This window comes from Carex rostrata, chromosome 4 (assembly GCF_964058835.1).
Source record: "Carex rostrata chromosome 4, lpCarRost1.2, whole genome shotgun sequence".
NCBI classification, from domain to species: domain Eukaryota; kingdom Viridiplantae; phylum Streptophyta; class Magnoliopsida; order Poales; family Cyperaceae; genus Carex; species Carex rostrata.
The window spans coordinates 11,400,599-11,544,777 of record NC_135921.1 but is presented as its reverse complement, the minus strand read 5'-3'; the positions used below and the strand labels follow the sequence as shown (position 1 = coordinate 11,544,777).

The following is a 144,179-nucleotide window of genomic DNA, read 5'->3' as shown; positions in this document are numbered from 1 at the left end:
ATAGCATTCCAGTAGTTTTTCATTTCATTGTCTGTTCACCTTGGCAATCTCCCTGTGATAAGAGACCACCTAAAACAAGGTGCATGTAACCATTAAAATCTGAATATGTCTACATTTTGAACAAAAAATGTTATAATTCTAAAGTTGTAAAAAAATATGAGAAAATGAATATTACTTGTTGCCCAAGAGGTTGTGCAGCCTGATGATGAGATCTTCTTCCTAGAGTGTAATATCGCCACGTTTTATGCCCGGTCTGAGATAGTTCAACCACCTCAGCCGACAGCTTTTACCACATCGCTTAAGTCCTAAATTAAATTGACATAAATTCATAAAATTAGGTCTTCAAATTCAAGAACAAATGAAGCTCATCCTTGTGCAATTGTAAAGAAATGGGTTCCAACATGTAGCCGCCTCCCTTATGAGATAATATAAAGGACAATAGCTTATAAAAATTACTTTCTTATGGAAATACTAGTTCAATGCATAATATTAGTAGGGGCATAGTCAGAAATTGGTCCAGGGGTAGGCAAAAGTTTATTGTAGGCAAAAATTGAAGACCAAACTGTGCAAAGTTGAATTTTGAATATGCAAAAACAATATATATATATGAGTTTAGACTTAATTTTCAATATCAGAGTTTGTCAGGTCACCAGAGGGAATTTTGGAGGATGTGATTATCCAAGTTGGTAAATTTTATGTTCCTGTGATTATCAAAATCGAATGGTAGGCGTGCATAATGTGGTTCCACCCCCTGAATATTAGTACATGTTTTCTTAGATACGGTGCTCTATTTTCGCTTGTCATGCGCTCTTATGTAGTATATAAGGATATTATCATCTTCTTGTTTCCAAGCTCCTCTGTTTAGGCCTTCTTTAGATAACCTAGGTTTCTTTGCCCATATTTTGGAACTATATATGATCAAGCAACCCCTGTTTCAATCTTTAACCTTGGTTTCTTTTAAATTCATTTGGAAATCATGCAATATGTGCCTACATATACTAATACTTAAGCTCACATTTCTTAAGGGCATGTTCAGTTGCCAGGCGGGAATGGGAATGAATTTGGATTCGGATTCAATTTGAATGGCTGAAACACTGTGTGCGTGGGAAAAAAAAAATTCACTCCGAGTGATTTTTTTTTTTCCCACAAAAACAGTAACGTGCCGAATAGGCCCTAAAAAAATAAAATCTACATAGTAGATCACTTTTATAACCTATATAACTATAACATTATGAGGGCCATGGCATAGCTAAATTAGGTTTATGGGATAGATTAATTGTCTTGTAATCGTCAAATGATACAGACCAGAAGACCACATGCAAGGAATCTGCTCTCTTATGTACCTAAGCAGCATCTAAATTTGTAATAGATTTAATATTAAAATCTTTCTCATCTACTATTAATAGTTTATTACTGAAAAGGATCAGAACGTCAGAATCAGAACCGGAATTTGTAACTGGTTTGTGGAACTGGTATTGAAATCGAAATCGTAAATTGTTCATAGAATCATAATCGGATAAATCGGTTTATTACTCGGAATATATTAAAGTCTGGCTATAAAATTTACCTTGAATTGGTCTGAATTATTTTACTTCATGAACTAATTAATACCACTAAAAAGAAGCTAGCACTTAGGATTAATATATACTGTTTTATTATCTTAGGCAAATATAGGTCAGCTTTTTTTACATCAAAAGTCACTTTATAAACTTAATCTTATATTTACTGCACATTTGCTGGAAGAACTTTATCAATAATTAAAAATTTGCTGCATCAGTTTTCATCTTCCTCTTTTGATTGCCTCTTGTTGGTTTTTTTTAATTATATGGGTGAAGATTCGTAAATAAGTCCAACATCTATATATATATGGTTCAAATTTGTTGCCTGATTCAAAAATGGTGCCGAATCTTATTTCATTTGTACCTGTGAAAAGTTAATTCATAAGCTACTCAAAATTATCCTAGTACACTGCATTACTCTTAATTTTTTTTTTCTATATTTTCTTTGAAAGACAGCGATGCACATAAAATGGGAAAACCATCTGAGATTTGAAATCGTGTGGTATTAGGGGTGTAAACGGATCAGATATTATCCAATTTCACCCGGATTCGAATCCAAAAAATCATCTAAATTATCTGATCCGTATCCGAAAAATCATAATGGATAAGGATACGGTAAGACTTTTAACTATCAATATGACAGTATCCGACTGTTTACACTTTTAAACCACAACAAATGTGTTATATGCTCTTAAATTGATTTATTAAATTGCATATTGTACCAATAATTTATTAAATTGCATATAGATATATATTTTGATGAACAATATAACACTATGACATAATTAATGACTAATATTTTAATAATATAATAAATATTTTGTAACTAACAAGTTAATTATGAAAAATATCCGTATCCGTACTGAAAAATTATAATTGATACGGATACGGTAAGACCACTATCCGATCCGTATCCGACCGTTTACACCCCTATGTGGTATAGACTACCCAACGAACCAGATTTGGTCGGATGGGCATCGGACAGCCCCCCCCACCCATTAGAGCATTATCCTAGAATAAAAAAATTCCCAATGCTCTCGTTTGTCATCATCCCAGGACGAGAACTTTTGCTTTTGCCCTTTTCGTTTTAAACAAGTACTTCTGATCTGTATGTGCAATATGTGCATGTTGTATGATATTTTTTGCAGATTTGATGGTTCCATTTCCATCATGTCTGACTGACAGATACTTTACTGTTAAGTGTGATCGGAATTCAGATCAAGCCCTTCAATCCAAAATGGGTTTTAGAATTCTGAAATGAATTGGCCGATTAAAAAAAGCTGACAGACTCCCTTTTCTCTTCTATTTTTAATTTTATGTTAATTCATTAAGAAAAGCGCTTTAGATAGACCAGGCGCAGGCAGCAACTTGTAAATAATTTTTTTTAATCTCTTCAATTAACCATGTGCTAGCACACAGTATGAGCCTATGAGGCCTCTGATTTGCAAGCTTGTGCTTTTGATAAACCACACGGTAGTTTTGTGTGATTAGAAACAAATAAACAAGAATTTAATCTATTTGTTTGATTTGTCTAGGTAATTAATTATTATGATAAAATAAATTGATTACCAACTAGTTTTCCTATTTGTTCAAGTCATCACATAGATTCAATTTTTATAATAGATTTAATTGATATAATAGAAAATATATTAAAAAAAAAAATTAAAATTGCAGGTGTGCTTTTCATTATTTAAATATTCGTATATCAAAATTTGATACTTATTAGATAGCTTAATTTTAACAGCTTTTTGATGAATTTTGCTCCCATTCATAATTTAAAGATATTGCAGATGTTCATAAATCCATTCTTTCGTTAATTTTATATGGAATACATTGAGGACGAAGAAAATAGAGAAACAAATTATTTGCAAGAACATCAATCCAATCTAACGCAATATTGTGTTCAGCATGATAAATGTAAAACTGATGGTTCATAATTTGTTACGACGCATTAATCTGATGGTTCATGGCCTCAAGCTCTGCACAAGTTTTTACTGTAATACCACTTGAATGAAACTGAAAACGTGAGCAGTCCGATTGCAGGTAGCTCGATCTGCTGCAAAACATTCAAGTCATGCCAGTACAAAAATAGCAAGAACTGCCACCAGCTCTCTGTTTGCGTATCAGTACAAGTGTTTTGATTACTGGATTTTAGCTCTGGAGTAGATGTTACTCTGTTTCATGTGTTTTCGGCACACAGTGTATTAATCATCTTAGTGAAGCGAATCGGTATTGTTCGGATTAACTCTAGTACCTCTGTACTGATACTCAGAACAGCGTTCCAATAGTTTTTCATTTCATTGTCTGTTCACCTCGACAATCTCCTTGCAATAAGAGACCATGTAAAACAAGGTGCATGTGATGTGACCATTAAATTCTGAATTTGTCTACATTTTGAACAAAAAATGTTATAATTCTGAAGTTGTAAAAATATGAGAAAATGAATATTGCTTGTTGCCCAAGAGGTTGTGCAGCCTGATGATGAGATCTTCTTCCTAGAGTGTAATATTGCAGCGCTTTATTCCCGGTCTGAGATAGTTCAACCACCTCAGCCGACAGCTTTTACCACATCGCTTAAGTCTAAATTAAATTGACATAAATTCAGAAAATTAGGTCTTCAAATTCAGGTACAAATGGAGCTCATCCTTGTGCAATTGTAAAGAAATGGGTTCCTCCATTTAGCCGCCTCCTTTTTGATTTCATATAAAGGACAATAGCTTATAAAAAATTACTTTTTTTTATGGAAATACTAGTTTAATGCATAATATTAGCGGGGCGTAGTCAGAAATTGGTTGAGGAGTAGGCAAAAGTTGAAGACTGGACTGTGCAAATTAAGTTGAATTCTGAATAGGCAAGATTCAAGAACCAACATATATATGAGTTTAAACTTAATTTTCAATATCAGAGTCTGTCAGGTTACTAGATAGAATTTTGGAGGATGTGATTATCCTAAATTTTATGTTCCTATGATTATCAAAATCGAAGGGTAGGCGTGCATAATGTGGTTCCGCCCCTGAATATTAGTACATGTTTTCTTAGATACGGTGCTCTATTTTCGCTTGCCATGCGCTTTTATGCATGTAGTCTTTAAGGATATTATCCTCTTCTTGTTTCCAAGTTCCTCTGTTTAGGCCTTCTTCAGATAACCTAGGTTTCTTGCCCATATTTTGGAACTATATATGATCAAGCAACTCCTGTTTCAATCTTTAACCTTGGTTTCTTTTAAATTCATTTGGAAATCATGCAATATGTGCCTACATATATATACTAATACTTAAGCTCATATTTCTTAAAAGAATAACATCTACATAGGATACTATCACTTTTAGAACCTATATAACTATGACATTATGAGGGCCATGGCATAGCTAAATTAGGGTTATGGGTAGATTATGTCTTGTAATCGTTAAATGATACTGATCACGTGCAAGGAATCTGCTCTCTTACGTACCTAAGCAGTATCTAAATTTGTAGTAGACTTAATATTAAAATCTTTCTCATCTACTATTAATAGTTTATTACTAAAAAGGAGACGCTTTCTGGGCGGACTCATGATTTTTGTCAGCGGGGCAAAAAAATATCGAATCAGGTTTAAACTCATTAACTAATTAGATATTCGATAAAAAACAACGCTTTAACTTATACTTTTCAATAATCTGACTTGTAATTTCTGACATATAATTCTAATTGCCAATCATAATTCAAAAAAAATATTTTAATTTAATTCTAAATTTAACCCAAATTAAAAATTAAACATTCAAAGGGGATAAAAAAAAGTTTCAGAGGAGAAGGCAAAGTCGATCGGAACGTACCGATATCCACTAACTATATGGTTCCAAGGGGAGAGAGGGAGGGAGAGGGGGCAGCTGCCCCACCTGAGACTACATGAGTCTGCCCCTAGTTATATGCTTAGATTGTGGTTCCGAACGTCAGAATCAGAACCGGAATTTGTAACTGGTCTGTGGAATTGGTATTGAATTCGAAATCGTAAGTTGTTCATAGAATCATAATCGGATAACTCGGTTTATTACTTGGAATATATTAAAGTCTGGCTATAAAATTTACCTTGAATTGGTCTGAATTATTTTACTTCATGAACTAATTAATACCACTAAAAAGAAGCTAGCTCTTAGGATTAAATACTGTTTTATTATCTTATACAAATATAGGTCAGCTTTTTTTACATCAAAAGTCACTTTATAAACTTAATCTTACATTTACTGCACATTTGCTGGAAGAACTTTATCAATAATTAAAAATTTGCTGGCCTAGTTTTCAGTTTTCACCTTCTTTTGATTGCCTCTCGTTGGTTTTTGAATTAAATGGGCGAAGATTCGTAAATAAGTCCAACATCTATATATATGATTCAAATTTGTTGTCTAATTCAAAAATGGTGCCGATAATTTAGGGCTGCAAACGAATCAAACCGAATTGAACTTAATCTAGTTTGAGTTTGAGTTCGAACTAATTTTAAATCGAACTGGTTCGCAATTGAAGTACGGTTTCGAACTGAAAAGATGAGTTCGATCGAGTTTGATTTGGTGCGATTCGAACCAGGAACCGAACTGGGTCAAAATTGAAACATGATTTAAAACTAAAAAGAATAGTTTCAAACTGAATCAGACTCAGTTCGAGTTCGATTCAAATCAATTTTGAACCAAACTAGATTTGTTTTGTTTCAAAACCGAACTAGTTTGATTTGTTTCGAACCGAATTTTTTTCCGAATCAAACTCAATCAAATCAAGAGTTACAAGCTTTTTGTGCACCCTTATGCCGAAACTTATTTGTACATGTGAATGGTAATCCTACTACACTGCATTACTCTTAATTTTTTTTTTTCTATATTATCTTTGAAAGACAGCAGCGGCGGATTTACATACAGGTCAGGGGTGCTAAGCTATCCGATCATTTTAAAAAAATTAATTATGTATATTAAATGTTAATTAAATTTTTGAGTTTTTTGAACTTTTATATAGTCTAGCACCCCTTATAAACTAACAAATATTTATTTGTAATTTAGTGGTTTGAGTTTTAGTTGTTATGTGTGAGGTCATATTTCCACTAGTTACATTTTTTTTTTGTCTTTTTCACATATTATATTTTATAAATTAGCCTCCCTATTTAAATTTTCTAATTCTGCCCTTGAAAGACAGCGATGCACATAAAATGGGAAACAGTAGTGGTTGCGTATCTAAATAAACGATCATTCTTGAATTTCTTGAATTTAGATTTCCATTTTTTCTTTAAGATATATAGAGAAAGTTATGGGGCCACTTTAATGACATAGTTATCTGGATATGGTTTGTACACTTTTAGTGCCACAGTTATATGGATCTAGTTTAAGTACAAATTAATGTTAACTAGGCTCTTTTTTGAACTTTCTCGGAAGATATATCTATTGAATAATTATTTCAGTATTCGCGATACAGTACACGCACTTTAAAGAATAATCTATTATAGTCTCCACTAATTATATGGTCTCCACTAATTATTATTCTAAAAATATATTATATGGTCCCCACAAATTATTATTCTAAAATCCTAGCAGAACTCTTTCTTTATGGTCCCTTCTAATTATATGGTTCTCTTTTTATAGTCCTCGCACTCGTCTCCGCGTCAATATTTCTCTAACAAAAATAATTTACCTCATAAGAATAAATACTTCAGTGCATAGATACAAATACTTTCAATTCTTAGATATTAATACTTTTAGTGTCATATGTAAAAAATATTTATATATTTATATATTTATAAATTCGTAGATATAAATACTTAGAAAATAAGATATTAACACTTAAAAAATAAGTTATTAATACTTTGATGCGTAACTTGTTATGATAATCCTTTTTTGAGTTTCTCAATTATCTTTGTGTCAACCTTCTTCTAACAAAAATGTTGACCTCATAGGTATAAATATTGCAGTGCATAAGTGTAAATACTTTCGATACTTAGATATTGATACTTTCAGTGTTATACGTAAAAAATACTTGTAAGTATAGATAAAAATACTTGTACGCCGAGGTATAAATACGTGTGTGATGACCAATATCATTTGAAAGAGAAATTTGCGTAGGTATTAATGTTTTAGAAAAAAAAAATTAAATTGTGGAGTTTTTGCGGTCCCTACAGGAAGTTATATTTTGGTATTTAATTTTCGGTGGTTCCCCCACGGGTACAATACGGGTACTGTTATCTTCGCGCTACAGTATTCGTCGCAATAAATAATTGTTCACCTCATAGCTATAAATACTTCCGTACATAGGTATAAATACTTTCGTACATAAGTATTAATACTTATGGATTTTTTGCGATTCTCACAGAAAGTTATCTTTCCACATTTAATTTTTAGTAGTTCCCCTGCAGGTACAATACGAGTACTGTAGCGCGGGTAATGTTATTATATTCCTTATTTATTGAAGAAAACTTATTTTTAAAATAAAATAATTTTTGTGGAAAATTGTTCTTTGTTGTTATATTTAATTTTCATATGTTTTTCTAATTGGTTATTATTTATTCAAATTGGAGATCTAAGCGGTGCTTGCATTATCATTTTTTTTTGCAATAAAGGTATGTGCCAAGCTTAAATAATTGCAATTTTATTGCAAGGTAATTTCTGAACAGTATCAATAGATATTATTTTTAGTTTGGATATCGTCATGTTACATTTGATTAAATTGTGTTAGCACATTATGTTATGCATGCATAGTGTCACAATTAAGGGCAAAGAAATGGGAGATTAAGTTTGGATTCAATCTTATTTGAGGCTTAATTTATTTTACAATTTGGGTTAATTTATGCAACATTTTGAATATTTATGGGATGATTGCATATATGGATGTAATAATTGCATCCAGTGATGTAAATAACGGTATGCGGTCGTCAGACATACATGGTACCGCCAAGCGATTAATTGAGAATAATCGAGAATAATCAGTTATAATCGGAAATTATCGGCTGATTAGTCGGAAAAATTCATAACAGTTTAGTCACTGCTAACGACTAATTGACCGATTAATCGGCCTAAACGGACGTTTTTACAACCCTGCTTGCATCTCACTCGTGTGCTGCATGAAGTAAAAACTGATCTGTTAATATCTTTTCCCTTGAAAAGTAATTTGTTAGTGGGATTAATTATTGCTAGAGAGGCGTAGAAAATGAGATAATCTATTAGTGGCATTTTGAATTTTAGCATCTCTTTTCTGTTTCTGTTTACTTAACTTGAACTAATCATTTTTATCTACCCTTCTTGATCGATCCTTGCCATCATTCCAAATTTAACGAACGAGATTGCAAAAAGCCAAATTCCACGCAAATCACAAAAAAATGATAGTGATTGATTGAGAAAGTCAAATTCATAACTAATCGCTTTTGTCCAATACAATATTGAAGGGTAATGATAGTGGTCCTATTCTTTAAAGGTGAGGTTTAAATTTGTTTATACAACTTTACAAAGTTTTATTCAAATTCGGATTTAAACTTGTTTAATTTGTATTAAAATTTGCGCCAACAATTTATATTCATGGGATCGTTTAAATTTATTAAGTCTTGAATTTGTTAGCACAAATCTTAACAGATATCAAACAGTACATAATTGACTTAAGTTGGACAAAATTTATTTTTCTAGTTAAACATTAATTCATTTTTGTAGGAAACTTATAGAATTTGTAAGAGGTCAGTTAGTCATGTATAATGCAAAATAATATATACCTATTTTTTTTTTTTAGTAAAAAATGGAGATAAATTTATCCAACTATTTAATACCCAAAAAAGAAAACGAGAATTCATCACAGAATTATAATTTGTCTCGTCTCAAGATCCTCAACTATGATGATACTAACCTAGGTCACACTATATATCTGTAATAAGTTCAAAATATGAACAAAATCTACATTGATAGTTAACTTGTTATGTGTATAAAATGCAATGAAATGTTTGAATTACTGAGTTAATTACATGTTAAGTGCCTATTTAATCTCATAATTTTTTTTACCAAAAATTGCGTTGTTCACGGACTTCAAATATAAATATTTGTTGAAAACATAGTTGAGTTATTCTTTCTTGCTCTAAATCTTTTTTGAAACAATATATTCTTAATCTCACAATTAATTGTTTCTAAGTGTTTATGTAAACTTAAATGATTCAAGATCAAACCTTGGAGAATTATTAATTAGATTAGTGCATGAAGTTGATGAAATATAAGAAATGATTCAAGAATAATTTTTCATACTTTGTGGGTTTCGAATTCATGATATTCTACATAGAAGTCATGTATCTTTGCCACTAGACTGAAGGTTGATTCTCACATCCTTTTATAAGTTAATAATGAGATTTTTTTAAAGATCGATTACAACCTTGTTGCTATTTATAAGATAATCGTTTTGAAATAGTAAACTCATAAAGACGAGACCAACATTTTGAAAATAATTTTAGATGAATTAAAATTTGAAGGTAAAGCATATATTTATTTAAAAATTTACAAGCATGTAATATTAATTGAGATTTTTAGTGTTTATTAAATTTTACAGTTTTTAGACTATAAACGTGTGCAGAACAAATTATACACGTCATGTCTTATCCTTCCTAGTTAGCACAATACAATAATTTACAACTATTTGATTAAAAATTAATGATCTTAATTGCTAAAAATATATATAAAAAAAACTTAAAAGAATTGAAGAGAAAAGTAATCCTTTATGATGAGTACCCCTGAAAATTATAAATCTTAAATTTTTTTGTTTAATTGAGTAAAAGTTTCTAATTGATTTATGCTTAAAATAATCTTACTGTCAATAATTTAAGAAAATTTATGGCGTCTGAATTTAATTGTGTGGCAAATGATCAATTCTTGATTTATGCGTATTTAATTTTGAATTTAGCCAAAGGAAGTAACCTAGTACAAGGAATTAACTATTTATGGCGAGGCATATAAAGTTTATTTTCTTTGAAATATGACACCTATATATATATATATATATAGTAGCCATTGTGAGATATGATGAAATTAAATTGGATTGAATGATGGTTTGAAAGATAGCCTTCATAACATTACAGAGTAGTGCCCCCCACCTTCCTTCCTTTGGGGCCAAGAGGTGGGTACTGTACTACTGTTTAGTTAGAAAAAGAACCCTTTTATGATGCTTATAAAGAGAGAGTGTCGAGGCAAATGGTCCAGCAGGATTTATAAAGGTTCATCACTCATAAGTTCATCTGTTCATGCACGTAAATTTGCTACGCTTGGAAAAGATACATAGTAGCTTAGTCTAGATATATAAATATATATTTATAGGTCCGGGCAATCTGGTTAGGCATAGGGGTGACAATGGAATTTTTTTTATAAATCATAAATAATTAAATTAATTTTACGGAACCAACATGATTGTTTTTTTTAAAAAAAAAATCATAAGGACCGAATGGCTCATTCGGTCTCCACAATTGCTTTTTCTCCAGACTGAATGGGCCATTCGGTCTCACCATTTTTTTTATGTTTTTTTCACAACTTTACAACTGCGGCCACAGAAGATCCATTTTGATCCAATTTTATCCCAGACTGAACGGTGAATTCGGTCTCCATAATTTTTTTCTCTAGACTGAATGCACCATTCGGTCTCCATTGCAAATTGGAATGAAATTAACAGTGCATCTTGTGAGTACCGAATGCACCATTCAGTCTCCATTACGACACGTATCTTAATCTGTAAATGAAGTTACTATTTAAATTTTGAAATTGGAATGAAATTAACAGTGCATCTTGTGAGTTATAAACTTATAATATTGACCCGCACATAATAAACTTCAAGAAAATAAAATAATATCCATTAATTTTACGATAAGTTGAACTTGAATAACAATAATTTTGATTAAAATATTACAGTCAATAAATTTTATGATAAGTTGAACTTGAATAACAATAATTTGGATAAAAAAAAATCACAGTCAAATAAATTTTTAACATAAATAATATTTTCTTAAAACTCAAATAAATCTACACAATAAAGAAAATAGGATCACAAATAAATTGTTGTTATTATTATTATTATTATTATTATTATTATCATGTAAATTATTCAGTATTACTTCAAAAAATTGATGGAATCACGAATAAATTTAAAAGAAAAATCACTTGTTACAGAATTACTCTTTTCAAAAGTACAAATTAAATACATATATTTTCATATTAATAAAAATATACGGCCATCATTTTTTAACATGCCGGAGTCTTATTAGTACTTATTTTCCGAAAATTTTACCCATAACATAAAAAAAAGTCGAAAAATCCAAACATAACATAATATTTTTAAAATCTCTGGGGGCATTCCGCACTTCATCTGAATTTTTATTTATTTATTTATTTTTCTCTTTCCTCTCACTCAGGCGAAGAGGAGAAAACCATAGCAGAAAAAACTGCCAGAAGCCCAGAATCACGAATAAAAATAAAAAATATATATCCAGGTCAGGTCCTCTACCGAACCGGTTGAGGTGAATTCGCATCGTCTGAGATATCTCAAACTTTGCGTGACTGTCTGAAATCTCTCAACTGTTTAAATAGTTCTGCACGAATCTCAAAGCAAAAATAATACTGGCCCCTGCGCTATCCCCGAATCGGCACCGGATACATCGGTCATGCAAAAATTGAGATATCTCAGAGGATACGCACTCGGTTGAGGTTCGGGTTCATAATTACCGGCTAGATTGAGGTGCCGGTACATGGTTCATACATACCATACCTACGGTACGTCGGTATGGTATGTATTGTGATATATAAATATAAATAATCGAATAGATGGTTTATTGTGAACCAAGGGGCAACCATAATTTCTCAATTATCCCTCGCTATTTTGATTTCGATTTTTTTTTGGTTTTAATCTTATCAAGCAAATTGTCAAAATCCCAATTGAAGAATTTTATAATTATTGTGTTCGAAATATGATTTTTATGTATGATTAACTTGTAAATGTACTTAAGGTTAGTAATACTTTATTGTTATTTACATTTTTGCAACAATATCTTTATTATTTTTTACACTTTAGTATCTTGAGGAGATTTTTTTTAAGAATTTAATGAATTTGGATGTTTCAGAAAAAAAAAATCTATTATAGACTTTTTGGATGATCCAAATCATTCTATTTTTACCAGAACTGTCGGTTTCGATCATAAGAAAAAAAAAATGTTGATTTTGATTATGATTATGATTTTAATTTTTATTATGATTCCTGAGTTACAAAATTATCGTAAAAAAAAAGTATGTTTATAAAATGTACTGTAAATCTTTTTACAAAAATAATGCGTATAAGGTTTTATTTTTTATTTAGTTTACTAGAAGATGGAAAATCAGGAGCAATTTAATTAGAGTTGTCCATTATACATCAAAATTCATGCTGACAACTTTAAAATTTATGTAAATTAATATTTTCGAGTGTTTTCTCCCGTTTTTATTTAGACATTTGTTTTGATGTAATCTCTCAGTGTCTTATTCTCCATTGCACTCCACGGTCTCTTATGGAGGCTATCATTTGTCATTGCAACCCAGATAAATATAGAATTCTCTAAATTCAGTAGTCTTTTGATTTATATTTTTTTTTTTCTGACAAAGGTATATTGAAAAAAAATTCGAGCATAAAACAAAAGAAAAAGAGAGAAAGAGGTACATTGATGACATTTTCTAAATATTTCCTTGATTTGTTGTTTATGTGTTTTATTTTAGCTTTCAAACACTGATGTATATACACTGATAGCCACTATCAAGTTTTCAGGCTATCAAGTTTTCAAAAAAAGAAAAAGAGAAAGGGTACATAAATAGAAAGAGAGAGAAATTAAATGGAGATGAAAAGGTGTTTACACATGATTAAATTGCATCACTTGATCGAGGCATTCACGTGCCAGATGCATCCAAATAATTGGGAATTATATATAAATATAACGTATTAATTAAGCGTGCCGTTTGAAGGGACCACTGAACAGTGCTTTCGTCTCTGAGTGACTTGCTTATCAATTGTTAAATAGACGGGTCCGGATCCCCTACAGTAACTCAATTTTTGAGTTGACACGTGTCGGTGTCTATTCGGGAATAGACAGGGACCAGTATTATTTGAAGGTTGCGGATTCTTTAACATTAGTGTTAGAACATCTCCAACGGTCTGGATCAAAACTCAAAATTTGAGTTACTTCGTGGGATCCGAATTCGAAATAGACGGGGATTTAATTGGCACTGCCGTAGTGCTTGACACTATTAATCAATGATGTTCCTTACCACTTACATGTGTTCATCCCCTGTCTCCATTTTGTACGGTAACAAAGAGAGACGCAGCCTTCCTATTTTTCCTTTTCCTTTTTATATTTTTCAAGAGTGTGATAGGTTATCATGTTTTGTAAATTAAAGTTGGTGTTTTAATTTGTGTTCATATCTCTAGTTTTAAAGTTCAAATAGTTAATATGAACTTTTCAACATGTTCTTTATATTAAAATGTGCTTGGATACCAAATTTTACATTTTTTTGAAATTTTTTTACTATTTTAAATTTTTTTTCAAAATCAGTGTTTTTCATTAAATAAAAATAATAAAAAATTCAGAAAAGTTGGACTAAACTTGCGATCATTAAACTGATTAAATAATTTTTGGACACGCTAAGGTTAAAATTATCTAAAGAGATATCGCCAATAAATGAAGCTTAAACAATGATTAAATTGTTATATATCATTGGATAGTTTTAAAAATTCTGTCAAAATTGAATTAAAATTAGCTCCCATAAAGAGTATCAGAAAACATCATCTAAAAATATTATTTGAAAAGAACCAACTTTTGGTCTAGTGGCAAAATCAATGATTTCTGTGTGGGAGGTTGCAGGTTCAAAATTCAGAAAAGACAATCTTTTGTGAATATTAAATATTTAGATGGCATGACCTCCAATTTTTACTAAAAAATAATATTATTTGGACTCTATTTGAACTATGAAAAAAATTATGTATGTAATTTCATGCCTACTTTTTTTTTTTTTGCTGATTTAAAAAACTACTATAAAGTACTTATAGTTAAAATATTATCAGGTTCTTTTTAGTTTAGAAAATTTTAAAAATATTATCGAAGTCCCCCAGAGAATACAATCATTAGTACTTAATTATGTTTGTCTTCCATTGATAAATTAAAAGCAAATAATTAAATACACTAGTTAGGGAGGTATGTACCAATTACAATGACACGCATTGTACTGAAATATAGTATGTAGGCAATGGATGTGTCCTGTAATGAAAATAATGGAGAGGTGGGAAACCACAGTCACAAGTCAATACCAAGTCACTGCCAGGTGAATAGCTTGGCAGCATGCCATTTGTTGGATGTTAAATCTGGCCCAAAGCTAAAAATTAGCTATCTTTTAGAAATATTTTATTATGGAGTAAAACTAGGATCTTTTTTAAGTTTACCAAGAGAATCAATTCAATTTTAAAATTTATTAGATTAATTTTAAATGATTAATTCGAACTGTTAAAATATGTTTACTTTATGAGTGATACGTCTACGTGTAAACAATTTAAATTTTCTAATTAATTTTGTATAGAGTCAAGTGATAATTTTTTTTTAAAAAAAAATGTATTAAAATTAATTTATAAACCTTCTAATTTTTTTTTAATTCTTGGCAGTGACTACAAAGTTATATTAATAGAGATGTGATTAATACAATAATTTTCTAAAAATAACTCTTCACAGGTTACATCAACTCATTGTCCCCTACAACACTTAAAACACCACTGCCCCTTCATCCCCTACAACACTTCAACCATAAATCAGTGTCCTCCCCCATAATCAAAGCCAATCTTCGCAGCGGCAATCTTTTACCTCTGAAAATGAACTCGTTTCGCTGTTTTCAGATACCCAGAGCACCCCATAAGGTCCGATGGTCATGGGACCCAAAGTGGTTCCAATGGGTTCGCTCACCATTGGATCTGCTTTAGGATTCGCGCTCACACTTTTGCATATGTTTTAAAATTCGTGCGCACGAATTCTAAAACAGATACGATAATGATCGAACCCATTGAAACCACTTTGAATCCAATGGCTATCGGACCCAAGCTGAAGTCTAAAGCATGACGCTCAAGTCCTCTTGTCTCCTTGCATGGTTGACTTGTAACGCCTCCAAGATGCATCCCAGATGTTGAGAATAGAGTCAGACATCTGAATCAAATTAAGGTTAAGCTGAAATTCTGCCATATCACCATGTATCGCCATTTCAGCTTGCCCCCTTTTTCAAATCAATTTGAGTAAATCTTATAGAAAAAAAAAATTATAATATGCTATTGATTGTAAAAATGACATAACAATTAAATTTCATAAAAATTTGGTATCATTAGATAATGTATGATTTTTTTAAAAATCTCTGAAACACTTAAAGAAATCATAATTATTAATTTAATAATAATACTATTCCTTTATAAATATATGGGTCGTAGTGGAGATTTTTAATACGAAATATGGGGGTCAAATTATGTGTATATAACAAAATTTTGTAGAAATTTATAAAAAAAATCAATTGAAATTTATTAAATTTTGAAACAAACAGGGGATGGATTTAAAATATGAACTTCATTTTTATATATATAAAAAAAGATGTAACTTCATTTTTGTAAAAAAATATGTAACTTTATTTTTATAAAAAAGATATGCAACTTTATTTTTATAAAAAATATCAAATGTATTTTTTAAATAATTTGAGTAAGTAGGCATACTAATAATCGATGTTTTATTTTTTGGCATACACGAAAATTTTTTCTTCACAAAATTATTTAAATCAAAATACTAGTATATGTATATGTATATGTATATGTGTATATGTGTATATGTGTGTATGTGTATATGTGTATATTATACATATATTATAAAAACCATAATAAAGGCTAAGTCCTTATTAGTGTTATATTTAGACTTGTGATATCCAACTGACAAATAAAATCAAAATTCACCAAAAAAAGAAAAAAAAATCAAAGTTATAAAAATTTACGACATCACTTCGTAAATATATCAAATATTTTATTTTTTGGCATACACTCTAAATAAGAAAACTTTTTTTTCACAAAATTATTCAAATCAAAATACTAAAATCTCTCTAAAAAAAAAAAGCCATGGGGCGCCCCAGCCACGGGCGCTCCGCTTGTGTTTTGGGCCGCCCGTGGGCCTGGCGGTTGGGACATTTTTAATAAAAAATTAAATGTAGGGTTATTTTCAAAATTAATTTTTTTTTTTTAAGGATATTAATAAAAATGGCCGCTTTTTGTAGGACTATCCACTCATAGCTCAGGAATTAAAATATTCCCTTCTGTACTATCCAGGTACTGTGCTACATGGGTGGCTGTGGCTCCCTCACTAAGAAACAAACAATAAAGAAAAAGAAAAATGACGAGTAATAAGTACTAACTATTAGGACCTTAACACAGAGGATAATCTCATGCTTTTAGCATAGCGACCCAGATTCCTTTTTTATGTTTCATTATTTTTTTTTGTTGGGACCATAATTCAATCAAGTAGAAACTGTTGTTGCACCTAACTTTTTTTATGAATAAAATGAAAGTCTAATTTACTAACTTTATTTAATGTTCATAAAATATTTTTTCACCTAAGTTTCAAACTAATAACATTTCACATAGAAGATATATTGTCTTTTGATGCTAGAGCAAAAATTAATTTTTATTACAACTTTTTTTTTTATGAAGCATCTCTGTGGTACCACAGATATAATAGTCCCAACCGAGTTACAATCATTCAGAGTCTATCTCTCATCCTTATTAAGGAGCTTAATGTCTAGATCCTGCAAGGATTCTGATTTACTGATTTGTTTTTTGGAGGATGCTCAGCCGTTGAATTTCCAGATCGCACATAGACGAATTTTCCAAATTATGCGTTTCAACACTTAAGCATGCACTGGTCGCGCCGCATATGATCCCAGCGCCCGTAGACCGCGCGTCTGAACAACGCACGGCGCCTGAGGACCGAGCCTGTGCACCGCGCACCCTTTTTTCTGCTGAAGGCGGGATTCGAACCCAATTAGGTCCTGTTGATGTCAAAATTCTTACCACTACACTAGAGTTCATATGTGTTATATTGTAGATAAATATAGTATTTAACTATTTTTCTCTACAAATTTGATTTAAATTATAATTATATAAATATCATATATAAAATAATAAAAAATATATATATTAATAGCCGTATCGTATCCTTCATTTTTGAAAATTGCCATATCGCCGTATCCGTATCGTATCGTATCAGTATTATTATTGCTTTGAGATTTGTGTAGCACGTATTTGAACGGTTGATTTTCAAAAAGGTCACGCAAATAATGAAATAATGAAACGCTTGATCTTCTTCATTTTATAATGAAATAATTTGTTTCCGTTGCAACGCACGGGTACGATGCTAGTTTAGAATATATGGAATTCACTTTGATATTCGTGCTAGATTAAATCTGACGACCCAGATTTCATTCTACCGGTCATGTATTGCACCGTAGTGACAAATGAATTATTTCGGGTTCGGTTCTGCGAGCTCAAAAATTCGTGATTCGGGAATAATTTGGGTATAATTTGATAATGATTCACAATTATTCGGACCAGAGATCTCAGTCCTGCAAGAGAGCCAAAAAAATATTTTGGAAAAAATCGTGTATAATTTGTAAAATTCTCATATTATTCGGATTTAATTCGGTCAACCGAATAATTCGATGTTCGGTTTGACATCATCAAAAATACAAATTATTCACGAATAATTCGCAAATCTTGTGACTATGTATTGCACTGAATCTGAATTCATCTTTGCGAGGATCTCCAAACGTACATCAGAATGCAGTACTGCAATAACTCAAATTATTGTAGGTTTAATTAGGTTAAATAAAGAAAAAGAAAAAACTTGATTTTAAAATACATTCATTATTGGAATGGATTTGGAGATAAACAAGCTACTCGAACAGCAGAGAGCAATAACTCAAGAGTTTTTTTTTTATATAATTATTTGAATATTTATTTGTAGTTTCGGCGACCGATATTGACATATTTTGTCAAAAAAAATTATTTATGATGCAGTCTATGTTATTTTTATGTACCAATTTTATTTACAAAATAAAAAAATGTATTTGAATTTTTGAAGAAAAAATTCAGATTGTTATTTATAAAATATAATGGACCCAAAGAGTACCTCAAAGTTATTAAATCATTCTTCTCTATTTGGACGCATTCCGTCCTGAAAAAAACTTCATCTACTTATTTTACTGAAAGAGAGAAGTAAAATAAAACGCCTACGGTCTCCATCATCACGTTTGAGGAAAACCATTGATGATCAGCATTTACACTTCCACCTAACGATGTTGTCACTTTAGAATTGTAAAATTTAAATTTGTTTGCTATTTTATTTTGAATCTACAGATTCTGAATTGTTTGTGTTCTAATTGCAAAACACATTATGATTTTATAAAATCTATTAATGTTAACTTTTCTCGGAAGTAATTTCAATTTGCATTGCATGAAGCATTTTTTTTTTTATGAGAAATATAAATGATCTCCTGTTTTATCTTATAAATAGAAAAACACAATCTAGAAACAGTAACAACCAGGAACAGAGAATATTTAATTGGCAGGTGTATTGGTCCCGCTTATTGATGGCAAGTGTACTCTAAAATTAATTTTCTCGGTCCCCAATTAGTCGACTAAATATATGCTTTCAGTTAGTTACATCCATTTACCTTACATTAAATGAAAACGAAGATAATTAAGCTCATCTTGTTCTCAAGTTAATTGTTTTGTATTGCGGGTTGCACAAAAATAAAAGTTGAGTTAAAACTGAAAAACAAGTATTTTAATTTTAAGGGGGAATTTCATCTGTACCCTTCAAAAACTTGGAAATTACGTATTCCCCCCTTAAAATTCACAATATCATATTTATCCTTCTAAACTTCAAAAACTCACAAATTTTCACAAATTTGCCCACTTTATTGTCTTTTCTATTAAAATTCATTTAAAATTTATGAAGTACCCATTTTACCCTTTGTTAAAGAAAATAAAAAGTGCGTAGCATGTTTTACAAAAATATCAGTCTTCTAATTGGTCGATTTTCGATTGCAAATTTGTCATTTCTCTACTTCCGATGCTTAAATAAGTATATACCTAAATGTGATTGTTATGATCCATTTGCTCTCAAAAACCAACCAATCAAAAGATTGACACTTTTCTAAAACATGTTGCATATTTTCTATTTTTGTAATGAAGGGTAAAATGGGTACTTCATAAAATTAAAATGGGTTTTTAATAAAGATGACATTAAAATGGGTAAATTTTTAAATTTTGTATGTTTAGAAGGGTAAATATGATATTATGAATTTTAGAGGGAGAAATACGTAATTTTCAAGTATTTTAGGGCTATACATGAAATTTCCCCTAATTTTAAATAGAATAATTATTTCAATCCCCACACTCCAGTACTTGTACCTCCATCTCTTAAACAGATTTTAACTTCCCATAAACTAACTTGACTAACTAGTTTAATTAAATTTATTCACAACACTGTGATCTTCCAAGTTTAATTAAATTCATGGGTATAAATACTTGGAAGATAATAAATTAATACTTGCAAATTAAGATATTAATACTTGCATGTCTAACTTGATAGAACTATATAGAGGGACCACTCAAACTACATGGGAGAAGAATCATACACGTTTTTAGAGGTGAGTTTTTTTTTCAATATCTTCCACATTTGTCACGTTCTATGAGGAATTTTGCGAATCTAAAACCATGAACATATTCTACGCAATTTTATCTTTCAAATGAGATCCATAATGACGTACTTTCGGATTCATCGTCACACAGGTATTTATACCTCATTGTGCAGGTATTTATACCTCATCGTGCAAGTATTTATACCTATACTTGTAAGTATTTTATCTCTGATCGTGGACCCCGCATCACATTTCTCTAATCGTCCCTGCGTCAACCTTTCTCTAACAAAAATAGTTGACCACATAAGTATAAATACTTCTGTGCATAGGTATAAATACTTTTAAATATCAGCAGTATCATATGTGAAAAATACTAGGTATAAATACTTAAATGACGAGATATAAATACTTGTGTGATGACGAGCTCGAAAGTATGTCATCATGGATCTCATTTGAAAGATAAAATTGCGTAGAAGACGTTCGTGGTTTTAGATTCGCAAAATTCCTTATAGATCACAAGAAATGTGAATGAGATTAAACAATTAAAATTGAGGGGATATTGGAGGGATGAGAGTGCGGGTACTCATATCACGTCCCTTTTAAATATTCATAAAGATTCTTGAGTTGAGTTACAAATGCAATCTCAGAAATATATTGTCTTAATAATTAGTCTAAAGGCTAGGAACATCAATAGATACTCATATCTATATAATATTAGTATAATAATTAGTCTAAAGTCTAAAGACAAATTAAAAAAAAAATATAAAATGTTGAATAAATCAAATTTTATCATAAATTACAAAATAGAAAGTTAAATAACTGTTGTAGAGATCAATCTAATCATAATAAATTAATAATAAAAAGTGTGAGGTTATAATACTATGCATAGTACAAATTGGTTCGTACGTTCTATTGATCAATATCTTCAGTTACAAAGTTCTAACAGTCGATTTGACAGTTCTACATAATCTCCATATTAAAACGTACTTGCAAGTAAAAAAAAAAATTTAGATTTTTTTACTGTTGTTTTAGATCAATAGAAAACCACTACTTTTGAATGGTCTAAAATCTCAGTCCATATCTTTCGAGGTAACAACATATTTTTGTTTAGATTCGGACCATCCAATCAGAATCCGTGCCAATATTCTGGCCCGAGGTAGAATGCATCGGAGCCTTTAATTTCACTGCAGATACTGATCGGACGGTCTGATTATAACATAAATATTATGTTACCTTAGTTCGTATGAATTTCTAAATTCTGAACCGTTCAACATGATCGACGGTTTAATTTGGACTGTTGAACCAAGTGGAGTCATTATAGCAAAGGTTTTTACAACAGAATATATACCTCATAATCAGGGTTCTCAATAGCTGCATTATAGTTTTTTTTTCAGTCCTCAAAAGCTATAACACTATTAACCGCTTTTCTTTTATAATGATTATAAATAGTTAATTATGGTTGCGTTATAGCTTTTTCAGATCTTAAAAGCTATAGCGCTATAATCATTATTTAAAATCGGATCCGTATCCTCGCTCGGCCGGTCCTTGCTCGGGATGACAGAGGGGCAGTATTATTTGTGCGTTGAGATTCGTGCCAAGTTAAAAAGAACAATTTTAAATGATCCAATTCAATTGTACTCAGTCCGGTAACCTGAGAGGATCGATGTGAATTCTTTAGAACCTTGCTCATAATTAATTAACGTCCGATTTACATAGAGTACTCTGTGCGTCTCGTCCTTGGGTACTGATGACAAGTTGACAACACTGATTGATAGTGAATTTGTCTCAGCCTAGGAATTATTGAACACGAATGCATCAATACATGCATTGACAAGCGAAATAATTAATCTGCCTCAGCCAAAAAACACAGGGTGAGTAGTCAAAGAAGTCTTTCTCCGTGTCTGGGTTATAGGGGCTGTGCCGGTAACTCTTGCACTGAAAAGAGCCAAATCAATTAGGTATTGTCTTCTTCTTCAAAACACATGGAGTTTTGCTTATGGAATGATAGAAGCTGCCATGATTCTTTTTCATGTAATATAGTTCAATGGAATATCTGATGCCAAATGCCAAAATACTCCTCTGTCAGTCTTAAGGCTGCTAGATATATACAGTAACTATATATAGTGGATAAGAAGCAGTTAATAATAAAATATATTTGTTAATTTTTTTAAATCAATTTAAATAAAGTGGGAAAATAAAAATTAAATTTATGGGTAAGCTAGCTGCTGCATATGATCAAATATAATAATTTTAGTATCAATCGTTTCCTGGACATATAATTTATTTGATATAGTTTTAGTAATTATTGTTTAGTAATACATCAAGAATAGTTAATCTTACATTGTTGAAAAATTATTTACTTGCCTGAACAGTAAAAATATATACCAAATTTCATCATTTTTCTAGAGGTGATTTGTGCATCTTATAATTTTTTTTTTCTACCTTTGCTGTAGCTATAAGAAAACTGTTGACACAAAATAAAGGAGTACAATTATTTGACAATGATAATATTGACAATAAGATTAAAACAATTTGAATAAAATTGAAAATGGAAAATATATTATAGGTATGTCATTGGACATAGATATCATAAAGTATTTGTTTTTTTTTTAGAACCTGATAGAAGCTATCAGGGGATCATAAAGTATTCGAAATTTGAAGTCACTTGATATACGGCGAAACATAAATCAACGCGAGTGAGTCTATGGTACTATGCATATCACGGGTTGTTACCGTGCTACGGCTCTATATTCGAGTTTTCAAATCCTAACGGTCGATCCGAACCGTTCATCTTGTTCTCCATATTAATATGTGTTTGGAGACCAAATTTTACTATTTTTTTTAGATATTTAGAAAATCACTTGATCTGAAAATTTTGGACCATCCAAAAACAGTGATTTTCATTAAATCTAAAAAAATAGTAAAACAATTTTAAAAAATGTAAAATTTGGTCTCCAAACACATATTAATATGGAGAACAAGATGAACGGTTTCGGATCGACCATTAGGATTTGAAAACTTGAATATAGAGCCGTAGCATGGTAACAAATCATGATATGCATAGTACCATAGACTCACTCAATCAACGCTCATCATTTTTTATAGACATGATATGTGGATAATATAATTAAATCATGCTTATAATGTTGGATTTATTTTTTTATTTTGAAGAATATTAGGATTGTTAAATAAAGAACTGTCAAGTGATCTTTTTAAAATATTTTATACCATAAATAGGACTGATTTTCTATATTGAAAAAATGTAAAATAATTTCAAATCCTTGAGCCGTAGCACGTAGTACGTACGCTAACTCTCTCTTTCTATAACTTAAATAATCATGGCAGTATCTTCCAAGTATCTCTCTTACTAAGTATATATATTGAATTTTTAATTTGAACTTTTCCAATTCGACTATTACGAGGATTAGTGTTGTAAATAGCGGTACGTGGTCAGCGGACGGATAGAATTCCGTCAAATAATTAATCGATATGCGGCTGATTAATCGGAATTATGCGGATAATTTAATATTTTTATTAAATTTATGCATATATATCATAAGTTATTAAAAATAATTTATTTAACTCATTAAACTTATCAAATAAACTTAATTTAACTTAGTTTTATTATTATAATATGACACTACGCTTATTTCTTCTTAACACATAAATATTTTACATGTTTAAGCAACACATTTATTTAATGAAAAAATAAATTTGAGAATTAAGCTTTTTCAAATACTAATAACATATTATTTGAAAAAAATGAAACATTCCAACATAAAATCACTAAATTTAGTTTACGATAACAACTTAATTTCATAAATGAACATATCGTACTAATTAAAAAAAATATATATCAGTAACTAAGTAAGAAAAATATATGGTATACAAAAATAGAAGAATTAATCAATTTCAAAGTAAGTAAGAAGAAAAAAATATATAAAAAATATTAGATGTATATTCAAACACAAATAAAACTACAGGATTTATAAACCTTATTATCACACACTATCATAGGAAAAAAAATGCAATGTGAAAATAAATATTCTCTGGAATAAATGAAAATAAATGAGTATAAACGGCCGATTAAATGGTAAAATAGCCAATTAATCTTTTTCATCCTCAAACATGCATCCGTTAAGTGTATTTGTGACGGTTTGACCACTGTTAACGATTAAACAGCTGTTTAATTGACCGTTAAGACTGTTTTTTACAACACTGATGAGGATTGCTAAATTGGACCACTCAAGTGATCAGATCGATAAATAATTGATACATAATTTAGTAATAGTAGGAACATGACTCCCATTACTATAGAAATTCATATAACCTAAGGTAACATATTTTGTTTAGATCTTAACCGTTTTATTCCAAACCAAATTGACTCGGATTTTGATTGAAAGGTCCAGATCTAAACAAAATTAAATACTCTGCTACCTCATAGGATATGGACTCCTATATAGCTAGTTAATTGTTAAAAAATATACACCACTAACATACAAAAGCTGTCCATCCGTGCTACACATTATTCTTTTACTACGCATCCTCTGTTATTTTCTTAAAGATGAGGATTCAAATGCCTTTATTTTTTATGCCTTGCTTCTATTTTTAAAAATTTAGTAATTAAAAATTTAAAAGTCAAAATAAAACCATTAGATATGATTTGCATCATTTTACCTATGCACTTGTTAAAAGATTATGACATTTCAACTTTGTTTTGGTTGTCATCAAGAGCTTGTAAAAATGTGCTAATGTGGATAATTTCTAGATGTTGTTTTTTCTTTTTCAACTAATTGAATCACATAAAAAGAAAACCAAAATGTGATAAAAATTTTGAGCACATAGATAAAATAGCATAGATCACATCTAATAGTTTTATTTTGAAATTTATGATTTAAATTTTGAGTTATTAACGTTTTAAAAATTGAGGCAAGATAGAGAGTAGAGACACAAAAAATGGAGGCATTTGAACCCTCCTCTTTTTTAAATGAGAGGGATCCACTTACACCTTTTTTTTGTGACACCGAATTATATTCTATATTTTTAAAGTTTTTAAATTCGAAACAGTTGATCCAAACTATTCAACATGATGGATATATTAAAATGTGCTTGCAGATCAAATTTACATTTTTTGAATTTTTTTACTATTTATTAAGTATTTTACAAAATTATTATTTTTATATCATTGAATTTTTGTACCCATCTTAATAAATAGTAAAAGAAATTAAAAAAAAATGTAAAATTTGATATGCAAGCACATTTTAATATATACATCATGTTGAACGGTTTGAATCAACTGTTTGGATTTTAAAAAAATAGGGTGTAATCCAGTGTCACCAACAAATAGTGTAAGTGGATCCCTCCTTTTCTTAAATTAGTATTATCACTAAAATGACAGTTTCATTTATGACCTTCTTATCTCTCTCTATATATATATATAGAGAGAGAGAGAGAGAGAGTAAGGCTACCATCCTTTGCAAATTAAAGTGGGTGTTTTAATTTGCGCCATATCTCTAGTTTCAAAGTTCAAAACATTGATCCGAACCATTCAAGTTGATATCCATATTAAATTGTGTTTGGAGACCAAATTTTATATATTTTGGAATTTTTTTACTATTTTCTTATAATATTTGAAAATCATTGTTTTTTATGATCCAAAATTTTCTAAAAAACACTGATTTTGAAAAATTCTAAAAAAATAGTAAAAAATTTCCAAAAAAATATAAAATTTGGTCTCCAAACACAATTTAATATGGATATCAACTTGAACGTTTGGATCAACGTTTTGAACTTTGAAATTAGAGATATGAGCGCAAATTAAAACACCTACTTTAATTTACAAAGCATGGTAGCCTTACTATATATATATATATATATATATAGGAATATGCTAGCATGCTATGCATAGCATAGAGCCCTCCATGCAACGGCTCGGATTTTGAGTTTTCAAAATCCTAACAGTCGATCCGAACCGTTCATCTTGTTCTTCATATTAATATGTGTTTGGAGACCAAATTTTACATTTTTTGGAATTTGTTTACTATTTCTTTAGATTTATTGAAAATCACTGTTTTTTTATGGTCCAGATTTGCTGAAAACAGCGATTTTCAATAAATCTAAAGAAATAGTAAACAAATTCCAAAAAATGTAAAATTTGGTTCCCAAGCACATATTAATATGGAGAACAAGATGAATGGTTCGGATCGATCGTTAGGATTTGGAAAAGTTAAAATCCAAGGCGTTTCATGGAGGGGCTCTATGCTATGCATAGCATGCTAGCATATTCCTATATATATATATATATATATATAGAGAGAGAGAGAGAGAGAGAGAGAGAGACTAATGTGCATTCGAATGTATATGGGCCGAAATACATACAGTCCAAATTCGATTTTTCAAAATCCAAACGGTCGATCCGAACCGTTCATCTTGTTCTCCATATTAATATGTGCTTGGAGACCAAAGTTTACATTTTTTTCTGATTTTTTTTTACTATTTATTAAGTATTTTACAAAATTGTTGATCCAATGGTGGCTGCTGATTTTACTATTTTGTTAAGCCACCGTTGGATCAACAATTTTGTAAAATACTTAATAAATAGTAAAAAAAAAAAATCAGAAAAATGTAAAATTTGGTCTCCAAGCACATATTAATATGGAGAACAAGATGAACGGTTTGGATCGACCGTTTGAATTTTGAAAAGTCGAATTTGAACCATATATATTTCGGCTTATATACATTCGAATGCACATTAGTCACTCTCTCTCTCTGTATATATATATATATATATAATAGGTATCTACCCCCAGATGTCATTAATTTAACACCAGAGGTGTGTTTCAATTATGACAGTTGAGCACAAGATCTATATGGCCAAGTAGTTAGCCTTGTCAAATTCAGTGTTAGCATACTTTGCTTTTCAAGTTTAAAAGACATTAGCATTACCAATCTGTAAACATCTATATATAACTTTTATAGTAGAAACCAAATACAAACCAAAAAGGCGGTGCAATAATTCCAAACAAATTATAGAAAAAAAAATAGAAACTAATTCTGCCATATGGTACTTGTATCATAAATTGATATGAAAAGACCAGTTCCTTATTTTTACTGGAATCAACTGTCTTACCTACATCAGCAAAATTCAAAATAACCACTGCCAAAGGGAATAATACACAAATGGAGGTTAAAAAAAGCTCAAAACAAACCCCCTCTCCAACCTTTCTCCTCACCTCATCTAACTTTCAAGATGCTTCATAGAAGCAGCAAAGGAGACTAAGACAAGGGGCCCTCTTTGGCTCTTTGCTATAAATTCTCTACTCCCACTAGAATTAAGTGTGCCTTGCCATCAGTAGGAATTGGATTGCCACCAAAATTATTATTCATCTCATAGACATAGAAAGAGACATCTAGAGAGAGACAACTGTGAGATGGGGAGAAGGCCATGTTGTTCCAAGGAGGGGTTAAACCGAGGTGCTTGGACGGCCATAGAAGACAAGATCTTGGTTTCATACATCAAGACTCATGGAGAAGGCAAATGGAGGGATGTACCACAAAGAGCTGGTGATTGATTTATGGATATATATATTTACATGTTGTTATCCATGCATACTAGCTAGAATTTATGGATTTGCATGTAAATGGTTTTCTAGTAATCAACAATAACATGTAATACAGGTTTGAAGAGATGCGGAAAGAGTTGCAGGCTTCGATGGCTAAATTATCTCCGGCCAGATATTAAACGGGGAAATATTTCTCATGAAGAAGAAGAATTGATTATCAGACTTCATAAGCTACTTGGAAATAGGTAATTTTAAATTTAATCTTTTTCAAAACATTCATTCCAACTCCTTTTAATAAATCCTCAAAGTTCTTTAAGCATGTATTCTTGAAAAGTAAACATAAATTATAAGATGTTGATCTTGTTTTTTTAAATCCTCTCCATTCAAAATGAAAATGGAGTCAATCCTAAATCCTTCTTATATAGCATGTTAATGTTGCTAGCTTAACAATTGGGTAAAGAATTTAACAGAGGAGTTCTGACTTCATGCAACCCATGGTCTATAAATCAAAACAACATTCCATGAAGCCAAAACTGCTCTGTTATATTTTTTTATCTTAACAATTGATATGCTTATCAAATAAATATTGCTTATTAGCTCCCTCTTATATGCTTATTTGCTCCTATAGAAACTTAGCAGCTTAAATTCCAATTTCTTTTTCAAAAATGAATTGAAATACTGTGACCTATGTGCAGTGATTCTTCTAATTGTCCCCATTTTTCATAATATGGTTCTATATATAACTTTGGCTTTTTGTTGTGTTTTTTGTTTCTTTTTTTGTTGAATAGGTGGTCTCTAATTGCAGGAAGATTGCCAGGGCGAACAGACAATGAAATAAAAAACTACTGGAATACAACCTTAGGAAAGAAAATAGGCCCCGGATCGATGCAAGAGGACCAAACCGAAAACCAAACCCGACAAGGTCTTGTCGCACTGGACCAAAACTCAACCCAGCAAAGAAATACCGACTCGACCGTGGTTCGAACAAAAGCGATCCGTTGCACCAAGATGGTCTTTCCTCGTGTCTCATGTGCCCAATTAAACGAAATCGATAACCAGGTCCATGAATCAGACTATAAGCAAGGCAATGGAGATTTAGTAGCCGTTGGTAGTGATCATGATAGTGAAGAAATAAGGGGGTGCGTTGAAGCAAATTCAAATTCAGAATTGTCTTTTGATGAGCAAATATTGTTTGACCAAGAAGTACTGATGGGGGATTGGATGCCTTTGGATCTCAAAGCATTGACTTCTCTTCTTGATTTTGGGGAAGATTGGTTCAATTGGACCTAATTAATTAGAATAATTTGAGAGGAAACCATGTTAAATATAAAGTAGCCTTAATTAATTGTGTATGTTTATTGGTTGTGCGCACGTGGTGAGTTAGGTTTAACTTTGCAGTAGTTGTGTAGTAATAATTGTTTGGCATCATGGCCCTGTGGCTAATAAATTACTTAAGCAAATGCATGTTTTCTTCCAAAAAGTTCTGTCCCGTATATATTTCAATTATTGGTGAATAGTAGATATATACCATATATTTTAATATATATTATAAATAATTTATGTTATTCACCATTATAATTAGATAAATATTTTGAACTTTAATATTTTAAAAAAATTTATATTATTTTAATTAATATCTGATCTGATTCGGATTTGTATCTGTATTTGACTGATATCCGCTCTGTATTCAGAAAATAAAATGAGAGATATAGATATGATTTTACCAATATCTGCTCCACTCCATATGCACTCCCTTTTCACCCTTGCCTGAGGCACTCTGTTTTCTAGTAATATGTTGGAAATATATATAGAATGATATAATAACAAACTTAAATTTTATCAAATGGTTCTTTTTATTTTTTGACGATATTCTTTTTTACTTGGTTTTTTTTTGTAAATAGAAGTTCTCTTGGAAATTGATGTGATGTTCTGATGTTTTAATTTAGGGGAAATTAGATTCATGTCACTCTAAAACGGTGAATTTAGAAAAATGTCACCTCAAACTTTCTGTTTTGCTAAATGCCACTCCAAATCACATTTATTAAGAAAATTGCCACAAATACCAATTTTTTTATACATTTGTAATAAAAAATAAACAAAATATGTTATATTTTGAATAGTATTTTTGTATATTCCAAAAATGTCCTCACAGTAACCCATTAAGTCTGATCCGATCCAACAGAAATGGTCTAAACTCTCACCCATCTCCTCTCTTCGTCTCCTCACCCTCACCCGTCTAAACCCTCACCCTCACCCTCACCCATCTCCTCTCTTCGTCTCCACCATACGAGTTTCTGAACTTTTTTTCTAACTAGCTCACTCAATCCAAAATGAAAAAGATTGAATGGAGAACAAATTCCTCTTCAATCTGGAATTGCTAGAATTGGAGTTGCTTGTACTAGAATTCCATACCTAAATTGGAACAAGAGTTTGGTGACGTTATTTACAGAGAATCCTTCCATTGTTTTGACTCAAAAATTATTTGTGCATGGATGTGAGGCAGGCAAGAAGCTATGGTTGTCACTGCCAATGGGGAATAACAAAAACAACCCACTTCTAAAATTTTGCTGATTATTTTCGGGGACGAGTGCAATATTTATATCCAGTCCTATCCCCTTAGTGTCTTAGAACACTGAATCTTTCCAGGATTGAAGGGGTATGTATTACGCTGTTATCCAAGGAGGAGAGCAAATAATTCGCGTGAGAAGAGAAAATTTTTTTTTGAAGATCAAGGTTATTTCGGTAAATTCACTTATACTGTAAATTGTTTATTTAAAATTATACATTCATATTGTATTTGTGGTAATTTTCTTAATAAATGTGATTTGGAGTGGTATTTAGCAAAACAGAAAGTTTGGAGTGACATTTTTCTAAATTTATCGTTTTAGAGTAGCATGAATCCAATTTCCCCTTTAATTTAATATGAGAGAGATTGAATATGGACTAACTAATTTGAAAGTCATTTAGTTCTCTATTAACTGATTTAAAATTTTCTGCGGTTAAATTTAAGGGGCTTTCTATTATTATATAATTTTTGCTGTAGTACAACAAAATTAAATTAGATCAGAACTAGAAAATTCAGAGAAACCACCTATTCAACAAAAAAAGAAACAAAAAGCCAAGGTTATATATAGAACCTTATTATGAAAAATGGAGACAAATTAGAAGCACCACTGCACATGGGTTACAGTATTTCAATTCATTTTTGAAAAAGAAATTGGAATATAAGCTGCTAAGTTTCTATAGATAGTTAAATTGGCTGATTCAGAACCATATAACTATATAAGAGGGAGCAATTATAAGCAATATTTATTTGATAAGCATATCAATTGTTAAGATAAAAAAAATATAACAGAGCAGTTTTGGCTTCATGCAATGTTGTTTTTATAGACCGTGCACTGCATGAAGTCAGAACTGCTCTGTTAAATTCTTTACCCAATTGTTAAGCTAGCAACATTAACATGCTATATATGAAGGATTTAGGATTGACTCCATTTTCATTTTGAATGGATAGGATTTAACCAACAAGATCAACATCTAATGGTTTATGTTTACTTTTCATGAAAACATGCTTATAAAATTTGAAGATTGATAAAAAGGAGTTAGAATTAATGAATGTTTTTAAAAAAGATTAAATTTAAAATTACCTATTCGAAAATACATAATGGCCGATGAATTTGAATTCAAATTCTCATAACAAAAGTGAAATTTTAAAGACTACAAATACATATTTAACATTAACATTTTACGAGGAGAACTGAATTTTATAAAACTTAAAAAAAAAACGAAAAAAAAAATAAATTTCAGTATACATAATTAGAAATTTTAAATTCATAACTGACTAGTAAACCAGATCTGCTTGTGTAATTCATTGGTGAAGCCTAATTAGATTCTAGCGGAACCAACAAACGGAGATGATACTCAAAACATCACATTTTTCTCATGGCAAGTTTATAGATTACAAGTTTGTTTCTTTTTTCTGGAATCTTTTGTGAAGAGAATATTCTGATTGATTCCTCGTTGCTTCACGAAGAGTCAGAGATCGTCTCATCGGGATGCTGACGAGGATTGACTCAGTAGGAAATTTTTTTTTATAGAAATCATTAAATTCAGTCGTATGAAAATAAAAAGAGTGTCTCATTTTTAACAAATATAGAAATATTTGATTCATTAAGTCAGATTCAAAACATATAGATCTGACTCAATGGTCCAAATTCAAATATTATATATTTTTTAGAATCATCTGTGGACCAGAGTTTGATTCTTGTTTAATCGGACGGTCCGGATCCAAACTCGAAAAAAAAACATAAATCTGAATCACAGCTTCATAGTTCCCAAAACCTTTTATGGTAAGCCACATTTTTTTTTCTTAAGTTGCACTCTGCTACGCAGAAAATCGGCAATGCATCGGAAAAAAATATCACAACACATCAAATAAGTAATATAATTAGTACAAAATTGTGCTCAGTAGTCAAAATTATCTTTACAAAATTAGAGAAATGTTATGCTACCCCGAGCCATCATATCAGAGCGCGTCCCCCAAATAGTTTAACAGAAAAAACTTCCAATGTTATATAACTTCCATTTCCAGCGCTAATATCAAAACATTTAAAACTATGTTTATAATATTTTACAATGCTACTCGTAAGTATGTAAACCTCTGTCTGAAAGCATTAAAATTCTAAATCTGCATAGTTTTAACTCCTAACTACTTTTGTCTTCAAGCCAAAAATAGAAATATTCCTTTCACCCACTCTTTTTTATTTTTTCTCTGATCATTATAATTTATTTTTCCAATGATCCGTGATGATCATTATAATTTATTTTCCCAAAGATTCCTTTCACCCAATCTGCATAGTTTTATTTTTTCTCTGATCATTATAATAGTTAACCGGACTATTTCAACGGGTCCGGGAAACGGTTAACCGGAAATTTGATTTGAGTCCGGTTACTGGTTAACCGGTTTGGGTAGTTTTGCAATTTTAATAGCTAGTTGGTTATTTTTTAAAATTTTATTTATTTTTTGGATATATATATAAAAAAAATCGGTTTATTACTCATATGAGTAGGATCCATTATAATCATGATTTATTGTCTTTTATAAATCTAACTTTTGAGAAAAATAATATCATATAATAATATATGAGAGAGAAATAAATTTTAATATATTCTATAAACAAATAAGTAAAGAAAATTCTATGATAATATATGATAGAGAAGTTGCTTAAAATGAAATAATTAATGAATGATAAAATTGTCTATATATTAAAATATTTAAATTATGTCGTTTTAACAAAAAGATGAATAGCGTTAATATCATCACCCGTTAATGCTATTTGTAAACTAAACACTATTGTTTGTAAATTAAACCACTAAACTAGAATTCTTATATTATAAATTATTTTTATTTTATATATATTCTTTTAACAACTTATAGTAAAATCACATATGTATTTCTACGTTAAAATCTATATTTGTGTCTCACCGCATATATGAAATTGTATATGTACTTTTACATTAAAATTCACATATGCAGCCTTATGTATGCAAGAACAGAACTGTATTGTATTGAAAAACACTAATTTTATGTGACTCTGGCGAAGGCCCAAATTAATTGGATACAAATGCGTGTGGTTGATTTTATAATCGGATAGATTTCTCATAATAAGAGACGCGTCACTGTTGTATAGTTTTACTATCTAATTTCTCGGATAGATTTCTCAGTTTACCTGCAGGTAAATATGTGATATAATTTACAAACAATTTAATTGTTAATTTATTTTTTATTTATAAACTAATAATCTATAAAATGAAAGTATAGTAAAGATAAAAGGTATGAAGAGCTATAGCATATCAAATTTATTGTGCTTGAAAAAATTGTGATAAAATATTTTCTTACAATTACATAAAATTTGAAAACTCCAAAACTTCTATAAGTAAAATACAATACGGTCATAATAAAGTATGAAACTATTTGCTACGCATGAAAAATTCATGACAAAATGTAAATGTAAATGGTAATTTTAATATAACGTAGAACAGTAATCTAATTTTAAAAACATGATATATTAGAATTCGCATGGGAATATTGGCTATTTCAAAAATTTGGGTACACTGGAAATTTTCCCTAAGTTATAAAACATGTGATATATTAGAATTCAACAAAAAAAATTGTAGATAATTGATAAGCTTGAGCTACGTAAAATTGATACCAATGAATCTCAAATGTTTTTATTTATTTATAATTTGCAGTAATGTAGATACATTAGCGGGTCACATTTTTATCTCTTCTATTCTAATTCTTTTAGACTTCCTTGAACTGCTTCTAGACCTCCAGGACTTCAACACTTCATCTTCTTCAACGGAGGAGCAAAATCTGCTTCATCAGCAACGGGAGACGATCTCTGCGGTTAAAACAGCAGTAACTTTTTTTCAACATCAAAACATTCTTTATTTTAAGTTACAGCAACAAAAAACTAAGTTGCTAAAATGGCCCAGAGTTTGGAAACTAGTAGAGTTACTCGAAATTCGGTTCAATGTTTCAGTGGGGTTAATTATTTCATGGTGTTTGTCATATAAAGTGGAGCGTCAACTATTTCCAAATTATATAGTGGTTCAATTTCATCTGTTCTGTTAATATTCGTATTAAAACAAAAGAACAATGTTTTATTTATGCTGCGACTTTTTTTTTCCTCTGAACCTGCTCTCTGCTAGTACAATCGACAATGCACCCAAAATATATATATATATATATTACAACACATGAAATCAGCAGTATGATTAGTACAAAATTATATGCATCACCAACATTATCTTTACACAATTATATGCCTTTTAGGCATTTGAATTTAAAAGACCAAATCTCGCCGGTAAAAAGGCGAGTCCTGAATGTTAGAGGTATTACAAAAAAGGATAGAAAAGTAAAAGTATTGAGCAAAGTACTAGATAAAATTACAGTATAGAAAGCAAAATAAGCAAGTAAATCCAGCATATGTTGGTCAATAAACTTTTCCATAGAGACACTCTGGTTAAGCCCAGAGTACCTTTTCTTGTACAAGTACACCTGCAAAAAAGAACCAAAGCATAACACACAATAAAATTCTAGGAAGAAACAAATCAATGCATATATACATACATTTGATATTGCTGCTGCACGAGCCAAGGTCGGTATTCCCTCTATCGCTTTCTCGAATGCAGCCCTACAAAAGGCAAACATGCAACAAAAATAACATAACATTAATGTCCCTTGTTTGTATAAAAATTTACAGATGTTACAGGTGAAAGAAACTCTTCCTAGTGTGAAAAAGAAAAAATAACATAACATTAATGTCCCTTGTTTGTATAAAAATTTACAGATGTTACAGGTGAAAGAAACTCTTCCTAGTGTGAAAAAGAAAAAATAACATAACATTAATACCCCTTGCTTGTATAAAAAATTACAGATTGTTACAGGTGAAAGAAACTCTTCCTTGTATGAAAAAAGAAAAACAACATACTCATCTGGCTGGAGAACTGCCACAACCCCACCTGGCAGAGTGTAAAAGCCATCAGGTGTGGTCATCAGCATTGACTTGGGAATGCCAGATGGAGGTTTGAACCTTTTAGGATCATAGGCAGGGTTCCCATTAGTGGAGCAATGCTGTATGAAGTGCCCTGAGAAGATAACAAAAGAGGAAAAAAAAATTATCCTAAAAGTAGAAACTACTTACTTTAGACTGAACAAAAAATATAATACAATTGGCATGTCGAGGAACAACTTACCACTAATGTTGCATCTATGACACACATAACCTGGTGGCGGGTTTCTGTTCTCGAATAAGCCACGCTCTTCACCATGTTAAAATAAAGAAAGTGAGAAATATACATTTGATCTAAAGCAAAAAGTATATATAAAGATGGGAGAGAGAGAGAGAGAGAGGTCATACTAGTACCAAAACCACGGCCACGCATTATTCTTCCTCTGCCACTGGGTCCATCATTTTGGCTGCACATAACATATGCAAATTCAGAAAGTAACACAAGGAAATACACAAAAGACAAAAATTAATAATATGTATCAATCATATGAAGAACAGCTCAACAATAATATGTATTAGGGAGGCAAGAACCTGCTCCAGTCATAGGTATTAGTCTCAAGAATAGCTCTAAGTCTGCTATCCTCATCCCATTCTGACTCAGAATCAAAAGAATAAAAAGAAGAAGAAGAGGAGGAGGAGGAGGAGGAGACATTTTGAGAGTTTTGAGCTGGCTGATATCCAAAGCCATGGTTTATAGCTTTCACCCTGCAAGTTTATGAAAATCCCCACATTAATTTCCACTAAACGGCTAATTAATACTTGTATGAATAAATCATAGTTTAGCCACATTAATCTCAACTAACGATCCTGCTAAATTGAAAACATATTTTCCGTTCTGAGTAAAACAACAATCACCTAATAATCACTGATATTGGTTGCCAGCTGCAACAAAAACTGGTTCTTGTTTTTTATTTGACTATAAATCATATTTATTTGACTATAAATTGAATTAATAATCTAGTTGTTAACGATTCTTCTAAAATAAGCCTCCCAGAAGGAACCCTCAAAAAGAAACTTCCAAAAGTAAACTATCCTAATTTGGCAATAAAATAAAATCTTAATTTCTCAACACAAGCACCTCTTAATTACTCCATGTAATCATCCTAATTCCTATATGTACAAAGAACATCAGGGATCTCTTGCATTATCTAGCAACCAACACAGTGATATGGCATTTGAACTAAAAGCTAAGATCAAAAGATAAGATGCATATGAAATTTCTCTAGTAGGAAGGGAATAAAGGAAATACCGTCTGTAATTAGCCACACCACGCATGCGTGGACGTCCAGGAACTCGGCGAATTAATACCGACGCATTTCTTGGTATCAACACATCTTCATCTGTGTACTCTGAAATTGAAAACATTTATGTGAAATTAAACACACTGCTTCTTTATATAAGATATGCAATCAAAATTGAATTTTCTTCTATGAAACTACCTTCGTTAGTTTGGGCATTGGAGATAATGAGATCAATGTCGGTACCTCTGCCCAAATGTTTCAGATTAAAAATTCTCTCTTTCAAATTTCCAACTGATATAAATTGGCCCACGATCGGAAGTGAATTGAATTCTTTTGTGCTTTTAAATTTAAAATAGACAGACATCTTTCGTTCCTTTTCTTTATACCAGCGATCCTCAAATCTGAACAACACAATATAAAACACAACATCAGAGACGGTGCTAGAGATTAATCAAAAGAGGCCTACGGTGGTGTTTGGTTGGGGCCTAAATTGATTATTCCAACTTATGCCAACCTAAGTTATTCAAGTTTGGTGATGCCTAAAGTTATACCTTGACTTAAGCTATTCTTTATTTGATAGGATTTGGTGGCTTAAGGCATGACTTAACTTGTTTTTATAATGGAATTGCAACTATTTGGTGGCTGAAGGTTGAACTTACTTTTATATTAGGACTTTTCCATCTTTAAACAACATTATTATATCAAATTCATACTTTAACACAAAGAAGCAACAGCCAAAATATAAAAGAAGTCTAATGATAATTAAGCATGAATTGATGTCAGGTTTTCATATTTTTAGAGCAATTGTTCAAATTTTTCAGAATGAATTGATGTCAGGTTTTTTACAATCCATCTAAGACCTATGTCATGGATTATTCAAATGAACTGATGTCCTATGTCATTCATTATCCAAATCGATCCTCAACCATCTATACCAATTTTTAATTTTCAGAGTAGCTAAAAAGAGATGTACAGCAGAAAAAACAAGAGTAACCTGCCACAGAATGTTGAGATGGCCTTTGAATGTGCTTTTGCTGCTTGCTTATCTAAAAACAAAATAGAATATAGAAGTTTGGTTTAAATTCAACAAGATAAAACAGAAGGTTTACTTGCTACATGGTTTTGGTACCTGATAAAGTCTACTTGACTTTGAATGTGGTTCTAATTAGTACTTGGTACTTGAATGATTTGTAGAATTGAAACCCAACAATGTTTTAATTAGGGCTTATTCGTTCAAGCAATCTCCATTAAACCTAAGTGTAATAGTTAGGCATCAAACCAATTGAATTTGTGTTAAAAGAGTACTTCGTATAAAAACAATCCTTGATTCCCAAACCCATTCAATACCAGTACCGGTACAAATCTGTACAGGACGATTAATTTCAAGATACTTCGTTTTTCTTCCTTGATATCTGAAAAAAGAGAGGAAGAAACCTTGCAAACGGATAAGAAATTTCAAGGCTACTGACAAGCAATCCTATTTGAGTTGAGGAGAGAGCAGCGGGTGTAGGGGCGGAGGAGCGAGAAAAGACGGGGTTTGGGTAGCAAGGGAACGGAGGGGATAGGGTTTGGAAAACAAGACTTGCGCAAATAAGGAAAGGGAAAAGCGAGCGGGGCTTTATGTAATTCTGTTGCCCAAGTCGGTAATCTTCTGCACCGTCCGATTCTGCATCAATATTTGTGTGATGCGATGAGAGGATTTTGACTTGATGGAGCGTGGAGCGTTCCGCTAGAATAGGAGTGCGTATCCTCTGAGGTATCTCAACTTTTGCATGACCGACGTGTCCGGTGCCTATTCGGGGGTGATGTAGGGGTCAGTATTATGTGTGCTTTGAGATTCGTGCAGAACGTATTTAAACGGTTGGGATTTCCAAAAGGTCACGCAAAGTTTGAGATATCTCAGAGGATACGAATTCTAGAATAGACTAATAGTAAAATAGCGTAATTATTTAAAAAAAAAAAAAAAAAAAAGCTAAGAAGCAGCAGCAACCAGCATAATAACGTAATAACGTAACTCATAAAATTGAACTGAATGTTACCGCAAATAAGGAACGGGAGCAGGGGACTAATTTTGGTTCGATGTCTGAGCTTGGTTTAACGCCATCCAATACTGCATCAGCATTGGTGTGATAATAAGATTTTGACTTGACGAGGTGTTTTCTTTCGTTCAGTCAAAAATAGAGCAAAATAAATAAAAATAAAATTGAAATGTAATAATATTTTATGAGCATATAGAGAAAATAACATAGATTACATTTAAAGGTTTTATTTTGACATTTATAATTTAACTTTTTAGTTATTTAAATTTTTAAAAATGAAAGCATGATAGAAACACAAAAAATGGAGACATTTGAACTCTCCTCATCATAATATCAGACATTAGTATATATCACATATTTATTCCATTATTATAAATAAAATAACAAACTTTATGTTAACAACACAATAGACAATAAAATATCTTTTTATCCCTGTATACTATGATTTAACATATAATGTTAGTCATTTGTATGATGTATGCAAAAATAAAATTAAATGACATTCAAACAATAAATCCAAACGTTCAATGTGGTATTTATTTCTTGTAGTGAGAATTATTTATATTTCTTTTCTTGCACAAAACTTTTCTTTGTTGCATCTTTTTTTTCCAAAATAACTGCTCATATTAATATGTGATATCTCTATTAATTTTCACGAGGTTTCAAATACACCATGATTTTGTGCTCTAATATGCTCCATATTCTCTATCGCTGTTTTCAAAGTCTAAACAGTCAAATCCGAACCATTCAACATGATCTTCATTATAAAATATTATTGGAGAAATTTTTTTATATTATTTAGAATTTGTTTACTATTTTTTACATATGTACAATATCACTTTTTTGGATGGTTCAAAATCTTGTTAAAACAGTGATTTTGCACCTATCTAAAAAAATAGTAAATAAAATTCTAAAAAATATAAAATTTGGTCTCCAAGCATATTTTATTATGAAGACTATATTAAGGAGTTCAGATTGACTGTTTGAATTTTGAAAACAGAGATAAAAAATGTGGAACACAAAATCATGATGTTAGATCGATATTTCTCATTGTAGCATAAGAATTTATTTGAATTAGAAAAATGTATGTTAATTTATACGAGGACACCTTTGAAGTATGCATTAAAATCCACTTATACAAAGAGATTAGCAATTTTCTGACATAGAAAAAAAATACAAAACATCCTTATCATGTGCTAAAAGGAAGGGTCTTCTCTCGAATCTGCTTTATGTAGATTTATTTATTATTTTGTTTATTTTTTTATGGCTTTGCTACTTTAGAGATTAGTTTGAAAAATAAGTGTTGATTTTATGAATTCTGAGGAGATAATATTTATTGAATATGGAGTTATGTTTATTACAAGTTTCTACATTTATTTATACTAAAAATCTTCTCTTAGTTATTGTTTGTACTATTTTATTATTTATGGCAATACGGTACACATTACTGTTTATTTTAGTACCATAAAAGTCTATTTTTTATTTTGCTTATTCTAGACCTTTTAATCTATAATGAGCGTCTGACATCAATCTTCTTGGTATTCTTCTTTATCCTTAATACTCCCCTCAAGCTATGAATGTATATATCATACTAAAAAAAGATTACGAGATATGCATATCCTTCTCATTTTGTGAAAAATAATAAAATATTCAATTTTAATTACTACTGAAAACACAATTGCACAATTTTTTTGACTAATACCCGAATAATACAGAGAGAGCAAAATTATATGCATAGATATACATATCTAACATAACTCAAAAACCATAATTCCGAATGGGCTTGAAATTGGGCTTGACTAAAGAGGCCCATATATTTATCCATATGCGCTTCATTATCCGAATTCTGGTCTGTTACTAAACGATCAAAACATACGCGCCTTTTTTCTTTTTCTAGATTCTACAGATCAATTTAAGGAGAAAACAAGAAAGATATGGTCATCTTGTGCGCCACGGCGAGAACAATTCAACCTAGTCACCGACTCTGATCGAATTCGTTCCCCTTTAGTAACTCAAATTTTGGGTTTCGATCAGGACCGTCTGATCTGCTCTGGCGCGATTTTCAAAGGGACTAGTGCATTCCGTCTCGGACCGAATTGGGCCCAATTCTGATCGGACGGTTTGCATCCAAACTCATCATTTGAGTTACTTTAGGGGATTCGTGAGAGCCTCCTTCCCTTTTCAATATATACTATCTTCCTCTGAAATCCGATTTCGATTTCAGTTTCCGCCCCCTTCCGTTATTTCTCCCGTTCAGAACTTCCGAAATTTCTCCCAAGCGAGCTTTGCTCCTCTCCCATGTCGATCCGGCTGACAACCGGCGCAATCTCAGCCATCGATAAAGGCGATGTTGAGGTGAAACCTGTGGTTAAGGTGGTCGATGTGAAGATGGTCTCCGCTACACAAGGGAGGTATAGTGCGACTGTCACAGATGGATCGGAGGCTAGACAAGCTCTTCTCGCCAGTCAGCTTAACGAGCTCGTGAGAAGTAACGAGTTGAAGAGCGGATCAATTGTCCAGCTCCTTGAGTACACGTGTGCGGAGATGCAAAATCGCAGGTTTGATTGCTTTCTTTGCCCCACTCAATTGTGGATAGGATTGCAGTGTATTGGCTTGAGGGAATTTAGATTTTTATAAGATTGCAATTTTCAGTTTTTATGTGGAATAGAACTCTGTAATATTGCAATATTAGGTAGCGAAGGCTTAAATAGTTGAATTTGCCTCAATGTTGAAAGCATAATGCAGGAACAGCTTTTTAAGAAAGCAAGTTCTGTTCAGAATTTCAACATAGTAACTGAGTATTACTGATTCAAATGTACTATTTACTTAATAGAGTATATACGACTTGAAATTATCTACTTATTATAAGAACTCCTTATTTATTTGTTCTCTGGCAGTGCAATTTTGAGAAATACCACCCTTCCAACCATATGTTTCATTTCTGAGCTAACCTGTATTTTCTCTCATACATTTTCTTAACAGATGCAGCCAACTTCTTAAATACTTAAACTATAAATTAAACTTTTACCTGATTCTCGACTCTTCAATCTTGCAGGGTTCTTATGGTTCTCAAACTGCAGGTACTATCTGTGCAAGATGACAACACTGAAAACCCGGAAATATCATCAAAGAACATATTACCAAACCATAACACCTTGTCTTCTAATGGACGGGCAAGCACCAGCTCTTTCCCAAAACAGGGTCCAAATCAATCAATAAAACCATACTCAAACAAATCACCAACCTTCCAACCAACCATCCAGCCCCCATACAAACCGGCCCCAAATTACAAAAACCACGGTGCAATTATGAAAAACTCTGCACCAGCCCAGATCATACCCATATCTTCCCTGAATCCATATCAGGGCCGCTGGGCCATAAAGGCCCGGGTCACTGCCAAAGGTGATATCCGTCGGTACAACAATGCAAAAGGAGATGGGAAGGTGTTCTCCTTTGACCTACTTGACTCTGATGAGGGTGAAATTAGGGTTACATGCTTCAATACCCAAGTAGATCGCTTTTATGATATTATGGAGGTAGGGAAGGTGTATATCGTATCAAAAGGTACATTAAAGCCTGCACAAAAGGAATTTAACCATTTAAGCAGTGAATGGGAGATAACTTTGGATAAGAATTCTACCATAGACTTGTCTACCGAAGAAGGTATCTCTATACCAAACCAAAAGTTCAATTTTGTATCGATAAGCAAGATTGAAGAAACACCAAACAACTCAATTATTGACCTAATCGGCATTGTAACAGCAGTTAATCCCTCGGTTGCTATACTAAGAAAAAATGGCATGGAGACCCAGAGGAGGGTTGTTAATATAAAAGACATGTCAGGTCGAAGTGTGGAGTTAACCTTGTGGGGTGAATTTTGCAACCGAGAAGGTCAGGATCTACATGTGGCCATGGACTCTGGGGTCTTTCCTGTTGTTGCTGTCAAGGCTGCAAAAGTTAGTGATTTTAGTGGTAAATCAGTCGGTACAGTCTCCTCAACACAACTGTTCATCAATCCAGATCTACCTGAAACCCGTAACTTTAGAGAATGGTTTAATGATGGAGGGAAAGAAACTGTCACGACTTCAATTTCTAGTGATAATAACACAAGCCTTCTGACAAGAAATGAGATACGGAAGAATGTTGCACAGATAAAAGATGAACGTCTAGGCATGGGAGATAAACCCGATTGGGTCACAGTAAAGGCCACAGTTTGTTTTATCAAAACTGACAACTTTTTCTATACGGCATGCCCTTTAAATATTGGAGATAGGAAGTGCAACAAGAAGGTGAAAAAGTCAAGTTCTGGTAATTGGGTTTGCGAGAGGTGCGAGAAAGAGTTTGTGGAGTGTGATTACCGGTACCTCTTGCAAGTGCAGGTGCAAGATCATACTGGTACAACATGGATCACAGCCTTTCAGGAGTCAGGTGAGGAGATATTAGGTTTACCCGCTAAGGAGTTGCATATAATAAAAAATGAGGACATGGATGATGATAGGTTTGCCGAGATTATTAAGAGGTGTTTATTTGAGCAATTTTTGTTTAAGTTAAAGATTAAGGAGGAGCATTATGGGGACGAACATAAGGTCAAAGTTACGGTTGTTAAAGCAGAGAGGGTTGATCCTTCAGCCGAGAGTCGGTATTTACTCAAAGTAATCTCTAGGGTTTCAGGTTAGAGGGAAGAATGGCTGTAATAGCTTTTCAAAGGAACTTGTATAGGAGACTTTAGAGTACTGCTTTATTCATTCTTTATTGTACTAACCGATTTGATACAGGATAATTTTACTGATGTAACACAGAGATTTGAAGAGCTTAGGATTTATTTATTTTTTATTAATATGCAGTTGTTTTTTCCTATTGGACACTATCCTTCGATTTAGTGACAAATTCTCTTTGTAACTAAGAGTAATTTAATTTCGGATTTATAGTACTGTTGCTTTTTAATCTGTACAATGACTTCAGCTTATGTATTTATGTAGTGTGCTGTCATAGCACAATTTCAACTTTAATTGTTCTGTAGTCTCAGTTTTCCACCGTTAAAAATGATAGAATGGAACATGACTGGTTTGTAACTGAAACAGTATACAAAACTATACTTTCTTTTATTACAGGCATTTTTCAAGTAATCTTTTATTTAAAAGGTTTAGATTCTCAGCAAGCCAATGTTTTTTATGTGGCAATTCAATAAATATGAATCGTAACTCGTAAACAAGCTGGAAATTAAAATTTCTAGACTGTCATTTGTCATTAAGGTGGTATAAAATTTGTTGCAACTTTGTTAGGTATTCAGTTAAACTTGTTGTAGCTCAATATTTTTAATATTCAGGTCATTAGATGGATGTCCCATACTTTTATATTGCACTTGTTGCATTGGCAAATGAAATTCATGGTGTGAATACTAACATTGTAACTAATCTATCAGAACTTTACATCATTGGTAAGTGGGAACAACAGAAAATGCCTTCTAAAAAGGCATCCAAAAGCTCATTGCTGCTAATAAAAATGTTTTATAAAAAGATGCCCGGAATCTGGTTCAGCTCCTTCCAATGCCTAGTTCTGAAAGGCAGTGAGCAAGTAATATCAACCGTTTAGATTTCGGTAATGTTTAGAATTCAGCAATTTATCTTATACAACTAGAGATCAGCCAAACTCCCAAGAACACAAACACTAACAGCTAATCTCGGATGTTTAGAATTCGGTACATCTCTTCAAGCTTAAACTACATGAAATTAGTAATATCGAACTGTTAATGGAGAATACAAATCTCATGTGCTATGGTTAATTGCCACTGGAAAAGGACCCGAGCCAGTATAGTTAAGGTGAACTCTCTGGGGAAGCAGATGGTAGCTGATAAACAGCTCCTCAAAGATTTTCTTAAGATTGATTACTAGTTCCGTCCGGCGAGCATTCTTCTCAACAATGTTTTGGAAATTCATTGTGTGCTTTACATAAAGCGCCATGTTCATCCTGTTAAGGTCGACAATGTCCTTCACAACTATGTTGTGTGTTGGATTCCAATGGTTCGGTTTGCTCTCTAAGTACCTAAAGATATGGTACCACAATACAATCTAAAGTTAGAAGAAAATGCTGGTACATAAATATTTGCTATATTATAACAGATCAAAATAAAATAAAATAAGACCATGCCCTTAAACATATTAGGGTAGGATCAAAATAATTAATAAAATAATCTAAATAATTAGAATTATGTTATCCAGATCACAAGACCATGCCCTTAAACATATTTTGTCTTCTGTGTGCAAGACTAGAGAACTTCCACCAAGATAATCCAAAATTGTCATTTCTTAGGACACGATCATGAAAAGTACTAATGATCGCACTTTTTAATATCTAGCAGTATATATCGGTAGCAAAGGTTTTATATAATGGAGACTCTTTTATTCTTTAACGTCTTGGGTGTTTGATGGAAATGTGACCTATTTAATATTTATAAAGCATCCAGGTCAAACAGCAAGCAGATATCTTTACCTTACTGTGAATGTAACAGGAGTAGCCATTTTTTTTATTTAACAGAAATAGGAGTGAATGAAATAGCGGATCAAAAACTGAATTGGAAAGTTTATTTGGTCAACAGAGCAACTGATATCAGTTTTGTAATCCAAGTTTTATTCGGCACATTAAAGGAAATGAAAATGGATATGAAAAGCTAAAATAATGAATTATATGCATGATACTGGTAGGAAGGCAACGAGCTGTAGAAGAAAAAACAAAAAATTGAGATGGGCTGCAAAAGAAAATGGGTATCCTTAGAATAAATCATTGGCAATGATTTATTCTCTTCCTTGCCAATGATTTATTCTGAGTTTTCAAATGTATATTTCAACATATATCGAAGCATAGGTCAAATGAATTATTCCTTGCACTGGACAAGGTTGGACAAATGATGATTGGATGACAGTTTTTACCAGTTTTTAAGAAAATATTTAGACCAGATTATTTTTATAGAAACAAAGGTCAAAGTTTACTTCTAATATAAATGACTCAAGTCTTCCTTCATTCTTCCTCTTTTAAATTTTCATTATTTTATCTATTCATCTGTTGTTTTTGTTGTTTGTTATTCTCCATTTTTATTTCTTTAGCTAATCCAAATTATTTAGTAGATGACCACGAGACTTGCATCTATGAAAGTTCAATGAAGGGAATTATATGAACTTACTCCTTTATTTTGGTTTTAAGAGCGCCAATGCTTTCCACTGAGGTAGCCATGTCTACAGCAAAATCTATCGTGTCAGACATATTAGGGCTTCGGTAGAAGTTGCTGATTGGTTTTGAGGCCAAGACGGAGTTTGGGTAGTATATCTTTTCACTATCATACTTCAGAAACACGGTTGTTAATATATTCATTTCTTCAACAATCATCTGTAATTTAGAAACAAAAATTATGTTAAAAGCTTCATTACGAAATGCTAATATATCCTCAAAAGTCAAAACCCCCCATTTTATATCCTCTCCAAACTTTAACAAGAGTAGGATTAAAATGCCCCATTGTTTTCATGCCCCAATCATGCCTCACATCTTTTTCTCTGTTTTCAAAGTAAAAAAGTAAAAACAGTCAATCCGAAACGCTCAACATGATCTCCATATTAAAATGCGCTTGGAGACCAAATTTTATATTATTTGGAATATTTTTACTAAATTTTTTGAGAGGTACAAAAGCACTGTTTTTGGATGGTCCGGAATTTTCTAAAAGAACCTTACAAGAAGGTGAATCCAAAATCACTGTCTTTGGAAATTCTCTGTATCCCCAAGAAAGAAATATTGCATAACAAAAACACAGAATTTAAAATTTCATAAAAAGAAAATTTTAAATTCATACCTGAACCCCATCAACAACACAGCGGTCGCCTACATCAAACGGGTGCATTATGAAAACAAAAATAATAGCCTCAAAGACAGTCTTGCATGCATTCCCAAAAACGAATACGACCACCAGCATCTGGGATGAAATCACGAGCAAAACTTTGTAGCTTGCTATGCCCATCAATAGCAACCCGATTATTACACTCAATATGACAACTATGACCGTGACGAGATTGTGGAGCTGCTTGACGGCTGTTTTTGTGTCATTTAGTGAATGGGCTAGTGACTTTCGGTCGAGGTAGGCCTTAATCTAAAGCACATTGTAAAAAAATAAGGTAAGTATTAAAATGCAAAATTTATGATATGCTTAGGACATCTTTCTAATGATAGTGAGTTGAATTTTCTATGTTCATTTATTATGTTATAGATTTTAGATGAATATGTGAATGCGTAAATAGTTTTATCTAGGGAGCTTCTCATTTTATTTCGCAGCGAAGTAATTGAAATCCAAATCCCGAAATATGAAACAACCTTCCATACACCCAAATTCACATAAAATAATAAGATAAGTGAAATGGAGAAAAGAGAGAAAAATCAACAACAGTCCTGAGTGCAATACCCAAACCCAAATTGGCATTCATTAAAATGCCATCCCGACAATCACATTATATGATCCAAAAATATTAAAAAAAAGATCCAACTACAAATGATCCACATATATACCAATGGACATGAAGTTTAGAGCCTAACCCAAATCTTAATGCTTGTGATTTAAGAACGCAACAACCTGGACCTAATTACTCAATCCGACCAAAAATAACCAAAACATGACTTGACCAATAGATACTTCTTGATACAATCTACCTATTCGGATATCTCTTGCTAACAAATTCGCCTTATGAGAAAATTAAACCAAAGTAATTTAGAAAAGTCCTATTAAATGAATATGGTTGTATTGGTTAAGAAAATAATACTTACCACCCAATTCTTCAAAGCAGACTTTTTTATTTTCCCGGTCTCAGTGGCCCCTTCAAACATTGGCATCACAATTTCTACTTCGTCTTTGCTTAAGAACCTTAATAAATCCTCCTCTTCTATGTACCTGACATTAATACCAAAAGAACATTAAATAAATCAGACAATATTTGCTACAACAGACATTCAGTATCATACCTGTGCCAAATACATATATAATTTTACCGAACCATATTTATTACTGCAAGTCATTCTTTGTATTTTATTTTAAATCACCAGTTGAGTGCTTCCGCCAAGCTAGTGCATGCTCAAATTCACATATTCAAGTATCAGCAAACAATAGGGTACTGTGATATAATACCAACTAATGATGACATATCTTGAATTTGCCTCCAAGAATCCAATTTCCCACTTAATAAATTACCACAGATGTATGTAGTAAGTGTGTGTTTTACTCCACAAAACTCAGAAAGAAAAAAAAAAAAATTTGTCTCTTACCTGTAACCAGGCTTCGCTACATTCTTAAAAATACGAAATGCAGCTGCTTTCGCCTCCCATTCACTATTTATCTTTTTATCCTTTTGTTCCTCTCCGTCTTCAAAATTCTCAATTTCATCAGACAGGGTCGATAAATGAGAGCTCCTGATCACATTTATCAACCCCTTCATGGTCCAAGCCGAAACCTTCTCTTGACTCATCTTGTGCAATTTGGAGACATCAATCACCGCTTGTTCATCTTCCCCCTTTGCTTTGTTCTTCCCTGTGCTTCTAAAGCTTAACTGGCCGGAACTCCTTGTGGGGCCCACTTTCTCGGCTAGATCCCTGATTGGTGGGCCCGAGAGGGTCTGGAGCACATACTGGTGAAATATTGACTCTTGGATGCGATCAAAGAATGCATTCATGTGGAAAGAAGAGGCCAATAATTTCATCAAAAGGGTTTTGACAAGCCACAGAATCGACCCAATTAAAATCGACGCGAGAAATCTTGATACCAAATTTAGTGCTCTGGCGGTTTTCTGTGACCTCTCTCCCCCTCGGTCGAACAAAAGCGACCAAGCAAGAAGGATCAAGCCAAACCAAACGCACACTTGCACGCTTTTTTTCAACCCATGAACAAAATAGAGCACCTTTTTCTTCAAAAGGAAATTTCTTTCTATCATAAAAACAAGTACATTAATATACCATTGGGTCACCAATCTACCGCAAAATATAACAATCACCATTAGACACCATTTCCATATCTCCAAGCCCCACACCATTACTCTCTGAAGCCTTGGTACTACCAAGCTTGAAATTAGACAACCCATAGCAAGTATTAAAATAATCCACTCTACCGAGTTTCTAATTTTACATCTCCTTTTGGGCTTTGGATTTTCTTTTTTGTAAATCTCTTCATCTTCATCTTCACCATCTAAAAATGGGGTTTTGGGGGTGCCTGTGCTCTTTGGATTAGGAGATTTCAATTTGGGAGAGCTCGAAGTGACAGGTTGGGTTGCATTTGGAGGCACAGTTTGTTCGACAAACCGGGATTTGGGTTTCGAAATCGATCTTTTGTGAAGAAGTGCGCCGGCCTGTGGCGGCCGAGGTGGTTTATTGGGGCTAGGTGAATGGCTAGGACTACCTTTTGTTATCTCATTAGAAGGAGAATTGGGTTTTGGGTCCTTTGTGAGATCTTCAAATGGAACTGTTTTGGGGTTTTTTGTGAGGTTTTCAGGTTTCTCTTCTGGGATGGATAGAACTACTTCACCCAATGGTTTGTTTGCCATGATGTTTTCTCCATTGCGATCCATTGAAGAAGAAGAAGAAGTAGTACCTATATTCAAGCTCTAGTTCTAAGTTTCTAGCTCTCTCTAATGGCGCCTCCTTTTTTATTTTTGGGTTTTGGGGTTTTATAGTCTCCTATTTTTCCTTTTAGTTCACATGGGGAGAGAAATTTGGGCTCTGTCACAGAGAGGAGAGAGAACAGAGAAGTAGCCGTTTTAAGAATAAAACGAAACTTAATTTGCGTGTACAATCTTTAAACAGCTTCGTTAGCATTAATTTGCGTGTACAATCTTTAAACAGCTTCGTTAGCACTCCATTTCACGACTCCCAAAGTTACCCTTTTTCCTTGTCGGCAAGTAGTAACAGCGAAAAAGGCAAAGGTGATCCATTCTATCTCAGTGGAAGCATTCTAATTATGCCTGCGGGCTTCCCCTCAAAATAAAAAAGCATTATAATTTTTATTTTTGGAAAATTTTCATGTATATCTTTCAGTAACTTAGAAATTATTTTTTTCTATCTTTCTAAAAATTCATAAAGTAATATAACATCTGCTCACTAAGAAGATTTGGTGAGCCCACATTTAAAAGTATATCAAATTAACTTTAAACATTAAATTTAAATCGTTGGAATCATGAAGAAGTGATGCATGTACATAAATTTTTTTGAAACTTTCGAGTTTATTTACATAAAATATATATATATATATATAAAATAACTTATAAATTAACTTATAAAATGTTCATTTCTAGCTTGACCTTGTAGCAAATAAACTCGAAACTTTCAAAATTTTGCATAAACATGCATCACTAATGAAATACATGGATTTAGTTTAGATTCGGCGTTTGAAGTCGATCCGATATACTTTTGGAGTTGTGCTCACCAAACATTCTTGGTGAGCACATCACACCCTAGTTTTGTTAAACGGTTTGAATCAACTGTTTGAACTTTGAAAACTTTAAAAAAATATAAAATGCAATTCAGTGTCACAAAAAAAAATATAAGTGGATCTCTCTGTATCCTCTCAGGTATTGCAAAGGATTATCCTCACTTTACAGTTTGAGATTAAATCTCAACCGGTTGGGATTCGGGTAACCATAGGGGCAGTATTTTTGGGCTTTGAGATTCGTGCCAAGTTAAAATGAACGATTCAGATCTAGTAATTGTAAAAGATTCCTTTATCAGGTATCAGAGAGGATGTGAATTCGTAATATGCACTGCCTGACTGGATCCGCACCCCATAACTGAAGTAATTTTGGCCCTGTTCAGCCGCATTACTGTTTCCATGAACTGAATTTTTTTTCCCACGGGAACAGTATTTTTCAGTTCAATTCCTGTGCCCATGCCTATTCCTAATTGGAGGCCGAACAGGGCGATGGGGTCCATGGGGATAACCTTTTATCCTGTATTCCTGTTTATACCTCTCCCAAACTGAGCCTCATGAGGAATTCAGATCCAGTGAAGCAACTCAATCTTTGGGTTTTAAATCGGGACTGTTCGATTCGAATCCGAGATAATCTATCCGAAATGGAGTGCACATATCCCGAGGCATGAATTCGAATCCCAAAGCAATCTCAATCGACGAATTCGAATCAAACGGTCTCAATCCAAAACTCAAAAATTGGGTTACTTTAGGGGATCGGGGAATGATTTCAATTGTAGGGGGAGTTTTGTCATGATACACGTGCATCAGTGGCCAGAGTCAGAGTTCTTATCATTTGCCACATTGCCTGTGCAGCATGGACAATGAGTTGATTCGATCCATTTCTGGACTCTGAATTCTCTGCTCCCCTGGGTACAGAAATTTCCTACCCCCTCAGTCATTGTGTGTGAGGCCGATCACTGTTAAAGGGGCCAGTCACTTTTAATTTTCGAACTGAAGACCCACGTCGGACCCACACGCAGTGGCAGAGGATTCGGTTCCCCATTTCTGTTAAGAGAGGTTTTGGACGATGTCATGTGATCCGCGTGCCTTCAATTCATTTCCTTCTCATCATGTACTGACAGGTAAAAATTCCATCAATTTTCAACTGTTTTTGATTTTTTTTTAATTACTCAAGTATTTTAAGAGTTTAAAAAAATGAGTCTCGAAGATCAAGACATTTGTTAACGGGTGTGAAATATATATTTTAATTTCGTAAAAATCGTATAACAATTGTCAACAATTATATTTAACTGGAATAAATAAGTGTGGATCAATATAAACAAAATGTAGATTGAGTCTAGTGGTGTAAACGGATTTGGATTATCCGTTTCGAATTCGTGATAATGGTTTTGTTCATACAGCATAACATTGAATCCGGATCACAGACGGATTCAATTAAATAGATTCAGATAATAAGCGGATTCGGAGTCGGATAATTATCTAATATGAAAGAAACAACCGGATACAAGTAATATTTGTAATTCGTAAACGGAACGGATATCCGAAAATATTCTATATTTTTCAACGATTGAATTTATTATTTAAAGTTAATTATAATCCACTAAATTTTACCATTAAGCTCATAACAAACTTGGTAAGCTTAATAAAAACACCCTGATTATACTCCTTTTTTACATGTCATTCAATTGTCTATTGCCAGCATGATATATTATCTAAGTACCATATCCTTTCAGAAAAATGATTCAAGTTATAAAACTAGTTCTCATATATTCTCAAAGAAATCAAAATACAAGTGTTCATCACAGCTTACATGGTTGTTAAAAAAATAAACTTCTCATTCTCTCTCTAGCATACTAGATTACCAGTCTGAACTTAAAGAAACAGAAATATAAAATTCAGCTCATTAAAAAAACATAGAATCCTTACTAAGTCAAGAATCTTGTTCAATAGATGTTGTCGTTTACTAAGATTCGGGCCCACATATAAATTATGTTTCCATGACTCATCGTTCTCTCTTTGTGAAAATCAGAACTACTCTCCATTATCATCACCATGAGAACAGATTTAAGATGGCAACACACCGCACGGTGCCAGTAGGTTCAGGAAGCAGCAATTATCTATTTCTGGTGGAAGAAAATTTTTAAAATGTATTTTTGCCATATTTTTTCAGAAAATAAAAATAAAAAATATATTTGTGTTTAAAATAATTATACAATAACGCTGTATCTTGAAAATTGTGTGTCATCTTATTTCTGAACTCCGCCTATGTGATGAGTCCAGAGTCCGTGTCCCACCTACAATTTAAAACAACGAACGGACCAGATTAATTCCATCCAAATCAAATTCAATCCGAACCTGTTGTGACTGTAGTGGGTCTGCTTTAAAATTTGTGCCAAACTAAACAAACGGTGAGGATTTTCCGTTTGCATCTCAGGTACCTGGGGTGATACGGATTCCTTATGTGATACACCAACAATCAACCAAGTTTTTATTTTTCTCGCTGTTGAAAAGTACTATGATTATATAGTGCCATATTACCAGTAAGTATATGATTTTAAAGCCTAATTTGAACACAGCAATTTTTTTTTTTTTTTTGATAAAAGTGGGTAACCCCCACCTGTTTCTTATCGAAACAAAGACAGTTCTTTTACAATAATCAATGGAACGGCAATTCCATTGTAAGAACACAGCAATTTTCAAACACCAATCTTATAACTGGAAATTTTTTTGAAGGAAACCCAGTCCAATAAGTATTAAGCGCAAATTATATTATTAGTTTCTCTTAATCGAGATTATAATATCACTAAAATAAAAGTAGGGGCCAGTCCTAATTAACCCGCCTTTGCATTTGCCATTCATTCATAGGCTTATCTGTCTATAACAAAAAATTAATCAAGGTCGTGCGTTCCATTTTAATATAATTTCCATTTGACTAAATCATGTACTTGTATTTAATATATTTGATATTACAATTTTCAAGAAAGAGCAACGGATGTCGTGCGTACCATTTATTAATTGCATGGAGCAGTGCATAGTTGCACCGATTATTGGGACATAATTTCTCTTTGGAAAATTAGATTTCCCATTTATAATCTCTCGTTGATTAAGCGGTTCAGTTTCAGTTTATCAATCTTTAAAGAAAAGAAAAAATTCGTTTTGTTCGGCAACAGCGGCCGAGAGCAATAAATCAAATCATAGCCGACTTATTTTAATTTAAGAAAAGTAAAATTAAAAACTTATAATCTCTGCAAACTAATATTTTAGAGATTCAGCATGGTCCAGTTATATTCTTTTTAAAAAACAAATTTTACCGGACTACATTATCTTTATCCAGTCTAAACTTTTACAAAAACACCGAATTGGACACAATCTTGAAACATAACACAGACATTATTTGTGCTTGCCTTTTTTAGGGGTGATTTCATGTATATCTCTCAAAAGTTTTAATATATATTAAGTATTTATCTTTCTAAAATTAATATTTATATATTTATTTTTAAAAATTGTACAGACTCACATATTTATCCAATATTCTAACTCTATAACATATTAAATAGAGTGAGTCTATGGTACTATGCATATTACGATTTGGCACCGTGTTACGGCTCTATATTTGAGTTTTCAAATCCTAACGGTCGATCCGAACCATTCATCTTGTTCTCCATATTAATATGTGTTTGGAGACCAAATTTTACATTTTTTGAATTTTTTTTACTATTTTTTTAAATTTATTGAAAATCACTGTTTTTGGATGGTCCAGAATTTTCAGATCAAGTGATTTTCTAAATATCTAAAAAAATAGTAAAAAAAATTTAAAAAAAATATAAAATTTGGTCTCCAAACACATATTAATATGGAGAACAAGATGAACGGTTCGGATCGACTGTTAGGATTTGAAAACTCGAATATAGAGCCGTAGCACGGTGCCAAATCGTAATATGCATAGTACCATAGACTCACTCTTAAATATTTATCCCTCTAAAATCAATATTTATATATTTATTCTTAAAAATTATACAGACTCACATATTTATCCAATCTAACTCTATAATATATCAAATATCTGCAAAAATAATTAAATAATAGGCACTGATCAACATATATTAGAGGTGTCAACATAAAAGGGTGCACGTTAATCGGGCCAGCGGTAAGAGCGGATCTACGTGTATTGATAGAGGTGCTACTATTAATCCTACTGCCAACTGGTTTACTGTTGATAGTACATATTTAGATGCGACGAGCTTCCTCTATTACTAACATGGTACATGAGGAGCAAATATCAGGTATTATAGAGTAAAATGCAACCCTGTATTTGCGTTTATTTTAGGAGAAAAAGGCAAGCACAAGTTACGATTGCGTTACATTTCGAGATTTTCTCAATTTAGTGCTATAAATTTATTTATTTAAAAAATAAAATAAAGATACATATAAAATAATAAAAAACTTATGATATATTTTTAAACGATAAATTTCGCTAGAGGTCACTAAACTTTGTACTTTGTCACAAATTAGTCACTCATTGTTATTTCCATTCAGTCCAGACTTAGACTCCTCCTAAACGGCTGGTTCGTGCATGCATTAGGATGTAACCACGCTTCTCTTCTAAGCAGCCTGCCATTAGGCATGAACTCCAAAATAAGAGCCTTTGATTTGTTTAGTTATTGAACTTTTTATTTGTTCTAATTAAGTCACTCTATAATTTTTCCGTCAAAAATATTAATGAAATTTGCTCATTTCGTTCAAAATACTAACGAAAATGTTATATTTTATTAACTTTTTGGATGAAAAAATTATAGAGTGACTAAATTAGGACAAATTAAAAGTTTAATAATTATAGTGGAACAAATTAAATGACCAATTCATAACAAAGAACAAAGTTTAGTGACTTCTGACGAAATTTACTCATTTTTAAAATATCATCCCAAGGGTTAAGATTTCTTACTTCAAATAGAACAACTTCAATGGACAAGTATGGGATATCTTTCGTACCGATTAATTTCAGTAACCTCAGAAAAAAGCTTCTAGTTGATGTAAGAGAAAAAAAAAGTATAGCGTGAGTGAAGAGTGGTACATAAAATATAACTAGTAATCGTGTGCACAGCAACGGTAGCAAATTATGTAGTAGAAATTATTAAGCTCCTTAATAAGGAGGAGAGATAATTTAAATCAAATTTGTAGAGAAAAATAGTTAAATATTATATTTATTTACAAGATAACACATGTGAACTCTAGTGTAGTGGTAAGAATTTTGGCACCAACATAACCCAACTGGGTTCGAATCCCGCCTTCAGCAGAAAAAAAGAAAAAGGGTGCGCGGTGCACAGGCTCGGTCCGCAGGTGCCATGCGTGGTTCAAAGGCGCGTTCTACGTGTGCGGCGCGCGGTCTACGGGCACTGGGATCATATGCGACGCGACCAGTGCATACTTAAGTGTTGAAGCTCATAATTTGGAAAATTCATCTATGTGCGATCTGGAAATTCAACGATTGAGCATCATTCCAAAAAAAACAGTAAATCAGAACCCTTGCAGGATCTAGACATTAAGCTCCTTAATAAGGAGGAGAGATTAATGATACTAACAGTATGCTAAATAGTGGTTTAGCCTCTTTAAAATGTATTAGGAAACTGTGGTAGCAAGCTTCTTATGGTGCATTGAGGTGAACAAAATAGAGGAATATATTCCAAAATACAAAGGGTCAAGTTTTTAACTCTCATATTTCTGAAATTAATTTTAGAGTTTCTATTAAGTCACATCAGCAACAAATTTAGAAGAATAAACAATTTTAAACCTATCATTTGACCAACATAGAGTTTATAAATAGTTTCTTAATATCAGATTAGAAACTCTAATAATACAAGAGATCTTTAGGACCATGATTTGTGATGGATTGAATTTTATGTTCTATTTTTTTTTTTAATTCTAATTAAAATAGTATGCTAGGAATAGCCAATATCAGACTACAAACTTAAGACCCATGTAGGCCGTGGTGAAACAACTATACTTTTGTTGCTTTCAAAGAGAAATGAAAAACCGATGGCTTTTGATCATTTTTCTAAAATAAAATTAGTACTTGATATGTTGCTAATAAACATCTGAATGAAACTAAAAATAGTATTATTTTTCTTTACTCTTTTCTTCGCTTCCTATTATTTCAGTTCACCTTTGATCTAACATTTTTCTAAAAGTAAATTTGTTATTATGCAAAATAGCACCACAACTTAAAAAAATAAAAGAAGAAGCTAAAGTAGAGATTGTCAAATATATTAGAGGCCTTTCAACAATAACCGAATAAATTTTTTATACCGTCTTGCAAACAATTCGTCATATACAATGTTAAGTGTGAATTTCTTACAATTTTCAAAGAAATGAAGAAATGACCTAACTTTCTAATCAATAAAGAGCCAACATGTCGTCCTTAAATATTAATCTGATTTTCATTTAGTGCCAATATTGTACAAATTCGACATTAAAATACAATTGACATTTGCAAACATGTATGCCCACTGATACAAACTGAAGGCACAACTCCCCTCACAAATTGAAACTAAAGGAGATACTTCCATTTTTAACAACTCCACTGTGCCTCTATTTCTATAACTTTAATTAAAATTTTAAAGTTAAATATCAAAATAAAAAATCATTATATATCATCTATTTATTTTCTCTATGCACATATGCAAAATTACAACACTTCAACTTTATTTTAAATGATATTAGAACTTCCAAAAATACACACTAATCACTAATGTGAATATTTTCATAAAATTTATTAATTCATATAAAAACATAGCCGAAAAGTAATAATATTTTACATACTCGTAGAAAATTATATAAATCACATTTAACAGTTTTATTTTGACATATAGATTTTTTTTTTGTTATTAAAATAATAAAAAGTAAAAATACAATGTATACAAAAATAAAGATATTTGAGCCCTCTTCAAATTGTTCCCCTTCATATTTTGTCGAACTTCTTACATGCCCAAGACATTAAAAACTTGCGTTGAATAGCCCTGTGTTAAAAGCAAGATACAGTCGCAAATAAAAATACAAATAGTAAAAAAGAGGCAGGTTTAGGATTTACTGAAATGGACAACTACATTTTTCATTTTTTTTTACAAACACGATAACCCAAAGTTATCTTAAGTTCTACATAACTACTACATACTAATATGTTTTGAACCATTTTCGCACTTCTTTAACATAGAATATAAGTACATTATGGATCATAAAAAGCCAGAACCTTTCCCCTGTACAACCTTCCTTCCATGCGCTGGTGTAAACGTATTTGCTGGACACTCAGTTCCTGCCTGTGCATGCAACTCAGCAAGCTCTCTCACACGCACAAGGATCGAATTGGGTATTGGCAATGAGGCAGGTTTTCTTGTATGTTTCCCCTGGAGAACCCAATTACAAGTACAAATGGTTACATGATAATATCAAGTAGAAATGGTTAAAAAAAATTATCATAAAAGAAAAACATCACACATAACGACCTACCTAATGATCTATATTGAAGGCCCAAAGGAAAATGTTTGTCTATTTTATTAAATTTTATCAATACTTTCATGATACTTCATGGCAAAACATATAAAACTAAGCAATTTTAAGTAGCTTATACAACTGCCAATTACCTCTCTTTCCACGGATGGCGGTGCCATGCTAGCTCTCAGCAAGTTCCGCCACTTATCCTGAAGCCGTACAAAATTTAGATTAAAAAAAATCTATATAAACATACTGTATATGGGCTCTATTGCAAATTGTGATGATTATCTTATCATATTTCAATACTTGCATATAACACACAATATTTCTTGCATTAAAACCACACCGACCACTTGACCCCAACTGCTAGTGAGTCATTTCTGCTCCTAAACCCGAGTTCTAAAATCAAGAAAAAAAACACTACCAGTTGGATCACTAGTATGTATGCACTTCATAGATTGAGAGATTCAAATAATGGAGTCAGAGGCAGTTTAGTCATTTTGGTTCAACATTAGATCTAACTGTTAGGTGTTGTTTAGAAAAAGTGCAGAAAGTTTGGGAACTTCTTTGTTTGCAAATATGGAACAAATGCTGCTGCAATATGCAAAACAACCATGGTCAGTAAATCCCTTCTACCGGGTAACAGTTAGAGGCACACCTTAAGATCGACAGAAGTGCGGTATGAGTAAGAGGTGAAAGACAATCGCCGAATCTCAGACCACCTCCCGGCACCATATCGTGCCACGCCTTCAACCAGCTTCAGCACCTCACAGAGAGTCCACGCTCTGTGGTGCTTTCTCCTCACATTGCCACTTTTTAATACCGGTTCACTGGTACACTCGTCAGGATTGCTATCATGAGCATTTTCCCCTTCTGACTGTGTCTCATCAGGCTCCATCTCAGGCATCATGTGGGGTTCTGGCACCACTGTTACCTCTTGGTTTTCTTTTCCTCTTTTGTTGGCAATGTTTTTCTAATGACATAATAATCAATAATTACCTCACTAGGAAATGAAAGGAAAAACTCCTTGTGCAAATCCCTTGGGGCCTGTTCAGCAACATGTGGAACAGTGAAAGAATAGAGGAAAAATGGAATTTCGAATAGACTTCTATTTCATACTATTCCGGTTGTGTTCGGTTGATGGTGGAAGAGTATTGGTAAATGAGCCTATTCCATCTCTTGGAAAAGACCAATTCCTCTATTCCACCATCCCCATGGAACACATAATTGGCTCGTAGAAGAATAGAGGGACCAAAGTGTAAAAAGCAAGGGTTTGACTGCAAAAGTTCAAACACAATTCCATTTTTCCCATTTCCACAATTCCACTCAATTCTTCTCTTGTTTGGCAGGAATAGAACCTCTATTCCACTCTATTCTCCTTTTCCACACTTGCTGAACAGGCCCTTGGCATTATTACATTAAGTTAAATGTTAACGTCTCATCTTGAGATTTAAAGAAAACATGACAAACAATATATATAAGCAAGATTCATTTTACTGTTGCAATTTCAAAAAGAAAACATGACATTACCACTTGAGGGTTTTCCAGGGGGGGAGTACTCAGTTTCCTCGTCGGTTCCTCAGTCTCGCTTTCTTCTATGATGTTGCCATCCTCCACGAGCAAATCACCAGCCTGCGGCTTTTCAAAACAATACAGAGTTGAAGGAATTAAGGACTAGAGATGAATTGAAAGGTGGAATAAGCAACTGATTTGTACTAAAAATTTGAACAAGGTATTACAACACTCAAGGTCATGGTTATGAAAATTGGAATCTGAATCAGGATCAACAAGTAGTTTGGTGGATTGAGATCGATGAATAGGACCAAACTCAACCGATTCAGATCGGAAACTTGGAATTATTGTTTATGTCTAAATACTTAAAAAAAATTGGAAAAATAGTACTAAATAGAGTGATATTCCAGCAGTGGATTTCACTGTGCTCAAATAGTAAGCTTTGGCATATTTCAAATGGAATTATACTTTACATTTTTACAATATATTGAATATAGTTTAATTAAGAAACTTCTTCTATGAAGGTAACTCCAAAGATATTGGTTCGTGGAATACAAATCTGGGGTTTTAAGTTTGTACAGAAAGATGATTTGCCTACAAAATTTTAGAATGGTTCCAGAAAATAAATATAAAAAAAGGTGCTGCGGAATTTATATTATTTTCTACGTGTTTTTATGATCACTAATGTTACAATTCGTGAAAGTATATGAAATTGGTACCATGTTGGGAACACCTAAGTACAGCAGTTCAAGATAGACACGTGCAAGAATTAAAAATTAAATGTACTCAGTTTTTCTAGCCGAACCTTGTCAAGCTTGAACATCTAACAATTTTAAAAGTGCTGGCACAATAATATAAGTATGTTTGGTTGGGTTGAGAATAGGCTATTCTTGGAGTTAGGCTATTCGAAATAGCCTATTCCGTGTTTGGTTGAATTTGAATAGCTAGAATAGAGAATCCAAACCTTTTGTCTTATTAGAATAGGCTATTCCTAAAAAAAATGGGATTTGGCTATTCTAATAAGACAAATGAGCTATTCTAGCTATCCTTGTTTTGTAACCAAACATACTAGTGAATTGAGTGTACAGAAAAATCATATGAATCATATCCTTTTCACAGGCTTCGATGTTTCATCCCAAATCGAAAACCAAAAGACCTAATAAAGTTCCTTCTTCAGTCTTCCGATTACTCTACAGACTCGGTGAGAATCATTGAAATCAGTGAAGCACGGCTGTTGACTTGGTAAAATCGTCCAATCCACCAGCGATTCAACGTTTTCTCGTCCAAAATGCAGTCAACCGAGGAACTAGCCTAAAAATCAAATCATGGGCTGCCCAACTCTGGTTTGAATCAGCCGAGTCAATACGGACTCAATTTTCCAAACCATGCTCAAGATAGTATTGAACAAAACATTTAATGAAAGTTGAACTATACCATGCTCAAGTGACTATCCTCAATAATTGGGGGCAGGTACATATTCCAGTCTATGCATACCCCAACAATAACAAGAAAACATAATTATTTGAAGGCATGATCAAAGATGGAACTAATCATTACCATGAATGCAACCAAATTCTTCCTAGGTCGGCACCTTCTAGCTCTCGATGCGAAAGGCACCTGGACCCGGAACCCGCCAAGGGAATCATTTCTCGTACGAAAAGCAGCCTGCCATGAACCACTCTCACGGTTTGGCCTAACCCTAGATCTCACTGATTGATCATGGTTGTTCCTCACAACCAAAGATGTCGATCTCATGCTTTCATCTCTATTATCCAAACTTGACAGCTCCTCAATATACCGCTTCGTAGGCTTCCTCATCCGTTTTATGGTACTGCCATCGTCTTCCAAGCATACATTATTTTCATAATTAGAACTTGAACTTCTCGGCCTTTTTTTGTTAGATTCTTGGGGGCTATGCACTTCAAAGGACTCCTGTATAGTCACTTCATGTTGAGCTCCTCCTTCCTTGGGTACAATTTTTTTGTCTTTTATTATGAAATTTGAGGTTGGAACTTGGCATGAGTTGGTTAGCCCCATGGTGATCCTTCGCTTCAGCCATGACTTGTCTTTCACATTAGTCTGACGGCCAAATGTAGCCCGGAATACCTCCTGTAGCTCGCGAATGGAGAGACCATCAAGACATATCTCATCTTTTGCTACCAGAGAGAAATTGGGTTTTGAGTCCACAGTTATCATGTCAGGAGCAGATGGCGCATTGTCACTGGGAACCATGTCGCTTGGTGTCGAGGTGGCATCAGTTTTCTCTGTTTCACTGGCTTGAGCATTGTTTACTATTGTGGAGTTTTGAGTTGTCTCAGTGGAAATGTCTTGTGAGGGAGGATTTTTGTCAGCCTTGTTAGGAAAGTTGGCATCCTAATAAATAAATGAAACCAGAATTGTATTTACAGATACAAACAGAGATAAATATGCTATGTGCAGAGAAATGTACGAAGAGAGAGAGAGAGAGAGAGAGATACCAATGTGATCTGCATTATAAAATTAAAAAAAAAAACAAGTCTAAATCTATCCGTAAAGTGCAAAAGAACCCAACCTCTTTAGTATCGGCAAAAAGCCCCAAAAATGTCAGAGAAATTCAATCATGGTCCCTTCCATTGCTTAGCTTTCAACAGTCTAGTTTATTTATAAGGAAATCAGAAATAATATGACAAGAAAGCAAATACTATTTTAATTAATCTGGTCTATTTTATCATGTTTATTTATTAAAAGATTACACAAATGGACATTATAAAATAACACTTAGTTACTTCTAAATCAAATAATTTGTCATAACCCTTGTATCAATCATGTTATCATATTATAATAGTACCAGTACAAGGTTGGGTCCTTTTTGCAAATATTGGAAATAGATGAACATCATTTGGCAACAAATGAGGAAAATAATGCCAAAGGAGATATGTGATCCCAGATGGAAAATCTTGTTCTTTTCCAATAGTGAATTAGATAGCAAACTTGAATATTTGTTAGAACAGTGGAAACTCCATTTACAGCAATATAACAGGGGATACCAAGAGATCATACCAATAGGTTTGAAAAAAATTCAGAAACTAATAAAGATAAATGAAAGTGGTCTCCATGATTAAAAAAAGAAAAGAAAAGAAATAAACATGTATAACAATTAACAAATGATACCTCAATGCTAATTTTCAGCTTCTGTTCATCTTTCATAATATTCTCTGCTTGAGAAAAGCCTGTTAATTATAATAGTACAAATATTAGGTTTTAAAAACAGGTATTTAGAATGGACATAATGAATCACTCAAATGAAATAATAACAAGAAACTTGCAAAACAACAAGGATTATAATACATTTTAACTAAGGTTTTGCTGTTTCTTCGTACTAATTTTGTTTTCTTTGGACAAATGAAGGTGATAGAGCTGCATCGGGTTAGCTAGGCTAACTTGAGTATACAACATTCACATCCTCTCAGGTATCTCATGGTGAACATGGGCACAATCTTCATCCTTGAACTAATTAACAGCAGTGATAATTTTTTAAGTATTCATGGACTGCCCCCGCTCTGCACCAATCCCACCTTATCTCCTCTAATCTCTCCTTAGAGAACTCCCTTCCTAAGTTTACTAGCTTATCCAACTCCTATAGCTCTCTCAAAAACTTATTCTCTACTTGTGGCCTAAATTACCACCTTCCCTAAAATATTCTCTAAATTTACTATCTTGAGAGAGGAGTAGCTCTTAGGTCGACTGACACGTCTAGGTTGTGATGCATCCAATACTATCCTCCATGAAAAAGCTGAAGACCTCCTTGAACTCAATGTAAAGTTAATACTTCACGGAAATTCAAAAACTAGAGGGTGTTTTGGTAATATTATCACCCTTTGCAGCCTCAGAATGAGAGAAGAAGAAAATGCAAAGCTTCCGCTGAATGGATACAAATTTGTTTTTGCACAGGAGTGCCCACTTCAGAACAGGGATCAGGTGGAAATGAAGCAAAAGTGGAACAAAGATGAATTAAATGTGGGTTCCTTCAGGACCAAATCATGTTCGAGTCTGATCACTCTAGTAAAAGGCCTTGTCAGATTAATATTCTTGTTCTTCTAATTACTCTAATTGTTAGGTACTTATTCTAGAGCTCTCATAGATGTGGCAGATAATTTACCACTATACTCAATGATATTTATTAGAGAACTAATGGATTTAATGTCCTGCATCATTTTTGCTCTTTTTTGTTCTTTAGATTTAATTCACAAAGAAAAAACAATTGCTTCAAATTCAATTTTGATGTTCAATTTAGAAGTTACCCGAAGTTCATCAAACCATTTATCAATTTTGTAACCTTGAGGTTCATAAACTCAGGAACATTAAGTGAAGGGTGCAAAGCAAAGAAGAGAAGAGGTGAGAGAAAGAGGTCAGCTGCCCGACAACCTATTATCTCAAAAACACTGCAACCATGGTTAAAGAATAATTTTTAAAAGAGTGAAAGGGGTCGGAGGAGGTAATCGGTCTTGGGAAGTGAATTCTCAGAGGAATGATCAGAGGAGACGAGATAGAATCAAGGCAGACCATGGGTCGCCCTTAAATATATGAGAATCAATCATAGCCATTAGATCAATTCAAGAGTGATCAGGTAACTGAGAGGGTGTGAACTCTATAATTTAAGAGTCTGTTGAGGCAAAGTTGAAATGAATTGAATTTACTGTACAACTGAGGTTACTCAAAGTAGAAACTGCATGTCTTAGCTTAATTGCAAAATTGGGGAATGCATTACCTATCTATTTATACAATCCTAGGATGGGCCTAACAAATGCAATTTGGTCCCTAGTCGAGGCATATTCACATAATTTAGGTCAGCTAAGTCAAATTTGGAGCAAAACTAGGCTAATTGCCCTTTCGAAGCTGAATTAGGGCTAAATTGCACATCTGAATTAGGGTTTTGTGTGTTTATCTTTGCTTTCATTGCAAATGGAAACTCGTTGCACATCCTTAAAATGGAAAACCATGCATGGACCCACCTACTACCCATAGTACAAAGAGGCAGTATATACCTTCTAAATCAGATTTGTCAGTGCACAGAACCTTGGCTGAGAGGAATGATTCAACTTTGGAGATGTGTTCCACAGAGGGTAGATTTTCAACCTTGCCGTCGTCCAGTAGGTGCCCAAATTGCAAGACCTCATCTTCCGTTGCAGGAACCAGTGTCCCATCTCCTTCGACCTGACAAATGGGGACCACCTTACATCAGTCATATAGAAAAAGTGCCCTGGACTGATCAATTGGAATTCTTTAAAACAGCCAACACCAGGGATATCCAATTTATTCAACTGAGACCTACTTTATTAAGAATTTTCACAACTAACAACTAATCTTTGTATTAATAAGGAAACTGTCTGATTTGCTAATCGTGCAAAGTATAAATCTAATCATGCAAAACATTATTTATACCCAAGATACATCCATTGGGAATTCATACCGGTATGGGATACAAATCCGATAAGGAATTTGCATATGATAAGCCTACAGTACTTATCTGATATACCAGCTAGCGTATCATAACATTTTAATTTAAAGGAATTTAGCCTTCGAATTGTGTGATACAAAACCGTGACACAGATAGTCGCATGAGGCGAGCTCCTGAGAGGCAGTTTTCACAAGGGCCTTGGGGGGCGCTCAAAGAGAGCCGGTTCCGCATGCCTCTTTTTGTTAAAATTTGTTCTGGGACTAAAAATAGACAAGAGAAGCTCCTGTCTGCAGGCTTCAGCTTGTTTGGTTTTTAAAAGCTGAAACTTTACATTTCACTCAAAGTATATACATATTTGCCTTTATGCGTTTTTACTTTTTACTCACAAAAATCTTTACACCCCACCAATTATATACATTTTTAATATTGCAAATTATTTAAATTGCTAATTCAATCGTACCATCAACTTGTTCATAAATTTATTTGCCCATTATTCTCTTTAATTAATCTAGGCATTAATACATATATACAATTGCTCATTTATTCAAAAAAAAAAACCATTACATTATTAAGATTGCACTTCTTAAGTTAGAAATTTTCAGTTAATTATTTTTTGACAGCAAGTCTAGTACAGAGAAAAATAATATTTGTGTATCATGTCCTGGGTTTTTGACAAAATGCCTCATTGCCGGATCTGCGTCATATCAGATACAGTACTGTTATGTGTACCTGTGCAACATAGATTCTGATATTTCAATTTTTTTTCTGAACAGAAATTGATAAAATCAAATGCAGATGATTTATATCATAGCTTCTGGTTTTCTCAAAATCAATTAGGACTTACAAGCGACCTGGTTGAGTCAAAATGACCAAGTTAGGAGCAATTTAGTAATTTTCTATTTACCTTGGATGTGATTTCTGGGTCTTTGCAACCCAAACAACATTTTTTTAGGAGGCTTCACCTACTTGGAATTTTACTAATATAAAAAGACAGAGTTACAAGGAGTTATGTTGAAACAAAGTAAAACATAATATAGAGAAAGAAGAGAAAAGAAAGTGCAACCAAACAAAATTAATTACTGATAGTTGAATTTGAAAGTCTTGATACTTTATCAGACCATGGCAAAATATTATATTTAATTTGTAGAAAACCCCTCCAATTTTCCTTTAAAGCAAGTGAAATATATTTTAGTAGAAGATTAAGTTTGAGTTTGACTACAGTATCAGTATAGTGTGTACGGGCTTTATGGTTCTTCTCAAGGAAGTTGAAAGTTGAGATCTGAGACGGACTTTTGTTTAGGGGGTTCGTTTACAAAGATTTATAAAACCATGGTTAATTTTGGCTGCTGGATAGCATATAAATTAAAGTCATATATATAAAAAAAAAAACCATACGAATTAAAGTCAATAAACCAATGCAAAAATTCTTGTTTTCTAAAAGTGTTCTGTCAAAAATGAAGAAACCAGATTTTGTCTTGCACATGGTGGGACCCACTCCAAGGCCTCGGTTACAAAAACAGAAATCTATGACGCAAGGAAATGTAGCGAAACCCACTCCAAGGAAAAAAAAAATAAGGTAAAAACTCAATGCGCTAAGCACAGAGAACAAAAAATATGCAAGCTTTGGAAAAATCCAATCTAACTAGATTTTCAAAAACCACCGGAACTGCATGGTTTATCTAAATTCTATTGATTGGTGTGTGTTCTGTCTAGGGGTGTTCAAAAGGTCGGTTCGGTTGAAACCGAAGTAAAATTGTCAAAACCAACTTTTTTTTGTTTCCAAAATTAGAACCCAACCGAACCAATTAAATATATCAACTGATTAAGAACCGAACCGAACAAACCAAAATTTAGTTTGGTTCGTTCAGTTCAAACCGAAGTATATAAACCCAGTAATTAAGGTCCTGAACAGCTGTGCTTGCACTAAAAATCAGAACAATATATTGCTAGGAAAAAATCCTGAACAACAGAATAAAATCAGAACAATTCAATTTGTTGAAAACCAACAGTAATTTAAGCTTGTTTGTACTAAAAAAGATCAACAAAGCAAATTCTACAAAATACCAAAATTAGCTTAAGGGCCCCTGTCATAAAAAAATTGCATACCAGAAACCACTGGTTTCACATGCTTGTCCTCAATTTCTCATACTTTGTACAAAAGGGGGCCCTTGTCATAAGAAAATCAGTAACCCTATTCACAAAGCACACTGGTACCAATTTGGTACCAGTACCAGATCCAAAATCAACCCAAAGCCGTAAAGGGATTCAATCATCAATTCAAAAGCAAGAACAATGATTTCAACACAAGAGATTCAATCATCAATTAAACAAGCAAGAACAAGAATTTTACGCCTCAAACCATAATTGATTCACAAAATCAGAAAATCAAAGAGCTCAGAGGCTCATCAAAGAATTTAAAGTTATGCAAAGAACAAGGCTCAGCCCACATTCAACCAAGAAAAGAAAGAAAACAAGGCATTAGATAATTTGCCAGCATACGCTTTCAAATCGTGAAAAGAACAAAGCAAATCCTGCAAAGCCGGAGAGGAAGAGGGGTGGTTCGGCGATGAGATGATTAGGCTGTAGGCTGTAGGGGTTCGGGGATTCAACAGGAGAGCATAGGGCTGTAGGGAGAGAGTTAGGGAGAGCTACGAGATGGGACGGGCTAGGTCTAGATGCGCGGTGGGTAGGTGAGGGAAAAAGGAAAAGCGTGAGATGTGCTGGGTGAAACCGTGAAAGGCGCTGAGCCACTAAACCATTTTAAAGTTTAACCATAATAAACCGGTCGGTTTGGTTTAAGTTGATTTCGAGAAATCAAAACCGAACCGAACCATTTAAACCGAACTAATTGAAAAATTCAACCAAGCCGATTCATTTAAACCGAAAAACTGATCCGTTTAGACCGAAATTTTCCAGTTTGGTTAAAAACCAAATAAACCGAACCGTATGAACAACCCTAGTTCTGTTAAAAATGAAGAAACCAGGTTCTGTCTTGCACGTGGTGGGACCCACTCCAAGGCCCCGGTTACAAAAAAAAGAATATATAACGCAAGAAAATGTAGCGAAACCCACTCCAAGGGGAAAAAAAAGGGTAAAAACTCAATGCGCTAAGTACGGATCCAGATGTTATCTTGGCATGTGTAAGTACCCACCATGTTTCTCTGCAAAATAGAGAACAAAAAAAGAATGCAAGCTTTGGAAAAATCCAGACTGACTAGATTTTGAAAACCATAGGAACTGCATGGGTTATATAATTTCCATCGATTGGTATGTGTTCCGTCAAAAATGAAGAAACCAGGTTTTGTTTTGCACGTGGCAGGACCCGCTCCAAGGCCTTGGTTACTAACAAAGAATAACGCAAGGAAATGTAGCGAAACCAACTAAATGTGGCGAAATCAACTTAAAGGAAAAATAAATAAAAACTAAATGCACTAAGGACATAGCGAGATGTTATCTTGGCATGTGGAAGGACCCACCATGTTTGTCTGCAAAGAGAACAAAAAAAATGCAAGCTTTGGAAAATCCAGTCTGACTAGATTTTAAAAAACCAAAGGAACTGCATGGGTTATCTAATTTCTATCAAATTCCTAAGCTCTACGTCCTTGACCCCAAATCCCTAGTTCTATGACCTAAATACTACCCCTAACAATATTTCCTAAGTCATGGTTCTGGTATGTGGATCGCTAACTTCCACGCGCCCTTGTCCGAAGCCAACTCTTTGGATATATTCCATACCTTCAGGTCCCTTTTTTACTTTGTGACTACGATTGGGTTCCATTTCTAGCCTACCCCAACTTGTTTGGGACTAAAGGCTTGGTTGTTGTTGAGACTAATGAATCATGGCTATTAAAAACTACACCGAACAGACCTTGGCAATTCTAAGCCACAGTTTGCAAAACCAACCTCCCATGCTCCAAACCAGATTTCTCAAATACACCCTTATAGATAAAAATTGATCACTAGTAAACAACATTAAGATTAGGTTTGCCACTAACATTATACTGAGATATAGCACTACACAGCCTCAAATAATAAGATAGAAATCATGGGATGAGAAATGAACAAACGGAGCACAAGTGATCTTACTATTCTTGATGATAGTCTACTAGTTAAAATTAGATGGAAATGTCTCAAAATTTTACCCGAACAAGCTGGTAGACTAAAGGGTCGGAATCATTGTTCATCCCAAGTTCAGAACCCTTGATCTCGTTCTCTCCATTCTCCTCCTGTTCAACTATTTCCATAGGGAAGAGTACTTCATCCAATCGTTGTTACCTTAACAGGCCAGTCAACAAACATAAGTCAAGTAACAAAAATTATAACAGAGTAGTAACAAAAATTATAAGTGAAAAAAAAGAGTTCATGTTCTTATCTAGTACTATACAACCATACTAGTGGTATAAAATATGCAACAGCTAGGGGAGTAATGGCTAATGCAAACCACCTTCGGTTCATTTAATGGTTAAGTAACATTAAGCTACTAAGTATCAGTTAGAAGGTATCAAGTATATGCTAGATTCCTAGTACTTAATTTAAATGTAATTCTGAGCTTGTATCAAAACTGAAAGTAACTAGACTACATTTAAGATGCTACAATCATGCAAAAGGTTTCACTAATTCCATATTTTCAAATCAAATTATCAACAGCAGTAAAAGTTGTTTAAAGCAATAGAATTTTTCTTTTGTGAAAGTATTAAGTAGCCTCAAAGGCCACCTTTTTCATTGAAGAAAACATGCCTTACAAATGTGGAAATATTAAGGTAAGAGTGGCAAACAAATTCATAATTAGCAATGAATCAATTGAAAAGTGAGAGATGTTTTCCCATTATCAAATGATGAAAGATAAAGCCTGTATATAGTTAGAGTACCAGACCTGACAAGAACAATTTGTTCAATTTAACTAAAATTGAGTAAAAATGAACTTCAAACGCTACTTAATAAGTTCAAATTAACCATATTTACCAGTATTCCTCAGTATCAGCGCCTAATTATCGAAGAAAAATGCAAGTAGATCCAAGGGTACTCAACGGAGAACTCAGAGATCAGCAGGAAAAAATTCAACGCACACCCTCAAAAACACATAGATCGCACATGAAAATTGATAATTTTTCTTGGGGGAACGGGAATTGTACGAAAAAGAGGTTAGGGTTTCGATCAAAACGATAGAGACTTGGAAAGAGGGGGAGATACTAGGAAGGACTCGAGAGTCGAGAGTGAGACCAATCGGTTACTATCGGGTTTAGGATCCTCTAATTTATTCTACCATACAGGCATACACGCACGATACGGGTTCGGATTTCAGACGTCCATAAGATCCAACAACTTGGTTGCTTATAGAAGAAGTTATAAGCGGGCAGCGGGCAGCCAGTTCTCTATCCGGACCGTATAGTTCGTGTTCAAATAATTTCATTTTGATGTTTAAGTTAAAGACTGCAAACGAATCGAACCGAATCGAAGTTACTCTGAGTTTAGTTTGAATTAATTTCAAACTAAATTTGGATTGAATTAATTTTGAATTAAATTTTTTACCAACTCAATTTCAAATCTTTTACGAACTTTTTTACGACAAGGAAGGGTGATCGTAGTCGCCGAAAGCAAGAGGTGAAAGTTATCTAGGATTTTAGAACTGAGAGCGAGGGTTACAACTTACGAGTTATGACTTATGGCTGAGCGGTCTTATGTTTTAACTTTTAAGTCATCAGCGGAAATCAACAGTTCACGTTACTTTGAGATTCGAACTATAATAGTTCGCAAACCTATTTCGAACGAACCAGGTCCAGTTTGAATTTGGTTTGAATTAATTTTGAACTATTTTGAATCGAATTTTTTACGAACTTTTTCGAATCAAACTCGAATCGAATCACGAACTACGAATTTTTTGTGCAACCCTATTTTTACATTACTATATTTAAATTTTTAATAATTTTAAATTAAAATTTAAATATTAAAGTAAAACGGTTAGATTTTTTCTATACACATTTAAAAAAAAAAAGAATTTTATATATAGTCCTCAACAATAGGGGTGTACAAAAATACTGTCGACCCACCCGACTCGTCTGACCCGTCTGACCCGACCCGTGTTTTACCGGGTTGAGATGTTACTGGGTCGGGTACGGGTTGGATTTTGACAAAGCCCATTACTCTGGATCGGGTCATGAGTTTGCTCTTAATAACCTGTTTATATTCGAACCCGGCCTCAAATCTACGTTTCTACATTTTTACATAACTTCTCTTTCTATTTACTCATCCCTTCATGTTTAAAGCACTCTTTATTTCTTCTACCCAATCTGAGGATATTTAAGAGTTTTAAGTTTAATTTGAATTTGAATTGTTATGTTTTTTTTTATTTCATAGATTTTATATGCGATTGTTATATGTCGCTGCCTTTTTTTTAGAATGTTACATTTTGGATATTTTTTTTTGTTATGGATGTTATATGCTAAATTATTTCTATTTTATTTATGTTTGTCACTTTTATTTGTACCTAGTTTTAATAAAAATAGTAAAAAGATATATAATAGATTTTCGATCAAAATTATAACCCGTTTAACCCGTCTAATCCGCATAACCCGTATATAAAAAAATAGATGGGTTGGGTTGGGTTATGGGTGGGTCAAGTAAAGAATTATTTTAACCCGGTGTAATCGGGTTGAATTCAAATTTTAATAAAATATCATTGACCCGCCCGTTGTACACCCCTACTCAACAATATCGAAAATACATATTTTCTCTCTAAAGTTCATAATATCATATTTAAAAACTCACAATTTTACTTATATTATTATCTTTTATATTATAACTCATTTTAAATTCACGAAATATCTATTTTATTCTTTATTAAAAAGAAATGTAGCATTTTGATAAACATGTTAGAGCATCTACATCCCTACAACTCAGATGAGCTTTCAAATAACTGTTAATTACATTTTAGAAATTAAGGTCTTTAAAGTTTTTAAACTCTCACATCTCTCAAATTAATTTTGGAGTTTTTATTAAGCCACATCAACAATAAATTAAAAATGAGAAATAATTTGAGCTAATTATTTGGCCAGATTGGAATTTATAAACAATTTCTTAATAAGAAACTTTTCTGCATAGTTTCTAAATAAAAAAACTCTTCCACATCTCTAAAACTGGATTAGAAACTACCACGTCATATTAGAAACTCTAATACTAGAGTTGTAGATGATCTTAGTCTTCTAATTTGTCAATTTCTGAGGGCAAATGTGTCTCCTAACATTTATATAGTGATATTTAGGTATATGCTTGTGTAAGTGTCAAAGTAGAGAAAATACACATTTGTTCAATGGTCTGAATTTGACTAGTTTTTGTACCCATCTTAATAAATAGTAAATAAATTTCAAAAAATATAAAATTTGGTCTCCAAGCACATTTTATTGTAGAGATCACATCTAACGGTTTGGATCGACGATTTGGACTTTGAAAATGTAGAAAATGCTTGTTGTAACTTGTTGTAACTCAAAAATTGTTGTAACTTGATCCCTCCTCAAATAAAATATAATATATGCATTATTTATAAACTGCTTACTATATTTGTATCCGATATTATTTACACCACATATAAAAAAATATATATTATTTTATCTAATATAGATAGATCAGAGTCGCATTACATTTGTTCTTACACTTAGAAAGTTGTTAATCTTTCTGATCCCGTTAGACGCATCTTACTTAGATATTCTTAGAATTATATTTAAAGGAGTGAAGCTACGGTAATATAACAGGAGTAATTATTAGGTGTTATGAATAGCATAAGGCTTGTCTTAAAAATTTATTATATAAATTTTAAACTTTCATCTAAGTAACTCAGTAAATTAGTTATATAATAAACTTATGACATACTAATTTTTACTATTTTTTATGACCTATGAAAGATAGCAAAAAAAGAGCTTAAAAATAAAAGAAAATTGTCAATAGTTTAGATCATTTTTGCCGTATTTTATAAATCATAATAAATATTAAAAAAGTTCTAAAAATAGTAAAAAATTATATTCTACAAATTCATTATGTAACCAATTTACTGAACTACTTAGATCAAAATTTGAAATTTATACAATAGATTTTTAAGACAATAGCATGGAAAATTTTATGCTATCCATAGCACCTAAGCCTCACTCATATAACATATTACACAATGATCAACGCTACAGATTTATATCTTTATTTTTGAACTTCAAATAATCAATGAGTTGTTCAATATAATTTTTATATATAAAGAAAATATATTTGTAGACTATATTTTATATTTTTAATTTTCTTTTAATATTTTTTTTAGAAAGGTAGAAAATTACTTGATAAAATAAAATTTTAAAAATATAAAATTTGTTCCACAAGTACATTTTGATATGAAGATTTTTTAACGGTTCGGATCGATTATTTTAACTTTAAATTTAGAAATATGAATTCATACACATATTAATTTGTAATATACATATTATCATAAATTCATTCATCTTAAAGAGTCTTGGACTTACCAAACACGCGCGTGTTGATATGTCGTTTACAGCTTCCTCTTTAGATATTCTTAGAGCTGCTTAGTAATCTCAAGGAATCTTGAGTTTGCTAAACACACTCTTTTACAAAACTTAAAACCTCTTCTTTAACCTCTTTTTCCCACTTTTTAATACTAGTCCAAATTTCTAAGCCATATTTTCTAATGGAAGCACTAACAGGCCCTCAATCTCCCGAAAATCTCCGGATTTTTTACACTAATCCTATAAACAAGATCATTAGATCCTGTAATACTATGAAAACAATCCTATAAACAAGTTTAATGGATGTTCTGCAGATGAAACCGCGTGGTCCCAGATGAAAACGCGTGAAAGCTGTTAAAAACGCGTGACAGTTGTTGAAAACACGTGACAGCTGTTGAAAACGCATGACAGCTGTTGGGAACCACCTTATGTGAACATACACATATTATTTTATAAACATACACATATTATCCTGTGAACATACATATTGTACTTGAAATTATGACAGTTGAAAGCGCGTCGGAACTAAGCTAAAAAGGAAAGGCTTTTATACGCGGAGATTTTCGGAGGACTGTAGCCCAGAGACGTTACCTTTTCTCTTTTCTAATTCATAGCTTACGTATTTGCCTAGCTTAAAAATCTTCTTAGGAAAATTAAACGTTTCTCTCTTAAACTTGCTAAAAATACTCTCGGCATTGAAGTTTTTTTAGTTAAAAAAAGGATAAACGAATTAAAAATTACGTGTTCTTGTTATATTGGTTTTAGGTAGAGAGATTTACGTAGGGCCACTAAGAAAGAAACCAAATGCCTATATTTGGGCAAGTTTAGTTAAATTAATCAGTTAAATTTCTGTGTCAGGTTAACTAACAACAGTCAATGCCTCAATGGGCTGAGGTGGCTCACTAATTAACACTAACTTCCTCCACATTTGTTTGTTAATTAACATCTAACAAGAACTGAATTTTAATATTATTAAGTTTAACCGTTAATATGTCTCTTACAGAAATTCTTTCATAAAAGTCAAATCCACTTCAATTTATTTGAACTTTGTTTCTTTACAAGAAAGACTAAAATGTCACATGCTCTCTCTTCTCAAATTGAATCAAAAGATGTTAGATGATGATTTCATGGCCACTTCACGGCAACTACAGCATGTGCATTTCAGTGATAATGATATTAATTCTTCTGAAGTTGCTTGCTATAGTTTCTACAAGGATGTCATATCCACCATTGGAGAGGGGGTCTTAAAAAATCCTCCATCAAATAAAAATTCCAATGAATTTTTCAACCAACTAAGAAATTTCACCAAACAGTCCAGTGGAGGAGGCATTGAACCAATGCTATTTGGTTTCTTGCCTCATTTCTTAATGATGCTTGTTCTTATTGTTACTGTCTCTCGTGTACTTCACTTTATTCTCCGCCGACTCAAGCAGCCGCTTATCGTCTGTCAAATGATTGTAAGGAATTGAAACTCCTCCTATCAAAACATTTTATTAGCAGTTATTCATTGGAAATGTTTAAAATTAAAAAAAAATGTTGGTTCATGAACAAGGAGCTAATTACTTGTTTGGTATATTGATTTCCTTATTAGGCATGAAACCTTAGCTTTATGATTGTCATTCCATTGCCTTCAAACCAAGGCAATGGATAAAACTTGACCCTTTGCTTACTTTCCAAAAGAGCACTGTTGTATTAGTTGGGACATATTTTGATGTTTTTATTCTCATAGGTAAACAATTTTTGTGAACATGAAAAGTATCTTCCAAACAATGACTGAGAATTAATTGGAATATTAGCCTAAATGATGATATGAGAATTAAAGTCCTACAATTGTTGTTGACAAGAATATCTCATTTAATTTAATCTCCCACCAATTCCCATAGGAACGAGATGCATGTAACAAATCCTAAATTTCAAGGGGCAAGAGAATATTTTCTAAGGCATTATATTTTATAATTAATTTTGTTTATTTTACTTAATTTCAAGCTTCTTTTGTAAATTTAGGCTGGTTTTGTGATTTTTCTGCCCTGGAAGAAAGACAAACATGATGAATACAGCAAATACAACTTATTTACTTGGCCGAACAATCGCAGATTGGAAGAGGTCATGGCATTAACAGGCCTACTTTTGTATTTGTTTCTTGCCGGACTGAAGATGGATGTCAGCATGGTATGGCGTAGCGGTAAGAAGCCGGCCATCATAGGCATAGTCGGTTTATTCATACCACTGCTGCTATGTTCTTTTGCATATGCATTCCTTCACAATTTTCTAAATCCTTTTGTGAAGAACCAAGAGAAGTTTATGTTCTTCATTGTCGCTTTACTCTGTACGAGCTGTTTCCCTGTGCTAGCAGATATCCTCTCTGAACTACAGCTTTTGAATAGCGAGGTCGGACGCTTAGCATTATCATCATCAATGATACAAAATTTACTTGGATGGGTTTTCAAAGCGATATTTGTTGCTTTGAACCAGAGCCAAAATGGCGTGAAGATCGGCATCATGTCGGTCACGTTGTTTTTCCTTCTTGTCTTCTTCAATGTCTTCATAGTTCGGCCGTACGGATTGTGGGTTGTCCAAAACACACCTTCCAATGGCAATGTTAGGTAAACCATATATTCTTAAAAGAAAATCATGTCTTGTTTGGTATCATGTATTTCTAGTGCTATTTAAGAAAAAAAAAGTTAATAGTTTACATCAAAATCTTACAAGGGGTGGTCAATACATGAAGGAATAAATCGATCGATTTTAAGGCAATTGAATAATTAAAGTATAGAAAGAGAGAACAACGAAGATTATTTTGGTAATAAAAGATCAAAGAACTTTGACTTTCTCTTAGAATATATAATCTTGAACCAAATAGTAGGATAAAATCTTATTGCACTTTTAGACATTTTCTACTGTATTCAATTTTTTTCTTTGGTGTTTGAATTTTATTCAGAAATAAAATTAAACCTTTTTAGCCTTTTCATTTTTTTGGTCCTAAGTTAGTACATGACCCATGCCATGGTCTTAACTTGCATTTGCAGGGATGTACATATATTTGTAATTATTGCTACAATGATCCTTACAACACTAGCATGTGACTTTGGAGGTATAACATACCTATTCGGGCCATGCATCATGGGATTGGCACTTCCAAACGGGCCACCTTTAGGGACTGCTCTGATTGAGCGAATAGAATTGGTGGCATCTGAAGTGCTCTTCCCGCTTATATTCATTATCGAGGGGGAAAACATGGATTTGATTGCGGCTGCAGGACAGGAACTGAGGCTCTGGTATTGGATGGTGCTCATTGTCATAGTCGTATCTGTTGCCAAGGTAGCTACAGTGGCAGCGGTTGCTGCATATTGCGACGTGCCAGTTAAACACGGCCTATTGTTAGGACTCATCTTGAACTTCAGAGGCTTTGTTGAGATGTACACACTCATCTATTTTAAACAAGGACAGGTAAGATAGCAACTCAAGCTTTGGTAAGTCTTGATCTGAAAGCAAGTAGCTTTGATCGATGCCCTATTGTTGCCATTCGTCAACTAACTCCAGTGGTAAATGACCTCGACAGGTGATTGACAGTGCAACTTACACTATGATAATGCTATCTATAATCATGGTCACAACAATATGCGTGCCATTGGTCTCGACCTTGTACAAGCCATTGCATGTTGAAAACCATGCCTCGGGTCAAACGGTGCAACAGATGTGGTCGCATGCGGAGCTTCGGTTAATTACATGCTTTTTTGATGACAATCCTATCCCTACTTTACTCGATTTCCTTGAATGTGCATCCTCATCAGAGGCGAAAAAACATACTACTGTGTATGCTCTTCACCTAAAAAAATTGGAAGCGTGTGCTGTATCTAGCTTTATTTGCCATTGCAATGAAAAAGGTCACATTAAATCAGAAGAAATGGATCACGTCCACAACCATTTTATAGCTTTTGGGCAGGTGGTACTATTCTATTTTCAATTAAAGTATATTACTTTAAAATAGCCAGTAAAAAGATGTTGCCCATCCCAATATTGCAGATTGTTTAAATTCATAATTTTTTAAGTCACCAAATTTCAAAATTTAAGTCACCAAATTTCAAAATTTAAGTCATCTGAAAATATATTGTTGAGAAGGATGGAAACTTTACCAGTATAAGAAGTAAAAAAGAATTAGAATATTTGCGCTTTTCTTCACTAATTTGTTGATTATTAAGCAGGTCAAGAAAGAATGTGTAACGGTACTGCCTTTCACCACTATTGCACCACAAAAGACAATGTACCAAGATGTCTGCTCACTCATTCTCAAGAAGAACACTGCATTAGTCATTGTGCCGTTTACAAGAAAGAATTCATTGGCTGACGTGGAGACACCACGAGGCATGTCTGGAGCTTTTCTCCCATTAGTTCTTGAGCAGGTAACTGAGAGGAAATATAATTCAATTAGAACACACATGAACTGCAATGATCTCAAAGCATACTCTCTCTGCTCATTTCTTCTAACGTTCAAAATTCTTTTATGTCTTCTCATATATCAGTGAAATAATTTAATTTATTGGTTATGTTTAGTCTACTTAAGAATAAATATATATTTGGATCACCTCCTAGATATCCTATTCTCATGTACATTTTTCAAAAGTATTTTTTTGGGCAAGTTGAAGGTTATTTGGACTAAAGCTAAGTCTCAAAAGACATGCTATTTTCTTATATATTTCTAACATATGTATTGCAGGCACGATGCTCGGTGGGCATAATGGTTTACCATGGTATTACACGAATCACATCGGCTTCTCATCCTCACTGGAAGTACTTTGTTGGTGTTGTTTACATGGGGGGCCCAGATGACAGGGAGGCTGTTGCAATTGCTACCCGCATGGCGTACCACCCATGTGTGTATCTCAAATTCTTCTACTTCCGCATACCAAGTAAGAGCATGAACCCAAATAAGGACTCTATGAGCTCATATAATATGGAGCAAACATTGGATGATGAAGTGATATATGACTTACAAAGAGAGAATATCAACAATGACCGCTTGGCTGTTAGTGAGTGCATCATGACTGATGTGGAGCAAGCCATGTCAACAATACATTCTTTAGGAAATAAGTATGATTTGTTAATTGTTGGTCGAAGGCGTGGCCTCTCGTCATCAGTGATTAATGCAGAATTTGAGGAAGGGTTTGATATGTTTGAGCTTGGGATGATTGGTGATGTGCTTGCCTCATCCAAGTACAGTAAACCAGCAAATGTTCTTGTTGTACAGCAATACAACCCTAGTTGATACATTAACTTCATTATTAGTACAACTGTACAGTAATGCATTTAGTCACTTTAAATTACTATTAGTTTGAATAGACATTGCTAATTAAACTAAATCATGAATGCAATCTTCAATTTTTGAAACATACTAAATGGAAAGAAAGAAATATTTGGATAAATATAATGCAAAATGTGACAAGCTATCAATTTGCAATTAGATTTTTATATAGTTTATGCTTGATGCAGCGCCATGTTGGAAAAGAAGTTTCGATGTTGCATTTCATTGTAGAACAATGCCCTCATGGTTTTAAATTCATAGTTTATATACTTTATTTCATTAAATATATAATATGTTGAATGAGTTAAAGACCTAAAGAATGTTCACTCATGGAGTAATAGATAAATTGGATGGGGAGATCTCACTAAACTAATTTTTTATTTCACAAAATAAAATCTAGGATGTATGTGGAGTAATGTAACAAAGGGACAACATGATTTCAAACTTTTGATTTTGAATAATACTAGTATCTGGACAAAGGAAAATTTTCCAGCTGGGAGGAAAGATAGAATAAATAGAATCTCAGAAAAGAAATAAATTGGCCAAGTACCAATGAATGGACAAAAAAAATTACATTTTGATAAATTGCACATGGACCCACTACATCGATAAATTGCAGAAATTACTTTCTCCATTAATGAATGGACAATGAAAACGAAGTAGAACTAGGGTGTGATGTGCTCACCAAACCCTTTGGTGGGCATAACTCCGTAATCTATTGGATTGACTTCAAACGAGACGAATCCAAACCGTTGAAACCAATCTACTTCACGAGTGATGCGCGTACATGCAAAATTTTGGAATTTTGAAATTCATTTAGTCCAAAGTCAAGCAGTCAAAATTGATGAAAAATGAATGATCCAAAATGAAGTTGTAGAAGTTATTTTAATGAATTCATTTGTTTTGTATTTTTATGTTGTAACTGGTCAAAGCAGAAAATAGTAATAACTATTTTGAGGGCCATTTTAGTTTAATAAGACTAAGAAGTCACCTTAATTATTGATAAAAAAATATTTTAATCAGAGATGCTAGTGACATTACTTAATTAAAAAGAACATCGTCTCATGAAATGTTAGTTGTTATTTTTTACTAAATAACACTTTACTAGTGAAATGTTTTAGTCATGTCCTTAGCACACCTTTTAACTTTTAAAATCAAGTACCATGCTGTGATAAGGCTACAAAATAATAGTGACCTTTTAGAACAAAAATACTTTAAAAAAATTTCTCCAAAGTTTTAAACTTAAAGAGGAACAAAAGTATTCAGTTTGGATGACATTGGAAATTTTGTACAACAAAGAAAATAGCAATGAGAAAAATGACATTATAATTATTGTGTAACTTTAGGCTGGTTCTCTAATCTTCTTACTATGGACAAATGGTGTACATGGTTACAACAGCAATAATGAATTATTCCTTCTACCTAACAAACGCCAAGATGAGGAGGTCATCACATTAATGGCACTCATATTCAACTTGTTTGTTTACACAGTCAAGATGGATACCAGCACGAAATGGCACACCGGAAAGAAGGCAATTATCATTGGCTTAGATAGCCTAGTAATTCCACTAGTGATTGCTTTTATATTAAGTTTATACATATTGTTCTTACGATTTTATTCTCCCTTGAGTATTTTCAATCCTTAGAGCCAGAAATCATTGATTGGAAACTTTGACGTGCAATCAAACAAGCAAAGAAAAAAGGCGCAAAAACAGTGAAATTTGTCCCTGTACAATTTCAAATGTAAATTTGGATGAAATCTTACAGAATGCCATAGTGACGGTAGATAGCAGCGGCAGTGGCACTTTTATGGTTGGATCAATACTCCCAATGCAGTCTAAGGAGATTGGGTGTTGTTATGATTATCGGGTCGGATCCATCGAGGTTGTCTCCGCCAAGCTCCCAAAACAGAAGCCGCCCCGAGGAGGCGACAATGGAGAGGCGGAGAACCGCAGGAAATTGATGAGAGAGAAATAAGAGAAGATGCTTTGGATTTGAGAAGCTATAGAAGAGAGGGTAGCGGTTGAACCCACCGGAGCGGAGGTGGATCTCGCAAAACGAACCGCATTTGTGGACACCCAACCTGATAAGGCAAATTGACCCGAACCCGTATCAGGGTAAATATATTAATAGAGTTACTGTGGCTGAACTCATAAGCCCAATCTAAAACAAAATATATTAGTAAAAGCAAGCTTTATTAAACTATAGCCTATTTCGGACATTGATGTGGCTGGAATATCCGAAACGTGAAATTTTCAAACTTCACAGAATGATTTAAATTATCTCCACAATGCTTAAGGATGTTGGTCAACTGCATTCTTATAAATAAGCCCTCCAATTATCCCAAATTTTGCGGCATTTAGATCATGAGATTTTATATACACATACGACATGAACACTAATCATATACTCTGGCAGATGAAACTTCTATACATACATACTGATGAAGTATTCAACCAAAACAATACACTAGGTTATAATTTAACGCCCATAGGTTACAGTTGTTCATATGAAAATATATGATTACAAACAAGATTTTCTGTTCTTTTAAAACCGCAGGAAAAATTATTAAAAATCGATAATCTGACTGGGGGTTTCAGATTGGTTTATAGATCAATAATATTATAATTTGGCAACGCACGCTGGAAACACTCTCCCTTTTAAATTCCACAACATATATATCTGCCCCATTCTTCAAGCTTATATATATATATTATATATATATATATATATATACAGCTACATTTGTAAGCAATCGGTGTATGACTACATGCTCTCCAGCAATCTTTAGTTTTGAATCCATCTCTCTTTCTCATCATGGACCAACAATGGGACATGCGGCCGAGACCGCTCTCCCCACCCCGTCTCGCCCGCGAGCATGCATCATTTTCAGCTGCTCTACTAGACGCCATCTACCGCTCCGTCGACACCTCTCCCAGTAAACAACCCGACAACAAGAATTCATCATCACCGGATATATCTCGTGTGCCCCCAGCTGAGTTTTGGCGTGAACCGCGTGCCGCATCGACTGACCATAAAAGCCAAACAGCCTTACAAAAATATCCCTCAACCCCGAGATACCTCGATTCTAGAACCTCTTCTCCTCCCCGGCACAGACCTCCCCGCACGAACCGGATCCGACCCGATCCATCTCTGCCTTCTGCACCAAGCTCTCCTCCAAACGAGGAAGCCGAGTTTCAACTCCGCTCCAAGGATGATAAGAAAATCAAAGGAAAGAAAAAAAGGTCAATTATGCGCCTTCTGAAGTCGTTCTTCTCTCTAAAGCGAGACAAAAAAGTTAAACCACAGCTAACACAGCCGCTACAACTAGCAGCAGCATCGACTGAAACAGCAGAACCAATTGGTTCTTCTGCTAGGTCATGCATGTCTAGCCAAAAGAAGCTGTCAGAGGGTCCGAAAAGGTCGGTGAGGTTTGCACCGGTGAGCATGATGGTCGACGAGGAGTGTAAGCCGTGCGGTCACAAGAGTGCGTACGATGGGGCCATGGAGAAACGGGTCGAGGAGCTGATACAAGCATTGAAGGTCGAGGACAGAGGAAGGAGGAAGGGAAGCAAGGGAAGCAATGGCTCGGGTGGTTCCGAGTTCGACAGCCTCGTCGCTGTTGCTTGTCAAGATCTGCATTGAGATGCGTGCGTTGTTTTGATCAAACCTTTGATTTGAGGCATTTTGAAAATTATATGTTGTTATACTAATTTTAGTTCTTCTCCTGTTTGTTTTTACGTCCTTAGTATAACATTTTCTTCATGTAACATGAAATGAAATTGAGCAAATTTTGATGTTTGATTCGTAATTTTTTTTAAATAAAAAATCCAGCATCGACCGAGACAATTAAATGAAAATGTAGTTGCACGGGTATGATTTCAATTTAAAATTATTGTGGAAATAAATAAATAAATGTATTGTGCTGGCCTTACTGAAGGAAATAATTAATTAACTGGAAACCTGACATGCTTGCACGAACTTAGATAATTAAGTGCTACAACATAAAAAAATAAATAATAATTATCTTAATTGGCTGGATAATTAAAGGAGAGACTTAGAATTACTAAACAAAAATTATTTCCTAATTATAGAGACGGAGGTAAATATTTTTCAATATAGGTTAATTATATAAATAATTAAATATACATATATATTAATTATACCATAATTCTTAGTTCAATTTAATAAATTTTAAATTTATGAGGATCGCGTGAGCAATTTTCATGATGAACATGAGAGCCAATTTTATTCTTAGAAATTGCCTTAATAAAAAGAGAGGAAATATTATAAATAAGCTTAAAAAATAATGGGATCAATTGACCCCAAACGCAACCATTAAATCCGTTCCTTTGATGACCTATGTTGATACCATTATACTACTTTTCACGTTTAATATAGTTTAGATTGAATGAGGCTATATATGGCCGATTTTTTTATTTATATCCAAAAAAATATATAAATTTAAAAAACTAACCCAACTGCTTGTTAATTTCCAAATCTACCCAAACCGGAAAAAAAAATTCCGGTTTCAATACTAATTTCCGGAAAAAAAATTTCCGGAAATTGGATCCTAAATTCGGAATAATTTTTTCTGGATTTAGGATTTCTTTTTCTTTTTTTTAGGAAATTTTTTTTTCATTTTTCAGTTTTTATTTATAATTTATTTATTTATTGTATTGAAGTATTACAAATATTTAATATATTTTTTAAAAAATAGATGGAATACTATATAATTTGATTTATTCGAACGATTGCTACAAATAATCCGGATCAACATTTTTCATGCCGGATTTTTTACGGCCGTAAGAAAAAATAATATAATATAATATATGTATATGTATATGTATATGTATATGTATATGTATATGTATATGTATATGTATATGTATATGTATATGTATATGTATATGTATATGTATATGTATATGTATATGTATATGTATATGTATATGTATATGTATATGTATATGTATATGTATATGTATATGTATATGTATATGTATATGTATATGTATATGTATATGTATATGTATATGTATATGTATATGTATATGTATATGTATATGTATATGTATATGTATATGTATATGTATATGTATATGTATATGTATATGTATATGTATATGTATATGTATATGTATATGTATATGTATATGTATATGTATATGTATATGTATATGTATATGTAAGAGGATGGTTCCAATGCCTCATTTTTTTCATACCTCATCATACCTCATATTTTATATTTTCGTTTTCAAAGTCCAAATTGTCGATCCGAACCGTTCAATAAAATATTTATACTAAAATATGGATGGAGATGAAATTTTATATTTTTTGGATTTTTTTTTTATATTATATATACATATACATATATTATATTATATGTATATTTTAAAATGTGCATATTTTAGTATAAATATTTTATTGAACGGTTTGGATCGACAATTTGGACTTTGAAAACGAAAATATAAAATATGAGGTATGATGAGGTATGAAAAAAATGAGACATTGGAACCCTCCTCTTATATTATATATACATATATATACATATATTATATTATATATACATATACATATACATATACATATATTATATTATATTATTTTTTCTTACGGCCATAAAAAATCAGGAATGAAAAATGTTGATCCGGATTATTTGTAGCTGTAACACTGTGAACTTTAAAATTCAGATTTAATTAAAATAATAAGTGGTTAAATCGAATAATATATATATACGTATATACGAAATTAGTGACGTGGATGGTGAACAATAATTATACGATTAATTGTGTTAAGAAAGAGGAGCAATAGGTGTTATATAAATCATTTAATCAATATCGAACAAGTGGAGGGTTTATTTTGCAAAAAGACCACTTACAAGTGGGGGCCCTTGTAATTCCTTCCTCTTTCCCTCCTTCCTTTCCTTTCCTGCGCCCCCATCTCTTCTCTTTTCTTTCTTTGTTTCCGCCAAGAGAGAAAGACAACGAGAGAGTGAGAGAGAGAGCCCCCGGTGACCGTATTGCCCGAAAACAGAGATTTAGGAAGAGGAGCTCAAACCTCGCACATCCATCCGTTCCATTGGTAATTCCCCTTTTTATTTCTCTCTCATTTCTTGATTCCGTGTTTTTAGGGTTTCGGTGAAAACCCGTAGAATCGTACCAAACTGATTATTCCGTGCCTTTGTTGTTTCTATAGTGTAAATTGATTGATTTCGTGTTCCAAAGTGCAACCAAATTTCCAATTTATGGATTTTCCCAAAAAAATTGATTAGGGTCTAAATTGTAAAAGTGCCGGAATTTAATGAATTGACCTATGTATAGATCCTAACGAGCACGGCTAGCGGGATTGACGAGCTTACCGAGTCGCGAGATCGCGGACCCTCTACGTGCCCTACGTAACTAGGTGCGGGGGTTCACGGGATCTGTTTTGGGGTTTGTTCGTAGAACTAAATAACGGTGCATATTATTATATTTATGTTGATTGCTTGATTTAAATAAACTGTGCATAGCATGTTGAATCTCTGATTGAAAGCATTTGTTGCCGCATTGCATTAATTGTGATATTAGTGTAATTGAATTGTATAACTGTTATGACTCTCATGTTGGTACGGTTTATCGATTGTTGATCTGTCGTTTTGAATAAGTGAGTGGAACCACAGTATGACTTGGATTGATTGTGTGAAGTGAACAGTGTATCATAGTGGAAAGTCTAGCTAGCTACTAGACTTTCATCCAGGACCCTTATGCGCATCTGGAGAATGGCCCTAGTGAACCCAGTACCGGTTGGGTAAGGAAAGTGCAGTGTAATTTTAGGTAGAACTGTGGTTCAGTGATTCAGTGAAAGTGTCAGTGATTTCTTTTTGAGAAAAGTGATATTCTGTTGCATATTCGCGGAATATGCCCGTGTATATTTTAAGTGATGAATTGATGAGATTGTATGACTTGAAACCAGAAAATAGAACTGTTAAGCCGGAGGTGATCGATAGTTGATATATGTACCTCATAACCAGGCTTATATATATTATATCTGTGAAACCAAATCTTTCTGAAAATTCGTTGATTGATGTTGATGAGATGTGAATTGAAATCCGTTTGAATCTATTCCCGGTACATGTGCATTTATTATTATTGGTGAATAAATAAATAGATGCTCTATTGCTAGTGTATTTAGTTCTGGTGATGGATTTCTCACAAATCCAGTAGCCCTTTTAAATTCCGCACTGAGAAAACGGATGACAGGTTTTCTCACCCCCTTCCCTCGGGGAATTTTTCCCTTTGAATTGAAATGTGCAGGTAAACGCGAGTGAAGTGGGACTCGGGCTCGACGCGTGAGTTTAGGCCGAGCTAATAGGTTATGCCAAACCCTTTATGCCCATTTTGAATGTGTAGTTGAACCCGTAGACGATTATTTTGATGTATAGGTTATTATCGAACCGTATTATGTTCTAAAACCCTAACGGTTTGTTTTAAATTGTTGTTATGACTTAAATGTTGAAATTGCATGTTTAAATGTCCTTAAAATTTCTAGTAAATGGGGAATAATTGTTTAATTATACGGGGATTTGATCGGGTTTGAAAACGGGGTGAAATTTCACGAAAATGGGCAAAGGAATGAAAAACTGTACCCTTATTGCGGGCCGCAATAACCCTATTGCGGGCCGCAATGAGAGTAGACAGAGGGAAATTCACAGATTAAAATCCAACCAGGTCATTGCGGGCCGCAATAAATTCATTGCGGGCCGCAATGAATGGATACAGAGGCCAACCAGGTCATTGCGGGCCGCAATAAATTCATTGCGGGCCGCAATGAATGGAGGCAGAGACGATTTGCAGAGGTTGGAAATTTTGGAACTTGTTGCGGGCCGCAACAGCCCTATTGCGGGCCGCAATGGGGATTCTGAAAAATGTTGTTTTGGGTATAACTTAGCCAATTTAAATCGGATTTGAACCAAACTTGTTTTAAATCAAATCATATGATAATTTGACTAATCTGGGCCGTCGGTTAAAGGATTTTTATGCAATTTGACTTCTCCGAAATAAAATTCTCCGGGCTCAATAGAGCGGTGCTTCGTAACCTCAGACAACGCTCGCAGGGGGCTGCCGCCCCCCTGCCACCCCCCGCATACTCCTAGAATCAGGCCCACATACAAAAACATAACAATATATATATAAATACCGCATGAACAAAACCGCATTTTAAAACAAAACTGCGCGACCCCCTGTTCCGGGGTGTGACAGTAGCAGTCGTCCGAATAAATCAAATTATATAGTATTCCATCTATTTTTTTAAAAATATATTAAATATTTGTAATACTTTAATACAATAAATAAATAAAGGGAAAATTTTTTATTTGCCACTCCAAAACTTGAAAATTAGTTATTTGCCACTCCAAAACATAAAATTAGTTATTTGCCACTCCAAAAACAAGAAAATTATATAATTGCCACAACTATACATCTAATATACATATTTGACAAGCTTCTAAATAGCGTTTATAGCGGTGTAGCGGGGAGACCAAAAAAAAAAGCTTTAGCGAATAGCGGAGCTATAGCGAAAGCTATTATAAATAGCGTTTTTTATTTCAAAAATTATATTTTATATTTCTACTAATAGTAAAAAGAGTGATGCTTCTATGGACATAAGGGCCTATTTGTAAAATGAATATATTTTTATTTTCAAAGTTCAAACAGCCGATCCGAACCGTTCATCTTGTTCTCCATATTAATATATCTTTGGAGACCAAATTTTACATTTTTCTGAATTTATTTACTATTTATTAAGATGGGTATAAAAAATATCAAATTCAGACCATTGAATTTTGTACCCATCTTAATAAATAGTAAAAAAAATCATAAAAATGTAAAATTTGGTCTCCAAGCACATATTAATATGGAGAACAAGATGAACGGTTCGGATCGACTGTTTGAACTTTAAAAATAAAAATATGTTCATTTTACAAATAGGTCCTTATGTCCATAGAAGGCTTTGCCTATCAAATTAATTAAGAAGTTCTAATATTATTCATATTAAACCAATACAAAGTTCAAATTGTCATTCAAAATATCCCTAATTCAAAAACTATCGATATATTTTATATTCAAAATATACCACTACCATATATTAATGCATGATACAAAATTTAATTGATATAGCGGTATAGCCCGCACATGTTCCATTGTATTGATATAGCTTAATAAAGTAAAAAAAACAATCTAGATATTAAGGCCCATTAAAATTGCAAAATCATGTTTTCAGAAAAAAAAAATTGCAAAATCATAACCCATGTAGCATAGCGGACCGCTATTGCCGCTATTGCCGCTACACGCTATAGCGGACCGCTATTACCGCTATAGCGGTCGTAGCTTGATTAGCGCAATTTTAGCCCGTAGCTTAGCTTTCTGGGTCCAAAACCGCTATAGCGGCGCTATAGCTTCGCTATAGCTAGCTATTTAGAAGCTTGATATTTGATTAAAATTATTTTGAAAAGTACTGTATAAAAAACGTATTTTGATATTTCCAAAATTACCCTTCAATTGAAAATTGAAAGATAAAATTAGAAAATTGATCTCTCCAGTATCCTTCCCTTCGTCCCCTTCACCTCTCTTTCACCCTTTCTCCGCCTCTCTTTCACCCTAAACACCAATGGACTTCTGGATGCATTCTTTGATTTTCACGAAAGATCTTATTCACTAATAGGGCACTTTGCGAGGTAGCTTGGTCTTATGCCTAACGTTTAGAGCTTGCTCCTGCCGAACCTCAACACCAACCCCTTGCTAGGGTTGCCCACTTGCTCTCCTCCTCGTCACCTCTCTCTCTCTCTATCGCATCCCACTCTGAAAGCCACGTCGTGCTTCTCTCTCAAAGCCCCATCGCTCCTCTTACCGGCACATCACCACCGCTCTGCTCTCTCGGTTTCTCCATGTCGCTCCTCTTTCTCTCTTTGTTCAGAAGTTGTCCGACACATCACTACCCCTCCTTCGATCTGAGCCGACGCGAGAGAACTTGTCAATACAGGTATGGTCCATTCCTTTCGGTGCGAACATAGGTTGAATAATGAATAATCCATTAACACATTTAATTTGTTCAATTTTATATGAATTAGAGATAAAGCAATTTTGAGACCGTTCAGGAGCTGATTTAAAATTGTTCCTGTGGATTTCATTAATTTCCACCAAATTATAAATGAAGCAAATTAGAACTGGGTTATTTTAGTTTGACAAACCTGAGCATTTTTAATTTTGGTACCAATCCATCTTTTAATTTCCACCATCTTTTCTAGTACCAATCCAATTTTGGTTCAAGTTTGTCAAACTAAAATAACCCAGTTCTAATTTGCTTCATTTTTAATTTGGTGGAAATTAATGAAATCGACAGGAACAATTTTCAATCAGCTCCTGAATGGTCTCAAAATTGCTTTATCTCTAATTCATATAAAATTGAACAAATTAAATGTGTTAATGAATTATTCATTATTCAACCTATGTTCGCACCGAAAGGAATGGACCATACCTGTATTGACAAGTTCTCTCGCGTCGGCTCGGATCGAAGGAGGGGTAGTGATGTGTCAGACAACTTCTGAACAAAGAGAGAAAGAGGAGCGACATGGAGAAACCGAGAGAGCAGAGCGGTCGTGATGTGCCGGTAAGAGGAGCGATGGGGCTTTGAGAGAGAAACACGACGTGGCTTTCAGAGTGGGATGCGATAGAGAGAGAGAGAGAGGTGACGAGGAGGAGAGCAAGTGGGCAACCCTAGCAAGGGGTTGGTGTTGAGGTTCGGCAGGAGCAAGCTCTAAACGTTAGGCATAAGACCAAGCTACCTCGCAAAGTGCCCTATTGGTGAATAAGATCTTTCGTGAAAATCAAAGAATGCATCCAGAAGTTTATTGGTGTTTAGGGTGAAAGAGAGGTGAAGGGGACGAAGGGAAGGATACTGGAGAGATCAATTTTCTAATTTTATCTGTTCAATTAAGGGGTAATTTTGGAAATACCAAAATACATTTTTTATATAGTACTTTTCAGAATAATTTTAATCAAATATGTATATTAGATGTATAGTTGTGGCAATTATATAATTTTCTTGTTTTTGGAGTGGCAAATAACTAATTTTATGTTTTGGGGTGGCAAATAACTAATTTTCAAGTTTTGGAGTGGCAAATAAAAAAATTTCCCATAAATAAATTATAAATAAAAACTGAAAAATGAAAAAAAAAATTTCCTAAAAAAAATTTTCGGAAAAAAAAATTTCCTAAAAATAAAAAATAAATCCTAATTCCGGAAAAAATTATTCCGGATTTAGGAAAAAAAAAATCCTAAATCCGGAAAAAATTATTCGGGATTTAGGATCCAATTTCCGAAAAAAAAAATTTCCGGAAATTGGTATTGAAACCGGAAATTTTTTTTCCGGTTTGGGTAGATTTGGAAATTAACAGGCAGTTGGGTTAGTTTTTTAAATTTATATATTTTTTTGGATATAAATAAAAAAAATCGGATATATGGTAGAGGTGCTATGCATATTGCATATTGGTCTGCATTATAGATAAATATTCTAATTTTCAAAATTCAAATACTTAATTTGAATATATATGCTAATTATTACATAAATATTTAAATCTCAATTTATATTTAACATGTGATGCATGCTCCATTGTTGCTATACTTGTTTTTTTTTCAAACCTGTAATTTTTTAAGTGGGGTAATTGGTTTGCTTCAAAATAATTTATTTAGCGGTCTATTTGTATTTCATGATTTGAGATCTAATATCACCACAGGTTTAACCGAAACCAGGTCGGCAGTTCGCGGTAATATTGAGGTCATGAGATGCATTAGATACTGGAAAAAGACAACTTGGCTTATACAGCTTGTAGTCATTTAACCTTTGGAAACTTGCAAGTTGAGATATATATAAAAATAAAAATAAATTTCTGAAACTTTGACGCTTATAATTTTTTTTGCAAAATTTTGACGTCTGGAAAGAGGATCTTTGATCCCTTTTTGCGAAGGACTTCTCATATATCAAATACAAATTATCGGATTCGGATCAGGTAGTGATAAATATTTGCAACTAATTATTTATATCCACCAATATCTACTATCTAGTTATGAATGAATAATGACCGATTGGAATAGAATTTAAGTCTACATAGTTATTGTGGTGTAGCAAATTAAAAGGGAGAGTATGAACGCTAATATTGTTCCGTTTGATTTTTTTTTTTTTTCAATCTGAATGATTTAATTCTACAATCATTACTGCCCGTATGATAATTAACAAAAAAAAAAAAAATCTTACAATTACTTTTTTTTTTTTTTTTAAAAGACATCTTCGGTTGGACTTAGAAAGTTCTGTTGGATTCTAAGCACCAGTACACAGTTTTATTAATAAAATTACAAAATAAACATAAAAGTGGCTGTAGTTTAGTGGTTAGAATTCCACGTTGTGGCCGTGGAGACCTGGGCTCGAATCCCAGCAGCCACAATGTTTTCTTCTTCTTTTTTAAAAAAAAAAATCCTCTTAAAATTGCACAAACAAAAGTTATATAAATTTTAAATAGGCTGCATCGGTTGATCGAAATAATATCATAAGATTAAATGATTGGTGAGGACTAAGAACCAGTAAAATATGTTGTAAACTAATTTTATATAATTATTTACTCAACGTCGAGTACATTTCAAATTTCTGAAACAATTGCAATTGAGCATTTGAATTTTGAGCTGAGCTTCCCACCTGGAACTTCTCAGTACCCTTTCCAAAAAAAATTATCTATAACGCATCATCAACAATTTCATCCATCTAAATTTATTCTGTACTTTTATTTATTGTGATCGAACGGCTAGTTAATGCTTAATTGAACTTCATTGGGTTTATCATTTTAATTAAACCAGGTGAATTTGTGTGACCCTGTACCTGTTATACTGATCACCTGTATTACACTATTACATTTGATTATGTATGCTACAATCTGGTTACTCTCTGAATCAGAACAGGCTGTATTTTCTCAGAAGTTGACTAAATGTGCAAATCTGTATTTTTGAGAACTTAATTAAAAAAAATCGGGTCAGGGAGAAGAAAATGTTATTTCTAGTTATCATATAATTAGTTTGATGATATTTGGGCATGAACTGTGACATTAACTAACGTAACAGCAACATTTCCAACAGATAATTCCCTGATATTGTGTTTATCATAATTGATCTCATGTTTTTTGGATAATTTTCATACGATTTGATTGATGAACTAGTTAAAGGTGCATTGATTAACAGTTTAACCACCGATAAGCAGGATTTGATGACATAATGCCCCAGTACATATTCAAATGAAAATTCAGTCCCGTCTATATCTGTATACAAAGAAAATGACAATCTAATTATCCAATGTAAGAAAAACAAGAACTCCATAGCATCATTTAAAAAAAAAAATGCTAAAATCATAAGGTCAGTGACGTAAATCAGAATATCTACTTTTGATTGACTATATCTTGATGATGCCTAAAGGGTTACAAACGTATGAATTTACATTAAATTGCAAGGCCTCCAAAAAAAAATGAATTTATCTATCGGAAAAAAAAATAGACAAGCATAAATATTGTTCCACGCTCAGTAGTTGAAAACCAGAAGCTTTTGGAGTGGCAAGCCAGTGACATAATTGCTATCTATATACATAAATTCAAAATAATCAATTATATATTACGTTAGAATTGCGTTTCCAGTTGCTGGGAATAAGTAACAAGTAGACCAAAGATTCTGGCACCTAATTTTGCTAATGTTTTAAATTAAACCGCATTGAGCAATGGCTGGCGCAATTGTTTTGTTGTCTTTTTCTCTTTTGTTTTTTAACTAGGGCTGTCATAGTCTGATAGATTTCAAACAACACCAAGAAATGAATAACCTTAAAAGACAATTAGCCAAAATCAGGGATGCTTATCCACTTCCATGATTTCAAAAATTTTAATCATGTATATTGAGATTTATTTAATTTTCATATTTCTTATAGTTTTTATTTAGTTCAGCCCCTCATGAAATGCTAAATGTGTGCTTGTAGCCTAGTGGTTAGGATTTCATTTAGTGGTTGTGGAGAACTTAGGTTGAAATCCCACCCAATGACCATGTTTTATGTTTTTTCACATATTTCATTTTCCATTTCAGACCCCCCCCCCCCTAAATTTTCTATTTCTGCCCCTGACCAAAACACCAGTACCATGTACGTTATCCGTACATATATAGTGAAAACAGTACTGATACCTACCAGCCAAAAATATCAATCCTAGTGTATTACCAAGTAAAAATTCAGTGTACCTAATCATAGCTTCAATTTTATCTTTTCAGCCCATTTGAATATATCCGAATGCACCTGGTCACCACCGATCTCATCCCCTTTGGCACCTGCAGCTATTCTTAGAACATCCTCGATCAATGCAAAATTTCCCATTATATCCACGTGGGCCCCACTTTGTGTGCCCCTCCCTTCCAGAAGGTTAGCCGGGGGCGCATGAACATACTCTCTAATATAGTTTTTCATGCCAGTAGGGTTGAACCGAGTCTTGCCACGCCAACCTTTGGCACACATGAACCCAGCGCTCAGTACCGGCACAGTTTCATCTCCATTAACCAGGTACACACCATCTTTCAAACAGGTACCGTTATTTACTGAAGTATCTATCTGGAAAGGAATGTAGCACCCAGCTGATTGGGCGAGTTTGTACACATATGCACGCTCGGTCGGGAGGCCGACCCCGTACAAAGAGAATATCTCCATTTCTGGCGCATTTGGTAACCTACAAGAGGCAAAATTGAAGAATATGTAGACTGATAATATTCAATTACTGTATATTTGGCAACTAGAAATAACTAGGGTTTATGTGACAGGTACCAGAACAGGCAACAAAAAGAAATAGTCTCTGAACTTGTTGCTTTAACTGCTTAGCAATAATTAAATTTCCATATCGGACCGCCATTCTTATTTTGTTGCAACTCAGAATAAGAATGCATTACATAGTGCTTATCACATCTAAAGGAAAATTATTGGAATTCAGCTGATGTTATCCCTCTATACTATTAAATCATTTTAAAAAAGAAAAAAACATACTTTGTTTCCAAGGGGTTAGACCAATATTTATAGTGTTTATACTTTGGGTCATCGAGGTCATCAGCAATACCATAGGAGAAATGGGCATTCCCACGTTGCATCATTTTTGGAGCTACGAAGGAAAGGAGGTCAACAATGGACCCCATTGTGTACACCTTGTAGTCTGCAACTGCCTTGATACCTATCCACCCCATCTCATGATACTCCGTCCAGGTATCACCACACGACCCATTTGAATTCGCTATGTTGTAGCCCTTCTCTGCATCCTGTGCCAAGGAAAATTCATTGCATGAGTTGAATGCATCATACTAGTCAGGGGTGAAACTAGAAAATTAAGATTGAAGGGCTGAATAAGTTTATTATTGTAGTGTAATTTTATTTTACAATGGAACTAAAAGGTATAAATACTTGTAAAAATTACAAACTTTAAAGGACCAAATTGCTAATTTTTATTCTATAGGGGTGGCAAAGCCACCCCTATCCAATACATGAATCCGCCCCTGATACTTGTTGCTCTGTATCATCGACACCCAACTTCTATTCTTCAATTTTTATTAAGTTAAAAACCAAATTAGAAACTAAAATGACTGCTACACTTTTTAGACTTGATCAAACTACTTTTTGAGATATTAGGGTTTAAAGCTGCAACCTTACTTTTGTGAATCATCTTAATTGCCATACAGGGGTGGAACTAGAAAATTTACATTGGTGGGCTGAAACGTTGAATGCATAATAGTCAGAATTTGAACCCAAGTCTCCACAATCACAAAATGAAATTCTAACCACTATGCAACAAACACATAATTAGCAATTTATGAGGGGGGCTGACTGAACCACATATATAAGCCCTTCTAAATAAAAGAAATTCAATTAAATTTCAATATACATGATTAAAAAATTTAAAATTATGAGGGTGGCAAAGCACCCCCATGCCAAGCAATAGATCCGCTCCTGTTGCCAGAGACAGGAACGGCTGTTTTCATATGCAAACTCGAACATAGAATACCGATATATGTAACATAGCTTACGTGAAAATCAATTTGATCGATGTCAGAGACAGGAGCGTCAGCAACGTCCTTCCCAAAAGAAATCATCCTTCCATAATTGATGCCTATCGATCGGTCGCTGTCTTCCTTGCCAGGAGGACACACGGAACCTTCTTCAGGTGACCAATCCAATGCGCCCCAAATGGTATCTCCTCCTCTTGGGATCATTGACATGGTCGAGTCCCATGTTCGTGTCATGCGCATCACATGCCGCAGCGTTGTCTGGCCCAAAAAATCAGAGTCGAGCAATCCTGGTGCAATCCCTCTTATACACAGATACAATAAAGAAAAATATGTATACAACATCAGTATTACTGGAAAATGAATGTCACATTGAAGCTTGGCAATGTTTACCTATATACTGAGCGTCTTTCTAAGCCCTGTGAAAATAAAAATACATAATTTGTATAATAACTCACATGTTTGTAAAAACCATTAATGAAACAAGTTAATCAAATTAAAAGTAATAATTTGCAATTTCACCCACAAACACACACACACACAAACAAAGTAAGAGCGAACAAAGACAAAAACAAAGTGTTTTACCTGGCGACAGCAACATCTTTGGCCTCAGCTGAGAAAAGACCAGAAACAGCCTTAGGTACACCTAAGAAGGGCCCGCCTATATTTATCACTGACTTAATGTGCTTGGCACACCAGTCTGGCCCACCGCCACCCCCCATTGGCACGGGCGCCTCAACCCACTTCATGAAATGCAAGAAATAAAGAACACCCATCGAGTGTGGAATAACCACCACCTTATTCCCACCATTCGTGGCTACCATCAGCTCTATGTTGCTCTTTATTCTGCTTAGTGTTTGGTCTCTTACCTGTTTGGAATAAACCCAAATTGAAAACTTTGTTTCATGTCCTTGAAGGAAAGTGAATATATTGGAGGCTATGGTACTAGGCATAGCACTGATTGGTCCGTGCTATGGATCAATATCTTTGTTTTCAAAGTTCAAATAGATGATATGTAACGTTCAACATTATCTCCATATGGTATGAATACCTGCATAGTAAATTTTAAATTTTTTAGAATTTTTTTACTATCTTTTAAATACGTAGAAAATCGCTACTTTTAAATAGTCTAGAATTTTTAGATCAAGTGATTTTCTACCTATCTAAAAAATTCTAAAAAATGTAAAATTTGATCTACACGTACATTTTCATATGAGGATCACGTTAAACGGTTCAGATCAATTTTTTGCACTATAAAATGAAGATATTGATCCATAGTACGGACCAATCCGGGCTATGCATAATACCATGGCCTCACTTGTGGAAAGTGACAATATTTTCTTTGCAACTTCAAGGTATACTTAAAGAAATAAAGTGTAAATGCAAAAATTAAAGATTATAAAGAGCACCTGCATTACTCGGAAATTTTAAAAAATGGTAACACTTTCAGTATTTGCAAAAGTCCCCGGTAGTGTCCAAGAAATTCAGCAAATAATACACACTGATGGCTAACTTTCTAAGAGGTCACACTTGTTCATAACTAATGTGCTTAAGAACAATGCAATGAATGAGAATAAATCGGAACTATAAATGATAAATATCATTTTTTCCAATATATAACCTATAGAATTCTGATAATGTATCATTCTTACTTGTGATATATAATGAATCTTCAAAAATTATTCTGGTTTTATTACTTTTGTAACTATTTTATACTTCCTACGACATTGATGTGCTACTTAACTTTTGTTAAAAACTATGTTCTGATTTGAATGCCATCAATAATATAGAGACTCATTTTGCAAATACGAAAAGACCAGATCACTTTTGAAGCTTCTTCTCGGTAAAGGGATTTCTCTGCAAAAAAATTCAGAGTAGAGATTTCTCCTCTCAAAGGTCAAACTCCTTTTGGTAGACTTTACTTTCATTTCAAAGGTACATAATTAAAAATGTAATACCTCGGTATTTTGGAAAGAAATTCTCCAATCGTAAGCGGCCATGTACATATTCTTTTCCTCATAGCCAATTCGAGCCAAGTTGGCGATCAATACTGCCCATACAAAGTATCCTGGAGCGAAATAATCCGCTGCCACGAGACCTGTCACGGGTCGGACCCTTATGCCTGGTGGGTCCAACCCAGTTTCATTGTCCATTGACATATGCTCAACCCAGCATAGTGGCCTGTGAATGACATTATTATTAAATGATTAAATCAACACACTTTGTTTCTTTTTCTTTTTTTTCTTTTTTTTGAGCACGAGAGAGAGTCGAGACCCTCAATTGAACTCCAGTGAAGGCACTAGGTTTAACACATGACCTACATGACCTCCCACACAGAAGACAATGCTTAGTCAATTGAGCTAGGTGCGTTGCTAACTGTTACCCCTTCCTTTCTCACTCTCATGTGGGCCCTTCTCAAACCTAATTATAATATAGTAGGGTATATTTGACAGATACTTTATTTTTAATTAAGATCAATAGAAACATATCAGGCAGGAAAGGATTGTTACTATTCTGTTCCCTTTATATGTTTTCAAATCCTAATGAATTTCCTAATAACATAACCCCAAATTTTTTTTCCGAACTTCATTTAGTGTAACATAATTTCGAATTAATTTCATAGTAAGGCAGAAAAAAGAAGCTCAATACTTTCTTAAACAGTCAATCCCATTTGGCCACGTCTCTTTTCTCTCTATTCACTATCACAGACATCCTAATTTATATTTTCTACTAATTCAACTACAAACAATAATACTCAGAAAAATAAAACCAACAAAAATTTAAAAAAAAAAAATGAGATACCTTTTGTAGACCTCACCAAAGGTACCTCCCCACAGCCGCTTTCTAAACAATCCTTCGGCACATTGATGCCCCTCCCACAATTCAAGCCCGCCTGTAACGATACCGGGCACAAACACAACCGGGTGCTTTGCCTTCAAACCCTCTTTCTGTAACTTGACACCAGGTGGGTCGGGCATGGGACCCGATATAGCCTCAGTCACGTACTGTGGAATGGAAGCTGGCATGGCTTTGTAGGAGAAGAGTAGGACCCACCAGACAGAGCAGATGATGCCGATCAGCCAACAGCAGCTGTCGACGCAAGACCATTTCTTCGCGCCGGTCTGTTGGGTTTTACCGGGCTTTTGTTTGGTTTTGGCCTTGGATGCGGGTTCGGGTACGGGTTCGGATTCGGATACGATTGACTCGGAGTCGGAGGGTACGGGAGGCGGCCGATGGGCGGATGCGGAGGGGGTGGAAGCGGTGGGTTTTCGCTTTCGGAGCTCCGACATGGTGAGAGGAAGAGAAGCGGAGAGAAGAGAGAATGGGCGCCAGTTGAAAGATGTGGATCTAAATGTATCGAGCGCGTTGAGGGGGTTACTGTGGGTCCTGGTACCCGTCAAACTTTATGACAAGTGGGACCCATTCGTTGGTTTAAAACATCTGTTCACATTCAATGAAATCAGGATTTCAGATCACACATTCAGTCATGTGCCCATAGAGGAGGGTCTCGTACTTTTCCTGCTCCATCGTACTTTGTATTTTATATTTTTATTTTAAAAATTTTAATTGTTAATTCTAATCATTCAATATGACATTTATATTTAAATATATATGTAAATTAAAAAATTTTACTATTTTTTAAAATTGATACAAAATTAGTCTTTAAACCGTTCAAAAAACAATAATTTCCTACCCATCTTAAAAAATAGTAACAAAATTCTAAAAAATATAAAATTTCATCTCTAACTATATTTTAATATAGATATCATGTTAAATAGTTCGAATCGACAATTTAGACTTTGAAAACGAAAATATAAAATATGATGTATGATGAGATATGAAAGGCATGAGGCATTAGAACCCTGCTCATTCAAATAGGCTTGAACTATTTTTGGTTTAGCTGGGACTTATTCTATTTGGTACCGCAAAGATATTCAGTCGTGCATCCTCTCCGATTTGAATTCGAATCTCCTAAAGTAACTCAGATTTTTAGTTTGGATTCACACCATTCGATTAAAATATACACGATTATTAAAGGGACCTTGTAAATTCTAACTTCTACCGAATTGGTCCGGATTTTGATCAGACGATTCGAGTCCAAACTCAAAATTTGAGTTACTTCAGGATCCAGAGTCCTCTGATTTGTTCGAACGGGGGATCAATGCCGTCCGATCAAGATGAAACGTTTCAGGTTAGAGTCCAAATCTGCTGAAATCCAGTTCCCCTGTCTATCTTTTAAGAGAGAGAAAGAAGAGAGAGGAGAGAGATAGACAGGGGAATTTCTGGTTCCTGAAATCCAGTTTGGATTTCAGCGGATCTCAATTCCTCCAGATTATGGCATTGGTGAGTTCAATCAGAATGGTTTGATATTATGGCACTGAATTTCTAAAAGGTTTGTTACCATACAACTTTCTTGAATGCTCCGTACTTTGTTTCTTTCTTGTTAGTTGCAATTATGGTCCACAGCAATTCATTAAGATGCTTTTCAATCCAAAAGGAACAATAATATTCAAAATAGTGAGAAATTGCACTATTTTTATTAATATCAATATAACATAACGATTTAATAAAAGCACAAATTATAACTTTTGGGGTCATTTAATGGGGGACATGAATCCATATTCTCTATACTTAAATCCTTGATTATTTTTAAATTTCATTATTTGGAGACAGTCAGTCCACATGATCAAACATTACTTTATGAAGTTAAATTCTAAAATCATAAAATAATAAATGTATTGTGTGGTCATTGTTTTGGAGAAGGAATAAATGCGTCATCTTTGTTTATATTATTTTTAACCAAAAATATACAATATAAGATTAAGGAAAGGTATTTGTTTATATGTGGTCCAAATTTTTTATCAAAATATATTTCTTTTATCATTTTTTTAAATTTTTGTAAAAAAAAATAAAAATATACTTTTGTCTAAAATAATTATACAACCATATACTGTTATTAAAAATTTATTCTACCTTATTTTGTTTTTTTAATTCCGCTCCTGTTAGGAAGCTAGTAGAAAATCTAAAACAGTTAAACCTCAAAGCCAACAGAACAGAGATGCTAGACTGATGCCGACCGAATAGATAAGGAACCAAATCGTATGCCCCCCTGGGGCAGAAAATTCATGCCTCCAGAGTCACTGCAGATTTAAACTCAAAACCATTTTAATCCTAAACCCTTTAATAGTAACCGGGCCCACCCCGCAGTGACTCTGGGGGCAGGAATTTCCTGTACCCCAGAGGCAGGAGATCTGATTCCGAAAGATAAAGCATCTAAAATTCTAAATCCATGTCAAATATGGAGATCATGTTTTTTTTTTTTTTTGATTGAAAGCTCGTAGGCGGTATTTCTATTAATCAGGCCAAACCAATTACATAGTTTTGTACCAATACATGTAACATTTGTACCAGTACATAAAATATTACAATTGAACCCCTTTACAAAAATAGACAAGAAAAATCAGAAAATAAAAGCAGAATCAGGAGTTTCTACGCTCAGATCAATAGGTATATATTGAGCCTTCAGGATTTCTGTGTTTGTACTCAGATTGGTAGATTGTGAGCCTGCATACTTTCTTGTCGTTGGCACAAATTAGTGCTTGATCAAATCAAGGTAGGGGTATTCAGAAGAGCCTTTGTGCTCAGATAAGGTTTGTACCTGAATTATTAAAAGAAAAACATCGAAAAAGGAGATAGGAAGGAAGAAAAAACAAAAAGGGAGGAGGAAAGGGGTCAACACATCATCATCATTTTCATCATCATTAATCCTAAATGTACCTTATTTATACATAGATATAGTAGATATTGCGGTAGAAGTGGAGTGAATTTATAGCCCATCCGAATTCGGAGTCGAGACGAAGCGAAGAGCGGTTTAACGGAGCGACGAGCAGTGACTAGATCCGTTAGACGGAAGCATCTGCTTAGCAAGAGTGCAACGAGGTGAACCGGACAGCGGAGGAGGGCAGGGCGGAGGAGCCGAGAGGGACGATCGACACTCAAACCCTCGGGTCGCTATTTGAGGTCGAGTGGCGGGAGCAGCGAAGACAGAGAAGAGAATGAGTAAGAGAAGCAGCAGAGGAGAGGAGGGGCAGTGGGGCGGAGGCGGGGCGAGGAGCGGCGGGGCGGAGGCGGAGGGTGGCGCCACCGACTCTCAAAACACTAGAAATCCCTCCAGTCCTGATTGGCTTAAACATGTCCAGTTTCATCTAAATCCTTTCATCTTGCACTTTTTAATTGGTATTGTGAAAATTTACCTGTAGTCGTTAATAATTGTTTGTTCAATTATTCTCTCTATCGCATCTAATGATAGAAATTGAGTAAATAATTTGACAAAATATATTTATTTTATTTTGTGCACTATATGAATTAAAAACTAGTATGTCAAAATCTTCACCTCTAAAATTTTCTTCTTTTTTCTGAAAATTATCACAGAGGTTGTGAAGTCGTGAGAGGGAATCGAACACTCAAATCTGCGGAAACTAACAATTTTAGTATTTTTCGTAGCCAACTATGTTACCTCCCCTTTCTCGATCCACCTCTAAAATTCTCACGGGCTTCATCTCCCGTCAATAAAATTGCATCATACTATATAACAACTAAATCTACAAGGAAGGAAATGAGAATCAGCTTTTAGTCTCGTGGAAAAAGACAACACCTTATATGTAGGAGGTCATGAGTTCGAAACCAGAATGAAAAATCTTTTATAAACATTAAAATTAAAGTTTAAACTAAACCTCTACCTTTCTATATATAAAAAAAAGGAGAGGAACAAAATTTTAATTATTTTAATTTTTTTTTTTTTTTAAGAAATCACCTGTGGAACATTCACAACTAGCATCTTATTTTTTTACCTTCTCATAGCCTTTTCTTCATACATGTGCTTACTTTTAAATTTAATTGGTAATAATTAACTCGATATTTGCTTACTGCCAAGCCCAATAAATCCTACTATTTACATACGGGTTACAATCAAGCGAAATATACATTTCGTATTATATTACCAGTTGTTTGCTGCAGAACTTCGGAAAAATAAAAGATGTGTGTGTGTGTGTGTGTGTTTTTTTTTTCATGGAGGATATCTTTTATGAATGACGAACAAATGAAGCACAACAGGTGTGTCTTTCCCTTGTCGTGTACACACAAATCTTTTAATTTTCTTTTGTGATTATTAAATATCTTATGATTATGCGTATGTTGAATTTATTATTTTTTAACAAACGATGTTAAAGTATTAATTGGTGTTGTAATTTAGTACATCAACTACTAGAGTAAAAAAAATGTTTCAAGTTTTGGTTCCTTATTGAAATTTCGCTACAGTAAAAATTATTGAGTTAACTTTTATTCATTCAATTCGATTTCATACAAATTAAAAAAAAAACATAATGAATTCTAACACGGAAGATGTTAAACTCTACAAGTGACTTTTTTGGATCAAAATCTGTTGTTATTCTCGTACATGGACAGTGTTTCTGCTATATCTGTTTTTTCAAATCCAGTCATTGAATTGTTTTGAGATGTGTGCACATAAAAGTTTTGAAAAAATTTGCTTTGAAATTCGTTCTCGAAAAAAATTGAACGGTTGGATTCGGAAAAGCAGGGATAGCAGGGTTACTGTTCACGGAAAGAGAATAGCAACGGATTTCATTCCGACTTTTTTTAGTACGTCATACAGTTTGTAGATTTTTAAAAAAAAAATAGCATCAAATTTAAGTATTTCAATGAAACAAGCATGCTGAATTTGATTTTTATGAAAAACAACGGATCAGTGGAGGCAGAAATACATTTGTTCCACCATACTTACTGCCTGCATATTAAATTATCTCCACCGATCCACATGATCGGTGGAGCTGTTTTTTATAAAAATCAAATCCAACGTGCTTGTTTTGTTAACATATTTAAATTTAGTTCTGTTTTTTTTTTTAAAAAGAAATCCGGTTTGTACTATATGATTTTATATCCACTTTCATAGAAGTAATAACATTAATATGTCATAATTTGCATATATATAGACCTTTTCATAAAAATCGAAAAGCTCAAATTAAATATTTTTTAAAAGAAATTAATCAAATTATAATATAATCTGAATAATTGGACTAGATATTCATTGGAATGATAGGGGAGTTAGTTATCATTGCGTTGGCACAGAGCTTTGATACCATAATAGAAGATAGACTAAGATATTTTGTAATTGATTCAAACTCAGATTTCATTGATATACAAAATGTGAATACAAACGCTTGTGTAGAAAATGGTTACAAGCCTTGGTTGACGATGCACTCACTTTTGAGTCCGATATTGGTACCATTACAAAAATTAAAAATTAAATTCTATACTATAGTTTTCATCATATCTCGCTTCATAGGAGGATCAATGAATAATCTAATGGGATGTATGGCTTCGACTATTGAATTATTCAGCGGTTGAAATTCAAACAAAAATCACTCATTAATTCAACGATATTCTAAGTTCTCCGACTAAAGAACTAGCATTTGATTTAGTGGTAAAGACACACGGCTCTCATGTGAGAAGTCATGAGTTTAAAACTCATAAAGAAAACAAATTCTCTATGATATAAGAGGAGGGTTCAAATGCACCCTCTTTTTGTGCTCCTAACGTGCACCCTCCCCTTATATCTTCATTTTCAAAATTCAAATAGTCGATTCGAATCTTCTAACGTGTTCTTCATATTAAAATGTGCTTGGAGACCAAATTTTAGATTTTTTGAAATTTTTTTATTAAACTAAACAATAATAAAAAATTCAGCAAAGTGATGATTTTCAAAAATTCTGAAAAAATAGTTAAAAATTTTGTCTCCAAGCACATTTTAATATGAAGAACACGTTAGAAAGTTTGAATCAACTATTTGAACTTTGAAAATGAAAATACGAGAAAAAGGTGTGCATTAGGAGCACAAAAATGAGAGTGCATTTTAACCATCAATAGAAGTTTGAAGAAAGTTAGTATGCCAGACCTCCATCTTTCATATCAAAAAAGTTCTCCAAGTAAAATTTAAACTAATTATGCTATTAAATGCTAATGTTTTTTATTTGTTGCATGGCACAATGTTCAAGATATTTAAATATGTCTCTCTAAGGCCCTGTTCGGCCCACTGATGGGAATGGGTGTAGGCATAAAATTAATGAAAATTTGAATTGTTTTTTACTGTTCACGTGAGAAAAATAAAAACTAAATTTTGTTCTTCCCACGCGAGCAAACACACTCCAAGGATCTATTTATTTGCCACAGGATTACGTACACAAAATGAGATTTTATGAGGATGGTAACTCATGAGCACGGGCACGCACGTGATGATGCAATGAGTGTCCGGTTCTCTTTTATTTTAGAAATTACACTGTCGTGGAAAGGATTAAGAATAACTCAAATTTGAAAACAAAATGGGAGAGAAGAGAGTGTCTACGGGAAAAGCTTTTTTTAGCAAAAATAGAGGAGAAAAAGGTGCAAACAATGAAGAGAGATGTGAGAGGAGACATAGAGATTGGGAAAAAAATAATTAGGTCCGATTCCGATTCTCTTTTTTTGAAATAAAAAAATTGTACTGTCGTGGGAAGGATTAAGAATAATCTATGAGAAAATTTGAGAACAAAATGAGTAGAGTGGGTCTATGGTACTATGCATATTACGATTTGTTACCGTACTACGGCTCTATATTTGAGTTTTCAAATCCTAACGGTCGATCCGAACCGTTCATCTTGTTCTCCATATTAATATGTGTTTGGAGACCAAATTTTACATTTTTTGAAATTTTTTTACTATTTTTTTAGATTTATTGAAAATCACTGTTTTTGGATGGTCCAGAATTTTCAGATCAAGTGATTTTCTAAATATCTAAAAAAATAGTAAAAAAATTTCAAAAAATGTAAAATTTGGTCTCCAAACACATATTAATATGGAGAACAAGATGAACGGTTCGGATCAACCGTTAGGATTTGAAAACTCGAATATAGAGCCGTAGCACGGTAACAACCCGTGATATGCATAGTACCATAGACTCACTCAAATGAGTATGTTATAAACAGCTGGTTGGAATTACAATTCCATCTAATTCACATCTATCTCAAGTACGCCAAACATGTTCTAATTTTCAAGTTTGTTGAATTGTTGCGATACAAAATCCTAGAAAACATTACATTCATGTCCTTTTAAACATATCTCTCTAATTTTCTTGTTTATGCTGTCTCCTTCTGCCGTCTGCCCGAGATGCTTCTTTCCCTACGGGTTTGAATAAAAAATGAAGATAGTTTTTCTTTCTAGAAGAAGAGAAAAAGGCAAAAAGAACGAAGAACACATAAGAGAGGTATTGACCACTGATCTGGTTGATCAAATTCTTCTACAACCTTTGTGCATTCCAGAAATTTTGGGATTCCAAACAATTTGTAAAAAGTAGAAATTCATTTCTTGCTTGTCGATAAATTGTAAAACCAATTATTTGTGAAATCGATTAAAACTTATTGGGCTAGCAGGCCGGAAATCTAACTGGACCGTATGCAGGCTCTGGTAACGCGTCCTACTTAAATAAAACAGAATCTAAAAGAGGACTGTTCTATCTGAAAGAGGCCTTCTAAATTCTAATACGAAATGATGTTTGATTTGGACTGTTCATAAGAACCGAACTGGGCTGTTTAATCAAATAAGGTGTTCTAAATTGAGAGGGATATGCTATTTGATATGTTTGGATGTACTGAGAATAGCGAGAATAGCGTTGTTTCGATCCATTCAAACATACTCAATTGCTATTCGGAACAGCGAGAATAGTGCTATTCCACTATTCCTATAAAAAGTCGAAATAACAATTGGTGCTCTCTCAAATGATCAATCCCTCCATCGCTATTCTAAATGTTCAATCTAAACAACATTTTCGCTATTCCGAATAGTACCACATCAACACTATTCTCACACTTTTCCAAAAATCACTATTCTCATCTATTATTCTCAAATAGTGGCTATTCTAGCTATTCTAGAGTACATCCAAACGTACCTTAGACTTTTGTTGTTGTCGTTCAGAAGTTTCAATCCGTTTGAACATGTGCTTTCGTCTAGTAGATATGGCTATCGCTTTCGGTGTGGATATGGCTACCGCTCTTCACTTCGGCACTATCTCGTCTCTCTTGCCATTGCGGGGTTTTTTTTTTCTCCAATACAAGTAGTTTGTTTTTTCTTCTTCTCTTTTTTTGTGCTCTTATTCATCTCTTTACTAATGAAAGAGTAGGTGGAACAAGTTGTACATATACTTACATTATATGCCTGTTGTTGTTTTGTGTTAGTTGTTTGCTTGTGGCTCGCTTCTTCTTATCTCCCCCTTTTGCTCTAATAAACGTTTCTATTTCTACCCTTGAAGGATCTCCATCTGAGAGATGACTGTCTTCATCTGGTTAATTTAGTTCTTGATCTGGTTGATTCAGTTCTTATCCGGTTTAATTCAGTGTCTTCTCAATTGTACATTCCTTTGAGCGGTGACTATCCTGATCCAGTTGGTTCAGTTCCCAATTCGGTTTTGATTCAGTGCCTTATCAGCCGTGCATAAGGAAGTGATACAATTTAGTCCACAAAAAAGAATAAGACAAATATGTGCACAATAGAAACAATCACTAGACTCCTATCCTTACAATTAAGCAATGATTATCAAATTTGTATTCACAGGATAAATATACTTCTCCAGTGTTATGTTTATTTGTTTATAATTGAATGCTTTGAAAAACACTCGTTATCTAATATGATGTAACTAACTTTTTTTTTTATTATATAGTCCAGAAATTATTGTCATCTGTAACATTAAGTTTTGATTATATTTTAATTGTAACATTAAGTTTTGATCATATAGTCCAGAAAAAGAAGGGAAAATTATTTTGTGGACCTGCCCTGGGACATGAACGATTTTTTATGATAGTCAACAATCACAGTTGTTCAGATGGGGTTCCTTTTAAGCAAAGCAACGAATGTCAAAGATGTAATTATTAAGCTGCTTCAGTTACGATTTTAAAAGAGCAGTTTTGACTTTATGCAGCACGCGCACTATAGAATCAAAACAGAACTCAAAACTGCACTGGTAAAATCTTTAACCTTAAGACACATTTTACAGTAAGATTTTAAAAATTTTCCCCAAGTTGAAGCACGGAGAGGGAGCAATCCAACGGCCTACAGAGAACACCGTAGGGCTCAAATTTATTCTTGAAAAATGAAATGTATAAAAATATATATAATTATAAATTCAAGCATGCAATACCTTTAGTCTTTAGACAGGAGTAATGAAATGTTGAGGGTCAACAACACCAATGAGAAACGAAAAGGCAATCTAATTAATCTTTATTAACTATCTTTTTATATAGAAATCACCACCACACTGGAGAAACCTACATGAAAAATGAGATCACTGCTCAAGTTTTAGCTACCAATGTACATCAACTGTTGCCCAAACGAGAATCGCAAGGTCTTTGAAGACCCCCTCTTTCGGGACAAGAAAAACAAGAAGAAAATAAGAACACAAACCGGCACCAAAATGGAAGCAATTTTTTTCTAGACAGGTTTTAATTTATTTTCTAGAGGTATTGATCATGTATCCTCGTGCGGTTCTCTTCCCACCACAGCCTTGCATGCATCTCGGTGAACCTCTCTCGACTGCAACCAAAAATTCATGTCAGGATATAACTCATTTATTCAAAAATGACCATAAAAAAATATGAGATATAGCAACATTTTTTTTACGATTAACATGGTTTTTTGTTTTCTTATTGTTAATTTTTATACTAATCCAACCTGAATCTAACACGCCTGAGCTCTCTAACGCCACCAGGAAGAGCTCTGATGGTAATATAAACCCCCGGCTCGTCCTCCTCCACCCACTCTCTCTCCTGATCGCTGGCATTGCTAACCGAAACGGACATGTCGTCAGACCTTTCGGCCTCCGTCTCCATCTCATCGTCCTCACCGTGTGACGAGCTGGTGGTGCGCATCGATGCATCGTCCGTTTTTGTGCCGCTGATGCTCGATAGTTTAGGGGTACATGCCAGAACTGCACGGTTGTGACTGTGGGGCCCACGCCTGTGCTGATGGGGGTGATCGAGTGAGTCAGATGATGATGATCCCATCCCACCACCACCTATTGGAGGGCGGTGGTGGAAATTTCGTGGTAACCGCTCCTTGCCTAGCGGTGGCGTCACTGGACTATCCTCTTTTGAGCTCTATTGTAAGAAAACAAAAAAAGTAAGGTTAATTATGACACAGACTTAAGGCATGAAGGTGTACGAATTGTAGATTTTATTAGAAATGAATGAGTGAAGCTATGGTACTATGCACAACACAGATTAGTTTGTACTATGAATCAATATCTTTATTTGAAAATAAAGTCCAAATATTCAATCAAAACGGTTCCACATGATCTAACATATGAAAATAAACTTTTTTAGAATTTTTTTACTATTTAATAGGTAGGTAGAAAATCACTATTTTTGAATGGTCTAGAATCTTTAGATCAAGTGATTTTCCAACTATCTAAAAAAGAATAAAAAAATTCTAAAAAATGTAAAATTTTGTCTACAAACACATTACATTTTGATACGGAGATTGCGTTGAACAGTTGAGACTGACTGTTTGAAATATTAAAATAGAGACATTGATCCATAGTACGGTCCTAATCTGCACTATGCATAGTACCGTAGCCTCACTCCAAAATAAATTGTACCTCATCCTCAGAACGGGGAGGGGTGGGGAGTGGAACAGAGGAGTTGCGGTTGAAGCGCTGCACGTTGTACAACTCCATCACCTTCTCGTAATTCTCGGCCCACCACCGTTGTGCTTGCCATTTGTCAAATATCTCCCGGCTACATCCAAAACAAAATAACTTTTTATTCCCAAAATGTAAAACATGTGTCATGCTAAATCAAATGGTTTCATTCTCTGACAATTAGTTAAATATTATTTCAACATCTAAAAAAAGTTCTTCGACAAGGAAAAATAAGAGGAACTGGCCTAATGTACTTTTTGCATGAAGGCAAAGGCCAAATGAGAAAGAAAAAAAATAAGGTAATGTGACGAACCCAGGTAGGGTTGCAAACGAATCGAACCAAATCGAACTTACCCAGTTTGAATTCAATTTGAATTAATTTCGAATCGAATTTTTTACGAACTCAATTTTGAATCTTTTACGAACTTTTTTACGACAAAGAAGAGTGATTATAGTCACCGAAAACGAGATGTGAAAGTCGTCTAGGGTTTTAGAACTGAAAGCGAGGATTACGACTTACAAATTATAACTTATGGCTAGACGGTCTTATGTTTTAACCAGTGTTCTAAATAGCGCGCTATAGCGTTTTTGGACCCTAAACGCTAAGCTATGCATAATAACGAGCTATTTGAGCTACGGACGCTATAGCGGTAATAGCGGTCCGCTATAGCGCGTAGCGTATAGCGCAAATAGCGCCCGCTATGCAACATTTGCTGTTTTTTTTTTTAATTTATATGAGCTTTAAAATAAATAAATGGTGAAGATATTGTTTAATTTTGATGAATATTATATTATATTAAATTCAGGTCCACTATAATAATTTTTTCATTTTGCTCTTGGTTTTTTTTTAACTGATGATAAATCAAATAAATAATTGCTAAATTATAAAAATTTTAGGGACTAACAAGAATTTCTTCAAGGATCATCTGTTTATTTTACTAGAAGTATGATTTTTTTTTTTTTCAATTTCTATGTTATTTTGAAATTTAAATAGAAAAAAGATAAATTATGTTATGATGTTGAAGATATTTTAAATAGACAAAGATCGATAGTTTATGATATTAGTATTACTGTAGATATTTTGAGTCGCAATTTGAACTTTGTATTGGTTCAATATGAATATTATAATTTTTTAATTAATTTGATATTATTTATTGTTCTATGAGACTAAATAATGTTGATATTTAGTACAAATATATAATATAATTTTTATAAAAATAAAAAAAACGCTATTTGGGATAGCTTTCGCTGTAGCTTTTTTTGGAGGCTCTCCGCTATGACGCGATAAACGCTATTTAGAACCTTGGTTTTAACTTTTAAGTCATCGGCGAACATAAGTCATCAGGTCCAGTTTGAATTTCGAATTAAAATAGTTTGCGAACCTATTTCAAACGAACCAAGTCCAGTTTGAATTTAGTTTGAATTAATTTCGAACTATTTTGAATCAAACTTTTTATGAACCTTTTCAAATTAAACTCAAATCGAATCACGAACTATGAATTTTTTGTGCAGTCCTAAACCCAGGAAAACAAAATTGATATTATATAACATAATACAAGATATTTAAATATTAATTATATGAATGTTATAAAAATGAGAGCAATCATGGCCCCCGAGAGACTGCTACAATCCAAAATTGCTCAACGGTTGTTTTTAACACCCCAAGGGCCAAGGCTGGTGCTGTCTACAGCTATTAAAGTACCACTGGAGCAATTAATTGCCCAGTTGTTTCATTAATGCCTCTGCTTAATTGTTTGTACTTTTTTATCCCATTGCAAGTGGGTTCTACACTTCTACTTCTACCTGTCGGCCCCACATGACATGACCAGCTTTCACAATTAATTCAGCGCACCTACGCCTAGGGGCTCACATACCAAAAAATATTTAGCGCACCTTAGAAACCGGGTCTATGGGCCCAACTAAGGATTAAAAAAAGATCAAAGAAGTCGCCACTAGTTCTATACTTCTATTCTCTTTAATGACTCTTCTGTTTTTATTGTTTTTCTTTACTCAGTTTCTTGGAGAAAAGAGGAGGCGCTCACTTTGTCGTCACTTTAGATTTACAATTTCAAATGAAAACAAAAAAGGAACCGGCGTCTGTGCCTACTTTAAATTATATACTATTTTCTACGTATGAGCAGAACTGGAATTAAGTACAATTTTGCACAGTTCAGATTTATCGTAGCGATACGACAACGTGGACTGATGTGGAGGTAGGCATGGTGTAGGAAAAAAAAATTATCTATAGAAATTATTAAATTTGTACCTACAGAAACATAAAGAAGAGTATCCCATTTTTAATAAATTTAGAAAGATCTGACTAAATGAGTTCAATCCAAATATATAAATCGGTCTCAATAGTTCAGATCCACAAATATATATATATATATATATATTAAACAGTGAAAAAGAAAAAAATTTATATGCCACATTTAATCTGATACTAAATGAATCTGACTTTTTTTTTTTAAATCCAGTAGAGACCAATCCTTCTAATTTAAAAAAAAAAAAATCTTGGATCTTCACCATTGATACCGATCTATTTTTTATCTGATTTTATGTGGCCTTTACATTCCAAAATTTTCCTTCAACATCTATCTTCTTATCAAAATAAAATATACTCATGGATCTAGACCATTGAATCGATCCGTATAGAGAAAGGGGAGGTAGCACAATTGGCTAGGAAAAAGTCCTAGAATTGTTGTATCCAAAGGTCGAGAGTTCGATTCCCCCTCACGACTTCGCAGCTTCTGTGAAGATTTTCAAAAAAAAGAATCGATCCATATATTTGAATCGGACTCATTGAGTCATATCTTTCTATATTTGTTAAAATTCAAGAACTCTTTTTGTTTCCGTACGAACGAATTTAATAATTTCTATAGATAAAAAATTTCCATGGTGCAGTGTGCAGAGTTTAATTCTGAGGTGGAATGATGATAAAAAAAAAAAAATTCGTCGTGGTCATGTGGCGGAGCAAAATTACATTCAAAGTACCTTGAGATCTCTGGATTATCCCACATGGACACTTATAAATTTGTGGGTTCTCTAACCATAATATTTGGTCCCTACCACATGGAAATTAATAGAGATGACAGATGATAAGAATTTGGAAGGTAATGTAAAGAGTTCAAGCGAAAATTAAGAAACCAAGTACAATTTGCAGAACCGATTAAATACAGGGGCTTGAACGAAAAATAAATTCTTATTTAATAATAGAACTTGAAAATCCGAGTGCATTACTGCACTGCGTGCCAACCCAGTTTAAAGAGGACACGGAATCTCCTGAGACGCACATGGGGCAGAGGCGGGTTTAAATATTGAGTATAAATTACCCGCTACATAAAATGTTACTGTGCTACATCAACAGAATTTATGAAGAAGATCGTGCGAATCAACTCTGATCTAGAATTCCTATTTTAGAATACCAAGTTGGCGGACAATCTCTTGAGATTCAGAACATCAATTTTCACTTATCCCCGAAATTTCCTCAAAATTCTCAATCAACCTTCCTTTTCGAGAAAGCTTCCTCGATGAACAACGAAATCAGGAAAAACAAAAGAGTTTTATCTCTAAAAATTACTGTTGTATTTGTATATAACAAGGATAAATTTCATTATTTTGTTTTATTCTTTTCATCCCGTCCCTTTCCCTTAGCTTTTTGACTGCTTTTTTGGAAATTCTTTTTCGAACTTGATAGAAGCTTCTAAACCAAGCAAAGCTAAAGCAAAAGAGTTCAAATCCGATAAAAACAACGTTTTGTCCCATTTTAGCTTCGCACAAATTCCCCGAAAATTAAATCAACTAACGGTCACTTAATCACTTTCAAATCCTTTTCGCACAAAATTTAAAGCAACAATTTCAAGCAAAGCATCTAAAATTCACAAGAAAAACAAAGAAATAAATAAATTTTTACCTGAAGCGGATCCGTCTAAGGTCGTTGCCGCCACGTGGCAGCGCAACAAATGTGATGAGAACACCAGGCTCCACCTGCGCAACCCATTCCTTCCCCTCGGCCTCTTCCTCCTCCTCCTCTAACAGTTCTGAAGGGGCTGCTGCCTCAGACTCAGTGCGGCCGCTCATCGATGCAGGAGTTGCCTCCCCACTAGAACCCAAATTACCACGGGCCCCGCTGATCAGTCTCGGAGTCGAATTCGCACTGGCAAACCCAATACCAAGCCCAGGCACAGGACCAGCTCGTTTGTACGCACAGTGGTAGAACCTGTCGGACCCAGCTGGCTCTGACTCGGAGTACCGCCCGTGATTTGTCGAACCAGTGCACGGTTTGCAGTGCCGGTACGCGCCTGAGGCCTTTACCGCCATGTCCTTTAGCTGTTCGACATAACTCCTCAGTCAAATCAATACCAATTTAAGAAATTAAGAATTGAGAAAGTACTGAGAACCCGTATCGGATAATTTTACCAAAATGAATCTCCAACTACTTGAAAACCAGTTTGGGAGGAATGAGAGCTACGTACGGGACGGGTATTGTATGGTAATATTGAATTAAAACCTGAGCAGTGAGGGTCTTGACAGCATGTTTAGTACTAGGAGTGGTGGCGCCGCCGCCTCCGCCAGCGTTAAATTCGTCTTCTTCCGGTCGTTCGTGGAGAGAACCACCGTTTAGTTGCTTCGAGCAAGCAATGCACGTGAGCATTGCTTCCGATCTAGTAAGAGAGAGAGAGAGAGAGAATGTGAAGAGGAATTTAAGAGAGGAGAAAGAAGTGTGTGTGGGGGGGTTAATTAATGGCGAGTTGCATCAAATCTGCCGCTTAGAGATTCCTAGAGCTTTTAAACACTCTGTCGGATAGGAGAACTGATATCTTGCTCCAGAATCTGAAGTCCAGGTGAAAGCAAGCAAAGCAACACATTTTTAGTGCTAACTTTTTATTGTATGATTGATACTTAAATAATTAGTATTTTAAATAGGTGTTAGTAGCTACAAATGACATTGTTTATTATAATGCGATAAATCATAAATATATTGCTTTATCGCTATTCTACGAATTTATTTCAATCGATTTATCTTAATCTTCAAGACACGGTCCATATTGAAATTTTAATTTATTTACAGTTAAAAAGGTACAGAATTTTTTTTAATTAAAATAGGTCAACAAGAGAGATATATCGGTAGAAAAAATTAACTCTGAGCTCAAATTTATTAAAATTATGAGTATTTGTTATTAGAGGAGAGATTCACTTACAGCATTTATAAGTTAGAACATCTTATAACAACTCGATTTTGCGATTATAAAAGCCAAACAGTTGATCCAAACCGTTAAACATGATATCTATATTAAAATATGCTTGGAGATAAAATTTTATATATTTTTTAATTTTTTTACTATTTATTAAGTATTTTACAAAATTGACATTTTTAGACAATTCTAGACTAATGAAAAACATTAGTTTTGTAAAATACTTAAGTATTTATTATGTTGAATGATTTAGATCGATTGTTTGGACTTTCGAAATCGCAAAACTGAATTATTGTAAGATGTTGTAACTTACAAATGTTGTAAGTGAATCCATCCTTTTGTTATTATGTGATAAATTGTTACGCCTCGTTTGTACTTTCTTTTTTTGGAGTATTTTTTTATGTTTATAAGAGTTGAGTATTCACTCGTTAAGTTTCAAGTTTCAACCATTTTGATTCCTCACAGTCAATTGAAGTTTTTTATTTTGATTTATTAGGAAGTAATTTTCAAAGAGAAAACTAATATGTTCGAGTTTGTTTTATATTTTCTTATTTTTAGGTCTATATTACTTTACTAAGAGTAAGGCTATGGTTTTATGCATAACGCATATTGGTTTATACTATAAATTAATATTTTTTGTTTTTAAAGTTTAAACAATCGATTTGAAAAGTTCGATGTTGTCTCCATATAAAAATGTACCTGTATATCAAATTTTATATTTTTTAGAATTTATTTATTATTTATCTAGATAAGTAGGAAATCACTTGATCTAAAACATTTAGATATGTCAAAATAGTTCAACCTATCTTAAAAATAATTCATAAATTATAAAATATAAAATATGTAAAATGTGACTTACACGTATATTTTCTTATGCAGCGGTATAGTTGAACAGTTTAGATCACCGATTTGAACTTTAAAAAAAATAGAGATATTGATTCATGGTATGAACCAAAATGCGCTGTCAATAGTACCATAGCCTCACTTCTTTACTAATGTTAAAAATTAATTGTTGCTATTTAGAATAGTTTTTTGTATTTTTTTTAGCAAACCTCACAGCGACGGAGTGATAATCATTATTAAAACCTTGATTATATCAATATAATTAGAATTTTGAATAAACGATCTTATTTTATGTCATGGTTAAATATTCTGTTTCAACAAATTTAATATGTGGTATTATTGTGAATTCAAGATTCTAAAAATGATGATTTTCTCATGTTTTATTGTATACTTTGATTCACCATTTTGTTCTTATATATATTTTTTTCCTTTCTAAAATCTACAATTTTCAACATGTATGTGTTATTCTTGATAAGGGCCTGTTCGGCTGCAAACTAAAGTTTACTGTTCACGTGGGAAAATGAAAATTCACTCAGACTGAATTTTTTTTTCCCACGTGAACAGTAATTTTCAGTTCAAAATTTTTGATTTCCGTACCCATTCCTATTCCTGCTGGTGCAACCGAACAGGGCCTAAGTGTGTGTGATCAATACTTCTGTTGTGTCATTTTAAATTATTTGTTTATTTAAATTTGTAATACTTGAGTGAAGAACATACAAAAATGGCACTAAAAATTAAGCATTTAACCCTTCTTATTGAAATTTATTGCAACTTTGTAAATCTAAATTAAAGTTTTGATATACTGCTTATGTTATTCGTGCCAAGAAAAATATTTAATAAGTATACAAATATTATTTGCCATTGTTAGCCAAGCATATATGTCTTATCAATGCCGTAACCAATCAATAAATAAATATATTGGAAAAAAAATATGAAATTATTAGCAATTATCTTTTCCTATGAAATCATCGTTTGACCTCCAATTTTAACATGGATTGTATTTTTAAAAAAATGTCGTAAATTTGTGAATACGCTCACTGTGTTTCATTTTATTATTCACTAAACAATTTAAAAGAAATCTCTGATATATATAACTGTACCATAACATTTTATATTTTCTTCACTTCTGGAGCTTCTATGGGTATTGAAATAGGAGCGTTCGATCATTTCTTCCCATTAACCTGCAGTTAATAACAGGTTAGGAATAGAAGACAATATTAGAAACTTAATTGATGGGATGGGGTCTGTATTGACCAATTGGTCCATTTCCATTTCCCATTTCAAGCAAATAATTTCTCGACCGTACACAGGATACCGGCTACGACCGGTACACGCACAGTATCGCAAATGAGCCTACGCGTACCCGCAGGTTGACTTGACTGAACCTCGGACACGTGTCTGTTTCATTAAACCCAAGACACGTGGCTGATTCAAGGAGATTGATTCGTTTCTTTCCTTCTTAACTTCACCACTTTAAAGTGAAAATGTTGCCATGTTTGTTGTAATTAGTATTATTAATTATCCTCGTTATCTAATCGATCTCAACGACTGAGCCCCATTAAATTATTCAAATTAGCTAAATATTTGGAGTATAACTAGGGTGCTTTTAAGTTCAATAAATTTCTTGGTGGACTCAAGTCTAAAATCCATCGAATTGATTTTAATTTTAAATAACGAATCTGAACCGTTGAAATCTATCTACTTTACGAGTGATGCATCTGCATGTAAAAATTTTTAATTTTGAAATTGATTTTGCATAGAGTCAAGTGGTAAAAAAAACATTCAAAAAATGAATACATTAAAATTAATTTATGAACCTTCTAATTTTGACTGCTTTGACTTCATACTAAATTAATTCAAATGTTTAAAATTTTCACATTCAAACGCATCACTCATAAGATAAGTGAGTTTCAACGGTTTGGATTCGTCATTTGAAGCTGATTTAATGGATTTTAGACTTGAGTTCACCAAGTCTACCAAGAGACTTGGTGAACTTAAGAATACCCTAGTTCTACTCAAATATTTGAGTTATTTAAATAAAAAAGAGGTTCAAATATCTCCATTTTTGTGTCTCTATTTTAAAATGCGAATAACTCAAAATATAAATCATAAACGTTAAAATAAAATCGTTAGATCATATGAATATTGCTCATGCATTCAAACAAATGTAATGTTAAAGCATGGGGTTTAGGTGTGTTAGATATTTAATTATATGAATATTGTTCTCTTAATTAATTGGTGGTTTAGATTCAAGGATCCAACAGTTGAAGGAAAGTGGAAATCTATCCTTATTGCAAAATATGATCTAAATGGTTTAACCAATAGCAGATTTTCTTCATTCTGAGCTGCTATATTAGATTTAGTGCACATTTTTGATATGGGGATTAGTAGAATTGTTGAAAATAGTGTTTCTACTTCTTTTTTGTTAGATAGATGGCATGATATTGGAAATTGCTCTTTATATTGTGTTTTTTCTAATCTTTTCAAAATCTCTTCTAATCCTAATATTATTGTGGCAGAGGTGTTTATGAATTTCCCTTTTAGCTTGCAATTTAATATGCAATTTACGAGTATTATATTATCTGAATGGATCCAATTATTAAGCTTTTTCCCTTCTCATTCTTTAGACTCTTCACCTGACAGGATCATTTGGAGATGGACTTCTTCTGGTGTTTTTACTGTTCAATCTCTATATAAATGGTTTTTTTTTAGAGGTGTTGCAACCAATACTTACAATACTCTTTGGAAGGCTAAGATAATACTTAAGATTAAGGTTTTTATTTGATTACTTAGACAAGATAAAATCTTAATTACTAAATGCAATCTACAATCTAGAGGATGGCAGGATAATGTAGACTGTTGCTTTTGTGGTCCACCTGAGGTTGTTGACCATTTATTTGTTACTTGCCCTTTTATTTCTTCTTTTTGGAATTGGATAGGCAAACATAATAATTTTCATTTTAATTGTACTCAAATGTCTGATCTTTGATATTTTGATTACTGTATTCTTTTAAAGGATTCATTACTAGTTGAATTGGTTAAGGCAGCTACTTTATATGTGTGCGTTTGGATGAGGCAAAGAATAGTACTAACCCGGGTTAGCTACTATTCCGAAACTATTATTTTACGTTTGAATGTGTTTGGGTTAGCAAAAACGGACTATTTTTTGTTTGTCTTTAATGGGTTAGCATGGTATTCTACTAACTCAACTAAAAGTTGGATTAGCTCACTATCTCAAATTTGGGTTTTCTCACTAACCCAACTTCATCCAAACACATCATTTGACTTACAAGAAATAGAATTTGTTTTCAAAATTTACACATACTTTCCATTAGGGTTGTGGCTTCTTTTATTATTACTTTAACTTCATATTGGCGTAAGACAAGATTAGATAATTCATATTTTAAGTTATCTTTAATTATGTCTTTGGATGTTTCTTCTTTGATTCAGATAGGCACTATGATAGTTCTCTTCCACACTGACACATAGGACCAGGATAGCTCCCAGTTGGATTTCGTCGTGGACACTGGTTTTGGTTTAGAAGGGTCGAACCTAGCTGATTACTTGTGTGAGAGAGCTGTTTACGATACTATTGATGCAGCTGCTGGTCTTCTACCAAGTCCTCTTCTTCGAGTGTTATTGTCATTAGTGACACCATTTAGTTGGCCTTAGTAGTTATTATTTACTTTATGATTTTGTTGTGATGTTATATTTTCTATTGTGCTTTGTTTAGCCGTATTCATAGTTCGATTTTATTTTAGATTCTTAGTGCTATGTTATGCTTTGTATGAACTCTATTGTTTTCGTAATTAAACAGGTGGATTACCACTTTTGCAAAAAAAAAGAAAGAGAAATCCCAAGTAATAATTATGACTGAAACTAAATAAAAAAATTCTTAGGGAGGGCTATTAATTCGCCATATGACAATACCGTAAATATATGGTAATGCTAATTAACTAATAAAAAAATTATATAAAAATATTGACAATGTTGTTTTAGTTTTACATCGCGTGGACAATATAGTCAGAATGAAAAGGTGCATGATCCGGGTACTGCACGAAATTAAAATATTATTGTCAATATCTTAATCCGATTATTGTTCATTTCAATTTGGATCGTTAAATAAGAGTGTAGCAATTTACAAAAAAAAAAAATTATTGATAATTATTTACATTGCATGTAATAATTTTTTGGCGATGTCATTAATTGATCTTATCATTAAACTAAGTAAACTTATACGATAACAAATTAATGCACTACTAGTCTACCATTAACATTTCTCCATAATCCTTCCGATGTTTGATATAATGTGTGATATGACGGGTATAATACTAGTGCAAAGTGTAACGTGAGTAACATGTCGTAATTTGATTATATCATATCATAACACGTGATTAATTTTTTATGTGATATAATTTGACATTATTAAATCAACGGAAGATTGTTACATCACATAAATAGTTGTATTATGACCACACGTGACGTGATGTGATTGGTCATATTTAGTTATTTTTTCTAGTGTTAAGTTGATTGTCAATGAAATAAAAAAAAATGCTAAAAAAATAAGAAACTACTATAAAATGGAATAAAATTAAAAATATTGTTGAAAAATTAATCAAGTAATGTGATATATCATTTTTTTTAAAAAGGCACATCACGTGATTTATATGTGTGACATATCCGTGATGTAACGTGACGTGACAGGATTAGTAACAATATGGATAATTTTTTTCACATATAATTCGGACGGAATGGAATATCTGGCCATTTCCAATTGTCTCGGTTTATTCTTTTACTAATTTCATTTTGCCTGGGATTAAAAGCCGTGATTTTTAATTTTACCCATTTTAATAAATATTTTATAAAAAATAACCAGGTTTTAGAAACATTTATAAAAATACCCAAACCGTACAGAATATTTGCGGACCGGAATTAAAATTTCGGACCGCACAGAATATTTACGGTCCGGATATATATATATTTTTTTGGAAATGAGTGAAATTTCGTATAAAAATTGACAGACATACAGTCTTGATATCTCACGATCTGTTTGGAGATTTCGTACGAAACTTCACAGACTTGTTCTATGATGTCAAGATTGCATGTCGGTCAATTTTCACTCATTTTTGAGATGTTTTGCTATGTTAACCAGGGGTGCAAAGTTGGGCTCCGAATGCACTCCTTTAACAGTTCGGGCAATTTTTGAGACCTGATATCTCACGATATGTTCAGAGATTTCGTACGAACCTTCAGAGCCTTGTTCTATGATGTCAAGACTGTATGTCGGTCAATTTCTACAATTTTTGGAGATGTTTTGCTATGTTAACCAGAGGTGCAAAGTTGGGCAAATTGACCAAACTGCTAAAATATTGCACATAGTACCAACTTTGCACCTCTGGTTAACATAGCAAAACATCTCTAAAAATCATGAAAATTAACCGACATGCATTCTTGACATCATAGAACAAGGTTGTGAAGTTTCGTATGAAATCTCTAAATAGATCGTGAGATATCAGGTCTCAAAAATTGTCCAAACTGCTAAAGGAGTGTATTCTGAGCCCAACTTTGCACTCCTGGTTAACATAGCAAAACATCTCAAAAAATCATGAAAATTGACCGACATGCAGTCTTGACATCATAGAACAAGATTGTGAAGTTTCGTACAAAATCTCCAAAAATATCATGAGATATCAGGTCTAAAAAATTATCCGAACTACTAAAGGAGTGCATTCTGAGCCCAACTTTGCACCCCTGGTTAACATAGCAAAACATCTCAAAAAATCATGAAAATTGACCGACATGTAGTCTTGACATCATAGAACAAGGCTGTGAAGTTTCGTACAAAATCTCCTAACAGATCATGAGATATCAGGTCTCAAAAATTGTCCGAACTGCTAAAGAAGTGCATTCTGAGCCCAACTTTGCACCCCTGGTTAACATAGCAAAACATCTCCAAAAATCGTGAAAATTGACCGACATGCAGTCTTGACATCATATAACAAGTCTGTGAAGTTTCGTACGAAATCTCCAAACAGATCGTGAGATATCAACACTGTATGTCGATCAATTTTTATACGAAACTTCACTCAATTCAAAAAAAAAAAAAAATTCGGACCATAAATATTCTGTATGGTCTGGAATTTTAATTTCGGTCCACAAATATTCTGTTCGGTTTGGGTATTTTTATAAATTTTTCTAAAATCTAATTATTTTTAATAAAATATTTATTAAAATGGGTAAAATTAAATATCACTGGATTAAAAGTAGGGCTGCAAACGAACCAAATCGAATCGAATTGGGCTTAGTTCGAATTCGAATTCGAAATTATTTCGAACCGAACCCAATTCGAAATTGAAGTAGATTTCAAACCTAAAAGGTTAATTCGAATTCGATTCGGTATAATTCGAACTAGTTCGATTTGATTCGAAATTAGTTCGAAATTAAAAGCTTAAAAGGAAAGAGAAAGCATAAATTGAAAGCTTAAAGCTTGGAAATAAATCTGCTGCAGCGATTTTAAAGCTGGATTAGGTCATCAAATTGCTAGCGCGCGGATTAAGTCCAAAATAGGCTTTGCTTGAAAGCACTTGTTGAAACAGAGGTTGATCGACGGAAGGAAGTTTCCCTTGGAATATTGAAAGAAAATAAGAGCATGCGGGTTAGCAGGGAAGAAATTGGGCACGCAGGGAGGGGAGAAGACGAAGGGCCACGCGTAAATGAAAACTATTATTTTATTCATCTCCTTTTTACATCTCTTTTTTACACCGCTGCTTCGTAAATGAAATCAATCCGCATGTAAACGAATTGGGCCTGATTTAAACGAATCGAACTGGGTCAGATTCGCGAACCACACGAATCGAATTGGGCCTGGTTCGAATTCGAAATTAAATTAATTTCGAATCGAACTGGTTTGAATTAATTTCGAACCGAATTACTTTCGAATCGAATTTTTTTCAAACTTTTTCGAATCAAACTCAAATCGAATCACAAATCTCGAATTTTTTGTGCACCCCTAATTAAAAGTGATGAAGAATCTACCTTGTAGGGTGTATAAATTATAGAACTGTTCGACTTTAGGAATCATTTAAACAGCACACAGGACAGGAGAGGGTGAGAAAGTCAAATAATTGAATGGATAGGACACCTTGAAATGAAAGCAGGAGAGAAATTTTGTCATTGAAAATGAAAGCCTAACCTGTTCAACAGGAGGTCTTCCCATGATAAATTTTGGAATGTTCTGAGCCTAGGGGCTAGGGGTAAAAACGGAGTTGAGAACTTGAGATCGAGGAAAGTAACCTAATTTTTGGATTTTGAATTAGAACCATCCGATTCAAATATGTGATAATCCATCTAAAGCGAAGCATACATATCTCAAATAACAAATTTGAATTCCGAAGTAATCTCGAACAACGGATTCGAATCAGATGGTCCTGATCCAAAACCCAAAAGTTGGGTTACTTTAGGAGATAACTCAAAAGAGCATCATCTGAGTTAATATACATCGGTCGTCCTATCGTAAACGGAGTTCATTCAGCTCTCACCTAAAACATAGGGATGTCTTTAATATTAGTGTGGATCTAATTCGTACAAATTTCGAAGCCGATCAAACGGTTCAAATACATTAACTTGAAATATTCATTTTTAAGTTAATGCAGATGATACAAATTCTAAAAACGGAGCGGATAGTGATAAAATTATATTTATATTTATTTTTTCTTAATACGGATACAGAGCGGATATTAAATTGATACAGATACAGATTCAGATCATATCGGATATTTATTAAAATAATATAAAAAATAGTAATAAATATTAAAGTTCGTAACATTTATCTAATTATAATGATGAATAACATAAAATTTTCATAATATATATTAAAATATATGGTATATATCTACTATTCGGGACAATTGAAATATAAAACCATATCAGTATCCTTATCCACACGGATATTCAGATGTCAGATATCCACATTTAAATTTTCGAATACGGATGGTTATTATCCATACCGATTTCACCCCTAGTTCATAGTCATGGACTTTTTTTTTTTCTAATTTCTTTCTTGATTGCTGATGGAAAAAAATTTGAAGCGAATTTATTAATATATCAACAGATTAGTGCCCATCAAATCATCAATGAAAAGGGACTAAACCAATAATTACACTAAAATATTTTATTAAATTAAGGTATCCGTGCAGAAAAGATCCATACCTAATCTCTTGGTTAACTCCAGAATTTACTTGTAGAAATTTAAATTTTGACTTTATTTAAACAAGTACATCACAACTCGATAGCCTTCTCTTTTTAAGGAATTTTTTTTATAAACCATAATTAATTAAATGAAATTTAGCAAAGCAGCATGATTAGTTTTTTTCTTTTCAAAAACCACAAAGACCAAAATGACCATTCGGTCTCCACATTTGCTTTTTCCCCAGACTGAATTGCCAATTCGGTCTCTAGATTTTTTTACATTTTCACAGACGCGGCCACAGAAGATCCGAATAATCCCTTTTTATGTATATATAATATGAGGAGTGATCCGATTACACTCTTTTTTGGTGACACCGGATTACACCCTATGTTTACAAAGTCCAAACAGTCAATCCAAACCGTTCAACTTGTTGGATATGTTAAAATGTGCTCGCAGATCAAATTTTATATTTTTCTAAATTTTTTTACTATTTATTAAGATAGGTACAAAAATTCAACGGTATGAATATAGCAATTTTGTTAAATACTTAATAAATAGTAAAAAAATTCCAAAAAATGTAAAATTTGATCTGCAAGCACATTTTAACATATCCAACAAGTTGAACGGTTTGGATCGACTGTTTGGACTTTGTAAATTTTGAAAATGGAGAGTGTAATTCGGTGTCACCAAAAAAGGGTGTAATCGGATCCCTCCTCATATAATATATGTATATGTATATGTATATGGAGGAGGGTTCAAATACCTCCATGTTTTTGTGCCTCCATCATGCCTCCATCTCTCTTCATCATTTTCAAAGTTCAAACAGTCGATCCGAACCGCTCAACCTAACCTCCATACTAAAATATGTTTGGAGACCAAATTTTATATTTTTAGGAATTTTTTTACTATTTTTTTAGATAGGTAAAAAAAATATTGTTTTTAGATGGTTCAGATTTACTGATTTTGTACCTATCTAAGAAAATAGTAAAAAAATTCCTAAAAATATAAAATTTGGTCTCCAAACATATTTTAGTGTGGAGGTTAGGTTGAGCGGTTCGGATCGACTGTTTGAACTTTGAAAATGATGCAGAGAGATGGAGGCACAAAAACATGGAGGCATTTGAACCCTCCTCATGTATATGTATATATAATATAATATATGTATATAATATAATATATTTGAACTTTGAAAATGAAGATATGAGGGAAGACTGCACGTTAGAAGCACAAAAAGAGAGTGCATTTTAACCCTCATCTATGTATATATGTATATATTATACATATATTATAAAAAATAGGTTTTTAAACAAAAAAAATTGGAGACCGAATCGCCAATTCGGTCTCAAGAAAAATAGCTTTCCACATAGTTAGCCGCACGAAAAGCGAAAAAAATATGGAGACCGAATTGACAATTTGGTATGGGGAAAAGCAAATGTGGAGACCGAATGGCCATTTCGGTCTTTGTGGTTTTTGAAAAAAAAAAAAACTAATCATGCTGCTTTGCTAAATTTTATTTAATTAATTATGGTTTATAAAAAAAAATCCTTTTTAAGTTGAGAGAATTTATGTCTCTGCTCGCTTGAATGTGAACATCTAAATTTGAATTCTGTATAAATTATTATGATAAAAGTTAAATTTTTATAAATTTATATAAAATGTTCCGTGTAATTTTTGGGAGTCGATTTATTTAAAAACAATTATTTTGTCATCCATTCCTAATTAACTGGTGATAAGTTAAGTCTAATTTATATATTATCTGGTAGAGTGATAAGCTCGCCTGAATGTGGACATCTAAATTTGAATTATGTATAAATTATTACGATAAAAGTGAAATTATTTATATAAACTTAAATAATCTTCCGTGTAATTTCTGGAAGTTATTTTATTTAAGAACAATTATTTTCTTATCCATTTCTAATTAGCCGGTGATAAGTTAAGCTTAATTCATATATTATCTGGTAGACTGGTATGCTTGCCTGAATGTAGGCATCTAAATTTGAATTATGTATAAATTATTACGATAGAAGTGAAATTTTTATAAATTTAAATAAAATGTTCTGTGTAAATTTTTTGGAGTTGATTTATTTAAGAACAATTATTTTGTTATCCATTCCTAATTAGCTGGTGATAAGTTAAAGCTAATTTATATATTATGTGGTAGACTGGTATGCTTGCCTGAATGTAGGCATCTAAATTTGAATTATGTATAAATTATACGATAGAAGTGAAATTTGTATAGATTTAAATAAATGTTATGTGTAATTTTTGGGAGTCGATTTATTTAAGAACAATTATTTTGTCATTCATTCCTAATTAGCTGGTGGTAAGTTAAGTCTATATTCTGGTAGACTGGTATGCTCGCCTGAATGTGGGCATCTAAATTTGAATTATGTATAAATTATGACGATAAAAGTGAAATTTATATAATTTTAAATAAAATGTTCCGTGTAATTTTTGGGAGTTGATTTATTTAAGAATAATTATTTTGTCATCCATACCGAATTAGTTGGTGGTAAGTTTTTTTTTTTTTTTGATAAAGTGGGGAAAGAACCCACCAGTTTCCATTGAAACAAATAGATGTTATGCTGGTACCAACTCCAGAAAAGAAGCCAGTAACAGCTTACAAAAGGTATATACAAGTACCATGAAAACGACATACATGTACCGAAATGATAAAGATGCTCACAGAGCAAGAAAAGCCACATAGGATGTCTAACAACAAAAACATGCTCACATAGCATCAAAAGCAACAACACGTAGCTAAAGGAAGAACAATAATCAACTCATTCCAGAGCCATCAGTAGATCGGTACCAAGCATTCCATCTTCCTGTATGTCCTCCTCGGCCTCTTGATGGATTACATCCTCTGCCCCTGGGAGGAGGAAACCAACCCCTATAGGGCTCAAATCTGCACTTGGAATAATCAAGTCCTGACAAGGCATAGAAACAATATCCATTGGCATAATTAGGGGTAAAAAAGGTAATAAAGCGCTGTTAAGAGTAGTACACCAAAATATAGTCAAGGAGATAATATTGGAACCAACAACCTGCAAAGAAGGAATAGGTGTGTGTTGAAAACAAATCTTATTTCTCTCCAGCCAAAATATCCATAGTACAACACCTCGAATTAGCTCAATTAATAAAGGATCTTTTAAAGGAATAGGAGCTGCTATATGCCAAATGTCCGACATGGTAGAGCCAGTAAACCGAAAATTATTATGAGATGCAATCCAAGTTCAAATTTGAAAAGCAAAATGACATGAAACAAAGAGATGATCCATTGTTTCAAAAGCACCACAGAAAGGACAGGAAGGATCTCCAGTCCAACCCCTCTTGCATAGGTTTTCTTTTGTAAGAATACTATTTCTTTTTAATAACCACAAAAAAACCTTGATCTTGAGGGGTAATTTTGAATTCCAAATGGAAGTGAATTCAGTATTAACAATGCCGCCATATTCAAGCCACCTGTAAAAAGAATGCACGGTAAAAATTTCCCCTAAGGACCATCTCCACAACAAAGAATCATTTGTAGCTGGATTTGGTGTATAGTATTGGAGTTGAGTATGAAGGTTATTCCACTCAATCAACAATACACCTGTTAATTGTCTCGTAAATTGAATATTAAGGATGTTATGATTAGAAAAAGCCTCTATTACCAATAGATTAGGGTCTCTTGTGTATATTATTTGATAGTAGTGGTAAGTTAAACCTAATTTATATATTATTTGATAGGCTGGTAATGTGGTAAGTTAAGCCTAATGTATATATTATCTGATAGGCTGGTACAGTGAACATTGAAAGTTTAAATTTTGCAGAGTATCTCATAAACATCACTACTGCCACAGGTTTAGATCTGTTGACTTGGCTTGTGGCGCCAGAATTCAAATTACACATATTATAAGAAGGTACATGTATTCCCTAAGGCCCTGTTCGGTAGGTCATTTTTCTGTAGGAATTAGATGGGGAATGGGTAAGTAGGATTAGAATCCCTTGAGGGTGTTCGGCTCCCTTCCGTTCCCATTATTTTTCCCCAGCTTTTCTCTACACAGTTCAAAATTATGGGAAATAAATTATTCAGTTGGACTGCATTTTTTATTTCCCACTCTCTCTCACTCTACTGCTTTGACTCTCTCTCTCCTCTCTCACTTTTCGTTAATGTTGATCATGAGTTTCGACTATATAAAGAGTTCTCTTTATATTATCTTTTTCTTTGTGGGACTAAACAACTTGTCTAGATTCGGATATCACAATTCTCCTTAAAATAACGGATTTTACCTATAAAAAGAAATAATTAAATGTAAAGTCAGAACAAGCTATAATTATCTGATAATTCAAAACGATAAAAAGAAATAAAATGATCGATCAAAAATTAAGGCATGCTTTTTAGGTAACTTAAAGTCGCAACAAGCTATAATTATCTCGGTTAATTTACTATTCAGTAAAACCATATATAGTTAATTATATTAATATATTATTTTTATTATCTTTACAAAGTACATCAAATTTTTTACAATTCATTAAAATTTTAAAATATGAGAAAATTTAAATAGAAAAATATATTTTATAAATGTTTATTTTTTGTAAATGTTTATAAATATTTATTTTTTGTAAATGTTTTTAATTGTTGTTTTCTTATTTTTTAATTTATTTATAAATATTTTCTTATTCTCTTGTTTTACTCTTGTTTTATGGGAAGCTGAAGTATTTTTTATTTTTTTATTTTAAAATCCGAGCAGATTTGTAACGAACATAACCGAAATTTTTACTTTTACCATCTTAAAAAAAAATAATAATTAACCCCTTTTTATGAAAAATTAAAATTTTATCCGAATTGACGGATCAAACTGCAATTTCAGTCTAGGATGTTGCAGTTTGAAACTGCCATCTCAGATGATAAAAATAAAACTACAGTAATTTGGACTGAGGAATCACAACCGGTGTCGCAGTTTCAAACTACGATATCTCCCTACTGACCAGTAAAATTAGAATTTCGAAAAAAAAAAGTTAAGCGTTTTTTTTTTTTAATATAGTAAAAAAAAAAATCTCGGTAAGTATTGGGGAGATTGACAGTGGTGTTTGTTTAACTTAAAATATGCACTTAACTATTTATGAAATTAACATTTAAACACTGCATAATACAGTCTTTATTTATCTACACATAATTATTTGTTTTTAAACATAATTAACAGTTGTGGTCAAAATATATCTGGACAATTATCCTGAGTTTCCGAACTCATTTTTTTTAATGCTTAAAATTCATGCTCATTTATTACAAAATGCTATCTTAGTTATTACACAGTGAACAATTGACTAATTACATAATACATATTTGACGATTGCCTAATGTATACTTAGATACAGAGGCAGAGCTACATTTAAGGAATGAGATCAATTGACCTCCATTTATTTAAAAAATAAATGTACTTATACACAATTTTCTATATATTTTAGGGTAAAATGCTATAGATACGGTAATATTAGACCCCCATTTGCAGTATGAAAATTTTATATGACTGACTTACATTTATGTTTGACCCCCATAACTTGAAAGTCTGGTTCTATCTTGCTTAGATATTATAAAATGCACATTTAACTATTAACTTTAATAAAAAAAATTTATATGCACATTTAATCCTGTGAATTTTGAATTTTTATGAAGATTTACATGTCTGAACCAACTTTGCTTTCTTTTGAAATTTTATTTGCTACCTTATGAATATTTTGGTTTGTAATTTGAGTTAAATTTATGGTTAATATTAGAATAATTTTTTTGAATTCTGATTAGTAATTAGAATTATGGGTTAGAGCAATATAAACTAGAAGTATGAACATTGAAAATTATAAGTTAGAGCATTGTTTTTTATGCAGTAATCAATTAACTAATGAGTTTGAACTCAAATAACTATTTAAATTCTATTCACTGTTATTTTGCCTCCCTGTTGAAAATTCAGAATCAGCCCCTAATATATACAAAGATACTAGGGAAGATTGATTCCTGCATAAATAATAGTTAATATAATTTAAAATCTTCCCCGGTATCTTCCGGCCGAGCTAAAATAACTTCAAAACCTATTGAATAGACGACTGATATCTCATTCTACACGATCCAATACACTGTTGGATCTGAACTCATTAAACTTGAGTTACACCGGTGTCTAGATTTATTTTTTTACAGGAGATGTTCGTCATAGACTCCTTCAACCCGGGTATCCTGTCACATGTTTTCTGAGAGTTCTCTGTGCGCACAAGTGCATAAGTGCATTGCACAGCTAATTAGATGATCTCTGGATCCACGTTTGCCCATTTAATCTGTTGGGTTTCTTTCTCTCCAGTCTCATTGAACTGGATACTTCCGTTTAATTCTATAACACTTGCATCTGAGTAATTTAGTTGGATCAATATTTTAAAATGGAGAGCGTTTGCATCTCAGTTATAAACTTAATTATATTGTGATCTCTGCTATTTGGCATGAAGGATGGAATAGAACTATAGAATGCACGAGAAGCATATACATTTACTAAGCCAGCTTTAAATGAGCTTGTGTAAGGTCAACCAATTAATGCCACATTAACACGTAATTTTAAAAAGATTAAACAGAATACAATGTAACTTCGTCAACAAAGTATACTGCCTCTTTAGGTAAAACATGATTTACAATAGGTCAGATAATTAATTAATGGAAGTCAACCATATAAATAAATGTACCTCTCAAGTTATAGTTCCATGGTTCAATCAGAGACTGGGAGAATCTTTTCCAGATAATTCAAGTAAATTATTTACAAAGATACCGGGGAAGATTTGAAATCAATTTTCATGCATACATATAATGCTAATTATGTATATTTAAACATAATAAATTCCTCCTTTTGTTCCATAAAATAAAATGACTGGAAATGCCCATTCAAAAGAGGTGCAGTTCTTTTATCAGAGGAGAAGATGAGCTATATAACTATGTTGTATGATTCGAAGGATTAATGATTGACTGATGACGTGTGTGTTTGGTATTGCGCCCTTCTTTTGGGGGAAATGTTGACCTTCTCTATTTCAAGAGTTGAAGAGAGAGAGTGGGGGTTGGGGGGAGGAAACACAGCTCATATTGGGCCCATTGGGCCCATATGCTCATGTTATGTAATACAAGAACCTATTGTTTTTAGGAAAAGGCTAAATCATATGCTATGCCTTTAGCTTTGTTCCTTCCTTTAGGTTAGCAAGGTTAGATATATTTATACAAAAATAATTATACTTTATACTGTTATCATAGTATTTGGATGATTCCAAATTAGCAAAATTTCAACTAATTATGCAAGTTAAAGTTGAAGGATTAATAAGTTATATTATTTCTGTCATTCTATGGTACCGAGAATGGCAATATTAGCACGGATCGTACGAGAATGTAATTCACTATTTAAAGAACTTTTTAGAGTTCCCAGAGCTCTCTGGAAGGCTTGTTGCAGAATTCGTTGTCGGGCTTGATTTATTGCTCTTTTTTGTTCAAAACAAAGGGTTACTAAAACAATCAATTGTCTTCATACCAGGATTGTTTAGTATTATAGAGTATGATTGTTCTTCCTACAACCAGATCAAGTAGCTAGAAGATGACTATCCAATGAATATATATTATATTAAGAGTGAGGCTATGGTAATATAGATAATTAGATATTATGGATTGACCTGTGCTATAGATTTACATCTTTATTTTTAAAGTTTAAACAGTCGATTCGAACTGTTAAACATGATCTTCATATGAAAATGTACATGGAGACCAGATTTTATTTTTCCTTTGAAATTTATTTACTATTTTTTAGATATGCAGAAAATCACTAGTTTTGGATGGTCTAGAATTTTAAATCAAGTGATTTTCTACTTATCTAAAAAAATAAAAGAATTTAAAAAAAAATATGAAGTACATTTTTATATAAAGATTATGTTGAGTAGTTCAGATCGATTATTTGAACTTTGTTTTCAAAGATATGAGTTCATAGTATGGCCTGCTAAATAATATGCATATTACCATAGCCTTACTCTTTGTATTTATATACAATACGCTGACAAATAAGTACATTAATCATGTAGAATTATGCGCAACTATATTTTTTGCCTAAAAAAAAATTAAGAAATAGAAAAAACCAGCATTGCTTTTAAAGCATGCTAGCATTAAGACATGATTCTAAACCAGCAGGCGAAGACAAGAGGTAGCATCAATCAATGGAAACCACTTTCCTAAGCTTCCCTACATGTCTTCTAATCCATGGCGCTTTTTATATTAGAAATGATATTTGTCTCTCTATTACAACAAAAAGAGAAGTCATGGGTGAGATGACATGGGGTCTGATTAGCAAATTGTGATTTTGTCAAAAGAAACAGGGCCCAACAGCTTAGTGTATCACCAATTTCAAATATATTGCACTTTTATTGATTCTATTGGGCTAAAAAAGGCCCTGACAAGGCCCAATGGAGGAGCTTTTGATATTATAGATGCAAGTCGGATTTGAAGATAGCAGTTGGGCTTTGAGAAAATAATAAAAAATAGACTGAAATATTATAGGCATCTGGAAATTTTTTTTCTTTTTAAAAACTTAATAGCGACTGTCAAGTGTTGTGTAGAAATTAACTTTTTACAAACATACATCACAATCACAGGAGAAAAATAAAACGAAAGGAAATTACAACAGTATTACAGAAGCCACATTAGCACTTCTTGTACCACAACATCTTTTCTTGCACCGGCATGTTTGTCATAATCAGAGGCGGAGATACTCAGAATGAATGAGAATCAATTGATCTTATTTAATTTTCAAAATCTTTATAATTTGACCCAATTTTATTATATAATTTAAAGTAAATACTGTGAATACAATAAAATTAATCTCTATAGCTTTGTTAAAAATTTATATGATTAACCCTTGAAATTTTACTGCCAATGTACCCCATCAAAATTGTATGCCCCGAGAGAGTCCTCACACTGTCCCAAAGAGCAACTTTAACGGGCAAGGAACAAACACATGCAGGGCTAACTCGACCTTAAAAATTATGTAACCAGTATTTTTGAACAAGGAACAAAATTATGTATATCAAAACAGTATTTTTCAGTTATTTTTTGATAAAAATATTATAAAAATACACTGTTAATGACATTTTCACAATTATAAACGTTTTATAGTGGCATTCTCACAATTTTGAAGTTTGTAATAGCAATCTCACAATTTCAAAGTTTTGTAGTGGCATTCTCACAATTTCCCCTATAATAAAACTTCGCCTTTCCATAACGCCATGAGTTGGCAAATATGAAAATAAATTTACTACAACTCTTTTTTTAGATATGTATAAAATAATTATTTTTTTTAGAAAATTTTGGGCTAAAGTAGTTATTTTATACCTATTTAAAGAGAGAGAGAATCCAATTACACTATTTTATGATGTCATATTTTGACACCATATTTTATAAGTTATTTTTGCGATTTCAAAATCTAAACAGTTGATTCAAACCGTTCAACATGATTTTCATATTAAAATATGTTTGGAGACCAAATTTTACATTTTTTGGAAATTTTTTACTATTTTGGACGAACTTTTGAAAATCACTGTTTTCAATAGTTCATAATTGTCTGAAAAAAATAATTTTGTACACTTCTTAATAAATACTAAATTTTTTTAAAAAAATATAAAATTTGGTCTCGAAGCACATTTTAATAAGAAGATCATGTTGAACGGTTCGGATCAACTATTTGGACTTTGAAATCGCAAATATGATTTATAAGTATATGTTGTTAAGATGTGTCACCATAAAATGATATAAATGGATCCCCCCTCCTAAACAATTAAACAAATAGTAAAATGTTTCCAAAAACATATAAAATTTGGTCTCCAATCATATTTTAATATGAAAATTATGTTGAGCAGTTCGAATCGAATATTTAAACTTTAAAAATAAAATAAAAATGTGACGCATGATTGAGACATTTGAACCCTACTTCTAAAATAAACACGTAATTTAATTTGTTTCATAATTTACTATGAAAGATAGAAAATAGATCATTTCAATATAATAATTAGATATGGAACAACATAAAAAAAAATGATGTCTGGATGCCTAAAGTTTTTGTTTATCAAGGGGTATGTTCCGTATCAAGCGGAATAGAGGAAGAATATTGAATAAGCTGAATTCCAAAGTCCAGTCATTTTTACATTTTAATTTTGAACTATTGAAGCTATTTTAGTACTTGAAAATAATGCACTCTATATTACTATTCCATAATTTTTTGAAAGTCTATTTTATTTAGATAGAATAAGGAGGGCCGCACGAATTTAGCTGTAAATTTTCAAGTTAAATCCATATTTACACTTTCTTACAATGTCACTCAATTTTTCAACCGAATTCAATAGCATTCCAACACCAATCTACAACAATTGTTCATTCCTTTCAAACAAATAGGCATCTTGAGAGAGGACAATTGAAGGAAAGAAAATTAGATACCTTTCCTACCCCCTAATTTTGGGAATTCGCATCCTCTGAGATATCTCATATTTTGCGTGACCTTTTGGAAAATCTCAACCTTTCAAATATGTTCTGCACGAATCTCAAGCTCAAATAATACTGGCTCATGCGCTATCCCGAATAGAAAATGGACACGTAGGTCACGCAAAATATGAGATATCCCAGAGGATACTCCCTCCAATTCCCAAAGCTAGGTACAACAAAACATGGGCCTAATCCGGCCCAACTGAGGGCCTCACCCGACCCGATTGTTATTTCCTATCGAACATATCGGGTTTCCAAAACTAGGGTTTTAGGCTTTTAGAAAGAAAGAGAAACAATTAAACAAACATGGGAACTCGAGAAGTGTACGAGGAGAAGCTCCGAACGGGGAACTTGTACCACGATCCGACCATAAATCCCGGCCTTGGGTCGCCGCGTTGTCCCCGGTGTCTCTCTCTCATCAAACCCCCTTCTTCCGTACGCTCTTCCTTTTCATTTTGAAGCAAATTCAGTTTTGCTTTTTTTTTTTTTTTAAGATGGTTTCAATCAATTTTGTTTCGATTTGTGGTGTATTGGTTAAGAAAACCTTGATCATATGCAGGGAGAAGCAGAATGGACCATCACATCTGTGCTTCATGATGCCACTGCTGTGGTACTTTCCATTAATTATAGGATCATATTTTCTCCTTTTCTTTTTTTCTTCTCTAGTTTTGAGTGAGGCTACAGTACTATGCATAGAGTATAGTTTCTGCACAGTCTGTCCCAAGCCAGGATAAAGGAGGAGGGTTCGTGATAGGCTTGGCGAGCCAGCGGTAAAAAACCAGCCATTCTCTTATGAAATGAAACCCATAGATATGGATTAATATCTCAATTTTCAAATTCCAACCAATCAATCTGAGATTCTGAACCATTTAACGTTATCTCAGTTTTTTTTTGAATAAAAGGCTTGTAGCCTGTTTCATTATCATGAAACAGTTAACTTACAAAAATCAACATGATCTCCATTTAATAGATGAAATTTTACATTTTTTAGAATGTTTTTACTATTTTTTTAGATAGGTAGAAATTACTTGATCTAAAGATTCTAGACCGTTCAATAATAGTGATTTTCTAGGTATCTAAAAAAAAATAGTAAAAAAATTCTAAAAAAATGTAAAATTTAGTCGGCAAATACATTTTCATATGAATATCATGTTGAATGGTTCAGATGGACTATTTAGACTTTGAAAATGAAAATATTGATCCGTAGCACGGACCAATCTGCGCTATGCAGAGTACCATAGCCTCACTCTTCTAGTTTCTTAGCCACAAATTGTAACATTTTGTTTTAATGATTGTCTCGTTGTAGGCTGGATCTGGGGCTGGTGCCATGCTAAGTGCTGTTCATGGGTTTAATACAGGTTTGTTAAACTCTAAATCTTTGTCACTCTTTGTGTTATTTTTAAATTTTTACTTATTTTTGCTGTTTTCGCAGGGATACCATTTGTTCAGAAGCATGTGAAGGGACCCAAGTGGATGCAATTCCTTATCGGGGTAATGATCATTTGGTGATTTCTCTAATACTTGGCATTTGTACACTTTAGGTCTTGTGCTGGGATATATGCTTATGAATCTCAATGCATGTACTTCATCCCAGAGGTGGAACTAGAAAATTGAGATTTGGAGGGGTGGGGGGTTGAGTAAGTTAATGTAGTATAATTTTATTTTATAAGGGGGAGCTAAAAAGGTATAAAAATATTGTAAAAATTATAAAATATAAAGGACAAAACTGATAATTATTTTTAATTTAGCCACCCCTTATTACCACTTTGATAAGCCCTTGCTTCTTATAAAACTAGGAAAGGTCAGGTTTTGGTCCATCGACTGATCTTGAGAGCCATTTGGCCCTTGAACTTTAATCTAAATTGATCCTTACACTTGGAAAAATTACGTTTGCGTCTTCCATTGATTTTCACATATGGTCCATGGATCTGAGACGTGGCACACATTGTTGCTCTTCACAGTTTACTTGGGAAATAAACGAACAGTTAGGATTCGTCAAATGAAGTTTGTTACAAATTTTGTTTTTGCAACGTAGTTCTAGAACCTGATTTTCCTCTCTAGAATTTGGAGGGGCAAATTTTGACTTTCTACTGCAAATTTCTGTTTAGAAGCTTGAAATTATACATTTGCCAGTACAAACTGTTTAAAGTTTAATATCTGTAGTGGAATTCAGTATGGGAGTAACCTAGAAAGAAATTCAATGTATGGATAAATCTTTATCTGTGGATTCTTTTATATTAAAATAACCTCCTGGTAATTTCTGAACGTGCTTGGTCTGTAAATTAAGTTTTACCTTTTACTTTTTTACCCTAGATGCTGGCTTATGAAAGTACTCTCTCGTTCTTTTTGGTTTGTTTCCTACTAAATAATGACTATTTTTTGTAGGTTCCTCCATTACTATTATTTTCTGGAGCTAGTGCTACATTTGGAGGTAATTTCTTGACCAATTTTGAAGTAATCAAGAAATGTGACACTGCTGTTGCTTGTACCTCGATACAATTACCTGACCTGACTATCGTGTCACAGACTCCCACTGATAATATTTTTTCAAAAGTTTAGTTTAAGGTACTGTTACGCCTGACAAAGTGAATAGCAAAATTGAAATAATTGACCAACTAGTCTGTTGCCAATTAGTACACACTGGTTTCTTTACTGTTTCTCTTATTAGTGGATACCAGTGAAGATATTTTTATTGCAGCTTATGCTCTCCCGAAATTCGCTCAGCTATCAGTCACATCTTATTATACTGCATTTACATCCTCACACTATACAATTTCTCAAATTACACGGTATGTTGAGAGGGCCCACTCATCTGACAGTATACACGAGAAATCTTGATGAGCTTGTCTTCTCCTTTATTTATTGTAATTTCATAGCCTGCTATATATGTCATTTGCTCTACTGTTTTTATGCTGAAAAAGCTTGTATATGCTCTTTTTTTTTTACATCTTGTAATGTCAAATTTTTAGAGCACGGAATACTTGAGCATCCATGGAGTTAATTATAAATACAATAGAGGTCACTTAATTTAAAATCTTTCTGATTTGAAAACTCTTGTTTCATTAACATGATTTACCGAATCATACAAAAGTAAAGAATGAAAAGATTTTCATGTAGGCTTTGTTGGGAACTTGGGATATAGTATATTTGTTATTTACAGGGCTAATATGAAATTTTTGGGAGTTTAGGAGGTTGTACATGTATAACAAGGACCCAGATATCCATACACCATAAATTCTACAGTTCTTATTGCTACTTTGAGTTTTCTGAAACATTTCATATGAAAAGTTGTTGCAGTATCTTTCCAGTTGCTGTCAATTTATTAACTTGTCATACAAACTACATCCACTGTATGACTTTATGAAATATTCAGGAATACAATATATACAATAAAAGCTTTGGATGAGCTGTGGCTTCGTGTGTATAACAGTTTGTGTTTGTACTAGACATTTCCTAAACATTTCATACAGAAAGTACATTATAGCATTTTCACATTTGCTGCACCTGTCAATTTTTTGTCGCTTTAATCACTTGGCAATGACAAAAACCGAATTTGAAAGATCCCCGGGTGCATTTCTTTCAATCAATTAAAGCTTTGCTGAGATGTTGCTGTCATTTCTCTGGACTATTCTCCCATTAATTGGGGCACTTGGCCGCTTGATGGATATACACACTAATCTATTTTATTTGTCATTTAAAAGAGTTGTTGGTAGCTCACTTGTTATCATCTTTGCAAAGCTGGTTTGAACTAAACTGGTACGACAATATATCACATGAGTTTCACAATCACAGGATTGCAACTGTTTATCAGAATGACTGAATTATCCGTTGATAACGAGCCCGTTTCATTAAGAGCTAACTCAGCTGTTTTGTTAAAGATATTACACTAACCAAAAGAAAATAGTTGATCTAATAAGCATTATGATGTTCCTGTTTGATGGCAGACTTAAAAATTAAAATCAACTAATTAACGAAGTTAATTATGTTACAGCAATCAATCATTATTTGAACCATATGTTATATCTTGTGGTGCAGCAAGTGCCACATGAAACAATTGTTGTCTTTTCAGTGGTTGTTTATAAACACTTGTTAAGGTCAATGGGATAAGGTTGAGACAGTGAAATTCACTGAAGTTTCCCTTCAACGGCTCATTCATTACAGATTTTTAATTTTTAGTCTGGAATTTATCATCATATTACAATTATTTAGTTCTCTACATTTAGTTTGTCTAATTTATTAAGCCCCGGTCCATGTTAAGTACTTGTTTTTACAATCTAAAAAAATATAATAAAAAATCTTTTTGCTCAAAATGAACGAGAAAAAGAGGGAGATTAATATCTAGAACTTGGCTTTTAGTTGAAACTTATTCATATGAAAAATATTTATTGTTTTCTTTGGGATTTCTAATTTCCTCGGTAGTTTTCATGTTGTCAATCTGTCTTTCCGGTTGCTGAAGTTCTTAACTCTGATGGATTTTTTCCTATTCTTTTTAATTAATGGGTATATAATTAATTGGAATTTTTTTACTTTAATTAGTCAGGAATCAGTTGTCAATTATTCTTTCAAATTTTGTCTATGCAACGTGGAAGAGCATAAATTAAATGCCTCGTGTCTTTCATGCCTCATGTTCTTATCTCCGTTTTCAAAGTTCCAACAGTCGATCCGAACCACTCAACATGATCTCCATATTATAATGTGCTTGGGGACCAAATTTTGTAATTTTTGAAACTTTTTTACTATATAAAATATATGTACAAAATCACTGTTTTTATGAATATTGTGAGCCATTTAAAAATAACGATTTTATACCTATATAAAAAATAGCAACACAAAATATAAAAATTTGGTGTCAAACACATAATACGGAGATAATGTAAATCTGTACGGATCGACTGTTTAGACTTTATAAATAAAAATAAAGATGTGACTTGTGAGACACGATTGAGACGTGAAAAACACCAAGCATTTTATTTTAACCTGCTCAAGATAGAATAAGATATCATTCTGTCTTTGCAATAGACATCTTGTCATTCTCTCTTCCAAATTTTATCTTTTGTAGTTGACGAGTGGTCAGTGTTTAAGTTACCAACTTTTCTCATTTGATTATATTACTTTACATAATATCAAAATTAACCATCACCTTTATCAAATATCATGATGGGTAGATTCTTATTGTTTCTCAAAAAAAAAAAAAAAATTACCTCGTATGTATATATAGTACCCTTTTTTTTAAATCTCATCACTATGAAGTGGTAGTAATTATTTAAAACCAAAAAATAAAATAAATATGAAATATGTAATAAAATCGTAACGTATTTTGCAATTAGAATACAAACAATTCAAAATCCGTAAATCCAAAATAAAATAACAAACAAATTTAAATTTTACAGTTATGAAGTGATAACACCGTTAAGCGGAAGCATAAATACTGATTATCAATGATTTTTCCTCAAACGTGATGATGAAGATCTTAGACGTTTTATTTTACTTCTCTCTTTCAGTAAAATAAGTGGATGCAGTTTATCATTATGAGGTGCATCCAAATAAGAGAAGAGGTTTTTTTAACAACTGTGAGGCAACCTTTGAGACCAATATATTTTATAAATAACAATCTGAATTTTTTAATCAAAAATTAAGATTTATTTTATTAATTTTTTAAATGAAACTGGTGCACAATAATAACATAGACCACATAATAAAATAAAAAACTAACAGAATATTCAGAAGAGGTTACATGAATAGGCATTTAAGTATATATTATAAATTATATAAATTTTGTGAACCTTGTACCTTGTCATGTCAATATCACAAACATCGGATTAACACCAGTTAGCCCAAGACTTTGTCGGATTTATATCATGAGTTGAATTAAGAGGCTATAGTTGAGCCTTTGTTATCTTTAGCATGGTCCTTGAAAGCGATTTAGATCTCTCTCTCATCTGAGTTTTTAATTGATGGTTTTGACATGTTAATTTGAATTGCCATGTTAGCAACTACTCATGTACAGGTACCCATAAAATATGGACATGAAAACTATTTGTCCTGTCCCCCCGTACAAAATTGGATAAAGAAATATCAATGTATCAATTAATTAAATCATTATTTGAAATTTGCACTAAATGGACAAAAATCTCCTTGTAAGTTCTTTTCTTTTCTTTTTCTCCAAAGTTCTCATTTGCCTAGGCAAGACTGATTTATTATATCAGGGACCTACAAATTAATTTCAGTAAAGGGAAATGAATTGTTGGTGTTTTTTAGAGAGAATGAAAGACAAAAGGAGAAAGTAAAAAGACGGTTGTGACAATTGGAGGGGTGCTTTTAATTTGGACCACATGTGATTATGATGTCTAGCACAAATGCATATGGTGGTCTCGATCATAAATGACCAAGCTAGCTAGCCAAGTTTAAATGTTTTTTGGATTTTCTTGCACTTGCATGAATTGCTATTGGTTACTCTACTATTAATTAATATTAGCATCTCAATAAAAATCTTTTGGTTTTTGAATTTGTAGGTCCAGAACATATAATTATGGGTTATGGGTACTCTGACTGAAATTTTCCAAAGGAAAAAAAAAAATTCAAGCTTTGAAATTACTTTTTCTTTTATATTTATGGAGTGGGGCTGTTGGTACTGTGCATAGCGTATATCGATTTGTACTATGAATTAATATTTTCGTCTTTCAAGTTCAAATAGTCAAACTGAACCGTTCAACATATCACCTTATAATAAAACTGTATTTGTAAATCAAATTTTACATTTTTTTTTTAATTGTTTATTTTTATTTTATTTTAGATAGGTAGAAAATCACTAGATTTAAAGATTCTAGACCATTCAAAAGCAGTGATTTTCTACGTATCTAAAAATATAGTATTTAGTTTGAAAGAACATTTTCGCATGGAAATATTAATCCACAGTACAGACCAACCTACGCTACGCATAGTACCATAGCCTCACTTATATATATGTTGTCATTACATTCATATTACCTTTTTTAACAACCTACAAAAATCTGGTAAAATTGATAAAGATCCATTACCAGCATTATTTTTTAAATAATATAATATCCGTTGAATCAACCTAGCTGCAGCTAGCTCACACTTTTGCACTCGGACAAACAAGTTTAAGAAATGGGTACTGTATCAGCTGGTTGGAGGCATTTGCTTTTGTTATGGCCGTATAATTTCCTTGTCCCCAGAGAGAGAGAGAGAGAGAGTTGGGACCGAAACTGGATTAAATAGTTGCTGGATTGATCATGTGACCGCCACCTACCGCAGTTACGGTTCGTGGTACTGGTTCAGTGGTAGAAATCATCTAGCCGAGTTACAGTTCTCTCCAATTTAGTAAAAACTGGAGATGTCCTTTGACAAAGTTAATAGCTATGCTATGCGCCTATGCTATAACTTATTCGCATATGTTATGCGCCTATGTTTTCAAACAATTGATTAGAAGTTTAGAACTGCTCAATATCATTTCCATATTAAATTGTACTTGAAAATTAAATTTTATATTTTTTAGAATTTTTTTTAGAATGTACTTGCATATAATAAAAGTACTTAAAAGAGTGAAGAAGACTGAAGACCAAATTTTACATTTTTCAGAATTAGAAAAAGAGATATTAATTAAAACTATTATGTAATTAGAGTATTTTATGTATCTAAAAAGGTAAAAGAAGCTAAAAAAAATATAAAATTTTGTTCTCTCCATGTATATTTTGATATGAAGAATATGTTGAATAGTTCGGATCAATTATTTGAACTTTAAAAAACGGATAAATTAATATATAGTTAGAACTGATTTGCGCTATACATAGTACCATAGCCTGATTCATGTTAGAATACATTATAAAATATGCAAAAGCAACTACAATCACTATAACAAATTACAAATATTAATTGTAGTAAATATATCGTAATTACAACAGCTATAGAAAAATGTTATATATATGTTGCATATAATAATTTTAGTTAATATCTTTTATTCTAATTAGGGGTGAAAATAGAGCGGATATTGATAAAATCATATCCATATATCTTTTTCTTTTCTTTTTTCATTTTTCGGATACGAATACAGAGCGGATATCAGATGGCTACATGTGCGGGTCCGGATCAGATCGAATATTAATTAAAAAAATATTAAAGTTCAAAATATTTATCTAATTATAATGGTGAATAACATAAATTTTTCATAATATATATTAAAATATATGGTATATATCTACTATTCGGATACAGATAATTAAAACGTAAAACCATATCAGTATCCTTATCCACGCGGATATTCAGATATTGGATATCCACATCTAAGTTTTCAAATACGAATCATATATTATCCATACCGTACGTTTTCACCCCTAATTATAATTCATTCCATGGTAAATATTTATTCTTTACAATCTCAAAGGTCAAACAAAAAATTGTTTTAAACAAAACGAACCAGCAGATTAATGATATAAAACCTAATTCTAAAAGTTTATCAAAATCCATGTATCCATCGTTTCTTGGTTGAACTAGCTGCCACATCTCTTCATTGTAAACTCTTACCTTGCAGTATTTCAAATAACAAACACATCCAAACTTGAATGAAACACAAAATTATACAAGGTATAAAACTACATCAAAAATATATGCTCAAATTACTTGCTCTTATGAAAAATTAATGCATGAGGCCATAAAAAAATGAAATACAACATTTTTTTTTGAAGTTTTTAAATACAACATAATTGCATTGAAACATTATGTTATGGCTATTTAATGATTATTAATGGAGAAGATCAGTAATTAATTATGGTTGCGATATTCTGTGTAAATTTATTGAACTTATTACCAAATAGGGAAATCAGAATTGGACACTTGTATTTAATTAGAGTAGTAGGAATGTACAATTTAATTACCATAAAGGGGAACTATGTTGGTGTAAACTATGAATCAAGGTTTTAAATAGCAATTGTAGCGTTATAGCTTTTAAAAACTGAAAAAGCTATAGCGCAACTATAACTAGCTATTTAGAATCATTATAAAAGAAAAACGGTTAATAGTGTTATAGCTTTTGAGGTCGAAAAAAGCTATATATAACACAGCTATTCCGTAGTTATAATTAGCTATTTAGAACTATGCTATGAACACATAATTAATTTAATTGTAATATTCTCTCTCTTCATTTATGGACACTTTAATCTTATTTTACAACTAATTTGACCAAAGAAAGGCTACCAACAACTGCATGTGCATATATATATACGTATGCAATTGTACTTTTTTTTTTTTTTTTGAATCAGTGCCTTTTAAGTTCCAACTAATATTTTTATTGATGAAAAAACTAAATTTATAACGAATTTATAACTAATATTTTTTTTGAAGGTTTTAAATACAACATAATTGTATTGAAAACATTATGTTATGGCTATTTAATGATTATTAATGGAGAAGGTCAGTAATTAATTATGGTTGCAATATTCTGTGTAAATTTATTGCAGTTACCAAATAGGGAGATCAGAGTTGGATATTTGTATTAAATTAGACTAGTACAAATTTAAAATTTAATTAATTACCTTGAAGGGACTCCGTTGGGGTAAAGTATGAACACATAATTGCAATATTTTCTCTCATAAACGATGGACGCTTTAATCTTATTTTACAACTAATTTGACCAAAGAAAGGCTACCAACAGCTGTGAATATATAATTGTAATATTCTTTTTTTTTTAACATCAATGGATTTTAAGTTCCAAATAATAATTTTATAGATAAAAAAAAACTCATAACAAATTAAATAATTTTAATTCTAAATCTACTCTTTTATTTTCACAATATCTTTCAATACTCAAAATAATTCTAATTTTCGATTGATGCACTAAAACTACATAAAAATATATGCTCATATTACTTGCTCTTATGAAAAATTAATGCATGAGTCCATGAAAAAAAGGAAATACAACATATTGAAGGTTTTAAATACAACATAATTGTATTGAAACATTATGTTATGGCTATTTAATGATTATTAATGGAGAAGGTCAGTAATTAATTATGGTTGCCATATTCTGTGTAAATTTATTGAACTTATTACCAAATAGGGAAATCAGAATTGGACATTTAGTTTGTATTTAATTAGACTAGTACAAATGTACAATTTAATTAATTACCATGAAGGGGAACTACATTGGTGTAAACTATGAACACATGATTGTAATATTCTCTCTCATCGTTTATGGACACTGTAATCTTATTTTACAACTAATTTGACCAAAGAAAGGCTACCAAGAACTGTGGATATATACATATGCAACCGTACTTGTATTTTTTTTAGATCAATAGCTTTTATGTACCGACTAATAATTTTATTCATAAAAATAAATAAATTTATAACAAATCAAATAATTCTAATTCTAAATCTACTCTTTTATTCTTAAATAATCCTTCAACTACTTAAAATAATTCTAATTTTCTAATTTCACTTATATACACTCATAATTATTCTATTATCTTAATCTCTATCACTCTCTACGTTCGGATCTGCTTTTTCGATTGACCACTCTGATCGACATGGCGTAGAGACTCAATGCTTCGATCTCCGACAATATTAGCTCTGGTTCCTCCTCTCCACTTGAGGTAGATGCGAGCGAGAGAGAGAGAGAGAATGGAGATACTTTGTCGGAAGAGAAATTTAGGAGTAAGAGAGAGGAGCGGACTGAAAGTAGAAACGTATTGCAAAAGGAGGGAGCGCGGGGCCGTCACAACGATGCGCTAGAATTTGAAATTGTCAAGGCCTTTTGTTTTTTCAACTCTTTTACCAAGTAATGCCCGATTTACTTGTAAAAAATATTGAAGTTTGCAGAGAGCTTGTGAGAAATATATGATAATATAATTAAACATGGACCTACGAAATAACTAAATTTGTACTCACAATGGTGGCAAGGAGAGCGTATGCTGCACCAATGAAAGCATGAGAGCAAAAGTGCTCTCCACCAAAACAGGAGAATGTTATTAATTAAAGAGTTTAAGATATTAGAGGATTAATTACTCTTACGTACCAATAATAAAAAAATAAAAAATTCAAAGATCGGTATTGAGAAAGAGCAAGTTGGTGTGGCCTTGTGGGTTCATAGTTGTACTGGTCGGTGGGGTCCAGTGGTCCAAGCATTAAATAGCTCTTCACCCAATGCTTTGATCTAAATTTCTGGGGCCTGAATGAATGAGAAAACCATCAATTCATTCACTGACATAACCCTCGTATTTGTGTCAAGGGTCAACTATCAAGTATCAACCCATGAA

The 144,179-nt window shown here is 32.9% G+C and overlaps 9 protein-coding genes and 1 non-coding gene across 16 annotated transcripts; 5 read left to right on the top strand and 5 right to left on the bottom strand.

Annotated features, from left to right (window-relative positions):
• Positions 1 to 27,465: 27,465 nt before the first annotated feature.
• Positions 27,466 to 29,270, top strand: LOC144552627 (transcription factor MYB1-like). The gene is made up of 3 exons (XM_078300616.1): positions 27,466 to 27,811; positions 27,926 to 28,055; positions 28,599 to 29,270. Exons 1-3 carry the CDS (start codon positions 27,679 to 27,681, stop codon positions 29,098 to 29,100), a joined length of 765 nt encoding a protein of 254 aa, XP_078156742.1. The 5' UTR covers positions 27,466 to 27,678; the 3' UTR covers positions 29,101 to 29,270.
• Positions 29,271 to 34,587: 5,317 nt separating this feature from the next.
• LOC144553640 (E3 ubiquitin ligase PARAQUAT TOLERANCE 3-like) lies at positions 34,588 to 38,206 on the bottom strand. 2 transcript variants are annotated; one of them, XM_078301886.1, is made up of 10 exons: positions 38,063 to 38,206; positions 37,623 to 37,674; positions 36,827 to 37,029; positions 36,637 to 36,736; positions 35,919 to 36,092; positions 35,739 to 35,794; positions 35,572 to 35,646; positions 35,307 to 35,463; positions 34,946 to 35,009; positions 34,588 to 34,873 (listed from the first exon to the last, which is right to left on the bottom strand). In XM_078301886.1, exons 3-10 carry the CDS (start codon positions 36,990 to 36,992, stop codon positions 34,634 to 34,636), a joined length of 1,032 nt encoding a protein of 343 aa, XP_078158012.1. In that variant the 5' UTR covers positions 36,993 to 37,029; positions 37,623 to 37,674; positions 38,063 to 38,206; the 3' UTR covers positions 34,588 to 34,633. The 2 variants fall into 2 exon arrangements, with proteins under 2 accessions (XP_078158012.1, XP_078158011.1); XM_078301885.1 differs by having other exon boundaries at positions 34,588 to 35,009; positions 35,572 to 35,637; positions 35,736 to 35,794.
• Positions 38,207 to 40,861: 2,655 nt separating this feature from the next.
• Positions 40,862 to 43,510, top strand: RPA1A (replication protein A 1A). Its single transcript, XM_078301492.1, has 2 exons — positions 40,862 to 41,225; positions 41,723 to 43,510. Exons 1-2 carry the CDS (start codon positions 40,966 to 40,968, stop codon positions 43,341 to 43,343), a joined length of 1,881 nt encoding a protein of 626 aa, XP_078157618.1. The 5' UTR covers positions 40,862 to 40,965; the 3' UTR covers positions 43,344 to 43,510.
• A 650-nt stretch (positions 43,511 to 44,160) lies between these two features.
• Positions 44,161 to 49,393, bottom strand: LOC144553362 (mechanosensitive ion channel protein 10-like). Its single transcript, XM_078301491.1, has 5 exons — positions 47,962 to 49,393; positions 47,467 to 47,590; positions 46,505 to 46,798; positions 45,845 to 46,047; positions 44,161 to 44,709 (listed from the first exon to the last, which is right to left on the bottom strand). The coding sequence occupies exons 1-5, from the start codon at positions 49,251 to 49,253 to the stop codon at positions 44,433 to 44,435; spliced, it is 2,190 nt and encodes a 729-aa protein (XP_078157617.1). The 5' UTR covers positions 49,254 to 49,393; the 3' UTR covers positions 44,161 to 44,432.
• Positions 49,394 to 57,038: 7,645 nt separating this feature from the next.
• LOC144553356 (uncharacterized) lies at positions 57,039 to 69,771 on the bottom strand. 6 transcript variants are annotated; one of them, XM_078301480.1, is made up of 10 exons: positions 69,507 to 69,771; positions 68,687 to 68,819; positions 64,132 to 64,300; positions 62,249 to 62,316; positions 60,665 to 61,480; positions 59,126 to 59,233; positions 58,254 to 58,568; positions 57,745 to 57,801; positions 57,354 to 57,507; positions 57,039 to 57,123 (listed from the first exon to the last, which is right to left on the bottom strand). In XM_078301480.1, the coding sequence occupies exons 2-10, from the start codon at positions 68,786 to 68,788 to the stop codon at positions 57,101 to 57,103; spliced, it is 1,812 nt and encodes a 603-aa protein (XP_078157606.1). In that variant the 5' UTR covers positions 68,789 to 68,819; positions 69,507 to 69,771; the 3' UTR covers positions 57,039 to 57,100. The 6 variants fall into 6 exon arrangements, with proteins under 6 accessions (XP_078157606.1, XP_078157607.1, XP_078157609.1 ...); XM_078301481.1 differs by having other exon boundaries at positions 59,126 to 59,227; XM_078301483.1 differs by having other exon boundaries at positions 59,126 to 59,227; positions 62,258 to 62,316.
• A 4,287-nt stretch (positions 69,772 to 74,058) lies between these two features.
• LOC144552398 (cation/H(+) antiporter 15-like) lies at positions 74,059 to 78,350 on the top strand. The gene is made up of 6 exons (XM_078300404.1): positions 74,059 to 74,496; positions 75,044 to 75,642; positions 76,066 to 76,486; positions 76,599 to 76,982; positions 77,242 to 77,439; positions 77,754 to 78,350. Exons 1-6 carry the CDS (start codon positions 74,119 to 74,121, stop codon positions 78,300 to 78,302), a joined length of 2,529 nt encoding a protein of 842 aa, XP_078156530.1. The 5' UTR covers positions 74,059 to 74,118; the 3' UTR covers positions 78,303 to 78,350.
• A 1,995-nt stretch (positions 78,351 to 80,345) lies between these two features.
• Positions 80,346 to 135,943, top strand: LOC144553361 (uncharacterized). Its single transcript, XM_078301490.1, has 7 exons — positions 80,346 to 80,360; positions 133,200 to 133,344; positions 133,469 to 133,519; positions 134,216 to 134,267; positions 134,342 to 134,400; positions 135,295 to 135,340; positions 135,608 to 135,943. The coding sequence occupies exons 2-7, from the start codon at positions 133,216 to 133,218 to the stop codon at positions 135,745 to 135,747; spliced, it is 477 nt and encodes a 158-aa protein (XP_078157616.1). The 5' UTR covers positions 80,346 to 80,360; positions 133,200 to 133,215; the 3' UTR covers positions 135,748 to 135,943.
• Positions 90,741 to 90,812, top strand: TRNAH-GUG (transfer RNA histidin (anticodon GUG)). Its single transcript has one exon. It is a non-coding gene; the product is annotated as a tRNA-His (tRNA).
• LOC144553359 (phospholipid:diacylglycerol acyltransferase 1-like) lies at positions 91,746 to 97,777 on the bottom strand. The gene is made up of 7 exons (XM_078301488.1): positions 97,229 to 97,777; positions 96,385 to 96,607; positions 95,012 to 95,295; positions 94,448 to 94,730; positions 93,420 to 93,685; positions 92,630 to 93,108; positions 91,746 to 91,986 (listed from the first exon to the last, which is right to left on the bottom strand). The coding sequence occupies exons 1-6, from the start codon at positions 97,714 to 97,716 to the stop codon at positions 92,634 to 92,636; spliced, it is 2,019 nt and encodes a 672-aa protein (XP_078157614.1). The 5' UTR covers positions 97,717 to 97,777; the 3' UTR covers positions 91,746 to 91,986; positions 92,630 to 92,633.
• LOC144553360 (protein Brevis radix-like 1) lies at positions 106,734 to 113,006 on the bottom strand. The gene is made up of 5 exons (XM_078301489.1): positions 112,675 to 113,006; positions 112,078 to 112,493; positions 108,123 to 108,261; positions 107,198 to 107,622; positions 106,734 to 107,059 (listed from the first exon to the last, which is right to left on the bottom strand). Exons 1-5 carry the CDS (start codon positions 112,816 to 112,818, stop codon positions 106,981 to 106,983), a joined length of 1,203 nt encoding a protein of 400 aa, XP_078157615.1. The 5' UTR covers positions 112,819 to 113,006; the 3' UTR covers positions 106,734 to 106,980.
• Positions 135,944 to 144,179: the final 8,236 nt, after the last annotated feature.

Bases quoted from the DNA above. Each gene is read 5' to 3' on its own strand.
- LOC144552627 (XM_078300616.1), top strand. From the start codon at position 27,679: ATGGGGAGAAGGCCATGTTGTTCCAAGGAGGGGTTAAACCGAGGTGCT. The intron at 27,812-27,925 runs GTGATTGATTTA...CATGTAATACAG, and splicing joins GGATGTACCACAAAGAGCTG to GTTTGAAGAGATGCGGAAAG. The intron at 28,056-28,598 runs GTAATTTTAAAT...TTTGTTGAATAG, and splicing joins CATAAGCTACTTGGAAATAG to GTGGTCTCTAATTGCAGGAA.
- LOC144553640 (XM_078301885.1), bottom strand. From the start codon at position 36,992: ATGTCTGTCTATTTTAAATTTAAAAGCACAAAAGAATTCAATTCACTT. The intron at 36,093-36,636 runs GTATTTCCTTTA...ATAAACTTGCAG, and splicing joins GGTGTGGCTAATTACAGACG to GGTGAAAGCTATAAACCATG. The intron at 35,795-35,918 runs GTTCTTGCCTCC...TGTTATGTGCAG, and splicing joins AATACCTATGACTGGAGCAG to CCAAAATGATGGACCCAGTG.
- RPA1A (XM_078301492.1), top strand. From the start codon at position 40,966: ATGTCGATCCGGCTGACAACCGGCGCAATCTCAGCCATCGATAAAGGC. The intron at 41,226-41,722 runs GTTTGATTGCTT...TCAATCTTGCAG, and splicing joins GCGGAGATGCAAAATCGCAG to GGTTCTTATGGTTCTCAAAC.
- LOC144553362 (XM_078301491.1), bottom strand. From the start codon at position 49,253: ATGGATCGCAATGGAGAAAACATCATGGCAAACAAACCATTGGGTGAA. The intron at 46,799-47,466 runs GTAAGTATTATT...AATGTGCTTTAG, and splicing joins CTGCTTTGAAGAATTGGGTG to ATTAAGGCCTACCTCGACCG. The intron at 46,048-46,504 runs GTATGAATTTAA...TCTAAATTACAG, and splicing joins GTGTTGTTGATGGGGTTCAG to ATGATTGTTGAAGAAATGAA.
- LOC144553356 (XM_078301480.1), bottom strand. From the start codon at position 68,788: ATGGAAATAGTTGAACAGGAGGAGAATGGAGAGAACGAGATCAAGGGT. The intron at 57,802-58,253 runs GTGTGCCTCTAA...GTACGGCTTCAG, and splicing joins GCACTTCTGTCGATCTTAAG to GATAAGTGGCGGAACTTGCT. The intron at 57,124-57,353 runs GTTCTGGCTTTT...CTTTTAACACAG, and splicing joins GAAGGTTGTACAGGGGAAAG to GGCTATTCAACGCAAGTTTT.
- LOC144552398 (XM_078300404.1), top strand. From the start codon at position 74,119: ATGCTCTCTCTTCTCAAATTGAATCAAAAGATGTTAGATGATGATTTC. The intron at 75,643-76,065 runs GTAAACCATATA...TTGCATTTGCAG, and splicing joins CCTTCCAATGGCAATGTTAG to GGATGTACATATATTTGTAA. The intron at 76,487-76,598 runs GTAAGATAGCAA...TGACCTCGACAG, and splicing joins TCTATTTTAAACAAGGACAG to GTGATTGACAGTGCAACTTA.
- LOC144553359 (XM_078301488.1), bottom strand. From the start codon at position 97,716: ATGTCGGAGCTCCGAAAGCGAAAACCCACCGCTTCCACCCCCTCCGCA. The intron at 95,296-96,384 runs GTATTACATTTT...TATTCCAAACAG, and splicing joins TTTCTTTCCAAAATACCGAG to GTAAGAGACCAAACACTAAG. The intron at 93,109-93,419 runs GTATGTTTTTTT...TGCCTCTTGTAG, and splicing joins TCTAACCCCTTGGAAACAAA to GTTACCAAATGCGCCAGAAA.
- LOC144553360 (XM_078301489.1), bottom strand. From the start codon at position 112,818: ATGCTCACGTGCATTGCTTGCTCGAAGCAACTAAACGGTGGTTCTCTC. The intron at 112,494-112,674 runs GTTTTAATTCAA...TATGTCGAACAG, and splicing joins TCAAGACCCTCACTGCTCAG to CTAAAGGACATGGCGGTAAA. The intron at 107,060-107,197 runs GTTGGATTAGTA...TTTTGGTTGCAG, and splicing joins CTCAGGCGTGTTAGATTCAG to TCGAGAGAGGTTCACCGAGA.
- LOC144553361 (XM_078301490.1), top strand. From the start codon at position 133,216: ATGGGAACTCGAGAAGTGTACGAGGAGAAGCTCCGAACGGGGAACTTG. The intron at 134,268-134,341 runs GTTTGTTAAACT...CTGTTTTCGCAG, and splicing joins TGTTCATGGGTTTAATACAG to GGATACCATTTGTTCAGAAG. The intron at 134,401-135,294 runs GTAATGATCATT...TATTTTTTGTAG, and splicing joins GGATGCAATTCCTTATCGGG to GTTCCTCCATTACTATTATT.